Source organism: Piliocolobus tephrosceles, chromosome 15 (genome assembly GCF_002776525.5).
Source record: "Piliocolobus tephrosceles isolate RC106 chromosome 15, ASM277652v3, whole genome shotgun sequence".
Taxonomy (NCBI): Eukaryota; Metazoa; Chordata; class Mammalia; order Primates; family Cercopithecidae; genus Piliocolobus; species Piliocolobus tephrosceles.
The window spans coordinates 9612831-9757009 of NC_045448.1; the positions used below are offsets into that span (position 1 = coordinate 9612831).

The following is a 144179-nucleotide window of genomic DNA, read 5'->3' on the forward strand; positions in this document are numbered from 1 at the left end:
ACAATGACCATGCCTCCTCTTCCATTGTTATGGTCCTTGTGGACATAATCCTCCTTATTTTACTGCTATTTTAGTGGGGGTGGGAAGAAAAAAAGAAATAATGCATCTATCCAACCTGGCCTGCCCTGTTTCCATCATAAGGAATTTGAATGGGATTCAGAGAGGGTTGGCTTCTCCAGGACTCCCCTCCTGCTCCTAAGTCACTGCTTCAGTCTGGGTCTCGATTTCCTCGTCTATAAAATGGAAGAATAGTGCCGCAGACACACTTCAGAGATACTGCGGGTTCCTTTCCAGACCACCACAATAAAATAAATAATGCAATAAATGCGAGTCACACAAATATTTTGATTTCTCAGTACATATAAAAATTATCTTTACATTATGCTATCATCTATTATTTGTGCAATAGCATTATGTCTAAAAAATACGTATCTTAATTTTAAAACACTGTACTACTAAAAAATGCCAACGATCCAATCAACGATCCAACCAGCAGGCTCCAATCCTTTTGCTGGTGGAGGGTCTTGCCTCAATTTTGACGGCTGCCGAGTGGTCAGGGTGGTGGCTGCTGAAGGTTGCAGAGGCTGTGGCACAATGTCATAAAATAGGACAACAATGAAGCTTGCTGCATCGATTGGTGCTTCCTTTCATGGAAGATTTCCCTGTAGTATGCCATGCCGTTTGGTAGCATTTTACCCACAGTAGAACTGCTTTCGAATTTGGAGTCACTCCTCTCAAGCCCTGCCACTGCTTTATCAACTAAGTTTACGGAATATTCCAAATCCTTTTTTGTCATTTCAACAATGTTCATGGCATCTTCACTAGGAGCAGGCTCCATCTCAAGAAACCACTTTCTCTGCTTATCCATAAGAAGCAACTCCTCATCCATTTACCATGAGATTGCAGCAAATCAGTCACATCTGCAGGCTCCACTTCTAATTCTAGTTCTCTTGCTGTTGCCATCCCATCTGCAGTTACTTCCTCCACTGAGTCACTGAGGCTTGAACCCCTCAAAGTCATCCATGGGAGGAGGAATCAGCTTCTTCCAAACTCCTGTTAAAATGGATATTTTGTCCTCCTCCCATGAATCACAAATGTTCTTAATGGCATTTAGAATGGTGACACCCTTCCAGAAAGTTTTCCATTTTCTTTGCCCAGACCCATCAGAGGAATCACTATCTATGGCAGCTATAGCTTTACAGAGTGAATTTCTTAAATAATAAGACTTGAAATTTGAAATTTCTCTTTGATCCATGGGCTGCAGAATGGATGTTGTATTAATAGGTAGGAAAACAGCACTAATCTTGTACATCTCCATCAGAGCTCTCAGGTCACCAGGTGCTGCATTGTCAATGAGCAGTTATTGTTTGAAAGACATCTTTTTTTTTTTTTTTTTTCCTGAGCAGTAGATCTCAACAATAGGCCTTAAATATTCAGTAAATCATGGCATAAACAAAGGTGCTGTCATCCAGGTCTGGTCGTTCCATTTAGAGAGCCCGGGCAGAACAGATTAAGCCTAATTCTTAAGGACCCTGGGGTTTTCAAAATAGCAAATGAACATTGGCTTCAACTTAAAGTCACCAGCTTGTCTTAGCCTATAACAAGAAAGACAGTCTGTCCACTGAAGCTTTAAAACCAGACATTGACTTCTCTTTAGCTATGAGAGTCAGAGATGGCATCTTCTTCCAATATAAGGCTGTTTCATCTACATAGAAAATCTGTTGTCGTTTTGTTTTTGTTTTTGAGACAGGTCTCACTCTGTCGCCTGGCTGGAGTGCAGTGGTGTGATCTCGGCTCACTGCAAACTCCACCTCCCAGGTTCGAGCGATTCTCCCACCTCAGCCTCCCAAGTAGCTGGGACTATAGGTACTCACCACCATGCCCAGCTAATTCTGTGTGTGTGTGTGGTAGAGATGAGGTTTCACCCTGTTGGCCAGGCTCGTCTCAAACTCCTGACCTCAAGTGATCCACCTGCCTTGACCTCCCAAAGTGCTGGGATTACAGGCGTGCGCCACCATGCCTGGCGAACATAGAAAAACTATTGTTTCATGTAGCCACCTTCATCAATGAACTTAGCTGGATCTTCTAGACGACTTGCTGCAGCTTCTCCACTTGCTGCTTCTCCTTATACTTTATGTTCTGGAGGTGACTTCTTTCTTTCAACCTCATAAACCAACCTCTGCTAGCTTCAGGCTTTTCTTCTGCAGCTTCCTCACCTCTCTCAGCCTTCATAAAACTGAAAGTTAAAGCCCTGCTCTTGATGAGACTTTAGTTTAAGGGAATGTTATGGCTGCTCCGATCTTCTATCCAGACCACCAAAAGTTTTCTCCACATCAGCAATAAAACTGTTTTGTTTTCTTAAAATTTGTGTATTCACTGAAGTAGCACTTTCAATTTCCTTCAAGAACTTTCTCTTTGCATTCATAACTTCTGTGTTTGATGCAAGAGGGCTAGCTTTTGGGTTAGCTCAGCTTTCAACATGCCCTTCTCACTAAGCTTGATCATTTCTAGCTTTTTATTTTATTTTTTAATTTAATTTTTTTTTCCTGAGGCGGGGTCTTGCTTCGTTGCCCAGGCTGGAGTGCAGTGGTGCAATCTCAGCTCAATGCAACCTCTGCCTCCCGGATTCAAGCAATTCTCCTGCCTCAGCCTCCCAAGTAGCTGGGATTACAGGTTTGTGCCACCACGTGCAGCTAATTTTTGTATTTTTATTAGAGATAGGGTTTCACCATGTTGGCCAGGCTGGTCTCAAACTCCTGACCTTGAGATCCACCCACCTCCGTCTCCCAAAGTGCTGGGATTACAGGCGTGAGATTTCTATGTTCTGGAGGTGGCTTCAGCTCTAGATTTTTATTTAAAATGAGAGACCTGTAACTCTTCCTTTCACTTGAACACTTAGAGGCCATTGTAGGGTTATTAATTGGCTTAATTTCAATATTCTTGTATCTCAAGAGATAGGGAGGCCTGAGGAGAGGGAGAGAGACAAGGGAATGGCCGGCTGGTGGAGCCGTCAGAACATGCATCACATTTACCCATGAAGTTTGCCATCTTACATGGGTGGGGTTTGTGGCACCCTCAAAAGTTACAGCAGTGACATCAAAGATCACTGATCACCATAACAGATATAATAACAATGGAAATGGTTGAAATAGTGTGAGAATTACTAACATGTGACACAGACACGGAGCGAGCACGTGTTATCAGGAACGCGGCGCTGGAAAACCTGCAACCTGCTCAGCACGGTCGCCGCAAACCTTCGAGTTTTGTTTTTTTTTAATGTAGTATCTCTGAAGTTCAATAAAGTGAAGCACAATACAACGAGGTATGTCTATAGATAAATTTTATTTTATTTTATTATTGTTATTTTTTGACACGGAGTCTCACTCTGTCGCCCAGGCTGGAGTGCAATGGCAAGATCTCATCTCACTGCAACCTCCACCCCCAGGTTCAAGCAATTCTCCTGCCTCAGCCTACTGAGTAGCTGGGACTACAGGTGCCCACCACCACACCTGGCTAATTTTTGTGTTTTTAGTAGAGATGGGGTTTTGCCATGTTGGCCAGGCTGGTCTCCAACTCCTAGCCTCAAGTTATCCACCTGCCTCAGCTTCCCAAAGCGCTGGGATTACAGGTGTGAGCCACCAGGCCTGGCCGATAAATTTTATTTTATTTTATTTTATTTTTTAGAGATAGGGGAGGGGGTCTCACTATGCTTTCCAGGCTGGTCTTGAACTCCTGGCTCAAGCAATCTTCCCATCTCAGCCTACCAAATTGTTGGGATTATAGGCAAGAGCCACTGCACCCAGCCAAATTTCAGGAATTCTTTCTATTCTGAAATTGCATGTTTCAAGAAACCAGACCTGGTCTCCATGGGTATTTTATTTGTTTGTCATATTTTTGGTGCTCCCAAAATGTGCCGCCAGCCTCCTTTTCTGGATTTCTTCTACCTTTCTCCAGAATCAATGAATCCTTGAGCAGGGCTGGCTCCATGGGTTTTGTAAAGGCTACAGAGTCCCAGGACCTCGTATTCAGGAGGGCCTCGTGCTTGGTTTAATCTTTCCCTCTCACTGTCTTGAAATTCTTACTAATTTTTGAGCAGCGGGCTACATATTTTCATCTTGTGTTGGTTCCCACAAATTAGGTAGCCAGTCCTGGCCATGGGATAGTCACAAGCCAGAAGTCACCTTTCCAAGATCTTAACGCTCGTGGCCAGAAACAGAACTTCTGTGGCTCTGTTACCCTGCTTCCTGGAAGGGACGAAGGAGCAAGACCGGTTTGCCCCAAGCCTATAAATGGATAAACCAGTCCCCAACAGGTTCTGCAACTTGCCTGAGATCTTATCGCGCATGAGTTTGGGAAACTCTTGAGTTATTTAAGCCACACTCTTAGAAGGTTGTTTTGCTTCTGTTTAACTGGGGCTGTGCCTTCTGGCTATTGAGCTCCTATGACAAAGTGATTTTGCATCCAGAGTACTTTATTCATTCATCCATTCATTCACTAAAGAAACCTTTATTAAGCACTTGGTCTGTTAGCAGAAAAAGTAGGCTCTTTGGAACAGGCAGAATGGAGTTAAGTTCCCTCTTGGCCTCTTGCTGGTTGGGTGACCTGATTACACTTCCTAAGCCTCAGTTTTCTTTACTGTTTAATGACAACAGTTAAGAGATCATTTGGGTAATGGGCCTGGTACAATGCCTGACAGAGTCTGTGCCTAGCAAATACCCACTCCTTAGCCTTCCTCAGGGCTATGCAAACTGCAGGTGGTTGCAGTTTTAGTTATGGGCAGACCAGGCTACCAGCAGGCCTTGGAGCGCCTGGAGGATCCATTCAGAGGGCAAGTGCTGGATACTCTCTTCTCTCCAGCAGGAACGTGGAGGGTGGATGAGAAGCAGCAAGGATGATGTCTGCCTTCTGGATCATCCCTGTGCCTTGTGATTAGCATTTAATAGGCTCCCAGAAAGCTTTGAAGATAATCATATGTCTACCCCTCCCTTTTGACTGATGATCTTGATGTGATACACACTTATGTCAGTGAGGAAATTGTGAGGCCCTTGCAATGAGCCAAGAGATGCTCTTTAGCTTTCAAAAACTTAAAGTCTAGTGAAAATTCAGCCCACAATGGAGTGGCACAGGAATTTGTCTTCAGAAATGCCTCCTCCACAAAGCTGTGGGATGAATGGGGGACGATATGGTAAAATAAGCTTAATGACAATTTATGGTATTCATACCTCACTTTTCCGTGTGCAAAGTTTTGACAAAGTCCTTGTATATCCATCATCCCATTCGTGCCTTCAAGCCCCATAAGGTGGTCTGATAAAGTTATCACTCCCAGATTGCAGATGAGAAAACTGAGACTCATTGAAGTGATTCATCCAGGCCATATAGCTAGCAGGGAAGTAGCAGGGCCAGGACTTAAATCTACTCTCTTGAGTCCAGAGACCCTCCTCTGTTGCCTCAAGGTAGTATTTAGCGATTGCCACACCTCTTTAGCTAAACTTTTGGCTGACTTGTTCTGAGTTCTAAGCCCTGGGATGTTGGCAGTATCAGGGGGTGAGGAGGAGGCAGTGGGACCAGTTCCAATGTGGCCACACCCTGAATATCAGGGCAGCAGCCTAGTTGAGTTGTGGCCACATTCCTTGAATTCCTGTGACCTGGTCACATAAAAATAATGCAGCCCCTGGGGTGGTCTCATCAGAGCCAGATCTGTCCCTCTTACCACTCAAGGCCTCATTCCTGTAATTCTGCCTCTCTCCTATGTAACCCACGCTTGATTTCCATTAGCATACAAAATGCTGCAGTCGTTCATATACCCTTCAACTCCTTTCAGCTCTTGCCCAAGTCTCTGCTCCCCATTTCAGGGAGTTGTCACCACTTGTGTCCCCTTTCCCTCCTCCCATTCTGCCTTAAACCTGCTCCAATTAAACTTTCATCCTTATCACTTTCCTGAAATCACCGTGTCAATGCTGTGTATCTTGCTAAGTCCTATGCTGAACTCACTCAAACTCTTAATAGCATTTGACATTTCTTTCTTCTTGAAACTTGCTTCATGTGGCTTACAGTCACCACACTCCTCTGGTTCTCCTCTTTCTCCATCATCTTTGCTGGATGCTTCTGCTGTCCCTGACTTCTAATGCTATGGTGTCCTGTGACTTAGCCCTGGGCTCTCCTCTCCCACCTGCCATCTACCCTCATTTCCTAGGTGTCTTCACTTCGTCCATGGCTTTATAGCCCCCGTAGACACTGATGACTTCCAAATTCATATCTCCAGCCAGATCATCTCCTTGGAATTCCAAACTCATGTGTTGACTTCCTCCTCAATATTTTCTCTTGTATTTCCAATAGACATGTCAAATTTTTTCCCAGATCTTGAGTTTTCACCCCAACATCTGCTCACAATCATCTCGTGGTCTCCTCCACTCACTACAATATGGCATCCTTGATTCCTCTCTTTTGCTCACAACTACATCCAGTCCATTGTTGGCTCCACCTTCAAAACACACCTGTTTCTCATTGCCCTTCTCTAGTGCCCTACACCAGGTACCACATACATCTTTAGGCTGGATTCCTGGTACAGCCTCCCAGTTAGGCATCTCCGTTGTGCCCTTATCCTTTATAGTCAGCCTGAGTAAGACTTCAAGGCGTAAATCAGACTGCATCATTCCTCTGTTCAAAATCCTTCAATGACTTCTCCACTGACTTAGAATTAGATCAAAATACCTAACCATGGTCCCAGACAGAATATTCAAAATACCCATATTTAACAACTGGTAGAGGAATGCATAGTCATATATAAGTTTCTGTATAAATCAAAAATTTTAAATATATTATCTTCTATTTTCCAAATGAACCAAACTATATTTATCTATATAGTAAAACTGCTGGCTGGGTATGGTGGCTCACACCTGTAATCCCAGCACCGTGGGAGGCCGAGGCGGGAGGATCACTTGAGGTCGGGAGTTCAAGGCCAGCCTGGCCAACATGGGGAAACCCCATCTCTACTAAAAATATAACAATTAACTGGGCATGGTGGCACAAACCTGTAATCCCAGCTACTTGGGAGGCTGAGGCAGAAGAATCATTGGAACTCAGGAGGCAGAGGTTGCGGCAAGCTGAGATTGTGCCACTGCACTCTAGCATGGGTGACAGAGTGAGACTCCGTCTCAAAAAAAAAAAAAAACTGCTTACAAAATGATATTAATATAACACAGAGCATGCATCGAATCAGCCTAATACTGTAAGTCATTTATTGGTTTTCAGAAATAATTGGTGTGAACAGTTAACAATCTGAAAAAGAAATCAAAAAACTAATCCCATTTACAATAGCCAAAGAAAATTAAATACCTAGGAATTAACCAAAGAAGTAAAAGATCTCTATAAGGTAAACTACAAAACACTGATGAAAGGAATTGAAGAGGATGCCAAAAAATGGAGAGATATTCTATGTTCATGGATTGGAATAATCAATATTGTTAAAATGTCCATACTACCCAAAGCAATCTACAGATTCAATGCAATCCCTATCAAAATGCCGATGACATTCTTCACAGAAATGCAAATAACTGCCCTAATATTTATATGGAACCACAAAAGACCCAGAATGCCAAAGCTATCCTACGTAAAAAGAACAAACCTGGAGGTATCACATTAACTGACTTCAAATTATACTACAGAGCTATAGTAATCAAAATAGTATGCTATTAGCATAAAAACAGACACATAGCCCAACAGAGCAGAATAGAGAACACAGAAACAAATCCACACACTTACAGTAAACTAATTTTTGACAAAGGGGCCCAGAACATACACTGAGGAAAATAGTCTCTTCAATAAATGGTGCTGGGAAAATGAAATATCCATAAGCAAAATAACAAAACTAGACCCTTATATCTCACCACATACAAAAAACAAATTGAAATGGATTAAAGACTTAAATCTAAGACCTCAAACTATGAAACTACTAAAAGAAAACATTGGGGAAATTCTCCAGGACATTGGTCTGGGCAAAAATTTCTTGATTAATACCCCACAAGCACAGGCAACCAAAGCAAAAATGGACAAATCGGATCACATCAAATTAAAAAGCTTCTGCACAGCAGAGGAAACAATCAACAAAGTGAAGAGACAACCCGCAGAATGGGAGGAAATATTTGCTAGCTATCCATCTGACAAGTGATTGTTAGCCAGAATATATAAGGAGCTCAAAGAAGTCTACAGGAAAAAAACTCTAATAATCCAATAAATAAATCAGCAAAATATTTTAATAGACATTTCTCAAAAGAAAACATACAAATGGCAAACAGGTATATGAAAAGGTACTCAACATCATCGATCATCAGAGAAATGAAAATCAAAACTACAATCTCGGCTGGGCGTGGTGGCTGACGCCTGTAATCTCAGCACTTTGGTAGGCCGAGGCAGGTGAATCACGAGGTCAAGAGATGGAGACCATCCTGGCCAACATGGTGAAACCCTGTCTCTACTAAAAAAACATAAAAATTAGCTGGGTGTGGTAGCACGTGCCTATAGTCCCAGCTACTCGGGAGGCTGAGGCATGAGAATCGCTTGAACCTGGGAGGCGGAGGTTGGAGTGAGCTGAGATTGCGCCACTGCACTCCAGCCTGGGCAAGAGCAAGACTCTGTTTCAAAACAAACAAACAAACAACAACAACAACAAAACCCTACAATCTCATCCCAGTTAAAATAGTTTATATCCAAAAGACAGGCAATAACAAACACTGGTGAGGATATAGAGAAAACAGAACCCTCAAACACTGTTGGTGGGGATGCAAATTAGTACAAGCATTAGGGAGAACAGTTTGGAGGTTCCTCAAAAAACTAAAAATAGAGTTACCATATGAGCCAGCAAGCCCACTGCTGGGTATATACTCAAAGGAAAGGAAATCAATATATTGAAGAGATACCTACACTCCCATGTTTATTGCAGCACTGTTTACAATAGCCAACGTTTAGAAGTCACCTAAGTGTCCGTCACCAGATGAATGGATAAAGAAAGTGTGGTACATATTCACAATGGAGTACTATTCAGCCATGCAAAAGAGTGAAATCCTGTCATTTGTAATAACATGAATGGAACTGGAAGTCATTATGTTAAGTGAAGTAAGCCAGGCACAGAAAGACAAACGTCACGTGTTCTCACTTACTTGTGGGATCTAAAAATCAAAACAATTCACTTTATGGAGATAGAGAGTAGAAGATTGGTTATCAGCGGCTGGGCTGGGTAGTTGGTCAGGGGCAGGGAATGGTGAAGAGGGAGGTGGGGATGGTTAATGAATACAAAAGTAATAGAAAGAATGAATAAGACCTAGTATTTGCTAGCACAACAGGGTGACTATAGTCAATAATAATTTACTTGTGTATTTAAAAATAACTAAGAGAGCATACAGCCAGACGCGGTGGCTCACACCTGTAATCCCAGCACTTTGGGAGGCCGAGGCGGGCAGATCACGAGGTCAGGAAATCGAGACCATCCTGGCTAACACGGTGAAACCCCGTCTCTACTAAAAATACAAAAAAAGTTAGCCAGGCATGGTGGTGGGCGCCTTCCCAGCTACTCGGGAAGCTGAGGCAGGAGAATGGCGTGAATCCGGGAGCGGAGGTTGCAATGAGCCAAGATCTCGCCACTGCACTCCAGCCTAGATTACTGTATGATTTATTTTTTCTCTTTTATTTATTTTTTAAATCTTTATTATTTTTTCTCTACTTTTTCTTTTAACATTTTTTAATTTTGAGAAAAGGTCTTGCTTTGTCACCTAGGCTGGAATGCAGTGGCATGACCACAGCTCACTGTAGCCTCAACCAATCCTCCCACCTCAGTCTCCCTAGTACCTGAGACTATAGGACTGTGCCACCACACCCAGCTAATTTTTTAATTTTTTGCAGAAATCAGGTCTCATTATATTGCCCAGGCTGATCTCGAACTCCTGGGCTTAAGTGTTCTGTCCACCTTGGCCTCCCAAAACGCTATTACAGGCTTGATGTTAAACTAACCTTGCATGCCTAGAATAAACCTAACTTGGCTGTGATTTATTATCCTATTTATATACTGCTGAATACAACAGGATGTACATTCAATTTACTGATGTTTTGTTTGGAACTTTTGCATGTATGTTTATAAGAGGAATTGATCTTTAATTTTGACTTTTCTTGAAATATCCTTGTCAGGATTTGGTGTCAAGGTCATGCTTATCTCCTAAAATGTGTTGGTAAATGCTCTTCTTTTTTCATTATTTGGAAGCATCTGTATAAGATGGGTGTTATTTCTTTCTTTTTAAAATTATTATTATTATTGAGACAGAGTCTCACTCTGTCAACCAGGCTGGAGTGCAATTGCACGATCTCGGCCCACTGCAACATCCGCCTCCCAGGTTCAAGCAATTCTTGTGCCTCAGCCTCCCAAGTAGCTGGGATTACAGGCGTGCAACACCACACCCGGATAATTTTTGTATTTTTAATACAGACAAGGTTTTGTCATGTTGGTCAGGTTGGTCTCAAACTCCTGGCCTCAAATGTTCTCCTGCCTCAGCCTCCTAAAGTGCTAGATTACAGGCGCGAGCCACTATGACTGGCCTATTTCTTAAAAATTTGGTAGAATTTGGCCAGGCACGGTGGCTTATGCCTGCCAGTACTTTGGGAGGCCGAGGTGGGCAGATCACAAGGTCAGGAGTTCGAGATCAGCCTGGCCAGTATGGTGAAACTCCATCTCTACTAAAAATACAAAAATTAGCCAGGCATGGTGGCAGGTGCCTGTAGTCCCAGCTATTCAGGAGGCTGAGGCAGGAGAACTGCTTGAATCTGGGAAGCAGAGGTTGCAGTGAGCTGAGACTGTGCCACTGCACTCCAGCCTGGGCAAATGAGCGAGACTCTGTTTTAAAAAAAAAAAAAATTGGTTGAATTTTCACATTTATTGGCCTAGAGTTGTTCAGAATATCCCCTTAACGATCTTTTTAATGTCTGTGGTATTTGTAGTGATGCCCCTACATATTGGTTAGTGATGCTACTGGTATCAGTTTATTTTGATTTTCTTTGCTCCATTGCTCAGACTGGAGCACAGTGGCCCGATTATAGCTCACTGCAGCCTTGAGCTCCTGGGCTCAAGCAAACCTCCCATCTCATCCTCCCAAGTAGCTAGGACTGCAGGTGTGCACCACCAAGCTGGGCTCTTCTTTTCTTTTCGATCAATCTTTCCAGAGTTTATCGAATGTATTAGTCTTTTCAAAGAGCTAATGTTAGTTTGTCGAGACTCTTTTCTTAAAAAATATCTTTTAGGCTGGGCGCGGTAGCTCACGCCTGTAATCCTAGCACTTTGGAAGACCGAGGCAGGCAGATCACTTGAGGTGAGGAGTTTGATATCAGCCTGGACAACATGGTGAAACCCCATCTCTACTAAAAATACAAAAATTAGCCGGGCATGGTGGCACATGCCTATAATCCCAGCTACTTGGGATGCTGAGGCAGGAAGGAGAATTGCTTGAACCTGGGAGATGGAGGTTGCAGTGAGCTGAGTTTGTGCCATTGAACTCCAGCCTATAGAGATGAGGACTCAATATGTTGGGCAGGCTGGTCTCCAACTCCTGCCCTCCAGCAGTCCTCCAGCCTTCACCTCCCAAAGTGATGGGATTACAGGCACCAGCCACCACAGCCTCTGTGAAGCCTCTCTAGCGAAGTTTGCTTTCTCTTTTTTAAACATTTCCTTCATCCCATTAGTTTTGTTTAACCTTTTTTCTAATTTCTTGAGATATATGATTATATCAAAAGCTCTTTCTTGAACATCCCATTTCAGACTGAAACCACTCTCCTCTTTTTCTCCTTGGCACTCACCACCATTTAACATACCACGTATTTTCCTTATTTATTTTTGTCTCTTCCCATCAGAATGGAATCTCCATGAAGGCAAGGACTTTTGTTTACTGCTGAATCCCCAGGATCCAAACCAGTTCCTGTTTAATAAATAAAAAGGAATGAATGTGTTAAATGAAGAAACAATAAGAGCTAAATTTATTGAGCAGTTACTATCTGAGACTCAATTATATTCACTCATACATTTATTTATTCAGCTATTTACTTATTTAGAGAAGGGGTCTCGCTTTGTTGCCCCGCAGGTCTACAACTCCTGGCCTCAAGCAATCCTCCCAGCTCAGCCTCCCCAGGATTAGAGGCGTGAAACCACCACGCCTGGCGGTGACTCAATTATAAGGGGCTCACAGATAACATCTAATTCTTACAGAGAAGGAAACTGAGGCACAAGTAAGGAGGAGAGCCATGATTAGAAACCTAGGTCTAACTCACAGCCCGTGAGCTTTCCTCCAAGCCCCGAGGCTTCCCCTTAAAAAAGCCAGCGAGGGACGAGACCCGGAGGGCAGAACCCACGGAGGGCGGAGCCCACGGAGGACAGAAACCGCGCTCGCGAGCTCTGCCTTGCGCGGCCCCTGCAGCCAGACGAGCAAGTCGGTCTTGGAATGAATGACCGTCGGAACTGAGCTTGATCGAATCACTCAGCAGTAGGCGTCGCCCACTTTCTTATTGGTTGGTTTTGGTTTTCAAGAGTAGGAAACGAAGATAGTCAGCGAGGGGGCTGCGGGCTTTGCGGAGCCTCGCCCCCGGGCGCGTCGGTTCCCTGACGCGCAGGCGCACGGAACCCTCTGCGCGGATCTCGCGTTTCCGGCCGAAGGGCTTCTCCCGCCTCTCCCGGAAGCTGCGCTCGCTACCCGGGTAACGGGTCCCGGCTGTGGAAGCTTCCGCGGCGCCGCGATGGACCTCGAGGAGGCGGTAAGGAGGCGGTGCGCCTGGCGGGCCCCGACTGCCGGGGCCGGAGGGGAGAGAAGCTGAGGAGGAGCGGCGGAGAACGCCCCGAGTTGGGGCGGCCACCGGCTGGAGGAAGGCGGGGCGGAGGGCTGCGGGGCGGGGTGACGACTGGGCGCTGGCCGGCCGCATGCGCGCGCGGCGTTGATAAAGGGGCTGGAGTTTCTGGCTCGGCGAGGTTGTGGGCAAGGGAGGGTGTGGGATTTGTCGTTATGGGTGTGTTTAAGGATGAAGTTGTGGGTTTTGTGGGGTGGCCACCCACAGGGCTCATCCTCGAGACTGGACCACCCACAAGTTCCCTTTAATGCTGGGGTGGGTGAAGGGGGAGCAGGGTTTGGAACCTGAGATGCCCCCGGGTAACCCCTGTCGGTCTCTCCGGGAATCCTCGCCACTGTCCCCTGCAGGGATTCTGAATTCGGGTTTGGGAACTCCCCAAATTGTCCAGCTGTCATTCGTCGTAGTGTTAGTACGGGGTCATTGAACACTTTACCAAGTTGCCAAAATTAATTTGGCATGTATTTATTTTGTTTTAGGTGATACGTAAAATGACACATTTTTGTTGTTTGTTTTTGAGACAAGGTCTCACTTTGTCCTCCAGGCTGGAGTGCAGTGGCACATCACGATCACAGCTCACTGCAGCCTCGACTTGTTGGGCTCGAGAGATCCTCCCGCCTCAGCCTTCCAATTAGCTAGTACTACAGATGTGCGCCACCATGCCCGGCGAATTTTTTTTTTTTTTTTTTTTTTTTTTTGTAGGGGCAGGGTCTAGCTATGTTGTCTCGCTGGTATTGAACTCCTGGGCTCAGGCGATCTTCCTGCCTCAGCCTTTGCAAAGTGCTGGGATTACAGGGGTGAGCCCCCACACCCGGTCAAATGGCACACACTTTGATGGTAGTAAATGGTACTTGATAATTAGATCAACGCTAACAACAAGTCAAACTCCAAAGGGTTGGGAATCAGAGAATTAGGCCTGTATATACGGAAGCAGTACGGCCTTATAATAGGGGCTTAAAAAATGTTTATTGAATGATGGTTGGCTAACTTCTGTAAATGCTAGGCTGATGAAATTAAGAATTGTAACTCACCATTAGCTAGTGTATACCCAGACTAGGGACCATGTCTGGTCTGTTCTGCTCACCATTGAATCCCCAGCACTTAGTAAAAAGCCTAGTACACCCAGAGTTGATACTCTTTATGCTCCCGAGTGAATAAATCGAAACTTGAAACCAGTACAAATCTAGTTCCTCTGTGGTCTGCGCTTTTAGTGTCCTGGAGGAGTTCCAAATGGTATTTGCATTTTTAAAAAGTCTTCTGGGGCCGGGCGCGGTGGCTCAAGCCTGTAATCTCAGCACTTTGGGAGGCCGAGGCGGGCGGATCACGAGGTCAGGAGATCGAGACCATCCTGGCTCACACGGTGAAACACCGTCTCTACTAAAACATAGGAAAAACTAGCCGGGCGAGGTGGTGGGCGCCTGTAGTCCCAGCTACTCGGGAGGCTGAGGCAGGAGAATGGCATAAACCCGGGAGGCGGAGCTTGCAGTGAGCTAAGATCTGGCCACTGCACTCCAGCCTGGGTGGCAGAGCGAGACTCCGTCTCAAAAAAAATAAATAAATAAAATAAAATAAATAAAAATAAAAAGTCTTCTCTATACTTGTTTGTCATCTTTCTCACAGCATTTTCAAGGAGCTTTGTTTACTCATCTTTGGTTCGAGTTTACCCCTACTACTTCCTTTTCTTTATTTTTCCTCTCACACTGCATATTTCAATAAATTTTCTCCAGCAGTTTAATTCGATTTCATACCGCTCCTCTCCTTGTTTGCAGATAATCTCTCTCATATATTTTCTATTGTGTAGGATTTTTTATTTATAAAGTTGCAAGGAACACACTAAGTAGAACTGCATGGTTTAGGTATGATGTATTGAATGTGGCTTGATGGGAACACCTTTTCTGTCCTCTTCTCCCATAGGAAGAGTTTAAAGAACGCTGCAGTCAGTGTGCTGCTGTCTCATGGGGCCTTACTGATGAAGGCAAATATTATTGCACTTCTTGCCACAATGTTACAGAGGTAAGTAACAAATACCATTTATGAGTTTGCTTAATGTTTTAAAAATTACCATTTCAGCCTAATATGTAGTCTAAGTCCCAAAGAATTTGGTTAGTTTTTGTCACTCATGCAATGCCAACGTTCCAAGGATGTGAGTAGTCTTGGGTACTTACACATAGGTTAAGGGATTTGTGAATTAGATTGAGGATGAGTTTTTGAAATTATGTTGGGCCACATTTATAAATGATTTCTTATTCAGAGTATATGGTTGAGGGAAATAATTAAAATTATACTTAGAAGATGATGCATTTCTTTTTATTAGTACTTATTTACATTTTTTTAATGTGTCGTGGTGGCTTAGAGGTTTGGAAGATGGAATGTTAGAAAACTTGAGGACTGAGCTGGGCGCGGTGGCTTATGCCTATAATCCCAGCACTTTGGGAGGCTGAGGCAGGTGGATCACCTGAGGTCAGGAGTTCGAGACCAGCCTGGCCAACATGGGGAAACCCTGTCTCTACCAAAAATACAAAAATTAGTCGGGCATGGTAGCATGCGCCTGTAGTCCCAGCTACTCGGGAGGCTGAGGCAGGAGAATTGCTTGAACCCAGGAGGCAGAGGTTGCAGTGAGATGAGATCACGCCACTGTACTCCAGCCTGGGCAGCAGAGCAAGACTGCATCTAAAAAAAAAAAAAAAGCTGAGGACTGTTGGGAATATTGGAACTACACCTCATTATTCTTTTATCTTTGTATAGTACCTTACACATTACAAAGTGTTTTTGGATCCATTATCTCATTTCCTCCTCATCACCAATGTGAGAGCCTATTGATAGGGCTCACAAGTAGAGTGAGTTTGCCGAAGTTACCCAGGTTCCAGGACTTGAATGTGAGTCTTCTGACTTCAGTGTTCATTTTACCCGTCACACCTGCCTGTTGAAGTAGAGATTGTCATACTGTCCTGTGTAACCTTGGTCAACGAGGCTGCCTTCACACTGTGAGGGCTAGGTCCTATTGTGGTGAACACACCCGCAGGCCAGCATCACCACAATAATAAAGGTATAGAGAGTCTGCTACTGGACAGGCTAGATGTGCCAGGACTCTCCTCTGTGGAAAAGGATTTCCTCAAAGTCTACAGAGCCAGGAAGGAACAAATGTTACCTTCACCATACAGGCTTAAGAAAGGCAAATTTGAGACAATAAAAGTAACTGTGTAGACTTCTGCTTCTGGCTGAGATGGAGTAACAGAGACCAGGCTTACCTTTGTCCCCTAAACCACGAAAAACCTGGACAAAATATATGAAACGAGTAAAAGGAAAAAAATTTTCCGTTGAAAAAACTGGTGAATTGAGCTTGCAAGTCTGTCACGCAAGTGCTTTTCCTTGAGACAGTGTTCTTGAGTCTGCAGCTGGAATGCTTATCTCTGCTTCCTGTTTAGTCATACAGAATATTAAAAAGATACATGCTCACTTGATGAAATTGTTGGGGTGATGGAGATATTTATTATCTTGATTATAGTGATGGTTTCATGGAGATATGTTTTGTGTGTGTGTCTGTGTATGTCAGATTGTGCACCTGACAGATGTGCACTTTGGTCCTCACCCTCAGTGTGTAGTAAGGAGCTAGCAGTTTTACTCACTGTTGCTTTTGTACTATAGTGCGGGTGTAAACGCAGTGAAGAAAGGTTGTGTCTAATGGAGTATTTGCCGTTAGTAGATGAAGTCCACATGCTATTTTTATAGGAGTTGAACTACATTAACTAATTGCTTTTCTATTTCTGGTTTTGATAGTTTCTGTTTGATTCTGTTTGATCAAATCTGCTGCAGTCATTTTTTAGTTTGAAAGATCCTAATACCACTACCTAGCTCCACATTTGAAAGACTGTCAACTCCTGTGGAGTAATTTGTCAAGAATGTAGAGTTCATGAAGATGGACAAGATCTTTATAAAGACCGAGAACCTAGCTCAGTGCCTTCCTTTCAGACAACAGGCTTAAATGCGTTGCACAACTTCAGTAGTTATTCTCGGCTTTGTGGTGATCCAAGCATGTTCTTCACGTGGACTGTGAGAATATGATGTGGTTGGGGCTCCCTGGAGCTGAGCAGTGTGGTGATGGTGGTGCTGAAATACAGTGGGCGGGGAATGACGAGTGAGACAGTTACAGCGGTGAAGAATGGAAGTCATGGTGCAGCTTGCCTTATTTTTCTGCCCCTTTTACTGCCCCCTCTTCCTCAGCATGTAACTGTCAACTTCCAGACACGCTCTGCAATCTGGGAAAGGACTTCCGTGATGAAGGAACCAAAATGTTATCCTGATATATTTTATCCAGGAAAAAAAAAATGTAAGGTCATAAATCTGTTCAATTTAGACAATAGATATTTTTGCAAGAGTTTCACGGATATTTAAAAAGGTGTAGGCTAGACTTGTGTGAGTTTAATAGATTTTTATGATTATAAGAGCAATACATGTTTACTATAGAAAATTTGGAAATTATGAAGATGAAAGCTAAAATCACCAGTAATCTCTACATTTGTCTCTTTTTTCCTGTGTATGAAATGGAAAAAGGGATGTGTGAGTACTGTTCAATCTGTTGCCATAACAATTTGGAAAACTATAATCTAAACATTTGCAGACATTTTTTATAGACTGTAAATATTCTGTAATAGCCATTCGGTAATTTAATTAACTATAGCTCTAGTTTTGGATGTTTTACTTTTTCACGTTTTTTACCACGTTTTGTCTAGTGCAGATTTTAAGTCTTTTTTTCCTGGCTACCCTTTGTAAGTTTTATTGTCTTTGCTAGATAATGGCTTTTGTATTTATTTTGACGTGTCTTACGTTCTCAGTGTGGCCAACCCAGTATACCAAAATTGCTTTGAATATGGTTTCTGTGATTAGAGAGGTTACATTTCAGAACTCCTGTTGGTAGAGACATGTCTTTTATTCTTATGGAGAGGTAAAGATAAATTTCATTCCAAATCTCTAAATTTAGAAAAGCAGTAATGTCCTCTGTTGGTTAAAAATCCTCACCTTTCTTCTGGCCTTAAGACTCAATAATGGGGGCTGGGCGCGGTGGCTGACTCCTATAAGCCCAGCACTTTGGGAGACCAAAGTGGGTGGATCACCTGAGGTCGGGAGTTTGACCAGCCTGACCAACATGGAGAAACCCCGTCTCTACTAAAAATACAAAATGAGCCGGGCGTGGTGGCGCATGCCTGTAATCCCAGCTACTCGGGAGGCTGAGGCAGGAGAGTTGCTTGAACCTGGGAGGCAGAGGTTGCGGTGAGCTGAGATAGTGCCATTGCACTCTAGCCTGGGCGACAAGAGCGAAATTCCCTCTCAAAAAAAAAAAAAACAAAAAAAAAAACTCAATAATGGGAACATTTATTCTACTTTACGGAATAAAGTGTGGCCTCATTTTAAAAAAAAGACTCAACACTTTATTTTTCGTTGTGAGAGAGTCAGAATCTTTGATACTTGCCCTTGAGAGCAGTTAGGATTGAAGACTCTGGTATGAATTATACTAACCATTTTAGTCATTCTAAAATTCTGTAAGTTTGATTAAAAATAAAAGGTAATACATACTTTTATAATTTCAGAAATGAAAGCAGTTTTAGAGTATTATTCAAAGACATGGAAAAGTAGGCCAAAAGTAATCTGTCTGTAGTTTAGGCATTACCACTTACAATAAATACATCAACTGTTTTAATACCAAAATGTATTTTGCGTGGAGAAAAAAGTGAGTAAATTTAACTTTTGGTTTGACTTGGTTTGTAAAAGTTAAAAAGTGATTTAAAATAAAAGTTTATTCATTTAACAAACACTTTATGGTTGCTGTATTCCAGGCACTGTTTTAGTTACTGAGAAATTTTGAATGAAAAAACAACATCAACATTAACTAGAATGTTAAATGTTTATAATTTTTCCAAGATTTTACCATCCTTCTTCCTGGCACTCACAATTTGGTTCATTATACTTTCCAGAAAATACTTGGAAATATGCTTGGGGGGATGTAAAACTATCTTTGTAATGGTCTTTTTCTGTTTCTGCAGAGATCTCAGGAAGTTATAAACACTGATCTTATTCCTAATACCCTAATAAAAGCCCTCAACCGGGGGCTTAAAAAAAAAAACAACTCTGGTAAGTTCTTTCTTCACATATGCTTAACATTCTTTATTCACATCTTCACCTTCATGTTGAGAACATGGAATGGAATTTTAAGTAGATTCTAGAGAAAATGCCAGATTTTATCTACTGGCATATGTTCTTCTGGCCTATGTTTGTTATTCATTGTGGTGACTATGATTTCCTGTACTTTTATGGAAAAAATGCTTACTTTCTGAAATAATTCAACCATGGAATTGTTAGGTTAGTCGAGTTAAATATAATATTCAACTTCTAGAAATCCATTTCTCGTATTGAATTTTGAACACATCCTTTTAAAATTGGGAAAATTATTTTCCCTTAAAATGGCCTCAGCATGAGTGTGCTTTCAAAGGTAAAGTCTTTCATTAATCCAGTGAGTACATATAATTAACCATTATTGAGAAGGATCTTAGGTAAAAGTCTAACTGATGGTTTTTATTTTTGACTAAGTACCGAGGAACAAATCCCCAAGTTTGAAACCAGGGTAATGATAATGGGGACTCTTCTACATGAGATAGCTTTAAGGATATCACACATATTTTTTTTTAAAGTGTGTATTTATTTGTGTGTGTGCGTTTATGAAATATATGAAATACGTTAACATTCTTAGATGAATAACAGTGAATGCCTAAATGCTATCTCATGTTTCTGTTTAGCCTTTAGTAGTGACTTTTTATTAGGCTAAAACCTGATTAACTTTTGCTAAATTTTATTGGAGTAAAACCTGATTAATTTTGCCTTGACCTACTTAAATAGTTAAAATGTGTAGTTTAAACATGCAGTTCTTAAGGAACTTCAGGTGCTTTATATTAGGTGTTAAGTGTCTTATAGTCAACCTCGTCACCCTTAGTTTCTTCATTTGTAAAATGAGAATAAAATGCCATCTATTATGGAAAATAGGAACACAGACTCAAAATTTAAAATACAACTTTGTCAGTTTCTAAGAACAGTATGCAAGAAGAAGAGGGAGTATATGCATATAGCTTGAAGAGTTTAAACTTCCTCAGCTTATGGACCATTCAAAATTACTGGGTTTTCTGTTTTACTCTTACAACTTGAGACCCTTTCTGGGAAGGAATTGGGTTAGTCAGCAGAGGTGGGGAGACTTTGTGACATTTAGGTGAGGGAGAAGAGTTGAAGTCCTCTGGCATTCTGCAGAGAAGAGATCTTGAAGTCAGTAACCGACCTCAAGCTCTGTGTAAAAAGTACTGATAACAAGCTTTTGGAAGAATTACAGTATTTGTCCAATGGTGAGGGGCAAAACGTAAGGGTCTTCATAGACTTTTCCTTCAGCTCATAGTTGTCATTAAACACGTAGCTCTGTCTATTGTGGTGGCAGATTTCTTCACAGTCTCTTAGGGTAGTTTTGAGTATTCAAGAAAATAACCCACTTAAAATACCCAGCACACGCTTGGCACCTAGGTTGAGATCAGTATTAGCTTTCATTTTCTCCCTATAACCTAGAACCATTTCAGGAAAAGCAGAATGCCATTGAGCAGTTTATTTTCTTTGAATGTTCTTACTGCCCTTTTCTGTACTCCTGTATCACGAGATCTTGACATTCGTCCGTTCATTCACTAGAAGTTCACCATTCCCTTGTGAGTTGAAACAGAAAAGCGGTGGAAGCAGTAACTTAGTACTTTCATTTAGGATTCCGCTGGGCATCGTTCGTCATTTAGGATTCTGCTGGGCATCATTCGGGAAAACAGACATTTTTAAAACTTGTTTCACTTTTTTTTTTAATGTGGTGACTATTCATTTTTCTGCCTCTTAGGTTAGTATTTTCAGAAAAATACAGATAATGGAAAACATTTGAAATCTGAAATTATACAAAACATTTAGTTTCAGCATTTGTATACACATTTGCCAGGTTGGAAACAAGAATATAAGAATGGAAACCCTCTTCAGTGGTACAAAAACGAATTGCTAAGCTGCTAAGTTCTGGGTTAATTTAAAAAAAGAAAAAGAAAAATTCAAGTCGCAATGTGTAAAACACAAATTGTAACTGTAGTATAGCATTAAAGTTTGTAAATTAGGAATGTAAATGCTAAAACATGCTATTTGTCATTTAGAAAAAGGCTGGGATTGGTATGTGTGTGAAGGTTTCCAGAACATTCTTTGTCAACAAGCAGAAGCCTTAAAGAACCTTGGAATAGGCCCAGAGTTAAAGGTGAGTACATTTGTGACTAGATGTTAGCTTTACATATTGTTGTTTAAAGAACAGTAAGACTTAGAGTGGAACTAAGGAGAAATCAGTAATAACACTAGGGCTACTGGAAGAATAATTTTTCTGATGTTTTTGCTTTAACCTTTTAGTAGGTTAGCAGTTCTGGAAGTGTATTCTACAGGATGTAAATAAGTAATACATCCAAAAGAAAAATTTAAAGGTTTTAGTCTTCAGATACTTCAGAAACAACAGGTTAAACAAAGTAAAACTCAAATAACTTTGGGAGTTTATTAGTACCGTTTATGTGTTAATGTGCTTGTTTAATTTCCAGGGAATGTCCTGTGTGGTATTCACAATTTGAGAACAGAGTCATTTGGTGTATGTACATAACATCTTTCAGGACTTGAGTTCCACAGAATGCACTTTGGACAGTGATATGCTCAACCAGTCGTTCACCTGAGCATGCATCAGAATCATCTGGAGGGCTTGATAAAACACCAATCACTGGACCCTAATCCCTGAATTTCTGAGTTAGTATGTCTGAGTAGGGCCCAAGAATGTGCATTTCTAACAAGTTCTTATGGGACACCGATGCTTCCGGTCCGGGGACCACACTTTGACTTTCCTGCCTTCCTGGAGCAACGTAGTATTTCTGCAATTATTTGAATTTCACATTTGTTCATCTAGTAAAAGCCATTTAAAGAATCCTTTAAAAAGCTAGTTATGGCTGGGCGCGGTGGCTCAAGCCTGTAATCCCAGCACTTTGGGAGGCCGAGACGGGCAGATCACGAGGTCAGGAGATCGAGACCATCCTGGCGAACACGGTGAAACCCCGTCTCTAAAAAAATACACAAGGCCGGGCGCGGTGGCTCAAGCCTGTAATCCCAGCACTTTGGGAGGCGGAGACGGGTGGATCACGAGGTCAGGAGATCGAGACCATCCTGGCTAACACGGTGAAACCCCGTCTCTACTAAAAATACAAAAAAAACTAGCTGGGCGAGGTGGCGGGCCCCTGTAGTCCCAGCTACTCGGGAGGCTGAGGCAGGAGAATGGCGTGAACCCGGGAGGCAGAGCTTGCAGTGAGCTGAGATCCGGCCACTGCACTCCAGTCCGGGCGACAGAGCAAGACTCCGCCTCAAAAAAAAAAAAAAAAAATACACAAAACTAGCCGGGTGAGGTGGCGGGCGCTTGTAGTCCCAGCTACTCGGGAGGCTGAGGCAGGAGAATGGCGTAAACCCAGGAGGCAGAGCTTGCAGTGAGCTGAGATCCGGCCACTGCACTCCAGCCTGGGCAACAGAGCGAGACTCCGTCTCAAAAAAAAAAAAAAGCCAGTTATTTAGCAACAAGTTGTTCCCTTGCTTCATTGGAAACCAATTGTTGAGAGGTCCAGCCTAGTTGAAGAGAGGGATTTAGGTGTATGTGAAATGAATAGACATGAATTTATATGGTGATATACTCATAAGTGAATTTTTTTTTTTTTTTTTTTTTTTTAAGAGAGGTAGTCTCGCTCTTGTTGCCCAGGCTGGAGTGCAGTGGCGCAATCTTGGCTAACTGCAACCTCCACCTCCTGTGTTCAAGCAATTCTCCTGTCTCAGCCTCCCGAGTAGCTGGGACTACAGGCACACACTGCTACACCTAGCTAATTTTTTATATTTTAGTAGAGATGGGGTTTCACCATGTTGCGCAGGCTGGGCTCAAACTCCTGAGCTCAGGCAATCCACCTACCTCGGTCTCTCAAAGTGCTAGGATTACAGGCGTGAGCCACTGCACCCGGCCCTCATAAGTGATATTAAAGGCAGAAAGAGAACAGATAAAGATCAACGTGGGCTGCAGTCACCAAGGAAAGATTTGTAGAGGAGCCTTTGCTGTTCAAACTGGTGGCTGGGGCAAGCCCAAACAGAGCAACTACATTTCCAATGCATGGCCTAAATGGATGCTGGGCCTACCCTGAAAGGTGTTAAGTATTAAAAATTCAGAAGCATGAAGCAACAGAGGCTTACCCATAATAGTGTTTGCATTAGGTATGATAGCTGATAGTGGGGGTTTGTGATCTGGTTTCTGCTTACGTAGTCATTCTATGTATACATGTTTAGAAACAATTTTATATACTTACACTGTATACCTGTAGCAGGGTTTATTCCTATGTAACTTTATGCTCAACCTCATTAGGGGTTAATTCTGAAAACAATTTTTCTGAAATTAGCCAATGAGCATAACTGTTTAGACCTCATCAGTTGAGTGGCATTATGCCATGTACACAGGCTCCAGAATCAGAACTGACTCCACATCCTATTGATAGTTTTTCTACTTACCGGCTGGGTAATCTTGGACAAGTTACTCATTTTCTTCAACGGTAAAATGAAGCTAATAGCTATCTTACAATATTGTGTTGGAGCTAAGGGATGCCTGGTACCTAGTAGATGATGAATAAATGGAAGAGTCTTTTTGTTTGTTTTTTTTTTCTTTGTGAGACAGGGTCTTGCTTTGTTGCCCAGACTGGAGTGCAGTGACCTGATCATGGCTCACTGCAGCCCCAACCTCCCAGAGTCAAGCGATCCTCCCACCTCAGCCTCCCAAGTAGCTGGGACTACAGGTGTGTGCCACCATACCTAGCTAACTTTTTGATTTTTTGTAGCGATGAGGTCTCACCACGTTGCCCAGGCTGGTTTTGAACTCCTGAGCTCAAGCAGTTTCTCCTGCCTCAGCCTCCCAAAGTCTGGAGATTACAGTAGTGAGCCACTGCCCGGCCAGAAGAGTCTTTTGCTTAGTGTTACTTTCACTTGGGACTGGTTAGTAAACCTGGTAACAACTTTGCCCCTAACTAAAAGTGTAGTCATGTATCAGTTGCTTTCCTACTCTGATCCTTAATTTACTAATATGCAAAAGAAAAGGACTCAACTAGGTTATTTTAATGTCTTTCTCTAAAATCTAAAATTAAGAAGGATTTTTTCAGCATTTCTCGTGTACCTGATACTATGATGATATTATAATTATTTTTAAGGAAAAGCAGGTAAGAAGACATGTAGATGGAAGACTTAACCAGCCCTCAAGGTGATTCTGATGCACACTTAAGCTTGAGAACCACTGGTTCAACATATTAATCCCCAATGTGCATTTTGTGGAACTCATGTTCTGATAGATGCTACATACAGACACCAAAGATTTTGTTCTCAAATTGTGAATACCACATAAAACATTTACTGGAAATTTATATATAATATGTAAAATACAAGAGAGCTGTGCTATAGATGTGCCTGTACATTTGTTGTCATAACCTGAATCATCCCCAACTCATTTCCCTTCCTCCTTAGAATGACGTTTTACATAATTTTTGGAAGCGCTACCTTCAGAAGAGCAAGCAGGCATATTGTAAGAACCCAGTTTATACCACTGGAAGGAAACCTACAGTAAGTCACAAGTCTGAAAGCTGGATTAAAAAACATGTCTGTTGAGATGTAGAGATGAAGATAGGTTCCTGACCAGTTTGAGTGTCTGAGATTATGATGCTTGTCACAGGATTTTCAGTTAAGAGGCTTCTGTTACAGTCCAGAAGGACAGGGTCACTGACATATAAATATTTTGGGGTTAACTTAAGATTTTTTTTAAAAAAGGTTTTGCTAGAGTTGAGTAAATTCTTGTGTAAAGCAATACTAGCATCTCGCTAAAATCTTAGTGAATAAATAAGCAATAAGTAAAATATTAAGCTGATACATGAATTGGTAAGATAATTTCTACTTCAATTTTGAAAGGAAATGGGAACAATTACTTTTAATTAGAAGCATAGTTTTCTCAGGTGTATCCATTAAATATTTCCTTAGTGCTTTGGATATAACTGTTTTGAGAACAATAAGAGGCTTGCTTCTGAATCCTGGTCCCTACTTTTGAGCTGTATTATCTTTCGTGAGGTAAATTACTGAAAATGTGCAGAAGAAGCAAATTAACAAGCAAATATAGAGAGGGGGGACAGTGGGGAAGGGTGCTATTTAATAAAAGGTTGTCATGGAGGCCCTTGCTGATGAGGGAGCTGAAGTGATGAAGAAAGTGAGAGAGTAAACCATGGGATATCTAGAGTAAGAAATGCAGAATTTCAGGTCTTACCAAGGCCAGTTGAATGCAGGTATGCATTTTAAGAAGTCCCTGGGTGCTTCCTATACACAGTACACTGAAGTTTGAGAAGCACTGGTGTAGATGAGAAGTGATGGTGGCTGGGACCAGGAGGTAGAACTGGAGGTGTTAAGTGATAGGATTCTATATAAAGTCTGAAGATAGAGCCAACAGAATTTCCTGATGGATTGAATGTGGGGTGTGGGAGAAAGAGAGGAATAGGAGTCAATGATGACTCTAAGGTTTTTGACCTGAGCAGCTGGAAGGAAGGAGTTGCCATCAACTGAAGGGTAAGTGGGCCAGGAAGATCAAGGGTTCCGTTTTAGACATGTTAAGTTTGAGACAGCTGTTAGCATCTGTGTTAGTCCATTTTCACACTGCTATAAAAATACTACCTGAGACAGGGCAGTTTCTAAACAAAAGAAGTTTAATTGACTCACAGTTCCACATGGTTGGGGAGGCCCTAGAAAACATGTAATCATGGCCCAAGGATAGGGGAAGTAAGGCATGTCTTACATGGCAGCAGGAGAGAGAGAGGGAGAGAGACAGAGAGAGAATGCGTGTGTGTGAGAAAGCACATACAGAGGGAAACCACCACTTTTAAAACCATTAGATTGCATGAGAACTCCCTCACTATCGTGAGAACAGCATGGGGGAAACCACACCCGTGATCCAATCGCCTCTTACCAGGTCCCTCTAAAACATGTGGAGATTACAATTCGAGATGAGAAATTTGACTGGAAACAGAGCCAAATCATATCATTCCACCACTGGCCCCTGCCAAATCTCACGTCCTTCTCACATTGCAAAATCAATCTTGCCTTCCCAACAGTCTACCAAAGTCTTAACTCATTCCAGCATTAACTCAAAAGTCCAAGTCCAAAGTCTCATCTGAGACAAGGCAAGTCCTTTCCACCTATAAGCCTGTAAAATCAAAAACAAGCTAGTTACTTCCAAGATGAAATGAGGTTACAGGCATTGGGTAAATGTTCCCAATCCCCATGGGATACGTTGGCCAAAACAAAGGGACCACAGGCCCCATACAAGTCTGAAACCCAGCAGGGCATTCACTAAACCTTAAAGCTCCAAAATAAGCTTTGACTCCATGTCTCACATCCAGGCATGCTGATGCAAGGAGTGGTCCCACAAGGTCTTGGGCAGCTCTGCTCCTGTGACTCTGCAGGAGCCATGTGGTCCAGAGTTTCATGGACCAGAGTTGACTGTCTGTGGCTTTCCAAGCGCATAGTGCAAGATGTCAGTGAATCTACCATTCTGGGGTCTGCAGGACGGTGGCCCTCTTCTCACAGCTCCACTAGGCAGTGCCCCAGTGGGGACTCTGTGTTGGGGCTCCAATCCCACATTTCCCCTCTGCATTGTCCTAGAAGAGGTTCTCCATAAGGGCCCTGCCTCTGCAGCAGTCTTCTGCCTGGACATCCAGGCATTTCCCTTCATCCTCTGTAATCTAGGCAGAGGTTCCCAAACCTCAGCTCTTGTCTTCTATGCACCCACAGGCCCATCACCACATGGAAGCTGCCAAAGCTTGAGGCTTGCACCCTCTGAAGCCCTGACCTGAGCTATACTTTGGTGCCTTTTAGCCATGGCTGGAGCTGGAGTGGCTGGGATGCAGGGTGCTATATCCTGAGGCTACACAAAGTAGCTATGCCCTGGACCTGGCCTGCAAAACCATTTTTCGCTCCTAGGCCTCTGGGCCTGTGATGGGAGGGGCTGTCTCAAAGATCTCTGACATGTCCTGGAGACATTTTCCCCGTTGTCTTGAGTGTTAACATTCACTCCTCATTACTTATGCAGATTTCTATAGCCAGCTTGAATTTTCTCCCCAGAAAATGGGTTTTCTTTTCTACCTTGTGGTCCGGCTGCAAATATTCCAAACTTTTATTCTCTGCTTCCCTTTTAAATAAAAGTTCCAGTTTCAGATACTCTCTTTGTGAATGCACATGACAATGCTTTCAGAATCAGCCAGGTCACCTCTTGAATGCTTTGCTGCTCAGAAATTTTTTCTGCCAGATACCCGGAATCGTTTTTCTCAACTTCAAAGTTCTACAGATCTCTAGGGCAGGGGCAAAATGCCACCAGTCTCTTTGCTAAAGCGTGTAGCAAGAGTAACCTTTATTCCAGTTCCCAGTAAGTTCCTCATCTCCATCTGAAACCACCTCAGCCTGGACTTCATTGTCCATATCACTATCAGCTTTTTTTTTTTTTTTTTTTTTTTTTTGAGATGGAGTGTTGCTTTGTTGCCCAGGCTGGAGTGCACCACCTTGGCTCACTGCAACCTCCGCCTCCTGGATTCAAGTGATTTTTGTGGCTTAGCCTCCTGAGTAGCTGGGACTGCAGACGCATGCCACCATGCCCAGCTACTTTTTTGTATTTTTAGTAGAGATGGGGTTTCACCATGTTGGTCAGGCCTACCTCCACCTCTCAAAGTGCTGAGATTACAGGCGTGAGCCATCACACCTGGCCACTAACAGCATTTTGATCACAATCATTCAACAAGTTTCTAGGAAGTTTCAAGCCTTCTTTGATCTTCCTGTCTTCTTCTGAGCCCTCCAAACTGTTCCAACCCCTGCTTGTTACCCAGTTCCAAAGTTGCTTCCACATTTTCAAGTATCTTTATGGTGGTATTCCACTCCTGGTACCAATTTCCTGTGTTAGTCTGTTTCCACACTCCTATAAAGATACTACCTGAGACTGGGTAATTTATAAACAAAAGAGGTTTAATGGGCTCAGAGTTCTGCATGGCAGGGGCCTCAGGAAACTTTTAAAATCATGGTGGAAAGCAAAGGTGAAGCAAGGCATGTCTTCCAGCAGGAGAGAGAGAGCGTGCAGGGGAAACTGCCACTTTTAAAATGATCAGATCTCATGAGAACTCCCTCACTATCACAAAAACAGCCTGGGGGACACTTCCCCCATGATCCAGTCACTTCCCTGTAGGTCCCTCCCTCCAGACATGGGGATTACAATTCAAGAGATTTGGGTGGGGACACAGAGCCAAACCATAGCAGCATCCAAGAGGAAATTTCAAATATGCAGTTAGATATAAAAGTCTGCAGTTTGGGAGAGAGGTCTGGGCTGGAGACATAAATTTTGAAGCTGTTAGTTTATATTATAATCATGAAATCTTAACATGCCATTGTTTGTAAGATACACCATTATTTTAAATACTGTTAAGAAAGAAAAGAGTGCTGCAAATTCAGTTGTGACATGCCAGTGATTGTAAGATAAATCTCAATTTCTAGGATGTTAAAATGTGGTGGGGGGGGTACATTTTACAATTTGAAGATAGTAGCTAGTGTTTAAAACCATAAGACCAGATGACATCACCAAGGTGTGAAGACAGAGAGAGGACCAATAACTTAGCTCTAGGTCATTCTAGGGTTAAGATGTTTGGGATAAAAAGGAACCGGCAAAAAAATTCTTAGGAACAATGTGAAGTAAGAGGACAGCTGAGAGAATGAGCACTCTGGAAACCAAGGGAACAAAGTGTTTCAAGAAGACAACAGTGATCCAGCTGTGATAAATGCTGTCACTAGGTCAAGAAGGAAGAGGGCTGCAAAGTGGTTAGTGGAGCAGTGGGATCAAAACCTTGATTGGAATGAAATATAAGGTAGACTGAGAGGAGAGAAATTGGAGACAACAAATCTGGACTTTTTCAAGGCATTTTGCTGCAACAAGTACAAAGAAATTCCATGGTTTCTGGGGTCAAGGGAGAGCTTTAAAAAAGTGGGATAAATGGTGGCATATTTGTGTAGTGATAGGAATGATGCAGGAGAGAAGAAAAATTTGCAATGGAGAGAAAGAGTTGATGTGAATCTTTGAACAGATATCTTTGAATATACAGAGAGGTGGGATCAAGTGTGCAAATAGAGAAATTGGGTTTAGACAGGAGTTTGAATCGTCCAGAAGAATCAGGCAGAGGCAGAATATGTGGTAGAGTTGCTGGCAGTGGTTACCTGTGGGAACCTGTGGAAGTTTTCTCAGTGTGTTCATGCTCATCAGCCAGCTTTCTGGTGTAGCCTCCTTCTGATGGGGCTTCCCTGTGGGGAGGGGATATGCTTGCCAGAGGACACAAGCATCTTATTTCATTCTGAGTTTTTTTTTTTTTCTTCATTGTCTTGTGAGCCTCTTTACCAGGAGTCTTATCTTCCTGTAATAAGATCAAGTTTATTGGCTTGCAAGGTTGAAATCATGGCTTTTTGACTGTGATTGGTTTGCCTAGGTAATGTCAGCTAATGAGGTATTTAGGTAGCCAGCCAGCTGACCTTTGTAGGGACACTCTGTCATTTCAACAGTACATGTGTGAACAGTTAAACAGTAGTATAAGGTAGTATATCCTTGTTGATTACATGTTACAAATCATATGTGCTATAGGAGTTCAAGGAAAGGAGAAATCACTGAAGAGGGGTTGGAAAGATGGCATGATGAGTAAGTAATGAGTTAGAGGGAAGAAAAGGGATAGTTCAGGCGGGTGAACCAGAGTTAACAAAGATACCAAGCAAAAATTCCCCAGGTAGGTTTGGTAAAAAGAAGCCAGCCAGCGTGTGTGGAGTCACTGATGTGCAATGTTTTCAGTGCTGAAGATATTAGCGCTGTAAGAGAGATGTTCATGGAAGAAGAAGACCTGATGGCAGGGCTGGCAGCTGGTTTCCTCGCCCATCCTTGTCTGTGGTTCTTCTCCAAGAAGTACTGCTGGGAGCTGTCAGGAGCATGTTTCAGAAGTAAAGGGGACTTGGCAGACAGTTGCAGTTTTCTAGGAGTGGTTTCTTTTAGGGTGTTTGTGATAGTCGGGAGTTGTTTAATTTCACAGAAATTAACTGTTTAAAACTGTTATGCAATGATTTTATTTATATTATTTTGCAAACAGGTATTAAAAGATAATCTAAGTCATTCAGACTGGGCTAGTGAGCCTGAGCTGCTAAGTGATGTCAGCTGTCCTCCTTTTCTTGAAAGTGGAGTGGAGTCTCAGTCTGACATCCACACTCGAAAACCTTTCCCCATCAGCAAAGCATCACAATCAGGTAAAAATGAGAACCAAACCATTTAGAATTTTGAAGCTGGTATGCCCCTTAAAAATAATTTAGTCTAATCTTCTGATAATCCAAGGAAAGGGACTTGGTCTAGCAAGGAAGAATGACTTGCTGAATCATATGGCTAAGACAAACTAAGTGAAATCTTAACACAGTTTTTTAAAAGGCACATTGTCTCCATGTGAGTTTTTTGTGTGTGACTTTAAAGGGACATAAAGTTCAAGTGGATCCAGAAAGAAGGAGGCTAGTTCAAAGAGATCATGTATGTGTGGGCTCAGAGTTTTCAAAGAAAAGTTGTAGCAGAAGAATTTTATCATGTATCCGTATAGTAAAATAGACAAAGATGATATGTCCAATTTCTAAGCATAGACTAAAGCAAGCTGAGTAAAATTTACCTTGCTACATATGTGTTTTACTTTCTGATGTAATCCCATAACTTGAAATAAATAAGGAATATATTTAAGATTAAAATATTAGGCCTTCCTCCTAAAGAATTCATTCATTTTAGTTGTTCCTTCACTACATTTTTTTTTTTTTTTTAGTTGATGGAAAACAGACCAGGTTTTCCAAACCCTCTGGTATTAGGAATTGTTTACTGCTATCTGAGTTAAGTGTAGTTATATAAAATTTTCAACAAACATTCCTTGCCCTCCAAAGATTAAGAATTCCTTTATCAGTTTATCCATATCTGTTGCTGGACTGCACAGTGACATGGATATCAGATAAGTTACTTTTTGTGTACAGTGTTAGGATCATTGACTAATTGGGCAACAAGGAATTTCTAGAGTTTTCTTCTCCACCTTTTCAGAGAGGCCTGAGCTCAAATAGTCCCAGAAGACTGTAACTGTAAAACCATCGAACCTTTTTTAAAAAATATATTATCTCCCTTTAAAGCGTCATGATTGTTTTGTTCACCTATGTTTAATGGTTTTGTTTGCTTATTTGTTTCTGGTTTTGTTTTTGGTTTTTGGAGACGGAGTCTGGTTCTGTCACCCAGGCTGGAGTGCAGTGGCGCAATTTTGACTCACTGCAACCTCTGCCTCCCAGTTTCACGTAATTCTCCTGCCTCAGCCTCCTGAGTAGCTGGGATTACAAGCATGCACCACAATACCTGGCTAATTTTTGTATAGAGATGGGGTTTACACCATGTTGGTCAGGCTGGTCTTGAACTCCTGACCTCGTGATCGGCCCGCCTCGGCCTCCCAAAGTACTAGGATTACAGGCATGAGCCACCATGCCTGGCCTGCTTGTTTTTTTGTAAATGATGATCCCTAGAGCTTTCTTTTAGTTTTTACAGTAAAAGTAATCATTGACCGGGCGCGATGGCTCACACCTGTAATCCCAGGACTGTGGGAGGCTGAGGTGAGCAGATCACTTGAGGTCAGGAGTTCAAGACCAGCCTGGCCAACATGGTGAAACCCCATCTCTACTAAAAATACAAAAATTAACTAGGCATGGTGGTGCGCACCTGTAGTCCCAGCTTCTTGGGAGGCTGAGGCAGAATTGCTTGAACCGGGAGGCAGAGGTTTTAGTGAGCCAAGATTTCACCACTGCACTCCAGTGTAGGCGACAGAGCAAGACTCTATCTCAAAAAAGAAAAAGTAATTATTAATGAAACTCAGTATAAAACTATAAAATGCAGATAGTCACAAAGAAAATGAAATCACCAGTTATTGTACCCGCCAGAAATTACCACTACTGCTATTGTAGATCATTCCAGAAAGTTTTTCTTCATGTATGTATAGGGAGTTTATTTGGTTTTTGTAAAAATTTGAATTATTTCTTCATTCTTTAAATTTTTAAATCAAAATTCTACAAATCATTCCATAAATCTTGTTATAAAAAATTGCAAAAATAAAAAATTAGTTAAAGTTGTAGTCCACCAGTCATGGCCATGGACTACACCTATTGTAATCTCAGCATTTTGGGAGACCAAAGAGGAAGGACCAGTTGAACCCAGGAGTTCAAGACCAGCCTGGGCAACATAGCGAGACCTCCATCCCTCAAAAAATAAAAAATTAGCTAGGCATGGTGGTGCACGCCTATGGTCCCAGCTACTCAGGCGGCTGAGGTTGCAGGACTGCTTGACCAGGAGGTCGAGGCTGCAGTGCGCCGTAATCATGCCACTGCCCTCTAGCCTGGCCGACAGAGCAAGACTCTGTCTTAAAAAAAAAATAAAATTTGTAGTCTACCTTCAGCTAATGTCCTATTCCCAAGAGGCATTCATTTTCAACTCTTTTGTAACTTCCGTATTTCTGTATCACATGCTTCTAGTATTACATCTTGATTTCTGGTTTGGGACATTAGCTATTGGATTCCATTTTAGCTCTTTCACACATTCCTCACTGTCCCTTATCTTCACATAGTCACCAGTACATGAGTGTACATTTCTCATTCTCTCTCTTCCCAATGTAATTACTGTGATTTTTTACTCGATCAGTATTTACTGCTTAAATTATTATAAATGTATAAACATTATTTAGACTGAGCCATATAGCTTACTATGATTACTTTTTCTGTATATCCTGTGGTTTTCTTAGAGTTGATCATTGTTATTTACTTAGTTTTCTGTTTATCACTAATCTATAATTTATTACTAATGTATCTCCACACTTCCAGTTCTTATAATCTCTTAATACCTTACATATTCTATCAATTTCATCTTCTGAAAGAAGTCTCCCTGGAGCCTCTGATCTGCTCTGATCTAGAATGATGTCTCTGGACCTGTGGCCTGGCTGACTTCGGGATCTCTGTGGTTTTTTTTGTTTTGTATTGTTTTTTTGAGATGGCGTCTTGCTCTGTTGCCCAGGGTGGAGTGCAGTGGTGCGATCTCGGCTCACTGCAAGCTCGCCTCCCAGGTTCGCACCATTTTCATATCTCAGCCTCCTGAGTAGCTGGGACTACAGGTGCCCACCACTATGCCCAGCTAATTTTTTTTGTATTTTTAGTAGAGACGGGGTTTCACCATGTTAGCCAGGATGGTCTCGATCTCCTGACCTTGTGATACGCCCACCTTGGTCTCCCCAAGTGCTGGGATTATAGGCATGAGCCACCGCTGCCTAGCCAGGATCTCTCTTTACCACCATCCTGAGATTCTATCATTTTTCTTTTGTTGGAATTGTTTATTTTCCACATGCCATTTCTGCTTTCCTGGATTACCTTCTCATTTTTGTAGAGCATCTTTTATTTCACAGAGAATATTAATGATATTTCACCCCTGACTTGATTGTTTTGGCCTCTGCTTTTTGTATGAAAGGCTTTAAATGTTTAGTGAGCCTAAGATAGCTATTCGTACTTAACCATGGAGACTAAAACGTTGATAGAAGGCTTTGTTTCCACGGTGAGACTTGTCAGCTGTGCTCTGTATGCAAGGTTATTTTCTCAGTGAACCCCAGCATTATCATCTTTAAATCTTTTTCCCCAGAACTGATCAGATTCCTCAGAGAAATCTCTTTGAGTCTTCTGTTTGGCAGGTTTGTAATCCTGGCTGTCACTGTTCTGGGCACTGGTTAGGAAGAAGAAGGCCCGAGGGGAATGGAGGATTGTTTTAGTATTCAGTACGTAAACTTTCACTTACGCCTCCTGTTTTCACTTCTCGACGGTGCATGTGACTGGCATGCCTTATTCTAGAGACCCTTCTCTCTGGAGAAGAAATTTCCAGTTTTTGGCCAAGACTAGGGAGGGGCATCACTTGGATGCATGGATTTGGGATAAGAATCTGGATGTCTGGCTGGGCGTGGTGGCTCATCCCTGTAATCCCACCACTTTGGGAGGCCAAGGCAGGTGAATCACGAGGGCAGGAGATTGAGACCATCCTGGCCAACATGGTGAAACTCCATCTCTACTAAAATACAAAAAATTATAGATGGGCATGGTGGCACCCGCCTGTAGTCCCAGCTACTCAGGAGGCTGAGGCAGGAGAGTGGCTTGACCCCAGGAGTTGGAGGTTGTGGTGAGCTGAGATCACACCACTGCACTGCAGCCTGGGCAACCGAGTGAGACTCCGTCTAAAAAAAAGAGAATCTGGATGTCTAACTGCTTCTTAATTTGGATTTTAAGCAGTCATCCTGGTGTTAGGCCTGGCTTCATCCAGTTTCTAGGAGTATGAGTGTCTGCAATTCCTGAGCCTTCTTTAGGGATCCGCAGTGAAAACTGCTTTGTGGCATTCCCTACTGCTAGCTTTGAATCTAGCTTTCTCAGGACTGCTAAGCCAGTAATCACCTATCTGTATGCTTTCTGACTTCTAAAATTTTATTGTTCTTGTCACCTTTTTCATGTTGTCCTCAGGTTTACGTGTTTCAAAAATTATCTTTATAATTGTTGTAGCAGGAGAGCGCAGAGGCTAACATGTGTTTTCAATTTGCCACCTTAACTGGAAGTCCTTACATATTATAAGGAATATACAAAAAATTGTGTATGTGTACGCACACACATTTGTTTTATGGAAATCTGTGACTTTATATATTCATTTAAAACTGATGGTCCTTAAACTTCAGCATCCATCAGAATCAACGGAAGAGCTTGTTAAACCTCAGTAATTTGCATTTCCATTAGGTTCTTAGGTGATACTAACACTGCTGGTCCAGGAGTATACTTTGAGAACCACTGATCTAAAAGTGTTATGGATGTTGTTTTGTAGTATACCATTGCATGGAATTATTTAATTAAACTTCTATTGCTGGCATTTAGGTTGATCTAATTTTTTTTTTATATTATAAACAGTGCTGTGACAACATTCCTTGATCCTAAACCTTTGCATGGCTATCAAATCATTTCACTGAGATGAAATCTTCAAAGTAGAACTGTTGGGCCTATTTGCACATTGGGTTTCTACTCTGTGCTAGAGACTGTTCTGGGCACTGGGACGTAATATGGTGGCAAGACCGTCCGCCTTCAAGGTGTTTATATTGTAGTAGGAGAAGATAGGCAATAAATGACCAAATAAAGAACATTTTAGTTGCTGATAAGTGTCATGAAGAAAGGACTTCCAGAATTTGGAGAAAGGGATTTTGAGGAGTGATTTTGAGAGTTTATGTTTAAGAAAGCGTAGATTCTCAGGGTCATTCCTAGTCCTGCTTCTTTATCTACCCTTACTCTTTATGTGACTTCACCTAATACCATAGCTTCAACCAACCACCAACTATATGCTGAAACTAAAATTCGTATCTCTAGTCCCACCTCTCCTCCAGAGTATAGATTCTTACATTCAGCTGCTGACTCAACATTTCTATTGATGTATTTAACACATGTAATTCTTTTGTTGTTGTTGTTGTTGTTGTTGTTGTTGTTGAGAGGGAGTCTCGCTCTTTCGCCCAGGCTGGACTGCAGTGGCGCTATCTCACCTCACTGCAAGCTCCGCCTCTTGGGTTCACGCCATTCTCCTGCCTCAGCCTTCCGAGTAGCTGGGACTACAGGCGCCTGCCACCATGCCCAGCTAATTTTTTATATTTTTAGTGGAGACGGGGTTTCACCGTGTTAGCCAGGATGGTCTCGATCTCCTGACCTCGGGATCTGCCTGCCTTGGCCTCCCAGAGTGCTGGGAGTACAGGCATAAGCCACCGCGCCTGGCCAACACATATAATTCTGACATTGTGATTTTGCTCATCAAACTTGAATTTTTTTTTTTTTTTTTTTTTTTTTTTTTTGCCATCTTCCTTGTCTTGGTAAATGACAATGCATTCTACTTGTTGCTCAGGCCAACAACCTCAGAATCATACTTGTTTTCTCCTTTTCTCTCATGCTTCACATCCAATCTAGCAGCAAATCCTTTGACTCGGCCTTTAAAATCTGTCTAGAACCCGACCATTTCTCACTAGCTGCAGTGCTACCACTCCAGTCCAAGTACCAGTCATGGCTTTCCTGGAAGAGTGGACTTCCGTTTCTACTTCTGCCCTCCCATCACTCCATTCTTCCACAGCAGCTGGAGTGACCACATACATAAACGAGGTCCTGTTGTTTCCATGTTTTAAAACTCTCCAGAAACTTCTTATACTTAGAATAAAATCCAAAGTATAAATCATGACCTACAAAATTCTATATAATATAGTTCTTACTCTCTCTTCAGTATCATTCCTGCTACTTTCCCTCAGAAATTTCTGTTCTTATAAAGAAAAAGAGGTTTAATGGACTCACAGTTCCACATGGCTGGGGAGGCCACACTATCGTGGCAGATTTATGTAGAAACTGTATTTTGTAGCATCCCATGATGCTGTCACTACACTGGCCTTTTTGCTGTTCCTGCAGTTCACTCCTGCTAATATACTTGGTATTCTTCCCAACATCCTTAAGATTTACTTTCTGAATTAATTCAGGTCTCTGCTCAAATGTTACTTTCTCAGTGAGGTTTCTCTGACTTCCATATAAAATAGCACATCTCTCTTCCCTTCCCATCACTTTATATGACTCTACATTGCTATTTTTCTATGTAGCATCACTATCTGTCAATTGTATTTTTTTTTTTTTTTTTTTGAGTTAGGGTCTCTCTGTGTTGCCCAGGCTAGTCTCGCATTCTTGGGCTCAAGTGATCCTCCTGTCTCATCTTCCCTAGTAGCTGGGATTACAGGTGCACACCATGGCACCTGGCTCTGCCAATTGTATTTCTTGTTTGTTTATTGGTCTGTCTCCCATTACTAGAATATAGGTTCTAAGAGAGATGAGACATTGTTCACTTGTCATTTCCTGAGACATGGAAGAGTGGCACAAAGAATGAGATGAATAAGCATCTGGTGAATGAATGAAGATACCATAATGTCATATGGTAGAGGATACTTGGAGGATGGGGATGGGAGGAGGTGCTGCTCTAGCTAAGTTTTGGAGTTTTGGAGAGGCCTTGTAGAGAAGGGGACTTGGGAGTTGAGGCCAGAGTCAAAGCAGTTACACATCTTTTGCTGTGCATTGTAATTGCATATCCTTTCCTTTATTTAAAAAATTGTTTATGTTCACTATTAAAAAGATCAAACAGTTCAAATCTTTTTTTTTAATTTATTTTATTTTTTTATTTTTGAGACTAGAGTCTCGCTTCGTTACCCAGGCTGGAGTGCAATGGCGCGATCTTGACTCACTGCAACCTCCACCTCCCAGGCTCAAGCAATTCTCCTCTCTCAGCCTCCCGAGTAGCTGGGATTATAGGCATCCACCACCACACCCGGCTAATTTTTTGTATTTTTAGTAGAGACGAGGTTTCACCATGTTGACCAGGCTGGTTTCGAACTCCTGACCTCAAGTGATCTGCCCACCTTGGCCTCCCAAAGTGCTAGGATTACAGGTGTGAGCCACCGTGCCTGGCTCAAATCCCTCTTTAGAATCCTGTCCCATCCCACTCCCACAGATATCCCATGATTACATTTTTGGCTGATTTTATTCTAGTCCTTCATTACTCTTTATTGCCAAATGGCTCTTTGTAAAGGTTTTATAACTAGTTTTAAGATATTTGTATTACTCTATTTTCTTACTGCTATGAAAAAATACCCGAGACTGGGTCATTTATACAGAAAAATAAGTTTAATGGACTCACAGTTCCACATGACTGGGGGTGCCTCACAATCATGGTAGAAGATGAAGAAGGAGCAAAGGCACATCTTGCATGGTGGCAGGCAAGATGAGCGTGTGCAGGGGAACTACCCTTTATAAAACTATCAGATTTCGTGAGGTTTATTCACTCTGATGAGAACAGCATGGAAAAATCCCACCCCCGTGATTCAGTTACTTCCCACCAGGTCCTCCCATGACACGTGGGAATTATGAGGACTACAGTTCAAGATGAGATTTGGGTGGGGACACAGCCAAACCATGTCAATATTTAAAATGCCTGTTTAGATTTTTTGTTGTTTTTCTTTTGTTATCCAAGTAGTTACCTGGATTTTTAAAAATCTCCATTTATCTCCTAAGAAACGACTGTCTGCTCTGGATCTCTGGATGGAGTTGAATACTCACAACGAAAGGAGAAAGGAATTGTGAAGATGACCATGCCACAGACACTTGCCTTCTGTTATTTGTCCTTACTTTGGCAGAGAGAAGCAATAACACTTTCAGATCTTTTGAGGTTAGCTAGACCTCTTGTGTGATAATGTTTTTGCTGGTTACTACATGAACTAAGTAGACAAACTTTGGATATTTTGATTTTTATAAGAAGGCCTAACTTGAGGAAGGAACTGGAAAGGTTGAGTAGCCTGAATTCTAATTTGGAAATGTAATCCCCCCGGGCTAGTAATTCATCTTGATTTTCTTATTTATGTAGTAGAAATTATAGTACTTATCACACATGGGCTGTTGGAAAATTAAGTATCTAATCTTTTGAAGAGAAAAGTGACATTTAAGTACTTGAGTAATATTAGTAAATATTTTTCATTTCTAAGAAAAGATAAACAGATTATCTTTACATTAGCAAAATGGTTATTCATAGTTATACAAAACCATATGTTGGTGTTAAGAGCTAAAATATAGGTGGTCTGTGTTTATAAGGAAAAGTTGAAGACAAAACTGTTGAAAGGATGTGTTATCCAGATAGTAAGCGTTTATATTTTTCAGGGTAATCTACAGAGTGTTTTGGTTAATGTAAGAATTTCTCATTTAATAGATGTGCCAAAATTGTTAATGTGCTGATTTTTTTCTCCTTGCTTTCTATGTGTTCTGAATAGTAACATTTGGGTTTAATCAATGTGTAGAGTGCATTTAAGAGCACAAATTATGAACCAAACTGCTGGGTTTGAATCCTGGCTCTGCCACTTATTTATTATATGACCTTGAGTAAGTCATTTAATTTCTCTCTGCTTTTGTTTCCTCATTGGTAAAATGGGGCTAATAGTAATAACTGCCTCATAGGGTTGTAACTACTTTCAATAATTAGTGCTACATGGAAAGCACTTAGAGCAGTGTCTGGCACATAATAAGAGCTCAATGCTAGTCATTATTGTTTTTGTTTTCATCATCACCACCATCATCATTATTGGCACAGCCCCTTTGATTAAATATAATGCCTCCAGTAAATGATGATCGTGCCTTTGAATTTGGCCACATCAACCAAATAAAAACGCTTTCCTCAGGTCTGATTAACTCTGCAAGCAGATAGCCCATGATTCAGTGAATTTTACTGTTAATTTAAAAACCTGGTCTCTCTTTGTATGCCCCCATTGGGTGATCTCATCTTTTCCCAAGGCTTTAATTACCACTATATGCTGATGACTCTCAAATTTATATCTCTAGCCCAGACTTGTCTACTGAGGGCCAGACCCATAGATTCATATATACAGCTGCCTACTGGACACGGCTACTTAGATGTCTTTATGGTATCTCAGCATCAGCATGACTAGAGGTTCATCATCTGTCTCCTTGATCCAGCTCCTTCTCCAGTGTTCTCTTTCTTAGTAAATGCCATCCACCCTGTTGCATCCTATCCAGAAGCCTAGGGATCATCCTTGACTCTTGCCCCTCTGTGTACACTGTTGGTCTTTATGTCCACTCAATTATATGTCCAAAACCTCAAAAAACCATTCTTCTCTGCATTCCCTCTCTCTCTGTCCTCTTTACCCTCATTTGGATTGCTTAACAGTCTCTCAGCTGAGCTCTGTGTCTGTAATCTTGTGTCATTTCTATCCATTTTCCTCCTGATAACCAGAAGGATCTTACAAAAACATAAATCTGTCATTAGAGCTGGATGAAGGGGCTAGCCCTCTTACCCAGGACAATCTATAAGGGGCTAACAGAACTCTCCTAGAAGTCTAACAAGATGGAGAAAGTCATATTTACCTGGAATTCTTCTCAGGGAGAATATTATATGTGGTTGAAAGAACAGGGGTAAGATACTACCCACCCATCTTCTCTCCCTCACTCTTTTCTCTTTTCTCTCTTTCCCTCTCCTCCCTCACCAGGGGGAATTCTAAAATGCCTTCAAGGAGATTAAATCTAGTTAGCTGGAGGGCTTTTGTTTTGCCCTGTGGAATATACAAGTTTGGGAACAGAGCTTAGTTGCTTGGGGCAATAGGAGAAGAGACTGTGACCATATTCTTTCTTTGCTTTTCTCCCAGAAAGAGCTCTAAGTCATAAGGTCTCAAAATGTGGCCTTCAGTATCACCTGGGAACTGGTTAGAAATGTGAATTCTTAGACCTCTCCTACACCTTCTGAATCAGAAACCCTGGGGTAGGACCTGGTTGGTAATCTCTGCTTTAAAATAAGCCCTTCAGGGGATTTTTTTTTTTTATTGTTTATTTTTATTTTTTTGTAGAGATGGGGTCTTGTGATGTTGCCCAAGTTGGTCTCAAACTTCTGGCCTCAAGCAAGCCTCCTACCTTGGCCTCCCAGAATGTTGGGATTGTGGCGTGAGCCACCATGCCTGGCCCAGGGGATTCTTATTGATGGTAAAGTTTAAGAACCACTGCCAAACTTTGAAAAAATATTTAAAGAACACTGGTTTTAAGGGAGTACGTTATTAGCCTGGCCAAAGTACCCACATACCTTAACACTGTGCATGTCACTCCCTTTTTAAGTCCTCTAGCAGCATCCACAGTCCTTAGCATAAATTTATTACCCTGCAAATAGCCTGTAAAGAACCCTGCCTACCTAGCAATAATGGCTTTAATAAATAAAAATAGCCAGCATTTATTCATTCTGTGAATTTGTATTGAATATCTACTATATGCAGATGGTGTTCTGGCATCTAGACCCTTATGATGCAGTTGTGAATCATATAGGTCCAGTCCTTGCTGTCATGAATTTCAAGACCAGAGGAGGACACAGAAAACAAACACATAAGTATGGTTGGTGCAAAGATCATTGAGGTTAATGGCAAAAATCACAATTACTTTTGCATCAACCTGATAAGTAAGAAAAGGATCAGACAGGGAAAGGCTATTCAGAAAATTGAAATTGGATGGTGTGATAGAAAATGACTAGATGGCTACTCTAGATTGGTTATTTGGGAAGGCCTCACCACGAAGGTGGCATTTACTCTGCACCTTAAATGAAAATAGAGCCAGTGTGAATATCAAGAGTATGATAGACCTCACTTACCACAGAGGATATATTCCAAGACATTGGATGCCCGAGAATGTAGATAGCATGGAACCCTATACACACTGTGTTTTTTCCTGTGCATACATTCCTGTGATAAAGTTTTATTTGTAAGTTAGGCATAGTAAGACATTAATAATAAAATAGAATAATTATTACAGTGTACTGGTACTACTACTCTTGAGCTTTGAGGCTGTTGTTAAGTAAAATATAAGGGGTAGTTGAATGCAAGCACTGCAACACTCTGACAGTAGATCTGAGAATGAGCCAATGAACTACGAGTAACTCGTGGCTGGGTGGCGCCTACAGCTTGGCTGTGCTGGACAAGGAGAGGATTCGCGTCTCCCATGGGTCAGAGAGAGATGACGTAATATTTCATCATGCTCTTTAGAATGGCATACAATTTAACACTTACGAAACCATGCAACACAAAAAAGAGGATGAGTGGGGACTGCTGTACTGGCATCCCAGGTAGAGGGAGGTTGCTTTTGCCAAGCCCTAAAGCAAGAGCCGTGTGATGAAGGAGCAGAGGAGAGCTAGTGTGACTGGAGTCAGAATTCTAAGGCAGAGTAGGAGGATGAGTGAACAGATCATCAGAGGCAGATATCTGCCTTTGTAAAACAAGTTAGGAATTTGGATTTTTAAAAATTGAGGTGTAATTTATATAATAATAAAATTCACCGTTTAACAATATACAATTCAGGCCGGGCACGGTGGCTCACGCCTGTAATCCCAGCACTTTGGGAGGCTGAGGCGGGCAGATCATGAGGTCAGGAGATCGAGACCATCCTGGCTAACATAGTGAAACCCCATCTCTACTAAAAACAAAAAAAAAAATTAGCCGGGCGTGGTGGCGGGCGCCTGTAGTCCCAGCTTCTCAAGAGGCTGAGGCAGGAGAATGGCGTGAACCTGGGAGGTGGCGGAGCTTGCAGTGAGCAGATCACACCACTGCACTCCAGCCTGGGCGACAGAGCGAGACTCCATCTCAAAGAAAAAAAAAAAAAATATATATATATATATATATACACACACACACACACAATTCAGTGGTTTTCAAAACATTTTCAAAGTTTACAAAGCTGTGCAGTCTCCTGTTTTCAGGACACATCACTCCAGAAGGAAACCTCATACCCAGGTGGACTCCGGGTTTTAAGTGTGACAGTAAGCCCCTGGAAGGTTGCAGCAGGAGAGATACAATCTGATGTTTTTTAAAGATCATTCAGGCAGCTGTGGAAAATGAGCTCTAGGAAGGGAAGAGTGGAAGCATGGAGACCAGGTGGTCTTTTGCTATCCTCCAGGCAAGAGATGGTGGCTTGGATTATGGCAGTGGTAATGGTGACTGGGTTCAGGATCTGTTTTACAGGTAGACACGACTTAACTCTAATTCAGTGCTTTTTCAGTGATCTTAGATGAAGGATGAGTTTATTAAATTTCTAACCCTTCATAGATTGAAACTTTGGAAAATTACATAATTATAAGTAGAGACAGTGTTTCCAGGGGACAAGGCTAAAGTCTGTTGGTCAGGAGAGGCATATGAGATGCTTTTAATCTATGCCAATTTTTCTATCAACTTCCTGGACTGATCTAGAGAACCAGTTGATAATACCTAGGAAGGGAAATAGATTGTTCAGAACTTTGAGTAAGCAGCTTTTTTTTGTTTTGTTTTTGTTTTTGTTTTTGTCTGGGGAGGAGGGAAATAAATACTTTTCTAAAAGGAACTTCAAAGTTAAAAAGAAAAAAACTTTGAATGAGGCTAAGAGCAGAACTGTTTATAAATGGTGAAAAAAACTGGTAGAACTCCAGATGCCAAAGACCTGCTCTTTGCGGACATTTCTGCTTCCCCTAGGCAGGTCTCATTTCTTCTGCTCCTATGGATCTGACTGTGCCTCTGTTGTGCTGCTTGAGACAGTGCCTCTGCTGACTCATGTACAGGCTGTTTGACCTATTAGGGTGGGAGTGCGGAGGACCCTTCATCTCTTACTTCTCTCTGCAGACTCCTAACACTCCACACAATCCTGGCATGTGTTATCACATAATGAAGACTACATAAATAATGAGCACATTAACATAGTGGAATACTAGGTAGTTTAAAAAGTGACAGATACACGTTACATCTTGTATATAAAATAATATTAAACCAAAAAAATTTCAAAATAATACAAATACTGATTACTACACATAAATACTTTTATATAAACTATATATACTAATAAAAACTTACCTGGGGAAGCTTTAACACCATTTTTATATAAATATTTCATTCTCAACTTTCAGTAGACTAAAAATTAAAGCACATTTTTAATTTGAAATTAAAGTTGAGGCTGGGCCTGGTGGCTCACTTCTGTAATTCCAGCACTGTGGGAGGCTAATCAGGCAGATCACTAACCTGGTGAAACCCTGTCCCTACTAAAAATACAAAAATTAGCCAGGCATGGTGGTGGGTGCCTATAACTAATTCTAGCTAATCGGGAGGATGAGGCAGGAAAATCACTTGAACCCGGGAGGTGGAGGCTGCAGTGAGCTGAGATCATGCCACTGCATTCCAGCCTGGGCGACAGAGTGAGACTCCAACTTAAAAAAAAAAAAAGTTGAATCAGTTTTGTCCTTTAAGTGCTACAAAGCTGAAAGCCAAATGTCAGCCCAGCTCTAGCAACAGCAAAGTCTTCAAGGCAATGCAGTTTTTATACTTATTCCTGTCTTTAGCTCACTTTCCTTAATTTTCTTATTTTAAATATCTTATATGTAGGTATATATATATATATTTGACATGATCGCAAGACCCCCATTTCTCATTCTTAGTTCTCCTTTATTTTTCTCCTTAACATTTCACTCTACCTAACATACTATAGATTTTACTTATCTGTTTTGTATCTTTCTTTTCTCACTAGAATAAAACTCCATAGGAACAAGAATGTTTTTCTGTTTTGTTCACTGCCGTTTCCCTGCAGCCTAGAACAGTACTGGATATATATTCAATACATTGTTAAATTAATGAATTGTAAATAAATATATTTGTCTATTTATGTATATGTGTTATTTTCTTCAAACTCAATAATTGACTCAAAATATTTAATCCACTGTATACCAGGCATTGGGGTGGAGTGGTGAGCAAACAGGCAAGGTCCCTACCCTTAATGGTTCTTTCAGCAACAAACATCTAACATGCACTATTGTAGGTATTGGAGACAGAAGGGTAGACAAGGGAGGTAGGCTCTCACAGAAAATGGGGATCAAGGTAGACCTCCTTGCAGGAGTGATTTATGAGTAGGAGCCTATCACGTGAGGGGAGCTAGGGATACAGGCAATGCCATGTTGGAAAGCCTGGTGGTGAACTAACAAGTAGGATACACACTTCTTGGACACTTTTTTTATTTTGAGACTGAGTCTCGCTCTGTCACCCAGGCTGGAGTGCAGTGGTGTTATCTTAGCTCACTGCAACCTCCGCCCCCTGGTTTCAAGCGATTCTTCTGCCTCAGCCTCCGGAGTAGCTGGGACGACAGGCATATGCCACTACACCTAGCTAATTTTTGTATTTTTAATAGAGATGGGGTTTCACCGTATTGGCCAGGCTGGTCTTGAACTCCTGACCTTGTGATCCACCCGCCTTAGCCTCCCAAAGTGCTAGGATTATAGGCATGAGCCACTGTGCCCAGCTGGACCCTTTTTTTTTTTTTTTTTTAAACACAGGATCTCACTCTTGCCCAGGTTGAAGTGCGGTGGCGTGATCATGGCTCACTGTAACCTCAAACTCCAGGGCTCAAGCAGTCTTACTGCTGCCGCCTCCCAAATAGCTAGGGGTACAAGCATGTGCCACTGTGCCCAGTCCTTCTTAGACATATTTATTTAGTCAGGAACTTAAGAGAATCATTCAGTAATTGGCTGAATAGGGCAACATATGGGTAAAGAGAATAATAGATATGATCAGATTTATTATCCTTAAAAATGTGGGAAATAGAATATGCTTAACTAATTCTTACCTTGTCTGTGAATTAAGAGATTTTCTTAAAGCATTTACTCTGCTATATCAGTATGTAGCTCTCGTTAAACCTTTTTCTTTTTAAAAATACAGATTTGTTGAAGAAGACCATATTCCTTACATAAATGCTTTTCAGCATTTTCCAGAACAGATGAAATTGTATGGGCGTGACAGAGGAATCTTTGGTATAGAGGTAAGTTATTTCCTTTTTTACTTTCTAGTCTCTGATAAGACAAAAGAGTGATATGATAAGTTCTATTTCTTGCTTGACTTACTATTTGTTGTTTTGTGTTCTATCCAAATATGGAACATCAGTCATAATTTAGTGAAGAGTAGTTATTATTTTTTATTTTCCTTATGTGGATTCCTCTAATCCTTTAGGTTACCCTCAAAATATAGCTGTAATGTGATGTGTATGCATGGCAGATAGGTATATTGTTGAGACTACACTTGAGAACTTTTATCTAGAGACCTTCAGGTAATTTCAATTTTTTTTTAAATAAAAGATGTGTTTTGTTGTTGTTATTTGCACACTATATTGCTGTGGAGGAAAGAGAAGAAAGTTACTACCATGTTTCTAAAGGTACTGTTTTAAGTTCTTCACTTATGTTAGTTTATCTTTTTCTAGATCTGTTTTCAGATGTCTCCAATGGAAGGGTTTCTGTCCTTTGATTATGAGTTTGTGTCACTATTGGTGGTACTCAAAGGTTATTCCCCTTGGTTCTCATTAGAAGGTTTTTTTGGTGTACTAAATGTTAAATATTTTCCTCCATTCACCTATTTAAGGAATTATTTTCATAGAACTTCATGAGCCTGACATTGTTGGTGGTGTAAGAGTCATTTGTTGAGTGCTGTCTAATAGTGGCCTGACTTTGATGAAAGATAACCTCTATTCAGATATCCTTTGATGTTCAACTTAATGTTGAGGTTTATCCCTTTCCAACCTGTCAGTGTTAATATATTGCAGACATAAAGTGAAATTGCAAATTTTATGGAAGTTTCAGCATTTCATGTTATCTTTGAAATTAATGCAGGAGAATTACTAGCAAATCCGTTGACAAACACAGAGCTGACAGAATTAGATAATTTAAAATTGAAGAAGAGAAAATCAATAATGAGGATGGCACAATAGGTGCTTCCAAAGAGAAAATTTGAATGTCAAAGGATTAAGAATACTCCCTGGCAAAGCTGATAGAGCCCCTGAATATTTTGTAAAATAATTCTCTTTGTAGTTATGCTATAATATCAAAGGCAATAGGAAGGATGTCATATTGTTGCAGGATCTTTGGGGTGCCGTTTTTCTGGCTGGAAACCTTTGTGACCAGTGGCATCTTTGCCCGAGTTTTGCACTAGGCTTATTTCACCCACTCCACTTGGCAGGCTGTGATTGGCTCACACTACTGGCCTGGTTCTCATGCCTGCCAAGGGCAAGTCAGGCACGGAATGGTGATGGGTGTGTGAGCAAGCATGGGGTCTGGCCACTGCACACAGTCAGATATGCCACCTGCTGCAGCGGGGCAGACAGCTCCACGTGCCAGCATGATTGCCAGCTCTCTGCGAGGCTGCGGCCAGACCAGTCACGCTGCAAGCAGTTTCCACAGCTGGCACCAGGGGACATGGTGGTGCCTGGGAGCTTGGAGATGCCAGGAACCACAGGGCCTCAAAGAGGGAGGCACAGCCCTGGCTCGGGGAGCTCCCATGTCTGGACTCCCCGAAGGGCTGCGGCTCTTCTTTCCTTCTCCTTGCCCACAACATGGCAAGCAAGGGGCATGTCTCAACACTGTTTATGTTACAGATGTTTTCGCCTTGCCATTCTGTGGGTCCTGAGTTCATGGCCTGCAACCAGGAAGAATGAGGTACACAGATAAGTGGAGGGTGAGCGAGATGAAGAGGAGCTTTATTGAGTGATAGAATAGCTCAGTCTCCCACAGCGGGCAGTTCCTTTCTGCAGTCAGGGTGTCCTGATGAGTGTTCAGCTCCTAGCAGAAAGGAGGCTCTGGAATGGGAAGCTCCTCTGTGCAGGCAGGTCGTGCTGTTATCTCTGCAGCTCTCAGCAGAGAGGAGGCCCTGGAGTGGGTTGTTCCCCTCTACATCCCATCGTCTTCCCAGCTCTCAGCAGAGAGGAGGCCCTGGAGTGGCTGGCTTCTCTCTAAAGTTGGTCATCCCTTCTGAGTTGAGGTGGGAGCTCCCTGGGTGCTGCTGCAGCCAACCAAGCCACAGCTGTGGACCTGGGCTTCCTTGTGCTCTCAGGATGACCTGCCCACAGGGAGGAGCTTCCCACTGTGAATCACTCATAGTGAGCTACATTCTAACTCGGTGCAAATTCTGCCAGTATTTAATAACCTGAGATATAAAATGTTATGGTATGTTCCATGCATATTCAGCTATATTTCTAGTCATCCATTTCCTTCTGGCTCAATGCTCCAAAATTAGTGCTTTATAGAAGTATAGTGTAACAAATCCTTACTGTATCTTCATAGAACCTATTGAAGTGTCTTGAAGAACAAGGATAGTGACGAGGGCAGAAAGTAGGCAAACAGGCTGAAAGATGGTACAATGAGTAAAAAGCCTAAATACTGTAGTTCCAAGTCAGACTACCATCTGTGTGACCTTGGCGAGGCGTTCTGTCTCTCCGAGATGTCTGCTTTATATGTAAAATGGGGATATCAGCTGAACTATTTATCTTGCAGAGGTTTAGCAGGGATCACATGAGATCACAGGTGTGAAAGAACTTTGTAAACTATACATGACACAAATAGAGGGTGACACTGGTACAGAAAATTGATCCTCTACATGAAAAACATTGTGTAAATGTAATTAATTCATTGTTTATTTTGAATGTGATTATGAGTGATTTGTAGAAACATTAGATTTTTAAAGCAAAACTGGTTTCACCCTTAGAACAGCTTGAGTGGGAGCAATTCCAATAGATTTGGAGAGCAGAAAGCAAGCTTGGGCGTTTGGTTCCCTCATTCTAGGTGTATATCTTTATGTCTTCACAGTTACTCAGTTTTCCTAGAGTGACTAGTGGAACTAAGTTATTACTTTTGCATTAGCTATAAGCTTTGTCTTGGTTAATAAAAATGTCTGTCTTCTGTATGTCTCCCTTCTTTCTCCCCACTCCCCCTTCCTTCCCTCCACTTTCTCCTTCTCTCCCTTTATCGCCAACAATTCTCAGAGCTATTCACTACTCAAGTTATATTGATAGTTTTTGCTTAGTTACAGTTATTTGAATGTTTTGCTAGTGCCTGAAATCATCATGTTGTTATCTTTAACTCACTAACCAAATTATAAGCTTCTCAGGATCAGACACCAGAATATTTTATGTAGAATCATGAATTATTAAAGCTGGAGGGAAATTTGGAAATCATTTAGTCCACTTTTGTTATTTTTCCAATAAGAAAACAAACCTAAGAAGAAATATGACTTGGGAATAAGTAAACCTATTCTTCATTAGGATTTTTCATGAGGATTATTTGAGACAGTATATTCAAAATGCAGACATACTGCAGATATTCAAATGGCAGTAGGCTCCCTTCCAGACTGGAAAAACTTTTCCCCCAAGATAGGGATTAAGAGGGTAATTAAGCTGTTTGGATCAAAAAAAAAAAAGAAAAAAATGCACCATTTTGGAAGATAACGTTTCCATTTTAAGATTCTGTTAACTTTTGAATGTGTTCATTTCTAGGTTTTCTCTCGATCTGCCGTCCAGTGCTCTACTTCTGAGCTATACCCCCTCCTTCATTTCTAGGTTTTCTCAAATTAGGTTCCAGGAAGCCCATGGATATGGGAAAGGATAATGTATCTTGTTTCTCATGATGGTATTTCATAATTTCAGTTAACCATATATTCAACTTTTTGCAGAAGATACTGCTTCCTGTGCTGAGTTTGTATGCTTGGAAATGGTACCTAACCAGGAATTTCCTTTTTAAGAAGTTTAGTTTCATTTTAAATATACTCACACAGACACTCAAATTTCACTATTTAAAAGTAATTATTTTCAAAATTTTATTCTATGTGTTCTGTCAAGTAGTAATAGATCCCATTATTACTAAATGTTTAGGGGACTGCAAGAGAGAGAGATAATACACCAAATTAAGAGACTGTTTCTGTGATAGCCATCGTGGCTTACATTTCCCAGAAGCCTAGCTCATGCCTTTAGTTAAGATTTACATTGCCAGCCAGGCGAATCCCAGCACTTTGGGAGGCTGAGGCAGGCGGATCACGAGGTCAGGAGATCGAGACCATCCTTGCCAACATAGTGAAACCCTGTCTCTACTAAAAGTACAAAAATTAGCTGGGTGTGGTGGTGCACACCTTTAGTCCCAGCTACTCTGGAGGCTGAGGCAGGAGAATCGCTTAAACCTGGGAGGCGGAGGTTGCAGTGAGCCGAGATCGTGCCGTTGTGCTCCAACGAGGCAACAAAAAAAAAGATTTACATTGCCCACCTATGGGCATTGTGGTCAGAAGTACCTACAACTATAATGGCCGCATTTATTTCTGACAGTAATTCACAGTTTCAGCCTAAAATATTATTTTCTCAGTATTGTATCACATCTAAACTGTTTCCTTCCTCTTTTAAGTTTTAACAGTTTGCGACAAGTTTTTTAAATTAAGAGGTTAAATGAGTTATGTTTACTTGCTGTTTGATCTGAAACCATTCAAATACTAATTTTTACTCATCTGTTACTGAGAGAAGAGTTTTGAAATCTCCAACTATGATTGCAACTTTTTTTTCACATCCTATCAGTTTTTGCTTCTGTTACTGGAACTCTGTTACTAGGTGTGTAACATTTGTAGTATTTTGTCTTCTTGATGAATTGACTCCTTTATCATTATCTAATGTCATTTTTTTTCTCCTGGTGCTATTTCTACTTGTCTGATATTAATATAGCCACTCCAGGTTTTTTTAAATTGATGTTTGCACAGCATATCTTTTTCCAATCTTTTATTTTTGACCTATCTGTGTCTTTGTATTTAAAGTGGTTTTCTGTAGTTAATATGTCATTGGGTGTTGATTTTTAAACATCTAAGTGATAATCTCTGCCTTTTAATTTGTGTGTTTAAGCCATTTACATTTGATGAAATTATCAATATAGTTGGGTTTGAATCTACCATTTTGCTATTGTCTCATCTCTTTTTTTTCTTCTTTTCCTGCTCAGCCTCCCTAGTAGCTAGGACTACAAGCACATACCACCACAGCCAACTAATTAAAAAAAATTTTTTTTAGAGACATGGTCTTGCAAGGATGCCCAGGCTTAATTAAGAATTTTTTTATAATTTCATTTTATCTCCACTGTTGATTTATTAACTATACCGCTTTGTTTTCTTTTTTATGTGGCTGCTCTAGGGTTTACAGTGTTCATCTTTACCTTTTCTCAGTCTACCTCAGCTAATAACATAACATTACGTGTATAAGATAAGACCTTACTACAGAATACTTCCACTTCCCTCCTCCCATCCTTGAGTGGCAAACATTTCACTTCTGCCTTACTGTAAGTCCCATAATGCATTGGGATTTTTTTTTCTCTGTAAGCAATCATTTATCTTTTCAAGAGATTTAAATTGAGAAAAATTGTTTTATGTTTACCTGTGCATTTGCCATTTCTGGTAATCTTTTTATTTAGATTCCAATTTCTGTCTAAAAAACGTGGTTTAACATTTCTTAAGTACAGATCTGCTGGCGGTAAATTATTGTGGCTTTTCTTGTTCTAAAAAAAGTCCTTAATTTTTGAAAGACATTTTCAGTAGGTATAGATCTAGTCTCATATCTTTTTTTCAGTACTTTAAAGATGTCATTCCATTATCTTCAGGCCTGCCTAATTTCTGATGTCAATCTGCTACAATTCTTATCTTTACTGTTCTCTATATAATGTGCCTTTTATCCATTAGCTGCTTTTTTAGATTTTCTCTTCATCACTGGATTTCACCAATTGGATTATTACGTGCCTTGTCACAGTTTTCTTTGTTTTATGTTTCTTCTGCTTGGGGTTTTTTTTTTTTTTTTTTTTTTTTTTAAGACAGAGTTTTGCTCTTGTCGCCCAGGCTGGAGTGCAGTGGCATGATCTCGGCTCACTGCAACCTTCACCTCCTGGGTTCAAGTGATGCTCTTACCTCAGCCTCCCGAGTACCTGGGATTACAGGCATGTGCCACAACACCCGGCTAATTTGGTATTGTTAGTAGAGATGGGGTTTCACCATGTGGGCCAGGCTGGTCTTGAACTCCTGACCTTAGGTGATCCACCCTCCTCAGCCTCCCAAAGTGCTGGGATTACAGGTGGGGAGCCACTGCACCTAGCCTTCTGCTTGGGTTTTATTTACCTTAGATTTATGGGTGTGCAGTTTTCATCAAACTTGGACATTTTTCATCCTTATTTGTTTAAATTTTTTTGGCCTCCACTTGCATTTTTCTGGGACACTAATTACTTGCTAGACCACTTGATATGGTACCATAGCTCCCTGAGGCTTTTCCTTCTTTTAATTTTTCCGGCCTTTGTGCTTAGTGTGTTTTGTTTTGATAATTTTTATTGTTATGTCTCCAAATTCAATAATCTTTACTTGAGTATCTTCTAATGTGTCGTTAAACCCATTCAATATGATTTTCATTTCAGATACTACATTTTTCATTTCTGGAACTTCCATTTTAGCCTTATTTCTTCTCTTTCTCTTCTCATTATGTTGTTTTCTTTTATATTCTTGACTATATTGACAATATTTGTAACAGATGTTTTAAAACCCTTGTCTACCAATTCCATTGTCTTTGTTATGTCTGGGTCTGTTTTTTTTTTTTTTTTTTTTGAGACGGAGTCTCGCTCTGTTGCCCGGGCTAGAGTGTAGTGGCGCGATCTCTGCTCACGGCAAGCTCTGCCTCCTGGGTTCACGCCATTCTCCTGCCTTAGCCTCCCAAGTAGCTGGGACTACAGGCGCCCGCCACCATGCCTGGCTGATTTTTTGTATTTTTAATAGAGACGGGGTTTCACCATGTTTTAGGATGGTCTCGATCTCCTGACCTCGTGATCCACCCGCCTCAGCCTCCCAAAGTGCTGGGATTACAGGCGTGAGCCACCGCGCCCAGCCTGTTTTTATTGATTGGTTATGTATCATATTTTCCTGCCTCTTTGCATGACTGGTAATTTTTTATTAGATGCAGTCATTGTAATTTTTACGTTGTTGAGTGCTAGATTTTTTTGTTCTGGTATATAATTAAGTACTTGAAGAACAGTTTAATCCTTTAGAAGCTTGTTTTTAAGTTTTTTGTGGTTTGTTATTAATAGTCCCTTTTTTCTGGGACTATTTTAGTCTTACTACTAAGGCATATCCCTACTAAAGACTCTACCCAGTGCCCCTGATATTACGAAGTCTCTGCACTTTGACTGTTTGCCTTCTGTGAGCTTTGGAAATTGTTTGCTCTACTGCTTTTCTGTTATTTTTTTCCCTGGCCTCAGATATTTTCTCATACATGCACATATTGATACCCAGCCAAACATGTGAGAGGGCTCCTTTGCAGGTCTCTGGATCTCTCTGTCTATGCAATTTTGTCCTTTCTGGTACTAAGCTTGCAAATTTTAGCCACCTCAGCTTCCAGAAACTCCAGTCTCTGTCTCCTCAGCCCATCAGGACCACTTAGCTCTGTTTCACTTTCCAGCCTTGCACTGCACGGCAGTTTGGAAACTGCCTCCAGGCAGTAAGTTGGGGCCATTTGTTTCTCTTAGGATTAGTGTCCCATGCTGTCTTTTGTCCAGTGTTTGAACCTGTCCTTTCATATATATTTTCCAGTTCTCTGTTGGATACGGTGGAAGGTCAGTTCCCATAGTCGGTAATCCTTCATGGGCAGAAACAGAAGTGTTTCAAATACTAACTTTTAGACATTTAGAAATAGAGTCAGTATTCAGATGCTTTTTAGGTATTACCCAAACAGTTCTTTCTCAAATGCCTAAAAGCATCTTGTTGCTCATTCATTCTTAGATTTTTTTTAAATTGTAGTCTCTATTCATGAATATTGTCACTAATCTGATCTCTACTTAAATCTTTTCCCTAAATATCTGCCCTACTAATAATCCCTTTTGTTGATCTATTTTTTTCTTTTTTGAGGTAATACTGTTTTTAATTGACAAATCATAATAATATACATGTACGGGGTACAATGATATTTTGAGATATATATACCATATGAAACGATTACATCAAGCTAATTAACATATCTATCACCTCACCTATCATTTTTATGGTGAGACATTTGAAATTTACTCTCTTGTTTTATTTTTTATTTTATTTTTTTTCGAAACGGAGTTTTACTCTTGTTGCCCAGGCTGGAGTGCAATGGCACGATCTATGTTCACAACAGCCTCCACCTCCCGGGTTCAAGCGTTATCTCCTGCCTCAGCCTCCTGAGTGGCTGGGATTACAGGCATGCGCCACCATGCCCGACTAATTTTTTGTAGTTTTAAGTAGAGACAGGGTTTCTCCATGTTGGTCAGGTTGGTCTCAAACTCCCGACCTCAGGTGATCTGCCCACCTCGGCCTCCCCAAGTGCTGGGATTACAAGCGTGAGCTACTGCGCCTGGCCTACTCTCTTACTTTAAATTATACAATACAGTCATGTGCTGTATAACTGTTTCAGTCAGCAATGGATCACATATACAGCGGTGGTCTAATAAGATTGTAATGGAGCTGAAAAATTCCTGTCACCTAATGATGTTACAGACTTCATAACCTCTTAGCACAACACATTGCTCGTGTGTTTGTGGTGATGCTGCTATAAACAGACCTGTACTGCCAGTGTAGAAAAGTATAGCATATATAATTATGTATGATACAGAATACCTTTTTAAAATTACTGTCCTGTTTCTTTTATTCCCCAACTTTATTTCCTTCTAAGGTATAAGAATTTTTTTTGGTATGTTTAATTTTTTTAATTAAAGATTAAAAATGATGCCTGATGTATCTGCCTGTTTCTGGGGTACATGTGATAATTTCATATATTTATATAATTTGGAGTGCATAATACTTGATAATAACTGTGTTACTGTTACTGGTTTATGTATTTACTGTACTTGTAATCATTACTTTAGAGTATACTTCTTCTACTTATTAAAAAAGAAAGTTAACAGCCTCAGGCAGGTTCCTCAGGAGATATTCCAGAAGAAGGCATTGTTACCACGGGAGATGACAGCTCCATGCGTGTTACTGCCCCTAACCCCATATAGGCCTGGGTTCATGTGTGTGTTTGTGTTTTAGTTTTTAACAAAAAAGTTTAAAGAGTAAAAAAATAAATACAAATTTTTAAAGTAGAAAAAAGTTTATTATGGAATAAGGATATAAAGAAAAAAACATTTTTGTATAGCTGTACAGTATGTTTGTGTTTTAAACTAAGTTTTATTACAAGAGTCAAAAAGTTAAACTTTTTTTTAAGTTTATATAGAAAAGATACAGTAAGCTAAGGTTCATTTATTACTGAAGAAAGAAGCATATTTTTTATAAATTTTGTGTAGCCTAAGTATACAGCATTTATGTAGTGTGCAGTAATATTGTAAATCTTCGCATTCACTCACCACTCACTCACTGGCTCACTCAGAGCAACTTTCAGTCTTAAAGGCTTCATTCGTGGTTAGTGCCCTATAGAAGCGTACAGTTTGTTTATACTGTGTTTTTACTGTACCTTTTCTATGTGTAGATACATAAATACTTACTATTGTGTTACAGTTGCCTACAGCATTCAGCAGGATATAACATGCAATACATGTTTGTAGCCTGGGAGTAATAGGCTATCTCATATAGCCTAGGTGTATAGTGGGCTGTACCATAAGTACACTCTTCACACAATGAAATTGCCCAATGATGCATTTCTCAGAAAGTATCTCTGTCATTAAGCTATGCATGACTATACATTATTATTGACTGTAGTCACTCTGCTGTGCAGTGGATCTCAAAACTTGTTCCTTCTGTCTTCTGAAACTTTGTACCCTTTGACCAACAACTCCCCATTCCCTCCCTCCTCAGCTTCACCCAGGCCTGGATTCTTCCTCTAAGTGAGATCGTGCAGTATTTGCTTTCTATGCCTGGCTTATTTTACTTATGGGCCTTCCAGGTTCACCCATGTTGTCGCAAATGACAGAATTTCCCTCTGAATTTAAGGCTGAATGGTTTCCCATTCTGTATCAGTACTATGTTTTCTTATATTCAGCCATCGATGGACACTTAGGTTGAGTCCATATCTTGGCTTTTGTGAATTATGCTGCAGTGAACCCCTTCAACATACTGATTTTGAGTTTTTTGGATATATATCCAGCAGTAGGATTGCTGGGTCATATGGTGGTTCTGTTTTAAGTTTTTCCATGAAGGCTACAGTAATTTACATTCCCACCAACAATGTACAAGAGTTCTCTTTTCTTTGCATCCTTACCAACGGTTACCTTTCATCTTTTTAAATTAATTTTGAGTGAAGGGACAGGGTAAAAAGGTAGAGAGACTTCTTAGAGATTTTGGTGGAAGATACAAGCATAGAAAATAATATGAGATTATGTCTTGGTAGCAACCATTGCGCTTTGCTTTTTTTCGCTTACATCTTGGAGAGCACTTTAAAAACATTATTTTGGAATAATTTTAGATTTATAGAAAAGTTGCAAAACTAAGAATAGTACAAAGAATACCCATGTATCCTGTACCCAGATTTAACTGTTGTTAGCATTTTATACCATTGTTTGAACATTTGTGCCATTTTCCCTGTCTACTTACCTACTTGTGTATCTGTGTAATTTTATTTCTGAATCATTGATTATAAGTTATATCCATCCTGACCTGATTATAAGTTATAATCATTGATTATAAGTTATATTACTCCTGAGTACTTTAAAAGACTAAAACAAGGTAGCTAAGTAATGAAAAACTAAGCCAAACCAGAAACAATCTTAATGTCTATCAACAGGAAAATGAATAAAATGTGATATAGTCATATAATGATACATTAAACCACTATGAAAATTAATGAACTGCAGCTACAAGCAACGTGAATGAACCTAAGAAACATTATATAGAGTGTGAAAGGCAAAGCTCAGGCTAGACATGGTGGCTCGCCCTGTTGTCTCAGTTACTAGGGAGGCTGAAGTGGGAAGACTGGTTGAGCCTTGGGAGGTCGAGGCTGCAGTGAGCTATGATCATGCCACTGCACTCCAGCCTGGACGACAGAGCAAGACCCTGTCTCAAATAATAATCATAACTTTAAAAAAAAGGCAAAGCTCAGAAAACTACATACTATGGTATAATACTGTCTTTTTAAAAGGCAAGTTAACAATGAGCAAAATTCAGTAAAGTAGTTACCTCTGGAGGGGGAGACAGAGGGATGGGACAGGGAAGAAGTACGCTGGTAGATACAACAATATTGATGATGTTTTCGTTCTTAAGTTGGGTAGTGGATTCATAGGCATTTATTATTATCATGCTTCATAGCTTACAGATACAGTGTATGTATTATTTTGCATTTCTCAAAATTTCAAAGGCAGCAAAGGATGTTGTCTAAATAGAATTTATAAAAGAGAGGAGTAAAAGAGAGTATGTCATGCATGGTTTGATTGTGTATGTCTTACATCCCTAACTAAAAGTGTAAATTAATTGAGCATAATAAAGACCATATTTAATGCTTCTATTTTAGAATCTATATTATAGATTCTATAAAACCTGTAATTCCATCTACAAAATAAGGACAGTCTGTGTTTATTGATTACGTGATTTGAAATAGCTATAAAACAGTAAGTTTAAACACTTTATTTTCAGAAAAATTCACATTGATCTGTTGGGGAGTTTTTCTCACACAGTTAGGAAGTTTCCAGACTGCTTCTGATGTATTTATTATACAATATATCAGAAGGCCACTAAATAGTGGCATTTGGTTAAGAAAAATTTAAAGAAAAAACATTCTGTTAAATTTTAGTGGTAAATATATAAGGGATATAACTTCTGCTTGTAAGCAAGGACATTTAAAAATAAGAGTTATGGGTGTGTCAGTATCATTCATATGTAAAAGTTACTAGTTCAGATTCTTACCGATATGCTGAAACCAATAGTGAATTACTCAGGCTAGAAAATATATCTGAGGCTACATTTATATTTCTTTTAGAATCATACCTCATGTTTGCTAAGTGAAGCTGATGATTTTGTTTCATCCTGGGCCACTATGCCCCAGTATCCAGTATGCCTGGGGTTCCCTCACCTCTCCCTCCCAGGAGGAGAGAATGGGAACTTGGTTTTACACTAGCCTAAACTAAACCAAGTAATGGCAGAGGTAAATCTGCTGCAACAGTAATCATATAACCCTTCCAAAATCAAATAGAAATTATTTTGAGATTATCTACTCTTCTTGATACCATCTTTTAAACTTCATTGCTACGGATATGTGAAATTGGAACATGGCTATGCAACAATCAGCAGAGTGTTTGGAGAACAGACACATATTAAGGAGGACTCCAATAGGTTTTTACCAGCTCTGATCCTGGGGCCAAAACAAATTATTATCTCCTGTTCAGTTGGCAAATCCTCATTGGTCAGCAGTTCATAATTTTGTATTTGTTTTTAAGGTTTGTGTTTGCCTGTGCAAGTTGACAACACGTTTCTAAAAAGGCCTTGTCCTCAGGGCCAAGACTATATTTCACATAAAGCAATATGTTCACCACAAACCCCCAGAAGACTAGATTTTGAACATAAAAAAAAATATTTTTTGCGGTTGGGCATGGTGGCTCACGCCTGTAATCCCAGCACTTTGGGAGGCTGAGGCGGGAGTATTCCTTAAGCCCTGGAGTTTGAGACCAGCCTGGGCAACATGGTGAAACCCTGGCTCTACAAAAAATACAAACATTAGCTGGATGTGGCAGCACCTGCCTGTGGTCCCAGCTACTCAGGAGGCTGAGGTGAGAGGATCACCTGAGCCCAGAAAGTGGAGGCTGCAGTGAGATGTGATTGTCCCACTGCACTACAGCCTAGGCAACAGAGTGAGACCCTGTCTCAAAAGAAAAAAAAATAACATATTTTTTTCTACTACATGGTAGGTTTACTGTCATTAAGAAAAGTCTAGCAGATTAAAAATGCAAGGTTAACTATTTATGCATCATGAGACATGTGGAATTCATTTTATTCTTTTTCCATAAATAACTACAGTGCTTTGTCATTACTTCTGGTAGTTTTATTGCTCGTTAATTTTCCTTTGTTATGGAGAGTCTTGATATCTGTTTGGATTAACAGGTGCACTTAGCATTAGCTTTTTCTCTGCTGAATCTTTGCCTCAAAACAACAATAAGAGTAAGTAAGGGTGAGGCACTGCACTCTTTTTTTTTTTTTTTTTTTTAAATAGCTGAGCAGGAAGTTTGCCTCTGACAGGGTATTGTAATCAGGTTTATCACAGGAGCCTGCTGTTGTGTAACAGAAACTCCAGCCTGTCCTTACCTGTCTTAAAGTATTGCTTCATGAAGGAAAATAAACTCGCTGTAAATTTGTGAAATTCAATAAAATGCTTTCCCAAGCACTCTGTTTTTAATGCATGCTGGAACAATTTATTGTAGCTTTGTGGTCTTTTAAAAAAAGTATTAAACTTGTGATTTCTTACTATTGTAATGAAATGGACCTGCGTCACTCTAGAAGCCCTGTATGTCACATTTATTATACCTTTTAGACACATCCTCAGCCAAGTGTAGTAAATGTCCACACTCCCTCCCTCCTTTCCTCCCTTCCTTCCCTCTTATTTCAAGAAGAGGTGGTTTGTGTTGCCTTCAGATGACTGTTGATTTAATTGACAGGCAGCTTTTCTTCATTGTGTGCTTTTTGCTTTTGCTCACAAAAGTGCATTCACTATTCTATAGTATGTTGAAACTTTTAAATGGAAACGGCTTTTCATTAACAAAGGAAGCATTTTCTTCCCCCCTTCCATGCCTTAGCTTTCTCCACTAAGTCTTGGCTTCTTCAGCAGCTGTACCTCCACCAGAAATGACAAAAGGTGCAATTGTGCTAGGAGATGGCGATGAAGATATGCCAGTCGAGTTTTGTGTGTGGGCTGCTGGGGACTGTTTTCCTTCTGTGTTTGGTTTTGTTTTATTTTTGTTATTCCAGAAAGTTGAGAGCACATCTAAAAACCAAAAAAAACAAAAAACAAAAAAACCCTTTTCAAACCTTTATCCCAGGTGGGCTGTTTCTTTCCATTAAGTTGTTGTGTTAGTATTTCAGTGGCCCCTCTGTCTTAATTACAACAAATCTGGCAAACCTCACTTAAAGCAGAGGGACATGGAATACAGAGAGTGTTGATGTGGTTTGTTTTCTTTTTCCAAGCAGCGTGAGAGTCTCAGTCTTCCTGCCATTACCCTGACTTAGGAGCAGAGCTCAGGAGAGGTGTGCAAATTAAATTTTAGTCTTTCCAGCCATCTCCTTTTTCTTAGTTGTGATTCGTGAGGCCAGGTAGATAGCCAGTTCGTTTCATTTACTTAAATTAATTTGGAGATAACCCTCTTCTCCTTTTTCTGCCTCTGCCTCTTCTGCTGCTCCATTTGTGACTCAACTTTCTGGAGTATGGTGCTGACTTGAAGCCGTATTTACTTCTAGCAAAAAATCTTTCAGTTTACCTCGTAGAATAAACTGAAAATCTAGTTATCTTTCAGGGGCACCATCTCTTCACAGCATACCAAATAATCAGATCATTGAAGGAACCAAAGTATTTGGTCTAGACATACTTGTCTGTATTAGATACAATTTATTCTGTCAGTGACTTAAAATAGGTCTACTTCTATCTTTTCAGCCTTGATTTTCTTTATATATTTTAAACCTACAAATCAGTTTAAAAATAGATAATGTGTAACATAGATACTGTTCTACCACAGTCCTTGGCAGTGTTTCTCAATCCTCTCAAGAGTTAGTCATTTCGTCATCCCTCACTAGACTCAGCAAGAAGGGATAAAGAGGAAACTGAAAATTTATTCTGAAGTACATCTCCAATATTTTGAATGTTGATCAACAGCATTCTGATCTTCTCCCCGAATGAGTAAAAAGAAAAGATGTAATACTGGGTCAGCCAAACCCACTGCGTGGCACTTAGCCAGGATGATTCATTTTGCCTTGGAGCAATCTTACACCCCTTGTGAAACTGGGTTTCTTTTGGTTGAAGGAAGAAAAAGTCTCCTCCAGAGCTGTCAGTCATTTCTTAAGCACCTTCAAATGAAGGCCTTATTGGATTGTTTTGATCTGCCCGGAGTCTTCAAACCTGACTCTAGATTTATTCACCTTCTTACTCTGTAGGCCACATGTAATGCTTGGGATTGTTTGTGCAATCTTTGTTAGCATAATAATCTGACAGGTTTCAAGTCTAGTTGAGGGAAATTGAGGTGAGCATAATGATCAGGTTATCAGGTTCCCTCATTTCTACTCTTCCCTCCCAGACAGCATGAAGAAGATAAGCCAGCTGGTGTTTTCTTGTGTTCCTGGCCCACTTCCCCGTGCCCCCGCCTCCCGCTGCCCTTGGCTACCATCATCTCAGCCTCACTGGAATGTGTATATGTGCCTCTCTTTCCAAACTTGGAGAGTAAAGCTATCTGAGCACTTCCTCCTGTCTACAAGAAAAATAGCCTCTGCATTTTATTTCTTGTTTCCTGAAACTGGCATATTCTGTTTTCTGGGGATCCATAGCAATTTCATTAATCTCGACGCTCTCAGGCTCTAGTGTGCTTAAGAATATCCTGGAGAGCTTGTTTAAACTGCAGATTCTTAGACCCAGTGTCAGAAATTGATTCAGTAAGTATAGTGTGGGATCTAAGAAGATGTTTTTGGAAGCATCTCGCAAGGGATTCTGATGGAGATTGTGCTTTGAGCAGTGCACATAAGCCTTATCTGTATGTCTGTCTGTCTTTTGTTATTTCACCTTGTCCCACAGAAGAGTTGAGGTATAATTAGCAGATAACCAACAGATCGGTATGAAACAAAATGCTGTTATACCTTATTAAGTATGTGTTGTTTTAAACAGGATTCTGTTTAAAACTGTTTGGGAACTATATCTATTGAGAAACTGGTCTATGAGTTTAACATATATGAAAATAGTGAAAATCAAGGCTAAAAAGATAGAAGTATCCCTACTCTCTGTGTAAGTCATTGACAGAGTACATTGTATCTAACAGATAAGATTCTGGCAGGCTTCTTCTTCTGGGAAATGTAGACACATCTCTTGGTGTTACATTTTTAATAATTATAGTTCAATAACTCCATATTTCCCCCAAAGGTATATTTCTATTTATAAGAGGTTTTGTGTAAGATAAAAGTAGATATTAGCAAATGGTATAAAATTTGAATGTCTGTAGATTTCATATATGCTGAATTTTTTAAATTTTCAGCTTTATTACACTTCTAATTATGACCTCTTTAACATGTTGTGAGTGTTTTTTTTTTCCTTTAGATAGACATTACTTAGATTCCTTTTTTCTTTTTTTTTCTCCTGCCACCTTGTCTGATAACTTAGGTTGCATTTTATACTTTTTTTGGTGGCAAAATATACATAAAAGTTACCATTTTAGCCATTTGTAAGTGTGCAGCTGAGTGGTATTGAGTGTATTTACATTTTTGTGCATCCATCACCACCATCCATCTCTAGAATTTTTTCATCTTCCCACATTGAAACTCATACGCATTAAACACCAGCTTCCCATTCCCCACTTGTTCCATCCTCTGGTAACCCCCGTTCTGCTTTCTGTCTCTAGGAATTTGACTTCTTTAGGTATCTCATAAATGTGGACTCATACAACATTTGTCCGTTTGTGTTTGGCATCTGGCTTATTTCACTTAGCATAATATCTTTAAGGATCACCTATAGTGTAGCTAGTGTCGGAATTTCATTCCTTTTCAGGCTGGATAATATTCTGTGATGTATATAAAACATTCAAAATCTATACTACTTGCTAATATCCAGCTTTATCTTATATAAAATATATATACATTTATGTACATACATACCACATTTTGTTCATCCATTCATTGGTGTACATTTGGGTCATTTCTACCTTTTGGCTATTGTGAGCAATGCTAACAGGAACATTGGTATACAAATATTTGTTCGCGTCCCTGCTTTCAATTCCAGAAGTGCTATTATTGGATCATATAGTAAGTCTGTGTTTAATTTTTTAGACAACCATAATATATTTTTGAATGTTATTTTTTTCTTATTATAAAAGTAATGTATTCAGAATTAGAAGAAATGTAGAAAATAATGAGAAGTGTAAAGAAGGAGATGAAAATTACAGTCTGATTTCTCATGAATGCCATTAACATTTGCTATTTTTGATTGTCTTATTTAATGTGCATAAACATATTTGCAAAATTAGGATTGAAGCATATATACAAATTTGTCTCCTGCATTTTAAAAATTGAGTATTGTACTATGAATATTTTCCTAAGTCATGAAACAGGCTATCAAAGCATGTTTTCTTAGCTGCTTAATATGATGCATGATATGTATATCTAACATAAATATCCAGTAATAAGGAAATGATGGATTCAAAAAGAAGAATATTTTACAGCCACTCAAAATGATGTTCTCACAGGCTATCTCGTGGCATTAGAAAATTCTCACAAAACATAATGTTAGGTCAAAATTTAGGAGATGAAACTATATTCTTAATCCAGTTTGTACAAAAGCTCTCAGACAGGCAGGAGCTTGGTCTAAGAGCAATGTAAACTATTAGAGGGATTTTAGTATGGGAAAGACATACCAGATTTTCATTTTATAATCTTACCCTGGGCTGGGTGCAGTGGCTCATGCCTGTAATCCCAACACTTTGGGAGGCCAAGGCAGGCGGATTGCGTGACCCTAGGAGTTCAAGACCAGCCTGGGCAATATGACAAAACTCCATCTCTACAAAAAATAGCAAAAATTAGCTGGGTGTGGTGGCGCATGCCTGTAGTCGCAGCCTACCCAGAAGGCTGAGGCAGGAGGATCACTTGAGCCCAGGAGGTCAAGGCTGTAGTGAGTGTGATCATGCCACAGCACTCCAGCCTGGGCAATAGAGTGAGACCCTGTCTCAAAAAAATAAAATAATAAAATAAAATAAAATCTTACCCTGGCTCCCAGTTGCAAAGAGGTAGAAGCAGATATAGGACTGTCAGGAGGTTTTTGATAGTTCGGGTCTGGAATAGAGTTGTGATGAGAAGGACTGTCACTGAAGACCAAGCTTGCAGGTGGAGTGAACAGTCTATGGAATGGAATGAACATGGTGTGTGAGGAAAGGGAGGTGTCAAGGATGTTCCTAAATGTTTGCTTTTGTGACTGGGTAAGGAACACTGCTGGAGGGATTAAAATTTAGGGATGTGGAAGATGTTGGGATATATAAGTTTGACATACTAGAGAGATAATCCAAGTAGAGATGTCAAATAGGCTGTTGAATTTAAATCCCAATGTTATAAATATGGATGCGCCCAAATGAACTGAGAGGAAAGTCCACCCAGATCCTAACAGAGGGTTTCTCCAAGTTGTCAGAGATTTTTATTATCTTTTAGTATAGAATTTTATATTTCCTAAATTTTCTATAATGTTGATGTGTTATTTTTATAATCAAATTTAAATGTTGCTAACATACATTCATCATGGCTTTATTTATACTGGTTTAAAAATGGCAAACAACCTAAATGCCTAACAATGAGACAAGATTGGTTAAAAGAAAATGGGATGGGATTGAAAACCCTTTAGCCACCTTTAAAAAAATATTTTGAGTGTTACTCAAAAAGGAAAAGTTAGTTCTGTTTAAAAATAAAAGAAATTTTAAAAAATGAAATCTATAATACTGATTTGAGACTAGCAGAATCTGGAATCTAATCTATAGGGTAAATAGTTGGATAAGCACACTTGATAATTATTTTCTCCTCAATTCATATTTGAAAGAATAGTGGCCTCTTTGTCACCAGATGTTGAGTTTGATGTATCAGCTTTTAGTGTGGAAGTTTTGAAAATATGCTAAATCCTTTTAACCTACCAAGTGGCTTTTCGTTAATGACCTTACACATACTTGTCATGAATTTATCATCCATTAAATCATTTTTTAGGTGATTTTTTTTCTAAGGGGGACATTTACCACTCTAGTGTTTTGTTTGCAGATAAAAGTACTTAATTGCATCTCTTACCTGCATTATTTAAAAGGATTAAGATTGCCATAAATCTTATTAGTAATGTTAAATTGTCTTAGCTTGAAAAGATGTTTCAAATTCTATGCAGAATGAACCAGAGGTCTAAATTAATTAATTTTATAAATAAAAAAGAAGGCATGTTCTTTTCAAAGGTCGCTGAGAACTTATTTTTCTTTTCTCTTTTTAAAATTCACAGATTAAAATACAATTAATAGTATTTTAGTGTACAAGTAGATTAACTGTATCCCAACATTAAAGAAAATCTTAAAATGCCACATTGCTACTTTGGATTAACAGAAAATTACTTTGTATTCTTCAGCTACAGATCAATCATATGTTGATAATATAACGTAAACTGAAGGCATTTTTCCTAAGGAAATGTAAGAGTTTAACTATTGAAATAGTTGTACCAAAATAAATATAATACAGAGAAGATTTTAACTTCAGGCACAGGAAAATCAAGCATAGTTATAAATTCTGAAAATTAACAGTGTAATTGTTTCTGTATAAGCGTATACCCCTGTACCGTTGAGGTCTTTCCACCTTTGTATTTGAACGATGATTTCTCCCACAAAGGTGATGTATGAAGCTTCTTTTTTTTTTTTTTTTTACTTTTTATTGAGGTAAAATAGACACACAGGAAAGTCTACACATCATAAATGTATATACAGTGTGATGAATTTTCACAACCTGAACACAGTCACATCCCCAGCACCCAGCTTCATGGAGAAGCATTACTAGCACCCCAGGAGCTCTACTGCGTGCTCCCTTCCAGTCCTGTCCTACCCACCCTTAGAGTAATCAGATCCAGACTTCTAACAGAGGTTGGGGACAGAGTTACTGAGTTTTATACTTTATATAAATGGAATTGTTCTCTTTTGCATCTGGCTTTTTTCTTTTAACATTATGTTTTGAAGATTGACTCGTATGTAGCACATTCACTTACTAAATACTGTTCCATTGTGAGATTATATCACAATTTACTGATCTATTGTAGATAAGTAATTTATGGACATTTGAGTAATTTCCAGGCTACAGTTGTCACAAATAGTGTTGTTATGAACATCCCAGTACATGTCTTTTATGGTCATGGGTACACATTTCTGCTGGGTATACATAGCTAGGAGTAGAATTCCCTTGACCTAGGAGCTACATATGCTCAACTTTAATAGATACTGCAAAATGGATTTTCAAAATTTTTATATTAGACTCAATTTTAATAGTGTTCTACCATATCAGAAATGTTAGTTTCCTGAAATCCCGCAAGCACATGTGTGTTATAACCCAGTAATTTTCTGTTTTGTACTGTAGTTATTTATCCAAGCCTTATCTCCTTTCTCGATTGTCAACTCCTTAAAGAAATTGTCTTATTCATCTTTTTATTTCTGAGATTATCTTATTCATGTTTTTATTTCCCAAAGTACTTTGCACAATTCCTTAATTCCTTGCATAGAATAGGCTCTAATTTTTTTTTTTTTTTTTTTTTTTTTTTTTGAGACAAAGTCTCGCTCTGTGCCCAGGCTGGAGTGCAGTGGTGCGATCTCGGCTCACTGTAAGCTCCGCCTCCCAGGTTCACGCCATTCTCCTGCCTCAGCCTCCCAAGTAACTAGGACTACAGGCACCCGCCACCACACCCAGCTAATTTTTTGTATTTTTAGTAGAGACAGGGTTTCATCGTGTTAGCCGGGATGGTCTTGATCTTCTGACCTTGTGATCCGTCCACCTTGGCCTCCCAAAGTGCCGGGATTACAGGCGTGGGCCACCACGCCCGGCTGCTCTAAACTAAAATTTTTTATGAGAATAGATGAGCAAATGAAAAATTACATGCAGTATTAATATTAGGAATGTTTATAAATTGCAAAAATACAAATGATATATGCAAAAACTTTGAGTTCTTAAAGTAAGCGCTAGACAGAATTAATATATTAATATTTGTTCATAGCTTTCCTGAACTTTGTAAGAGAATCTTATGTACTTTTATGTGGGCTAGTTTAGTATAAAGTTGAATTGTGGATTTTTAACTCCTAGACTTAAAGCCTGGCGTTACTCCCATATAGAAGCACATGAATATTATGTAACAATGAGCTGCATTTGTTAGCTCTGAATTTGAAGAGTAATGAGAGAGTGCAGGTGAGAAAGGTGAGAGGGAAGTTGTGTATCAGAGCAGTCATGAAAACATTTTAACTCTGATTGGGTTGTAGCTTTCATCCTTTCTCCAGATTCTTCTAAGGAAAGAAGTAGTGATTTTACCATGTCATGGGAAAACCCAGTAAGAGTTTTACGAGCCAAATGGAATTTTAGTGGCTTTTCACATTTAGTATGTATCATTTAAAATTGCTGAGTTAAAATATTAAGGATTTATGGCAGTTTTCTCCCTTCATACTTTTCTCCAAATTCCAAATTTTTTTCAGTGAATGCATGTTTGTTTTATCTGTTCCTTTTTCTTTTCTTAAGCATTCCAAATACTCTGGCTTGGAACATATTACTTGCTAAATCAGAAAATTTTTTTTTCTTTCTGACTTTGAGTTTAGGTTCAAGGGGCACATGTGCAGGTTTGTTACATGGGTGAATTGCGTGTCGTGGGGGTTTGATGTATAGATTATTTTGTCACCCAGGTAATAAGCGCAGTAAAGGTAGTTTTTTGATCCTCACCCTCCACCCTCAAGTAGGCCCTTGTGTCTGCTGTTCCCTTCTTTGTGTCCATGTGTACTCAATGTTTAGCTCCCACTTGTAAGTGAGAAATGCAGTATTTGGATTTTTGTTACTGCATTAATTTGCTTAGGATAATGGCCTCCAGCTCCATACATGTCGCTGCAAAGGACATGATCTTGTTCTTAGGGCTGTGTAGTATTCCATGGTATATATGAATCATAATTTCTTCATCTGGTCTGCTGTTGGTAGGCATTTAGGTTGATATTATGTCTTTGCTATTGTAAATAATGTTGTGATGAACACACACATGCATGTGCCAATGACTTATATTCCTTTGGGTATATATCCAGTAATGGGATTGCTAGCTTGAATGGCAGGTCTGTTTTAAGTTCTTTGAGAAATCTCCAAATTGCTTTCTATAGTGGCTGAACTAATTTACATTCCCACCAGCAGTGCATAAGTGTTCCTTTTTATGCACAACTTCACCAGCATCTGTTATTTTTTGACTTTTTCTAAATCAGAACATATTTTTAAAAATAATTTTTGTTGCAAAAATTGCAACTATGATGATCTCTCTTTTATTTCAGTCTTGGCCTGACTACGAGGATATCTATAAAAAAACAATTGAAGTTGGCACATTTTTAGATTTGCCTCGTTTTCCAGACATAACTGAAGACTGCTATCTTCATCCCAACATACTGTGTATGAAATACTTGATGGAAGTCAACCTCCCTGGTAAGTGTGTGGCATATATTGTGGGGGCACTTTAACTACTAGAGTTATGGTAAGCAGACTTTTCAAATCACAGACTATTAGAACCACCTGAAAAGGTCCAGGGTAACATGAAACTTAATTTCAAAATTCTTTCTTAAAATAATTCAGACCTTTTAAAATTGTTAAAGGGACAATATTCAGAAACAGAGTTTTCAGAAATAGAGTTCTGTTTTGGTGTGAGGGATTTATGCTTGAAAGAATATGTTTGATTTTTTTTTTTTTTTTTTTTTTGAGACGGAGTCTCGCTCTGTGGCCCGGGCTGGAGTGCAGTGGCTGGATCTCAGCTCACTGCAAGCTCCGCCTCCCGGGTTCACGCCATTCTCCTGCCTCAGCCTCCCGAGTAGCTGGGACTACAGGCGCCCGCCACCTCGCCCGGCTAGTTTTTTGTATTTTTTAGTAGAGACGGGGTTTCACCATGTTAGCCAGGATGGTCTCGATCTCCTGACCTCGTGATCCGCCCGCCTCGGCCTCCCAAAGTGCTGGGATTACAGGCATGTTTGATTTTTTATGGTAAGTTTGCTAAGTGCAAGTAAAGTACCAAATGTTTCAGTATATGTTTTTAATGACCTGTCCCCCATCCCAAAACAGTACTTTTTAATTTGCATGAAGCATTATTATTACATAATGAATTCTAATTTTTAAAAAATCCTAGAAGCTAATCTCTGTAACATTTTTATTGTTTGATAATATATCCAGTCCATAAAACAAATGGAGATCAAAGTCTGGTCAGATCATATTGAGCTCTTTAAGGCAGTGAAACATAAAATGTAAAAAGAGCCTCACTATACCTGGTTCATAGTATACTAACACACAGGTAACCTCAATGGAATCTGCTGGTGGAATCCAGTCCTGAATTTCTTGTTAGACTAGAAATATGAGAAATTTTGGACTTATATTCTTAAGAGAAAATACAAACATGGTGTGACTATACCATTGCTGAAGCAATGTAAAAAATGTAATTGAATGTGTTGTTAATAGGAGAGAAAAATACGTGTGTTATGTGAAAAAAGCAATATACAAAATTGTATGTACAGTAACTATAAATATGAATATAAATATGTAGTAACATGTATATAAATGTAAGTATTGTCATAATTTAAAATTTTTTTTAAAACAGGAGCAAAAATAATTTAAATTCTTCAAATGTAACATTTCTAAAGCTAAGGAATATGGCTCTTATTGAGATTCCAGAAATCAGTAATTATTTAAGATTCCAGAATTTAGAAGATCTTATTTCTGCATTTGGACATGTTGTATATCAGAATTACTATTTTGGATTTTTTTTCTTTCTGCTTTTTTGATGAGTCTCTCAAGTACAGAAAGTTCTTGTATGCTGTCTTATATTCTAAATCCTGAGTTTATAGAGCGAATACTGGTCTATGGAAGGAATGCCAGGGATTATCAAAATAATAACTGATGCAACCTAGTTAATAGGAAGCAAGCATCTATAACTGATGCAGCCTGGTTAATAGCAAGCAAGCATCTATCTCACATGTTTATTGTTAGACAGAGAGGGGACGATAGGTTTTCTGGCTGATATCTATAGTTTAACTGTTTTTCTTGCCTAACATTTCCTGTAAGGAGTAGAAATAAATCCATTATAATATGCAGAGAGACATTATTGTCATTTGATATTTATTAAGTGACTTTTTGGAGGCAGTATTATAAAAAACTGAGGTAGAAAAATTTCACTTCTCACTGTTCAATAGAAATAATTTGAAATATAGAAAAAAATTACACATAAATGTTATTAGTCCCTTTATAATATTGAAAAATCAGAAACAACTTAAATATCCAAAAGAAAGGGAAGGGTTATGTAAACAGTGGTGTGTGCATTCAGTGGAACATTAGGTATGTAGCTTTTAAAATAATGTTTATGAAGAGTTCATAAAAGCATGGAAAATGTTTATGTTATAATAAAAAGTCAAGCCAAATTACAAAATTAACATATAACATAACCACAGCTACATAAAATGAAGACATTCATGAAAAGATTAGAAGTAAATATACTAAAATATTAAAGTGGCTGTTTCTAAGTTAGGGTAACACATGTTATTTTTTTTTCTCCTACCTTTATGTGTCTTATAAATATCCTATATTGAGTTGTATTACTTATTAGTATGCACGGAGAGTGCAATAAGCTTTTTCTTTTTTTTAAAGACAAGGTCTTTCTCGGTTGACTAGGCTGAAGTGCAGTGGCGTGATGGTAGCTTATTACAACCTTGAACTCCTGGGCTCCAGTGATCCTCCCACCTCAGCCTCCCGAGTAGCTGAGACTACAGGCATGCACCACCATACCTGGCTAGCTTTTTTTGTTGCTATTATTTTTAATAGAGACGAGGTCTTGCCATGTTCCGTAGGCTGGTCTTGAACCTCCAGGCTCAAGCCATCTTCCTGCCTTGACCTCCTGAGGTGCTGGGATTGATACAGGCATAAGCCACCAAGCCTGGCCTTTTTTTTTTTTTTTAAACAAAACATAGATCTACAAATTAAGTTATGATACTCCCTATATCTTAGGATTTAGATTCTAAAATGTTTAGAGTTGGTTTGCAAACCACCCATATATAAGATGATAAGAGTATTTCCAGAATGTGCCATTTGTAATTACAAATATTGCTCTCGGTAATGCCATCAGTTGTGCGGTGCCATTGATCAAAAAGAGATCTGTGTATGTGGTACTTTTACAAAGATAGGGTTTAGTGTTCCCAGAAAGCTAAAAGTGGTTTTAAACATGCTGGGGCGATAGCTGCCTCTCCTCAATGCCTTTAAAGGTGACCCGGTAGCCTCTGGGGCTCGGGGAAAGGTTTCAGCAAGTATGTCACACACGCCCTGCCTGAGTAAGCGCTGCCCCTTTGATGGCCATCAGTGAGCTCAGATGCACTCTCCACCCTCTAGTATGGTTCCTCCCATTGTCACCCACGAGCCTGCTGGAGAGAGTTTCTGACGGTGTTCGTGATCATTTATGTAATTTCTGTTTCATGTGTGTAATTTCTGAAGTTTCCAAAGTGCCCATATATAAATTCTCTCCTTTGTGAAGGTGGGAAGGGAGGACAAGCAGGCTTCCCCTTGACAGATGAGACTTAGGGTGGTTTAGGGACACCCAGCTGGTAGATGGCAGAGTAGATTCCTACAACCCAGTCTTCCCCTTCCAAGGCCTGTGCTCTTCCCACGCTCTGCTCCCTTCCAAGACCCTATACTGTCCTTGCTACCATTCTCATCATTTCTTCCAGTTGCTTTTTAGTTAATCTGTACTTTTGGCATAAGGGGAGCAGTTCAATATCTTAATTCTTTTTTTTTTTTTTTTTTTTTTTTTGAGACAAAAGTCTCACTCTGTCACCCAGACTGGAGTGCAGTGGCATGATCTCGACTCACTGCAACCTCCACCTCCCAGGTTCAAATGATTCTCCTGCCTCGGGCTCCCAAGTAGCTGGGATTACAGGCGCCTGTCACCATGTCCACCTAATTTTTGTAATTTTTTTTTTTGGGGGGGACGGAGTCTCGCTCTGTCGCCCAGGCTGGAGTGCAGTGACGTGATGTCCACTCACTGCACGCTCTGCCTCCTGGTTCACGCCATTCTTCTGCCTCAGCCTCCCGAGTAGCTGGGACTACAGGCGCCCGCCACCACACTCAGCTAATTTTTTGTGTCTTTAGTAGAGACGGGGTTTCACTGTGTTAGCCAGGATGGTCTCGATATCCTGACCTTAGGTGATCTGCCCATCTCGGCCTCCCAAAGTGCTAGAATTACAGGCGTGAGCCACCACACCTGACCAAGATATTAATTTTAAAAGAAGAGAAATATTTCAAGAAATGTCATTTTTTAGAATAACAATACTAATATGGTTTTGATTTTTAAATTATCTGAGAAGGGACTATAGCTTCTACAACCCAATATAAATAATGTTTAAAATTTTAGTGCATGTATTTTAAAATTAATTTTTCCCCATGTTTGAAGTGTACATGTTTGTGTGCAAGAGTCCTGTCTATCACTCATTTCTCTAATTTCCTCCATTATATTAATGCACAGTGTCTTGTACCTAGTAGACACTCAGTAAATGTTTGTTGAATTGAGCTTTATTTTCTGTCTCCTCATCTTTTTGCATCTGAATGAAGCCCAGGAGTAAATTCAGGTGAAACCTGTAAATTGAAATTATCTTAATAGTATAATAGTCCAAATTCTCTGCCTCACAAAGACCTGTACTGTCTGGCCCTGCCAGTCTCTTCACATTCAATACTAAAGCCTTGTTGGACTGTTTGCATTTCCTGAAAGCACCTTCCCATCTTTGTCACAGCCTGTACCGTATTGCATTCTCATTAGGAAAAGGACTTGAGGAAAAGGACTGTGTCTGTATCTTAAGTACCCGAACACAGTAGTTGCTCAGTAAATGTTTGCTGGAAGAATAAAAGCCAAGTGAAAACTTTAGCCAAGCTATCAGAATCTGGTAGACATAAAAATTCTTTGATGCTGTATTTTGAATTATCATTGTTATATGTGTTCTGTTTCTATGTTAAAGCATTTTTTAATCAGCAAAAATTGTTTTTACTTAAATGTTTCAAGAAAGAAATTAATTTTGTGTTTTATTTATTCTTTATCTTAAACATGTAATTAGCACCAATTATGTGTGGGTCGTAGCAGTTAGGAAGACAAATAAAACAAGATTGAGTCACCCTCAAGTTTAAGAGGGAAACAGAAAGATAAACCCTTAACTGAGTGCAATAGAAGGGTACGTGCCAGGAGATCTGCTTTAGCACTCAGAAGAGGGCCAGTCACAGGAGGCTGTGGTATCATGTCTGTTCTTAGAGGAAGTCACTGGTATAACCAAGTTCTCTAAGATGAGTGAGCTTCAGCCAGGCAAAGCCTGAGATGAGGAATGGGGGAAAGAAACTGGCTTTCTAGGCAAAGGGGCAAAAGTAGCTGTGCAAAGCAGAGAGGCAAGTGAGAATATGGCTTGTTTGGGGGAACTGTGGAGATTAGGCTGGGAGCTAAAGGCTTTAGTGAGTTCATGGAGCAGGGGAATACGATGTTTGGGCCGCCACAGGAGAGTAAGACTAGAGAAAGGGAGAGAAGGGAGAGCGGTTCTAAGGGTGGCCTGAGGAGCAACAGTGAAGGGAAGAAAGGGGATGGATTGGAAAGCAGTCAGCACTGATCCAAGTGCCTTAGGTGTATTCATTAATTCAGTCTTCACAATCGTTATGAAGCACGTACTATTCATATTCCTATTTTAGATAGATTGTTTAAAAACTGAGGCACAGAAAGGTTATATAACATGTCCAAGGTCACAGAGCCAGTAAGGGATGGAGCAGGGACTCTAGTCCAGGCAGTTTGGTTCCGTAGTCTCTTCTCAACTGTGGTACTATATGCCACCTTGAGAGAATGGAATTAACAGGACATGGTGGCTGAATGCATGTAGGAGATTCAGTTCAGTTCCATACAAGCTCATTATCTCTTATAAATAATGGCTATCATACTTGAAATTGATTAGAGTAGGCTGTGGTCACATCTTACATACTTAGATTGGGAAGTACAGAAATTCTTTGTTTAGTAACTTTAAGAGTTTTCAAAGTCTATTCACTGGAGCATAACCTCAATTTATTCTCATAACCCATTTTACAAGTGAAGAAACTGATGCTAAGTGACTCTGATCCAAGAGTCACAAAGCTAATGATTGGAAAGCTTAAATATAGGTCCTAGGTTTTCTGGTTCCAAGTCCCATGTTATTCAGTCTTGAGTAATAGGTGTAGTCTATGCTGAAGATATAATTTCTTTTGGAAAGTAATATGTCTAGTTAAACACTTGTTGAGGGCTTCTAGTGTGCCATCCAGGATGCCAGCCAGTTCACATACATTGCTAGAGAAGCTTTTGGTCTTATAAGGGAGTGGAGTTAGTTTTAGGTGAGCACACACTGCTATAGAAACACAGACAAGAGATGTGGATGAAACAGCTGGTATGTGGCTGCCAGATGCCAGGATGTGTCCTAGAAATAGTAGATGTTTTAGGAAGTCGGAATAGGGAATGATACGCCATTTTAAGATTCTACCATTCATTTTTCTATACGGATGCCATGTTTTGGTGTTTTATTCACAAAATGTGTGTCTCTGAATTCTTGTATAGTGTTGTGTTTTAAGATAAAGGGTTTTTTATGGATATATACATTGGGGATGATCTAGTTGCCAAATAATTTAATTTACATTTTACTGTTTTGTTCTTCAGATGAAATGCATAACTTAACTTGCCACGTGGTGAAAATGACTGGAATGGGAGAAGTGGATTTTCTGACATTTGATCCTATAGCTAAAATGGCAAAAACTGTTAAGTATGATGTACAAGCTGTAGCTATCATTGTGGTGGTATTGAAACTGCTCTTTCTATTGGATGATAATTTAGAGTGGTAAGTGTACATCAATTTTATGATAAGTAACGTTTTATGGTGCTGATCTTAGTTTTTTAAGAAAGCTTTAAATGTCATGAAAACACTTTTAAAAAAGAGATAAAGAAAAAATGTGTACTGTATTTACCTAATTATATGTTATCTCAAAAAATGGAGACTCTCAATTGTTATAGAACATTGACTAGTAGTCACAATTACTTCTTACACAGTACTTTGACTCAGCTGGTTGTCAGTTGTTTGATCATGTTTTATACCTGTTATTCTTTAAGTAGCAATGTTCCTCTTTGCTCCACTGATTTCCTAGTTTTAAGTATCTTCATAAATCTCTGTCTGTATCCCTTTAGGCTCCTGGCATTATGTGTTCTCAAAGATTATTTTAGAAAGTAAAGGAATCTTAATATGTCGCCCCTCCCAAATGCCAACAAAGCGTGACAGTATTTATAGTGTCTCCTTCTCTGTTTCAGTGATAGCTTCTCCATGAAAACTTGGTATCAGCTTCAAATACTATTCTATACTTTTCTCTCAGAAGAATTCAGAATTTATCTTTCCAAATACATGACTTCTAAATAAATTGATTTGTTTATTGTTATCTCCAGGTCCTTGTCTAATCTTGCTGAAAAACATAATGAAAAGAACAAAAAAGGTATTTTAATTCTTTATCATTCAAATTCAAAGTGGTCATAGATGATAGATTAAAAGATGGAATAAATGTTGGCAAACAACTTTGAAAAATATACACATACACATGTGCATACACATGTATACAACCTGCATATTGTACCAGTATTGTTTTTTCATATAATTACCTACTTGTATCTCTAGGGTACTAAAATATATCAGTGAGTCCCTATTATATGTAAGACCAGCCAGCTTTGTATTCCCAACTTCTACTCACCAGCCATGCTAGATCATGAATTTACAGGTAGCTTTGTGACCATCCTGTCTATTCTGATGCTTTCAGCCTTTGCTGTTGTTGGTCCCTCTGTCTGAAATGTTCTTTCCTTCTTACCCCAACTCCTGTTCAGTCACTGGCAAATCCTTCTTTATGCTTCAAGATGCAGCGTAAACACCACTCTTCTGTCTGGTCTTCACACCTATCCACTTCACAATGCTTTACCTCTTCCCAAATCAGAACTAATAACCTCTGCCACAGTCACTCTTGTTCAGACTTCTGCTAGATGTTTAGTACCTTGAGGTCTAACTAATGGTCCCTATTAGATTGCCAATATTTGTAAAGTGCTTAGAAGAGCATCTGGCATCTAATAAGTACTTTATAAGTGATAGACAGATAGACAAATGAAGTGTGAGCTTCTGGAGGGAGGGATCATATCTTTTTTTTCTTTTTTTCTTTTAATGTATTTTTAGTGCCTAACATAGTGACTAGCCTAAGAGCAACTCAGTGAAGTATGGTGAATATGTGAATTATTTAATTCAATTCCAGTTTCTTAATGTTCTCATTAGGATTTATGTTCATTGGTTTTAGAGGCTTGATTTATTGGTAGCAATCAGTTTGTATGTTCTTTCCAGAATATGTGCAAAATAAAATACTACTTTCTGTACCTTGCTCATGTTGGCTTCTATGTAGAGTGAAAGGTTCAACTAGCTGTCTTCTAATATCCCCGCTAATGCTAAAAGGTGATAATTTACTACGCAGACGTATGGAATAAACAGAGTACTTTGACCTGTCTCCCTTGTAAGCCTCAAAATAAATCCATGCTGTCAGCAGGGCGAAGATCACTGTCATTTCTCTCTGCTCTGTCTGCTAATCACCATCCCCTGCCCCTAGCATTGTTGATGGGGAGATTGAGGTTTAGGAAAGTTGTGACTGGCCGGGCGCAGTGGCTCAACCCTGTAATCCCAGCACTTTGGGAGGCCGAGACGGGCGGATCACAAGGTCAGAAGATCGAGACCATCCTGGCGAACACGGTGAAACCCCGTCTCTACTAAAAAATACAAAAAACTAGCCAGGCGAGGTGGCGGGCGCCTGTAGTCCCAGCTACTCGGGAGGCTGAGGCAGGAGAATAGCGTAAACCTGGGAGGCGGAGCTTGCAGTGAGCTGAGATCCGGCCACTGCACTCCAGCCCGGGCAACAGAGCGAGACTCCGTCTCAAAAAAAAAAAAAAAGAAAAGTTGTGACTTACTCCAGGTCAAAGAACCATGAGTTCTATTGATTACTATAGTTTTCCTCTATTCTTATAATTCTTTTGGTAGTTTTCTCTCCTCTGTGGCTGTATGATGTACAAGGTCATATTGGATTAAACAATTATTATATTGGCCAGTTGAAAAGATTTTTAGTTAGACATGGAAAGAGACTACCTTCCCGGAGAATAATGGAGAATAATCCCTATATGGAGTGAAAGAGTGAGGAGTGAGTTTTTATACTTTACTGCATTCAGTTCTGTTGTCTCTGACGTCTACGTCTTAATCACACACTCACACCAACTGTCCAATGCAGTCCACTTTCTTACGTGTCTCTAGATTCTTTGAATTAAAATTCGGAGGAATGGGAATAGGAGCTGATGAAACTGGAAGTCTGGGTTCAGCTACTGTAGTATCATTTTACACATTTATCAATCATTTTTTCCTTAATACACATATTCATCATATTGGAACACCACTGTGTGCCAGGCACGGTGCTGGGTGTTGGCTTTGAGGGGAGGAGCAGGCCTTCTTTGTAGTGGCAAACAAAATGTGTTCTGTTCTCAAGGAGGTAATAGTCAAGTCTAGGAGAAGCAGACGTGTAAAAAGATGATTTCAGTATAATTTAATTGGGGCTACAATATAGGTAGGAACTTAGAGGAGGGAGTGACAGATTTCTCAGGAGAGTCCTGTTAGAGTAGAGAGACAATGACTCCATCCGTAGATTCCAAGAGCTAGTATGTAAATGTTTAGCTATGTCAGTGAATGAAAACTCAAATGAACAGTGTATATTATAGTGTGATTTATTTGGTTAATAATCTTGGATTTTATTTCTTTCAGATAAACCATGGTTTGATTTCAGAAAGTGGTACCAAATTATGAAGAAAGCTTTTGATGAGAAAAAACAAAAGTGGGAAGAAGCAAGGGCCAAGTATGTTCTCTTTCCTGGTTTAGATGCACCTGCTTTACTTCTGTGTCTGTTACTTTACATTTGAAAGCTGAAGCTTCATCAGTATACACTGATCTGCATTGTGACTTTTTTTTCTGGAAATATTAGCCCTACACTCTAACTGTTCTCTTTTTTATATTACTATTAACCAAACTTTAGATTTGATGTGAGTTTCACCAGTGTTTTTATTAATGTCCTCTTTCTGTTCCATGATCCAATGCAGGATACCACAGTATACTTTTTATAATTTATCTTTTTGTAGTTTGCGTGAGACTTGCCTATATTTCTCATACTCCTCCCTCTTCCCCTTTCTCAAATATTTAGTCGTTTCTCATCTATGCTCCCCAATATTAAAAAGATTACAAATGTTACCTTGCAACACGTGTAATTGGAATGTTCCCCCAAAATAAAGACCCCTGTGAAAGTTAAAACACAGCAGACAGCAAGTCCATTTGATTCAGCCAGTGTCACTGCCTTTCTTTGAACTGTCATTGTGATGTGGGCTCGTTGTGGTAGAGTAGAGAGAGCATAAGCAGTGCTAGGTTTGAATTCTGTCTGCATTACAAGCTAGCTGTGTGCCCATGGGCCAGTTACTTAACCTTTTGTTGAGTCTGAGTCTCTATGAGGCTTTGAAGAAAAAGGTAACATCTCTGTATTTAATGTAAATTTACAGTGATACTCATTCGACTCAGTAATTTTATATATCCTTTGAGAAAAATCAGGGTTCCCCAAATTAGTTGAAATGAGAATTCGTTCAGCTCCTATTTCTTCATCAGTAAAAAAAACATAATAATGCCCACTTATATACTGTCATTAAGACTCAATTTTCCAGTATGAGAGTAGAACTAGATTATTTTTCCTCTAAATTTCAGAGGGCTTTTAAATAGAAAAACAGACTCTTGGAATGGAAAAGGCACTGTGGAGATGATGCTTTCCAAAGCAGGGAAGTGTGACAGGTTCCCTATTAGTATGCAGGATCGATGCACAATGAAGAAGAGGGGTGGAGTGGAATTTATCCCAACCGCCCATGGATTTCCAGGAAACCGGGCCCCCGTCCTCCTCATCAGAGAAGGAGTGGCTCTTCAGTCAGTGGCTCTCAGTGGGCACAAGAATAGCAGCAGGAATGAGAGTTTGTTATGTGTCTTGGTCATTTTGGAGAATCGGCCTTCCTTTCTGTGGTGCTAGCTGGGGTTAGTCCTGACAGATCCTGAGGACTGGGTGTTTAGGGGCCATTCCACCCTGGTGTCTCAGTGGTGACAGGGCTTTCCTTACCCCAAGCCAGACACCAGCCTACACTTTAAAGCATAGCTCTTGGAGGCCCAGTTCATTATTGCAGTGTTATATCAGTTGCACATTTAAGACTTCCTGGCTTTTAGCTACTTTAGGGAATAATTTATCGGCCAAAGAAAGTAAGTCTGGTTATAAAATGGCACTTTCCAGGGAGGTACCAGGCCCCAAGGTGGAGGCTATCGAGGGGACCCCTTTCCAAGGTCCTTGTTCCTAGAGTATGTGCTGAGGGCTGACACACACGTGCAGTTTGAGTTACTGCTGAGTAATATGCGAAGCACTACCAACTGCTGCTCAGGCACAGAGCTCTGGTGCATGATTGTCACCTGTCGGTTTCACCCTTCCCCACCCCCATGTTGACATAAATTTCCAGTTTTTCTTTGTTTCTCTGAATATTATCATTCATGTTGTCAGATGAAAATTATTAAAACATTTTCTATATCTAAGCATGGGTTCCTATGCATGACATTATGAAAAACACTAATAAACAATAGTTGAAAACAAAACAGCATAAGAGGCTGCTTTGATGACTTCCGGCTGTTATAGAAGATGTTGAGAAGAACATGGAGAAAAATTAAGCCTGTGCAGAAAATCTCTATCCCCTAATTGGTGTATAGTGATACCTCATTGTGGTTTTAATTTGCATTCACCTGCTAATTTTTGCCTTACTTTTTGGGTTAGGCAGAAATTTCTTAGATGTGACACCAAAAGCATGATCTATAAAAGAAAAAAAATTGGTAAATTGAACTTCATCAGAAGTAAGAACCTCTGCTCCACAAAAGACACTTAAAAGAATAAGAAGCTACAGACTAGGAGAAATTAAATGTAAATCACATATCTGATAAAATATTTGTATCTAGAGTATGTAAAGAATTATTAGGCAATAAGAATAAAACTCCATTTTTTTAAATGGGCAAAATATTTGAAAAGATGTTTTACCAAAGATGATACCAAGATGACATGTGAAAAGATGTTTAACATCATTAATAGGGAAATGCAAATTAAAATGACAATGACATATCATTATATACCAATTAGAATGGTTCAAAACAAAACAAAAACAAAAACTGATCATTCCAAGTGTCGGAATTCAAAATGGTGCAGCTATTTTGAAAAGTTGGCAGTTTCTCAGAGTTAAACATACGTTTATTATGTTATCCGGTGTTTTTCACTCCTAGATATTTACCCTAGTGAAATGAAAACAAGCTCACACAAAAATCTGCATAGGAATGTTTCTAATGGTTTCATTCATAATTGCCAAAAACTGGCAACAAGCCACGTGTTCTTCAACTGGTGACTGGATAAACTGTGTTCTATCCATACAGTGGCATACCATTTAGCAGTACAGACTTCTGATGCATCCAGCAATATGAGTGAATCTTAAATGCATTATGCTGCGTGAAAGACTCAAAAGGTTACTTACGCTGATTCCATTTATGTAACATTCTGGAAAAGGCTAAAGTATAGGGACAGAAACACAGACCAGTAGTTGCCTGAGATCAAGGATTGACTGTCAAGGGATGTGGGAGGTATTTTGGAGTGATGGAATTGTTCTGCATAGTAATTGTAGTGAATACACACATGCAACTGTATGTGTTTGTCAATGCTAGCAGAACTACACTGAAAAGAGTAAATTTTACTGAATGTAAATTATACCTTAATTTTTAAAAATGAGGAAACATGACATGCAGACAGACGAGAGAAGTATATGGGTAACATCTAGCTGGAAAACATGGTTTGTGGTGTGTCTCTTTTTGTAGTTTTATGTAATGAGAAAAGGCAGGCAAGGTAAAGTCAATTTTGGAAGAAGCTTTCATTTCAGGTCTCTAAACACTTAGCGTAGTTTTATTTTAGATCACCCTTCCCATTCTTGGAGCATGCCCCCCAAGGACATAATACCGTAAACGCATGAGAAATTTCTATTTAGATTAGGTATTCACAAGGAATGTTTAGCAGTGAGTGTGCCCAGGGATTGGGATTAGACTGTTTAGGGAACTTCTTTATCCTTTGAGATTTTATTAGTTAAGAAAATTAATAGCAAAAAATATATTTTAAAGAATCGCTGACTCATTTACCATAACGTTAAATGACAAACTCTCTGATATATTTTAAATGTGGTGTGGTTCACTAAAGTTTAATTTCACATAATTTTCAGGAAACCATCTCCTGTATAACATTAATTACATCTCTACTGCTACCTAATGATTAGAAAAATTACCTTTCTGTTCTTGTTTTTTTTTTTTTTTTTTTTTTTTTTGAGACGGAGTTTCACTCTTGTTGCCCAGTCTGGAGTGCAATGACACGATCTTGGCTCACCGCAACCTCAGCCTCCCAAGTAGCTGAGATTACAGGCATGCGCCACCGCGCCTGGCTAATTTTGCATTTACTAAAGAGACGGGGTTTCTCCATGTTGGACAGGCTGGTCTCAAACTCCCAACCTCAAGCGATCCTCCCGCCTCAGCCTGCCAAAGTGCTGGGATTACAGGCATGAACCACCGCACCCGACTGCTTTCTGTTCTTAACATTTAATATCATTGCAGAAATTCAAAATAAAAAGTCAACATCTGTTTTATGTGTAGTCATGATTTTACTGACTTGATCAAGTATTTTTAAAAATTCTTGAAAAACATCAGTTCTTAAATTGGTTAAAATGATTATTTGCTAAATGATATTACTAAAATATTGTTAAAAATGTGTGCTTTTCTATACGTATTACTTCCTAGTATTAAAAATAAATGGTGAGAAATTATTACAGATACTATAGATTTTTTAAATATTTGTATTTCTAGCTTCCTATTTTTAATCTTTTTTTCTGGAAAGTTCACAGATATTTCTTGAGTATCTGCTAGCCAGGCACTTTGTCAAGTACTAAATAATAATTATTGTATAGGATTTAAAGAACCCATATATACATTATCTTATTCCTCAGAATAACCCTGTGAAAGTAGAGGATAAGTTTAGAGGTTTAGAGATGCTAAATTCATTTCTTTGTTCATTTATTCATCCAGTTATTCTTCAACAAATGTTTAAATGAGTTCCTACTATCTACCATTCCCTGACAACACTAGGGGCATAAGGATGGCTGAGACAGTCTCTGCCTTTGAGAACCTCCATAATTTGTCGTTCAAATTCTGCTAGCTCTGCCACTAGAAAGTGGTGGGCCAGGTCTTCTGATTCAGTACTCTTTCTTGTTGCCACAGTGTCTTTCAAAATAAGAAAATGGCCTGGGATCAAGAAGAAGGTGGATTTTTTTATTATTATTATTATAAGTTACTAAGTCCTCTGCACTAGGGAACACAGAAATAATGAAAATGAGACTAAGAATGAACATTGTTATCTTTGTTCCAGAGCTGCAGTGTCTCCTTGGCAAAGTTTAGCAACAACCACTAGAACCAGAAATAGAACATATCACTTCCTTTTGGAGTCTAGAACTGATCACCCTAATCTGTAGGAACCTTAGATGGCTCTTAGTGTTTGTCCTGGAGGAAACCCCCAAGAGCCAGAGCAATCCAGGATCCCCATTTTACAGTGGAAACTCCCTGGCTGCCCTTCCCTTTGGCAAGAATAGGCTGAGTCAGGACAGGGACTATTGGGACTGTGTCATCCTGGAATCCAGTCTTTTCCTCTCCTTTACGCCAGGAATAGAATAGATTTCCTGGCATCAAGTGCCAGAGAGATGCATTTATTGTTCACTCTGTGTAAGTTATTCAGAAGTACTACTAACAACTCTCAGCAAAAAGGCATTGGGGCAAAGGCAATGAGGAACAGTTGTTTCAAGGTGGCTTCACTTTATGAGAATGAGCAGCAAGGGAAATTTATGGTGAAGGAAACTGTTTCTATGTTTTTTGTATAATTAATAGCTTCATCAAGATGTCACGGCATCTGGGCAGCTTTTGAGAGGAGCACACCATTCTCTTGGCCTGGGCTCTCGGTCAGTGCTTCCTTCTAGGGCCTAAGTTCAATAGACAATATAGACATGTGCCAATAAGCCATTCTAAGCCAGAACTATAACGAAATATCGGAAATCTCAGATAGTGCTTCAGACAATGTGTTTATGTCCGTTTCATCTCCATCCTGCTCCAGCTGTTTCTTTACCATGTACAGGTACCTGTGGAAAAGTGAAAAGCCACTCTACTACTCGTTTGTCGACAAACCAGTAGCATATAAAAAAAGAGGTGAGTCCGGTTTTGTCTTAATACCAAGTAGCAACACAATTGTAGAAAAATTAAATATCTGGACTTGAAATGTTGAATGCTTAAGTTTTTTACTTTTTTTAAACAAATGTCCCAGGGTACGTATACATCCAAAGGAGCATCATGCTCTGCAAGAAATCTCTGCAGGAATCTACTTCAGGAACATGCCGTTCTTCAAAACAGAGCCTCAGTTCCTGCCAAAATCTAAAATCCTAAATCGTTCTGATTTTGGGAATTCTTTGCTTATAGAATTCTTTTTAGATTGTACATTCTTTTTGAAGTAGTTTTCCCCATGCACCTCATCCAGTTTCATTTTCTCTTAAGGTTAGCCTGTTACATTACCGTGGTACATTTGCCAAAACTAAGGAACCAATATTGGTACATTCTTACCAAGTAAGTTACAGGCTTTATTTGTAATTTAATATTGTTATTTTGTTTCCTTTTTTTCTCCATTTCCAGAAATGGTGGTGAATCTACAGAAACAATTTAGCACACTGGTTGATTCAACAGCAACTGCTGGAAAAAAAAGTCCTTCAAGTTTTCAGTTCAACTGGACTGAAGAAGACACTGATAGAACGTGTTTCCATGGACACAGCCTTCAGGGAGTCCTGAAAGAGAAAGGCCAATCACTGCTAACTAAGAATTCATTATATTGGCTTAGTACACAGAAATTCTGCAGATGGTAATCAATGCTTTTAGAAAAAGTCACATATAATTGAAGCAGTTGCCTATATAAGAGCCATATAGGTTTTTTGTTGGAATTAGAAGCTGGTGAGCTTAAAGTCATGAAAATCAGAATTATACATTGAGTCTTGCGTAAGAGTTCTAGGAAAGGTAGTAAAAATCAAGCAAGAGGATGCAAGGCAATTAGCACAACTGTTGCCTCTAGCTAAATTAACCTGCAGTGCGGCAGGCAGGCGATAGAAGTGGCTGTAAATGCTGATGAGGAGAATGCGCTGTATTTTTTAGTACATATCACTTCTCTGAGTCAGTTACCTTTTTCATGTCTTTCTACCTCTTAATACTTCCTTAAGTATTTCCTAAAAATAAGGATATTCTCTTAAGTGACCACAGTACAGTTATCAAACTCAGGAAACTTAATATTGATACGATACTTTTATCTCACCCACAGTCCATATTCCAGTTTTCTCATTAGATCCCCAGTGTCCTTTTATAGCAGGATCAAGTTCAGGAGTAGGTATGGCATTGATTGATTTTATCTCTTCGGTCTCCTTTAATCAGATTGTCCCTCAGCCTTTCTTTGTCTTTCATGACATTGACCTGTATTTTTCAGAAATGTCAGTGGTGTTATACAATGTTTCTCAGTATGGATGTGATGGTTCCTCATGTTTAGATTCAGGTTCTGCATCCATGGCAGCTTATGTCGTGATCCGTACCTTTGTGCTTTTTCACAGGGCATGAGGGTGGATTGTGGATGATCTCAGATTTAATACTGCAGTATAACTCAGTGAGTGATACATAGAGCTTAGTATAGTCAGCGATGAAAATGCTGAGATTTTTTTTCTCTGCATGAAGTATAAAACTAAATTCTGACTGTATGAAGTTTCAGTGATACCATGACTGTAGACACCAAACTTATCTGTCAACCTTCCCTGTTCTAGACCAGAGCCTAGAACTGCAGAGGAAGCAAAAAAGGCTTCAGCTGGGCAGTAAAAATGCCACAGAGACTATAACTAAAACTCAGCCTCTTTCCTCAGAGAGCCCCTTCGCCCCTCACTCAGAGCCCCTGACTCTGCCCTTAGGCTGAGTTGTCTGATTTCCAAATTCCTCATCATCAAAGAAACAAAACCAGAGGTCCGAGAAGCACTCTGCTGATAGACATCTTGACGGCAAACATAAATGACACCCTTTGACAACAATAGGGGAGCCAGCATCAGAATCCAAAGCAGACAGAACTCCATTCGCAGAGCCTGAAGTTCATGGCTCCATGCCACTAAATAAGGGGACCACATCCCTGCTTCAGCACAGCGCATGTCCCAAGACGCTGTGTGCCTTCGTGGTGGGTTTTATTAGCATGTTTTCTAATGTTTCTACAATAAAAACAGGCAACTGTAATAATATCATTGTAAAGGCCAAAATATGCTGAATATGCTCTAAGACAACCATCAAAAATGGTTACAATGAAAAGTGATGCTTTTGAGAGCAGATATTTAGCTATGTAGAGAATTTCGTTAGGCAGAAGGACTTATTTCTGAGGGTTCAGAGGAAACAAAACATTTACTGTAAAATTGTGAAAACACTCAGAGCTTGGGAACTAAGCAGAGAAAGGCCACAAGAGTACTTCAGGTGTGGGAGGCTGTTTATTCTTCCTAGCTGAGGCAGAGTTAACAATTTCAATGAATTGAAATGCCCTTACTATTCCCAGTTGTTTTAACAGTTGGCTGGGTCAGAAGACCTGACTTCTTGTAGGTGGTGGCCATGACCTCCCTGGGAGTTCCATAGATGAGGCAGAGCAGTGGTCTTTAGTTGTATTCCACAGGAAATGGAGGTGCTTTGGCTGCCCCACAAAAATTTGATTTGAATTTTTAAAAAATTATTTTTAACTATTTTTTTAAACTATAGTGAAAAAACAGTACTCAGGCCAGGCAGGGTGGCTCATATCTGTAATCCCAGCACTTTGGGAGGCCGAGGCAGGCGGATTACGAAGTCAGGAGATTGAGACCATCCTGGCTAACATGGTGAAACCCCATCTCTACTAAAATACAAAAATTAGCCGGGCGTGGTGGTGCATGCCTGTAGTCCCAGCTACTCAGAAGGCTGAGGCAGGGCAATCACTTGAACTCGGGAGTTGGAGGTTGCCGTGAGCCGAGATTGCACCACTGCACTCCATCCTGGTGACAGAGCAAGACTTAGTCTCAAAAAAAAAAAAAAAAAGTACTCAAATATGTCATATGCTTAGCTTAGACAGGTGTGGTGGCACATGTCTGTAGTCCCGGCGACTTGAAAGGCTGAGGTGGGAGAATCACTTGAGGCCAGGAGTTTGAGGCTGTGATGTGCAATGATTGTGACTGTGTGTAGCCACTGCACTCCAGCCTGGGCATAGTGACACCCTGTCTCTTAAAAATATATCTAAGCCGGATGTGGTGGCTCATGCCTGTAATCCCAGCACTTTGAGAGGCCAACGCGGGTGGATCGGAATTCAAGACCAGCCTGGCCAACATGGTGAATCACCATCTCTACTAAAAATACAAAAATCAGCCAGGTATGGAGGGGCATGCCTGTAATCCCAGCTACTTGGGAGACTGAGGCATAAGAATCGCTTGAACCTGGGAGATGGAAGTTGCAGTGAGCTGAGATCTCACCACTGCACTCCAGCCTGGGTGACAGAGTGAGACTCCGTCTCGGGAAAAAAAAAAAAAAATATATATATATATATATATATAAAAAAACAAGAGGCCAACATTTTTGTGAGAATTACTGTAAATGGTTTATTTTTTATCTTTATTAAACCAATCAGTGAACAAACATTTGAAGCCTTTGTATTTCCTACTAGTAATAAGGCATTGGGTTTACTGTATAGTATTAAAATAGCCTTAAGATTTTGAGTAAATACAAAAGAATTAATTTTAAAGGACTATAGAGGAAGTGAACATTTTTGAGCCCTTGCTGTGTGCCAAGAATTGGGTTAAGTGTTTAATATACATTCTTTTTTTGTTTTGTTTTTTGTTTTTTTTTTTTTGAGACAGAGTATCGCTCTGTCGCCCAGGCTGGAGTGCAGTGGCCGGATCTCAGCTCACTGCAAGCTCCGCCTCCCGGGTTCACGCCATTCTCCTGCCTCAGCCTCCCGAGTAGCTGGGACTGCAGGCGCCCACCACCTCGCCCGGCTACTTTTTTTGTATTTTTTTTAGCAGAGATGGGGGTTTCACCGTGTTAGCCAGGATGGTCTCGATCTCCTGACCTCGTGATGCGCCCGTCTCGGCCTCCCAAAGTGCTGGGATTACAGGCTTGAGCCACCGCACCCAGCCTTAATATACGTTCTTATTTAATCTTGTCTACTCTGTCAAGTGTAAGTACTGTTGGCCAGGCGCAGTGGCTCACGCCTGTAATCCCAGCACTTTGGAAGGCCGAGGCGGGCAGATTACGAGGTCAGGAGATCGAGACCATCCTGGCTAACATGGTGAAACCCCGTCTCTACTAAACATACAAAATATTAGCCGGGCGTAGTGGCGGGTGCCTGTAGTCCCAGCTACTCGGGAAGCCGAAGCAGGAGAATGGCGTGAACCCGGGAGGCAGAGCTTGCAGTAAACCGAGATTCTGCCACTGCACTCCAGCCTGGGTGACAGAGTGAGACTCCATCTCAAAAAAAAAAAAAAAAAAAGCGTGGGTACTGTTATTTTTTTTCTGTTTTACAGATGAGAGAATCCATAGTCACAGCTGATGGGTGGCAGAGGGTTTTGTTTGGTTGGTTGATTGGTTTTGGGGTTTTTTGTTTTGGGGTGTTTGTTTTTTTGAGACAGAAGCTCGTTCTGTCACCCAGGCTGGAGTGCAGTGACACAGTCTTGGCTCACTGCAACCTCCCCGGTTCAAACAATTTTTGTGCCTCAGCCTCCCGAGTGCCTGCTACTACAGACATGCGCTACCACCCCTGGCTAATTTTTGTATTTTTAGTAGAGACAGGTTTCATCATGTTGGTCAGGCTGGTCTCAAACTCCTGATCTTGTGATCTGCCCGCCTTGGCCTTCCAAAGTGCTGGGATGACAGGCATGAGCCACTGTGCCCAGACAAGTGGCAGAGTTTTGCAGTGCAAACACAGACATTAAGGAATTTAGGGCCATATATGTTATGTAAGTCATAATATCTCAATGTTTATAGCTTCTATATGTTATTTCTTTACTCGCTTTTTAAAGTTGATAATGGGGAATTTCTGGTATACTCAGAAGTAGAGTAGTATAAAGAAACCCCCTGTCGCCGGGCGCGGTGGCTCAAGCCTGTAATCCCAGCACTTTGGGAGGCCAAGGTGGGCGGATCACGAGGTCAGGAGATCGAGACCATCCTGGCTAACATGGTGAAACCCCGTCTCTACTAAAAAAATACAAAAAAACTAGCCGGGCGAGGTGGCGGGCGCCTGTAGTCCCAGCTACTCGGGAGGCTGAGGCAGGAGAATGGCGTAACCCCGGTGGCGGAGCTTGTAGTGAGCTGAGATCTGGCCACTGCACTCCAGCCTGGGCGACAGAGCCAGACTCCGTCTCAAAAAAAAAAAAAGAACCCCCCTGTCTCTGTCACCCAACCTCAGCAACTGTGACCTGGCAAGACTTGCTTCACCCAGGCTCCAGCTTACTCTACCCCTCTACCCCCCATTATTTAGAAGCAGATCTCAAACATCATATTTTTTAAAGTAAAACTGTAATACCATTAATCAGATATGAAAAATTAATAGTAATTTCTTAATATTATCCAACATGCAGTCAGTGGTTAGATTTTCCCAATTGTCATATAATTTTTTAAATGAGTTTAACTCAGAATCCAAACCAGGCCCATATATTGCAAGTGGTTGACATGGCTTGTAAGTGTTTCAGTTCTTCAGGATCCCCCTCTTTATCTCTCTTTTTTCTTCTTACAGTGTACTTATTGAGTAATCCTGGTCATGTGTCCCATACAATTTCTCATAGTCCGGATTTTGCATATAGACAGTGCCATGTGATACCATTTAACCTCTTCCTCTGTCCCTGGATAGCCTATATGTTGGTGTAGTTAGAGTTTGAGATTGGCAGTTATGGCCGGGTGCGGTAGCTCGTGCCTGTAATCTCAACACTTTGGGAGGCCGAGGTGGGTGGATCACCTGAGGTCAGGAGTTCGAGACCAGACTGGCCAACATGGTGAAACCCCGTTTCTACTAAAAATACAAAAATTAGCTAGGCATGGTGGTGCATGCCTGTAGTCCCAGCTACTTGGGAGGCTGAGGCAGGAGAATCGCTTGAATCCGGAAGGCAGAGGTTGCAGTCAGCGGGGTGAGACTATCTCAAAAAAAAAAAAAAAATGAGATTGGCAATTAGCATTAGTTAGAGATTTGATCAGATTCAGGTTTAACTTTTTTTTTTTTTTATGCTTTAAGTTCTAGGGTACATGTGCACAATGTACAGGTTTGTTACATAGGTATCTGTGTGCCATGTTGGTTTGCTGCACCCATCAACTGGTCATTTACGTTGGGTATTTCTCCTAATGTTATCCCTCCCCTTGCGCCCCACCCCATGACAGACCCTAGTGTGTGATGTTCCCCGCCCCGTGTCCATGTGTCTCATTGTTCAATTCCCGCTTATGAGTGAGAACATGTGCTGTATGGTTTTCTGTCCTTGTGATAGTTGGCTGTTTTAGCTTCATCCATGTCCCTGCAAAGGACATGAACTCATCCTTTTTTATGGCTGCATAGTATTCCATGGTATATATGTGCCACATTTTCTTAATCCAGTCTAACATTGAAGGACATTTGGGTTGGTTCCAAGTCTTTGCTATTGTGAATAGTGCCACAGCAAACATATGTGTGCATGTGTCTTTGTAGTAGCATGATTTATAATCCTTTGGGTATATTCCCAGTAATGGGATCACTGGCTCAAATGGTATTTCTAGTTCTAGATCCTTGAGGAATTGCCACATTGTTTTCCACAATGGTTGAACTAGTTTACACTCCCACCAACAGTGTAAAAGCGTTCCTGTTTCTCCACATCCTCTCCAGCATCTGTTGTTTCCTGACTTTAATGATCGCCATTCTAGCTGGTGTGAGATGGTATCTCATTGTGGTTTTGATTTGCATTTCTCTGATGATCAGTGATTTTCATGTGTCTGTTGGCTGCATAAATGTCTTCTTTTGAGAAGTGTCTGTTCATATCATTTACTCACTTTTTGATGGGGTTGTTTTTTTCTTGTAAATTTATTTAAGTTCTTTGTAGATTCTGGATATTAGCCCTTTGTCAGGTGGGTAGATTGAAAACAATTTCTCCCATTCTGTAGGTTGTTCATTCTGATGGTAGTTTCTTTTGCTGTGCAGAAGCTCTTTAGTTTAATTAGATCCCATTTGTCTATTGGTTTTTGTTGCCATTGCTTTTGGTGTTTTAGACATGAAGTCCTTGCCCATGCCTATGTCCTGAATGGTATTGCCTAGGTTTTCTTCTAGGGTTTTATGGTTTTAGGTCTAACATTTAAGTCTTTAAACCATCTTGAATTAATTTTTGTATAAGGTGTAAGGAAGGAATCCAGTTTCAGCTTTCTACATATGGCTAGCCAGTTTTCCCAGCACCATTTATTAAATAGGGAATCCTTTCCCCATTTCTTGTTCTTGTCAGTTTTGTCAAAGATCAGATGGTTGTAGATGTGTGGTGTTATTTCTGAGGCCTCTGTTCTGTTCCATTGGTCTATTTTTCTGTTTTGGCACCAGTACCGTGTTGTTTTGGTTATTGTAGCCTTGTAGTATAGTTTGAAGTCAGGTAGCATAATGCCCCCAGCTTTGTTCTTTTTGCTTAGGATTGTTTTGGCACTGCGGGCTCTTTTTTGATTCCATATGAACTTCAGTTTTTTCCAATTCTGTGAAGAAAATCATTGGTAGCTTGATGGGAATGGCATTGAATCTATTAATTACCTTAAGCAGTATGGCCATTTTCACGATATTGATTCTTCCTATCCATGAGTGTGGAATGTTCTTCTATTTGTTTGTGTCCTCTTTTATTTCATTGAGCAGTGGTTTGTAGTTCTCCTTGAAGAGGTGCTTCACATCCTTCACATCCCTTGTAAGTTGGATTTCTAGGTATTGTATTCTTTTTGTAGCAGTTGTGAATGGGAGTTCACTCATGATTTGGCTGTTTGTTATTGGTGTATAGGAATGCTTGTGATTTTTGCACATTGATTTTGTATCCTAAGACTTTGCTGAAGTTGCTTATCAGCTTAAGGAGATTTTGGGCTGAGACGATGGGGTTTTCTGAGTATACAATCATGTCATCTGCAAACAGGGACAATATGACTTCTTCTTTTCCTAATTGAATACCTTTTATTGCTTTCTCTTGCCTGATTGCCCTGGCCAGAACTTCCAACACTATGTTGAATAGGAGTGGTGAGAGAGGGCATCCCTGTCTTGTGCCAGTTTTCAAAGGGAATGCTTCCAGTTTTTGCCCATTCAGTATGATATTGGCTGTGGGTTTCTCATAAATAGCTCTTACTGTTTTGAGATACGTTCCATCAATACCTAGTTTACTGAGAATTTTTTGCATGAAGGGCTGTTGAATTTTGTCGAAGGCCTTTACTGCATCTGTTGAGATAATCATATGGTTTTGTCGTTGGTTCTGTTTATGTGATGGATTATGTTTATTGATTTGCGTATGTTGAACCAGCCTTGCATCCCAGGGATGAAGCCAACTTGAACGCGGCGGATAAGCTTTTTGATGTGCTGCTGGATTCAGTTTTCCAGTATTTTATTGAGGATTTTTGCATCGATGTTAATCAAGGATATTGATCTAAAATTCTCTTTTTTGTTGTTGTGTCTCTTCCAGGCTTTGGTATCGTGATGATGCTGGCCTCATAAAATGAGTTAGGGAGGATTCTCCCTTTTTTCTATTGATTGGAATAGTTTCAGAAGGAATCGTACCAGCTCCTCTTTGTACCTCTGATAGAATTTAGCTGTGAATCCGTCTGGTCCTGGACTTTTTTTGGTTGATAGCCTATTAATTATTGCCTCAATTTCAGAGCCTGTTTTTGGTCTATTCAGAGATTCAACTTCTTCCTGGTTTAGTCTTGGAAGGGTGTATGTGTCCGGGAATTTATCCATTTCTTCTAGATGTTCTAGTTTATTTGCATAAAGGTGTTTATATTATTCGCTGATGGTAGTTTGTATTTCTGTGGAATCGGTGGTGATACCCCTTTATCATTGCATCTGTTTGATTCTTTTCTCTTTTCTTATTTATTAGTCTTGCTAGCGGTCTGTCAATTTTGGTGATCTTTTCAAAAAACCAGCTCCTAGATTCATTGATTTTTTTTTTTTAAGGGTTTTTTGATTTTTGTGTCTCTATCTCCTTCAGTTCTGCTCTGATCTTAGTTATCTTCTGCCAGCTTTTGAATGTGTTTGCTCTTGCTTCTCTAGTTCTTTTAATTGTGATGTTAGGGTGTCAATTTTAGATCTCTCCTGCTTCCTCTTGTGGGCATTTAGTGCTATAAATTTCCCTCTACACACTGCTTTAAATGTGTCCCAGAGATTCTGGTACGTTGTGTCTTTGTTCTTACTGGTTTCAAAGAACATCTTTATTTCTGCCTTCATTTCGTTATTTACTCAGTAGTAACTCAGGAGCAGGTTGTTCAATTTCCAAGTAGTTGTGTGGTTTTGAGTGAGTTTCTTAGTCCTGAGTTCTAATTTGATTGCACTGTGGTCTGAGAGAGTTTGTTGTGATTTCTGTTCTTTTACATTTGCTGAGGAGTGCTTTACTTCCAACTGTGTGGTCAACTTTGGAGTAAGTGCAATGTGGTGCTGAGAAGAATGTATATTCTGTTGATTTGCGGTGGAGAGTTCTGTAGATGTCTATTAGGTCCACTTGGTGCAGAGCTGAGTTCAAGTCCTGGATATCCTTGTTAACCTTCTGTCTCATTAATCTGTCTAATATTGACAGTGGAGTGTTAAAGTCTCTCATTATTATTGTATGGGAGTCTAAGTCTCTTCGTAAGTCTCTAAGGACTTGCTTTATGAATCTGGGTGCTCCTGTATTGGGTGCATATATATTTAGGATAGTTAGCTCTTCTTGTTGAATCGATCCCTTTACCATTATGTAATGGCCTTCTTTGTCTCTCTTGGTCTTTGTTGTTTTAAAGCCTGTTTTAACAGAGAATAGGATTGCAACCCATGCTATTTTTGCTTTTCATTTGCTTGGTAGATCTTCCTCCATCCGTTTATTTGAGGCTATGTGTGTCTCTGCACATGAGATGGGTCTCCTGAATACAGCACACTGATGGGTCTTGACTCTATCCAGTTTGCCAGTCTGTGTCTTTTAATTGGGGCACTTAGCCCATTTACATTTAAGGTTAATATTGTTATGTGTGAATTTGATCATGTCATTATATGTTAGCTGGTTATTTTGCGTGTTAGTTGATGCAGTTTCTTCCTAGCATCGATGGTCTTTACATTTTGGCATGTTTTTGCAGTGGCTGGTACCGGTTGTTCCTTTCTGTGTTTAGTGTTTCCTTCAGGAGTTTTTGTGAGGCAGGCCTGGTGGTGACAAAATCTCTCAGCATTTGCTTGTCTGTAAAGGATTTTATTTATCCTTCACTTATGAAGCTTAGTTTGGCTGGATATGAAATTCTGGTTTGAAAATTCTTTTCTTTAAGAATGTTGAATATTGGCCCCCACTCTTTTCTGGCTTGTAGAGTTTCTGCCGAGAGATTCACTGTTAGTCTGATGGGCTTCCCTTTTTGGGTAACCTGACCTTTCTCTCTGGCTGCCCTTAACGTTTTTTCCTTCATTTCAGCCTTGGTGAATCTGACAATTATGTGTCTTGGGGTTGCTCTTCTCAAGGAGTGGTGTTCTCTGTATTTCCTGAATTCTCCCTGTCACTTTCAGGTACACTAATCAAACGTAGATTTGGTCTTTTCACATAGTCCCATATTTCTTGGAGGCTTTGTTTCTTTTTGCTCTTTTTTCTCTAAACTTCTCTTCTCACTTTATTTCATTAATTTGATCTTCAATCACTGACACTCTTTCTTCCACTGGATCGAATCGGCTACTGAAGCTTGTGCATGCATCACGTAGTTCTCGTGCCGTGGTTTTCAGCTCCATCAGGTCTTTTAAGGTCTTCTCTGCACTGTGTATTCTAGGTAGCCATTTGTCTAATCCTTTTTCAAGGTTTTTAGCTTCCTTGCGATGGGTTCGAACATCCTCCTTTAGCTCAGAGAAGTTTGTTATTACCGACCTTCTGAAGCCTACTTCTGTCAGCTCGTCAAAGTCATTCTCCGTCCAGCTTTGCTCCATTGCTGGCAAGGAGCTGCAATCCTTTGGAGGAGAGGAGGGGCTCTGGTTTTTAGAATTTTCAGCTTTTCTGCTCTGGTTTCTCCCCATCTTTGTGGTTTTATCTACCTTTGGTCTTTGACGTTGGTGACCTACAGATGGGGTTTTGGTGTGGATGTCCTTTTTGTTGATGTTGATGCTATTCCTTTCTGTTAGTTTTCCTTCTAACAGTCAAGTCCCTCCGCTGCAGGTCTGGTGGAGTTTGCTGGAGGTCCACTCCAGACCCTGTTTGCCTGGGTATCACCAGCAGAGACTGCAGAACAGCAAATACTGCTGCCTGATCCTTCCTCTGGAAGCTTTGTCCCAGAGGGGCACCCACCTGTATGAGGTGTCGGTTGGCCCCTGCTGGGAGGTGTCTCACAGTTAGGCTACATGGGGGTCAGGGACCCACTTGAGGAGGCAGTCTGTCTGTCCTCAGAGCTCAAATGCCATGCTGGGAGAACCACTGCTTTCTTCAGAGCTGTCAGACAGGGACATTTAAGTCTGCAGAAGTTTCTGCTGTCTTTTGTTCAGCTATGCGCTGCCCCCAGAGGTGGAGTTTACAGAGGCAGCAGGCCTTGCTGAGCTGCGGTGGGCTCTGCCCAGTTCAAGCTTCCTAGCTGCTTTGTTTACCTACTTAAGCCTCAGCAATAGCGGATGCCCCTCTCGCTGCCAGGCTGCTGCCTCACAGGTTGATCTCAGACTGCTGCACTAGCAGTGAGCAAGGCTCCATGGGCGAGGGACCAGCTGAGCCAGGCTCAGGATATAATCTCCTGATGTGCTGTTTGATAAGACTGTTGGAAAAACGCAGTATTTGGGCGGGAGTGTCCTTATTTTCCAGGTGTAGTCTGTCACAGCTTCCCTTGGCTAGGAAAGGGAAATCCCTTCCCAGGTGAGACAATGCCCCACCCTGATTCGGCTTGCCCTCCATGGGCTGCACCCACTCTCCAACCAGTCCCAATGAGATGAACTGGGTACCTCAGTTGGAAATGCAGAAATCACCTGTCTTCTGCATCGATCATGCTGGGAGCTGCAGACCATAGCTGTTCCTATTTGGCCATCTTGGAACAGAAGGCTTTACTATTTTAAAATAAGGGAAATTGCTTGGTAAACTCTTCTCTCACAGTACATGTAGTATTGCAAGCTACGTTATAAAGTCTAGTGTCTTATGTTGGGTGGAAGTCGGGGATTATTTGTTTTCTTTAGTTTGTTTTAGAAATATGTTCAGAATCTCTCCCTGTGTGCTTTTGTTTGCCTTGACCATGGTAAGAAGGTGGAGTGGTGCCCCGTCTGGACTGAAGAAACTTTGAGCAGAGAGTTGAAGGAGCAGCTCCTGGCACCACCTGTGGCCCTTGTGTGGTGGCCATGGACAGTGTGAACATGTTTTCCTTTGTGCAGTTAAGGAGTTACCAAATTCTTCCAGGTTTCCTTCCAGCTCAGGGTCCTGTTTTAAGCCTAACCATATATATTTGTTAAGTTATTTGGGGAGATGTTCAGGGGTTAGTGTGTGCCTTTCTTGGTTACCATCTAAAGAGAAATTCTTTTTTCTTTTTCCCTTCTAGCTATTGTACACACGTGACAACCTATGAAGAATCAAATTATTCTCTGAGTTATCAGTTTATACTAAATCTCTTCTCCTTCCTGCTCAGAATAAAGACTTCCCTTCTCCATGAAGAAGTGAGCTTAGTTGAGAAGAAACTTTTCGAGAAAAAATATAGTGTAACAAAAAAGAAATCAAGATCCAAGAAAGCGAGACGACATTGAGAAAATGAAATAGAAACTTTCTGGAAAAATATTTTAATATTGATAGTAACATCAGATTTTAATATAACATTCCAGAGAATTGTGGAAAATACTGCATATATATGTATATGCTCTGACACATATTTACATATATGTCAAGTGTGCTTAGAAAATTGTATATATAAAGCAGGTGAGCTTTGTTTGATTTTATTTTTCAGAGTATGAATATTCTAAGAGAAAGTTAAAACAACAGTAAATTATGTAATTGTATATATTTATTTAATTTTTTTTTTTTTGGGACAGAGTCTTGCTCTTCACCCATGCTGGAGTGCAGTGACGCGATCTCGGCTCACTGCAAGCTCCACCTCCCAGGTTCATGCCATTCTCCTGCCTCAGCCCCCCAAGTAGCTGGGACTACAGGTGCCTGCCGCCACGCTGATTTTTTTGTTTGTTTTTAGTAGAGACAGGGTTTCACCATTTTAGCCAGGATGGTCTTGATTTCCTGACCTCGTGATCCATCCACCTTGGCCTCCCAAAGTGCTGGGATTATAGGTGTGAGCCACCGTGCCCGGCCAGTAAATTGTATAGTTGTATCCAGAAATGTATACTCATTGTATTTTAAAGCTAAATTTATTTTTTAAAGTAGATCCCTTCCTTATTCTTTACACCCCAGAGTAAATCCCAGATGGATCAAAGATCTAAACATAATCTTTCATATTTAAAAATATAAAAGTATTAGTAGAAAACAAGTATGAATGTTTTGCTCTTGGAATGGCATAGTCAATTTTTGCAGCATATGATGGACAAAGGAGTAATTTCTTTAATGTGTCAATAGCTCTTGCAAAGCAAAAGGAAAAAAGCAAACTGAATAAGGGATATGAAAAATTAGTTTTCTAAAAAAAAAAAAAAAGAAAGAAAAATTAGTTTTCTGAAGGTCAAGCCAAAAAACATGATAGGATGCTCGACCTCACTCATACTCAAGAAATACAAATTGAAGCGAATACTGTTTCCCACATATTGGATTGGCAAAGATTATAAAGATGTATAAAACCTGGTAAGGACATTGGAAAATCAGGCATTCTTGTTCTGAGTTCATTTATGCATGCGACAGATAGCTACTCCTGTGTTCCAGACACGCTCTAAGCACTGGGGATACAGCACTGAACGAGACCCCCACCTTTAGAGATCGTAGGTTCCAAATGGGTGGAGGCTGATAGTAAAATATATATATAATGTTTTGGGGAACTCAGTACAATGAAGAAAAAGCAAGAAAACATAAATGATAAGGTAGGCCATTTTATAAAGGGCGGCTGAGGGAGGATCCTCTCGGGCGGTGGCATTAGAGCAGAGACCAACTTGCATGGAACACAGTAGTGCGAGCAGCCGTGAGCCGTGCGGCCCATCCAGGGGGAGATCAGCACAGGCAGAGGAAGGACGTGCAGAGGCTGTGAGCAGGGGCATGCTGGGTGCAGTCAAGGACTGGCAAGCTGTGCAGAGTGGCTGGAGCAGTGTGGCTGAAGGGGAGAGGGAGAGCAGATGGGCAGATGGGATGGTAGAGGTTGCTCTGAGGTCATGGGAAGGATGACCTTACCATGGTTGGCTTTTATCTCAAATGTTACAGGAAACAATTAGAAATTTTTAAACAAAAGAATAATGTGATCCAACCTATATCATGGAAGTATCACTGACTATTCTGACGGGTACACTGTAGTGGGGATGTGGGCAGTGGTTAGAGAGTTCATTCTGAATTGAATATATTTTGTTACTCTCTACCTGTTTCACTTATTGTAAGGTTTTCTTTTTTCTTTTCTTTTCTTTTTTTTTTTTTTTTTTTTTTGAGACAGGGTCTTGCTGTGTCACCCAGGCTGGAGTGCAGTGGCGTGACCTTGGCTCACTGCAGCTTTGACTCCCCGGCTCAAATGCTCCTGAGCCTGAGTAGCTGAGACCACGGGCATGTGCCACCATATCCAGCTAAATTTTTTGTCTTTTGTAGAGACAGAAGTCTCACTATGTTGCCTAGGCTAGTCTTGAACTTCTCGGCTCAAGTGATCCTCCTGCCTCAGCCTCCCAAAGTGCTGGGATTACAGGTGTGAGCCACCACGCCTGGCTGACTACAACTTTTAATATTTTTTAATTTTTGCAACTTTTTTTTTTTTTTTTAACGGAGTCTTGCCCTGTCGCCCAGCGTACAGTGCAATGGCGCCATCTCAGCTCACTGCAAGCTCCGCCTCCCGGTTTCACGCCATTCTCCTGCCTCAGCCTCCCGAGTAGCTGGGACTACAGGCACCTGCCACCACGCCTGGCTAATTTTTGAATTTTCAGTAGAGACAGGGTTTCACCACATTAGCCAGGATGGTCTCCATCTTCTGACCTCGTGATCCACCCCCCTCAGCCTCCCAAAGTGTTGGAATTACAGGCTTGAACCACCACACGCAGCCTAATTTTTGCAACTTTTAATAATGAGACTTATACAATGATTTAAATTATATACAGGGTGCTCAGCCAGCACAAAGCTGTGGTGAGATTTGGGTCCAGGTCTCAGGCTCTAGATTCCAAACCACATTAAAAAAAAGTCACCTGCAGACTGCGTATAGCTTTAACAGTCTCCGTCTCCCCTTCATTCACATCCTTCGGGTGGAGAAAGGTTTGTGAATATTTTAGTAAATTTGATTCAATAGACATTTCTTGATTATCACATTGATTCTCAAAGTGTAGTCCCTGGACCAGCGACATCAGCATTACCTGGGCACTCATTAGAAATGCACATGTAGAATTTTGATTTAAAAATGTTAAGAATTAATAAATAGTTCAAGTTTTTACAAAAACAAAATAATAAAACTCCCTTTATATATACATGAAAAAAAACTTTCTGGAATGATATAGCAATAGTGGTAATTTCTGGTTGGTACGATAACTATAGTGATTTTATTTTCTTGGTGACTCTGCATTTTATAGTTGTGTATTAAGAGTTGTATTTTTGGCCGGGCGCAGTGGCTCAAGCCTGTAATCCCAGCACTTTGGGAGGCCGAGACAGGTGGATCACAAGGTCAGGAGATCGAGACCATCCTGGCTAACACGGTGAAACCCCGTCTCTACCAAAAAATACAAAAAAATCTAGCCGGGCGAGGTGGCGGGCTCCTGTAGTCCCAGCTACTCCAGAGGCTGAGGCAGGAGAATGGCGGGAACCCGGGAGGCGGAGCTTGCAGTGAACTGAGATCCGGCCACTGCACTCCAGCCCTGGCGACAGAGTGAGACTCCGTCTCAAAAAAAAAAAAAAAAAAAAAAAAGAGTTGTATTTTTTTTTTTTTTTTTTTTTTTTGAGGCGGTCTTTTTCACTCAGTCTGGAGAGCAGTGGTGCAATTATGGCTTGCTGCAACCTCCACCTCCTGGGCTCAAGTAATCCTCCTACCTCAGCCTCCAGAGTAGCTGGGACTGCAGGCCCATGCCACCATGCCTGGCTAATTGTTTATTTTTTTGTAAAGCTGATGGGGTCTCGCTATGCTGCTCAGGCTGGTCTTGAACTCCTGACCTCAAGCGATCCTCCCGCCTCTGTCTCCCAAAGTGCTGGAATTACAGGTGTGAGCCACTGTGCCCAGCCTGGTTTGGTAGTTTCTTAAAAGTGAAAATTAGACCTACCATGTGATCCAGCCATTCCACTACTAGGTATCTACCCAAGAAAAATAAAAGCATGTTTCCACACAAAGATTTGTATACAAATATTCATAGCAGCTTTATTTGGAATAGCAAATAAAGGAAAACAACCCCAACAGCCCTCACCAGGCGAATGGATAAACACATGGTTGATATATCCATACAGTGAAACACTCAGCTGTGAAAAAGGAACAGACTATTGAAACAACAGTAGCCCTGCTCAGGAGCAGGATTTGGAGGAGAATAGAAGAAGCATATCTTTTATAATGTAAAAACTTGCTTTCTAAGATTAGAACTGAAAGATCTTTTTTGAAGATGAGTGTCACGGAATTGACATGATTTGAAGTGTTATGGCACTTCATTTGAATAAAAAATCGAAGTTGCTAACAAGTTCCATGTACTTAAAAATGTTGGGACAGAGAGTTCAAAGCTATGAAAACTTTTGGGCCACCCATGAATATGAAATAAGATGATTAAGAGAGGAGAAATCAGTGAAAAATCTGGCTTTCCATGCATTTCAAATTTTATGAATTACCATTGAAGGCTAGTGATGAAATGTTACATTCTAGGCATCGGTGTTTTCACATCTAACATAGTATCAGTCATAGAAAAAGCGTATCTGTCTACTGCCAAAACGAGAAGAGGGTAATAGCATGTATTGAGCACCTACTGTATATTCAGATGAGGTCCTGCCATACGAAATTCAGTCTCCGCTGCTCTGCGGGCCATGCAATCAGTCATCCTTGGATAATAGGTGTGGAGCTAGGGCTTGCGCTGTGAAGTAGCCATCCTTCCCAGGGTGCTCAGCCAGCACAAAGCTGTGGTGAGATTTGGGTCCAGGTCTCGGACTCCAGATTCCAAACCCCATTTTTAAAAAAAAAATCATCACCTGCAGACTGGCCTATACCTTTAAGAGTCTCTGTGGTTCCCTTTCATTCGCATCCTTTGGGTGGAGAAAGGTTTGTGAATATTTTAGTACATTTGATTCAGAAGACATTTCTTGATTATTTATCACATTGGTTCTCAAAGTGTGGTCCCTGGACCAGCGACATCAGCATTACCTGGGCACTCGTTAGAAATGCACATTCTCAGGCCTACTCCTGACTCCCAATCGGGAAACGCAGTGTGGGTCCAACAATCTGTTTTAACAAGTCCTCCGCTCGCTCCAGGCTCCAAGGTGGGACAGTCACTGGTGCTGCTTCTGGCTGGGACAACAGGGCCCCACTGTGGCACTTGCAGCCCTTGACCCCCTCCTAATGGCTCTCTCAGTTCCCATGGTCCCAAAAGTCCTCCATCCCCTGCAGGGGTGCCCCACAGTGGCTTCCATGTCCTCCTGGGAGCAGAGGTCCCCGCCACCCCTAGGGCGCAGCTGCGCTGCAGCTCCTCTGTCCAGGCACCTGCACTGGCACGGAGCACCCTGTAGGTTGTCTGCTTGAGGCCTCTACGTAAATACTTGCCTCAGCTGTTTCTAAACTACAAAAGCACACAATCATGAAATGAGGCAGAGGTGGGCTGAGTGCCACAATGGATGCCAAGAGGAAGAGAGATGGACATGGTGCTGGGAGGCTCTCGGCGCCACTGGAGGGAGGCACTCAGTTCCCAGGCTGCCCCGGCTGGGAGAGGAGTCGAGTCGTAATCTCGTTTCAGGGGACATAATAAACTACTTTGCCACTAGAGTGATTTATATGTTGATTTGGGTGGAATCTGTTTCATGAACAAATTTTATGTTTTTTTTTTTTTTAATTATAGATTATTCCTTGGCCAGGTGTGGGCACAGGGTGGCTCACGCCTGTAATCCCAGCACTTTGAGAGGCCAAGGTGGGTGCATCACTTGAGGTCAGGAGTTCAAGATCAGCCTGGCCAACATGGTGGAACCCCGTCTCTACTAAAAATACAAAAATTAGCTGGGTGTTGTGGCAGGTGCCTGTAATTCCAGCTACTTGGGAGGCTAAGGCAGGAGAATCGCTTGAACCCGGGAGGCGGAGGTTGCAGTGAGCCAAGATCACGCCACTGCACTCCAGCCTGGGCAACAGAATGAGACTCTTTATCTCATACATAAATAAATAAATTAGATTTCTTACCACTACAGTGAAGCATAATTTTATGATTTAGGCAACTACCCTAAAGGGAAATAAAACCAAGTGAGATTGCACATGGTCTCAGATTTAGTAACTACTGTAATACCTGTAGTTCAAAACCAAATGCTTATAGGGAGTGAAACAGAATGCAGCCCACACTGTGGAAAAGGGTGCTTCAATTGCCTTATGTCTATGACCAGCCTAAGCTCATAGCCATACAAATATATATATACACCATACGTGTGCTGAAACTAAATTAAATTTCTTGTTTTTAATTGTCTTAAGTATCCAGCTTGGATCCTCAGAACATGTTGGAAAAACACGGCTCTGAAACCCACTTATTAAGCACTTGTGCTGTATCGAACATTTTACATTTGTTCATTGAACATATCTAGATAAATCTACTTATTTACAGCTATAGCGGTCCAAGATTTGGTCACAGCAGATTAAAACAAAACCTTTAAGTTAAAAATAATGTTAAAATCAGTGAGTATTTTAATACTATGGGAGTCTTTGTCTATGAGAATACAGAACGTTGGCCCAAATATTTCATTAATCTACAGGGTTATATAAATTTGGAGCACAGTTTTGTTGTTTGTGTGTTTGTTTTTAATCCTCTTCCCAAAAATGAGTTTCTTCAGGCAGCTTGAGACTCCTGTGTTAGACTTAAGAGGAAAAGGAGTGGGTTCCTCTCACCTGGGACCAGTGGACATTATTAGGGGAATATACCAATGGTGGCAGGTTGATGACCTTATCTCCCTGCAGGGTGGCATTTCTCTCCGGGCTCTCAGCAGGTCTGCCTGTCACTGTCACCTAGAAGTGGAGCCACCTTCTGAAGCCCAAACTGAGGAGGGAGAGCCCAGGGTCCTCAGGCACCTCGCAGCAGGAGGCTGGGAGTTCACCCGCAGTGTCTAGTTCTTTGTTATCTTTTCTTTTGCCCCTATTGGCGCAAAGCCACCTAGAAAAAAAAAAAAAAGAGTACTAATTCATCCCTCTATTCACACGAAAAGACACATTGTTTAAATAAGAAAGGAGCATGATTTCCCAAATCTTCAGCAAGACCTTGAATAGAGTTTCCAAAGTATGCCTGCCGTAAAAGTTCTGTGTATTATTATAAACTGCAGATAGTTACGAGTGTGTGTTTTTATCTTGAGTATATAGCTGGTGACTTTTTAAAAAATTTAAAATGCCTTTGTGTTCCTGAAAGCTGAGTAAATTCACACAGTATTAAGTCTCTCACAAAATGAATTCAAGAAGCTCTTAAGTGTATGTTCCCTTGTTTTGTGCCCTTGTGAAGTATTTAAGCATAAAGGGCTTTAGTGCCAGACTTACCTGATAATATGCTATGACTTCAGAAGAGCTTACAAAAGAGTGCTTTTATTGACTTTATAAATTAAGAACCTGGTATTTCAGCTCACTTGGCCTTCTGCCCTTCTGAAACAATCATTCCCTTCTGGGACAATTAGTACATGTTTTATGGATATTTGCGTTGACCTGGGTGACTTGCAGACACTCCCAAAGGAATTTTTAGTTAGAATAACGCTTCAACGCAGTTGCCTTTTGTCACCATTGTTGTCCACATTAATTTAAATTAAGCAAGTTAAACATTACCTACAATGAAAAAGGTGGTCTCTGAATTTTAAAACTCTCCCCAAGGTTTAAAGTAGGAAAAAAAAAATATGTTCTTTGCCATGTTCAAGGATAAGAAAATGTTGTAAAACATGATTACTTATTTTTACCTTTCTCTCCTTAGCAATTGACACCAGAATAAAAATCTCCCTGGAAATATTCCTCCGGTCCCAAGCAGTCACCCTGCTCAGGCCCCAGAGCCCCCGGGGGTAGGGAGGTGGGCTCTGAGCCTCTTCCCCCTCCACGTCCATCCTGCCACAGCAGTTTGCAGGGTCAGCTCCTCCACTCCAAAACTGGTTTTGGTTTTTGTTGTTGTTTTGTTTTGTTGCAATTGCCCCATGCTCTCTAGGTGCAGCCCACGGCCCTCATGTGGAATGGGAATCAGGTAGTAAAGTCAGGAATGTTGGTTTCACCTGCCCCTCCTCACCACAGCCCAAGGGTCAGAGCTGTGGAATGGCCTCTAAGAACCCAGCTCTATCACAACCCTCCTATCTCCTGCTGCTGCCCAGGAAGGGTAGGGACCCAGGCTCCTGCACCCCTCGGATCATTCTGTCTCCACTCACTTTCTTCAATTCCTCCGCACCTACAGCACAGCCTATTTTTGACATTATCATAGCCTGCTTATGTGTGTCCTGGTTTATTAACTAGACAGGCTTTCATGAGACACAGCCTCTACAGAACCCTAAATCCAACAGATGTTGAGTAAATGCTTTGATGAAAGTAGTGATGAGAAAGGGGAAAATTACAAAAAGCTTCCCACTTTCTGATTAGCTGCTGCTGTGCTGTTTTCATTATTCAGTGATTTCACCATTCCGTGAATGGGCTCAGTTGTCTGCCTACAAATGTTGGTTTTGAGTCAAACTGAAGTTATTTTAAGACAGAAGGAGGAAATGGGCCTAAGTTTCGCCCCTGGCGTTCCTGTGGCCATATCAAATATTTATATAGTGCTTAGAGTGGGCCAGGCACTTCACATGTATGGACTTTTATCCATACTTTCAGCAGCCCTACGGTCCTGTAATATTGTACAAAGGAGGACCTGGAGACACAGAGAGGTTCAATGACATGCCCAGGGCCATGTTGGTAAGCATGGAGCCAGGCTCTGATTCCGGGCTGTTGGCTGAAGTCTGTGGGCTTGATCAGCCTACCGCGCTGCCTCACCAAGACTCAACCCCGGTGATGTCAGTTTGGAATCTAAGGAGCCCAAAAGCTGCTCAGAAGAAAACTAGAGCATTTACAACTAGCATATATCCTCACCACCCCTCCTCCATACCTCCACCCCAAACCTGTTCTTCCTCTGCCTTCCCTGACTCTCAGTGACAGCCCCATCCACCTAATTGCACCAAGTCATAAATCTCCAGCCCCTCCCTCCCTGTCACCTCCAAATCTCATCCTCACTTCGCTGACTTTCTACCACCAAGCACCTCTGGACTCCGCCCTCCTTCGGCAGTCACTGCCTAGCTCTGATGCTCCCCGTGTTCTCCCCGGGGCTGCAAAGCTCACTGCCCTCCAACGCGCATTGCCCCTTTGCCAGTTTTCCCAAATCGGGTCTAAAACCCCTCAAGATGCAGCATCCTCCCACGGCTCCTGTTGCCTAGAAGCCAGACAGTGTTCTGGTTGAGCCATCCGAGCGTGGCCCCAACACTTTTCCCATCCCCCGCCGTGTCTTGCGCCCTTCATCTCGGGCAAGCCATGGCCCCTCACACCCCGAGGCCTTTGCCTGTGCTGCATGCTCTATCAGAAATGTCCTCTCTCTTCTTCCTTTAGGACCCTTGCTCAATGCCATCTCCATTCAACCTTCCCCACCTCAGCTCCCCAAGCAGAGTTCATGGTTTCCGAGCACAGAGCTCAGACCTCCATAAGGGCATGCACCGCCTGTGTCACATGCCCAGGTCTGTAGATGGGGCCTCCTCGTGCTGGCCCATGAGCTTGCTGTGCATACAGACACCAGTACTGACAGGGCAGGTGGGCACTCAGGTTAGCGCTCCCTCCCCAACCTGATGGCTTGGTAGATTTTAAGATTAAGAAACTTGAGATCTTACAGGAAAAACATCACAATGATAATAGAGGCCACATGCCAAAGAAGCATATCTAGGAAATGTTACACATCTAGTTTGTAATTACGAGTTTTATACAATTAATTTCCACTTAACAGCTCATCAGAAACTTCAGGTTTGCTCTTCTCTGCATTTTCAATGCAATGACTACATTTATTTAGCTTTATTAAGAATCCTATGCATACTAAGATTTGGCTTTTGCATTTTGGTCCTCCATCTACATGAACAGCCCTCTAATTTCATGTCAGAGTTACTGCCTGCCATCTGCTGATCCCCATAATGGCCCCAGAGCAGAGTAACTTGAGGTTTTATCATGCCTTGAGGAACTTGTATTAAAAGGACCACAATACCTAAGTAAATAATGCTCAAAGAGCTCCCCAATTCCAGACAAGGAGAGCATGGTTGTGCCCATGATAATTTCAGGCCAAACACGCACAAGTCTCTGCCATTCCTGAAGAGCAATCCCAAGACTCCAAGACCTGCTGCCCTTCTTGTCCCTCACCTGATGCTTATCACAAAATTCTCCTGATTTGCCCGGGCACAGTGGTTCACACTTGTAATCCCAGCAACTTTGGGAGGTCAAGGCTGGTTGGGAGTTCAAAGAGCCTGGCCAACACAGTGAAACCCCGTCTCTACTAAAAATACAAAAGTTAGATGGGCATGGCGGCAGGTGCCTGTAATCCCAGCTACTAGGGAGGCTGAGGCAGGAGAATTGCTTGAACCCAGGAAGCAAGTTGCAGTGATCCAAGATTGTGCCACTGTCCTCCAGCCTGGGCGACAGAGCTAGACTCCATCTCGGGGGAAAAAAAAATTCTCCTGATTTTTCCCTTTTTTCAACCTCTAGCTCTTCCTTTTTCTAATCATCACCAATAGTGATGCCCACTTATTTGAAAGCTCCTGTGCTGTATTGAACATTTTACATTTGTTCATTTAACATACTAGATAAATCTACTTATTTACAGCTATCGTGATTCAAGATATGGTCACAGCAGATTAAAACAAAACCTTTAAGTTAAAATTAATGTTAAAATCAGTGACTATGTTAATACTATGAGAATCAACTCAAAAGTACAGATATTGAAATCCGTAGTATCATGGTTTAGAAAAGACATATCAACGTGGGTTGTAAAAGGCTCAGACTTCAAGTAAGGGAGCTGGCAGCTGGGGATGGATTACTGTAAAAACACAGTTAATAAAATGTGAATTTTGGGCCCGGCGCGGTGGCTCAAGCCTGTAATCCCAGCACTTTGGGAGGCCGAGACGGGTGGATCACGAGGTCAGGAGATCGAGACCATCCTGGCTAACACAGTGAAACCCCATCTCTACTAAAATATACAAAAAGCTAGCTGGGCAAGGTGGCGGGCGCCTGTAGTCCCAGCTACTCGGGAGGCTGAGGCAGGAGAATGGCATAAACCCGGGAGGCAGAGCTTGCAGTGAGCTGAGATCCGGCCACTGCACTCCAGCCCGGGCGACAGAGCGAGACTCTGTCTCAAAAAAAAAATAAAATGTCAATTTTGGCCGGATGAATTAATCCCTCTTTGCTTTTTCCCTACCTATAAAGCAAATATAAATCTCTCTTGTACTAAAATGTGGTGAGATGCTCCAACAATTTGTTTTTTAAGATGGAGTTTCACTCTTGTCGCCTGGGCTGGAGTGCAATGGCATGATCTTGGCTCACTGCAACCTCCACTTCCCAGGTTCAAGTGATTCTCCTGCCTCAGCCTCCCAAGTAGCTGGGACTACAGGCATGCACCACCACGCCCGGCTAATTTTTGTATTTTTGGTAGAGATGGGGTTTCACTATGTTGATCAGGCTGGATGGTCTTGAACTCCTGAGCTCGAGTGATCCACCCGCCTTGGCTTCCCTAATTACTGGGATTACAGACGTGAGCCACCACACCCAGCCACTCCAACAATTTTAAATGGGCACTATTTTATAATAGAGATGTTTGATCACTAATAACCCTTTCTTCAAAGAGTGAAATATGCACCTGTGAGCCAGCAAGCCTCACCACGGCCTCTCAGCTCCCCTGTCTGGGGTGTTTGCTTGAAATGGCATTGAGCCTAATGGTTCTGCCCTGCTCGGTGTCAGTCAGAGGCAAGAGAGTTTCATTGGAGGTTAAGGCCAGGGCCCTTGAGCCCAGGGCTTTTTGGTAACTGTGTTGCAACTATTGAGCCTTCCTTGGAATGATCAATCTACAGTGAAGCCACAGGAAAAGAATGTGAGAGACCTAGGTTCTTCTAGCTGCCAACAAGTGGGTGACACCCAACATGACATAGCTTCTTCTGGCCCCATTCTGAAATCGGCAGAGCTGGCTGCTGGCTTCTTGGCAACTGGGTCTGGGTCAAGTCCCAAGTATTTGACAAGACTCACCTTAGACTCCAGTCATCCTGGCAGTGTCAAACCTTCATAAGCAAGCATGCTCAAGACAGTGTCACAGAAGACACAGGAAAACAGAGCCTGTGGATACCAAACAACCGAGAGCTAATCCGCAGAGTCAGTGGGTTCTCTAAGTTTGAGAATCAACTTAGGGAGTAATCAAATGCCATCTTCCAAGCCAGACACTCTCACTAGCACCTGCCATGGCTGCCACATGCATCCAGGTGCTCTATAATGAGTGCTGTGGGCTGAACCCAAAATCTCATACAGAAAGGCCCACTCACTGGCAGTACCACCACTAGAAGGAAAATACGGGCTTTGGAAACAAGATATCTGGGTTCTAGTCCCAGACTTATTGACTACGAGACTTACATACATTATTTGATCTCTCTGGACCTTGTTTCTCCATCTACAAGTTGGGTAGAACTCTGCCTACTTCAAAGGGTTGTGTTAAGAATCAAATGAGCGGCTGGGCACGGTGGCTCAAGCCTGTAATCCCAGCACTTTGGGAGGCCGAGACGGGCGGATCACGAGGTCAGGAGATCGAGACCATCCTGGCTAATACGGTGAAACCCCGTCTTTACTAAAAAATACAAAAAACTAGCCGGGTGAGGTGGCGGGCGCCTGTAGTCCCAGCTACTCAGGAGGCTGAGGCGGGAGACTGGCGTAAACCCGGGAGGCGGAGCTTGCAGTGAGCTGAGATCTGGCCACTGCACTCCAGCCTGGGCGACAGAGCAGGACTCCGTCTCAAAAAAAAAAAAAAAAAAAAAAAAGAATCAAATGAGCTCAGGTATGTGATCACATTGAACACTGAATTCTGCCAGAAGAAGGTACGTGTCATCATCATCCTGAATAACAACAGTGATTGTTGATCATCTACCATATGCTTGTCTCTATGCCAGATGATGAGGGCGTTTTAAAAATATGAGATATAGTTTTTGTCCCTTAAGCAGCTTATGCTACAGTGAGGGAAAATGGGGATTTTACTGATTGAGTTCCTGAAATGTGCCTGGCATTGTCTGAGATACTTTTCTTAAACCAAAACAAACACAATCCTTGGTGATAGGAATGATTATCCCAATCCCACAGCTGAGGAAAGTGAGGCTCAGAGGGTAAGAAAGTTTCTTTGTCACAGAGCTGGTGGTGAGGTGGATATTTTACACTCCCTGCCTCCCACACCAGTTTCTCCAGAGCGGAAAGACTTTCATCTTGCACTGGCACGACCATGAGACCCCGGGTTCTGGTGAACTGGGGGGACAGGTGCTTGGATGTCAGGATGAAGGCTCTGCCATCATCTTTCAGGCCCCTGAGATGTCCCTTCTCAATATGGGCTGTTTCATCAGGGCTGAAGTCCCTGAATGTGGGGAATCCCACAAATGGATTAGGTAACATGTCCAACCAACAGGGATGTGGAGGAACTGGATGGGGTTCCTGCCGCCTAGTCTTTAAAGAAGATGAATGCTATCTGCCAGTGTCTCTCTGCCAGGCATTGTGTGAGTCTTTAAGTACTGTATTCATAGTTAACTCCACATCTCTTGATGTATTTTCCATGTTTTACAGATAAGAAAAGCAAGGGCTGGCAGTGAAGTAGACTAAAGATAAAAATCAGAGGCAGCCCTGGCATGCGAATCTGTACCTGCCTCAGTTCCTCCCTCCGAATCGTGCAGAACCGAGTCAAGTAAAGGCAGAGCCACTTGCGATAAGTGGCTTCATGAAGGACAGCGGAGGTGCTCGGGGAGTCCTCCTACCGGGATGGGAAGGGTTCCTAGAAGAGCTGGCATTTGAAGTTGGTCACTAAAGATGTAACTTGGGTGGCAAGGGAGAGAAGAAAAGCACAGGTAATGCCAGGGGCCTGAGATTCAGGACGTGCTCAGAGAACTCTGTGACAGGGGCACAGTGACTCTACTGAGATCACCCTGCTGGTCACTAGAAGAACCTGAACTAGAACCCAGGTCTTGTAACTCTAAATCTACTATCCACCTCCTGACACCACTCAATGCACCCATGAGCCTATTAGTACTATACCACATGGTCTCCAATGGGAGTGGGGGTCAAATTAGTTCTCTACTCTGAAACTCATGACTTGGGAAGGTACCTTCAAAGATCCTCTTTCTTTGAAAAAACACTAGCTCGGAGCTTAAAAAGTTTATTGCCAAACAAATAAAAAGATGAAAAACCTCACTCATAACTTTAAAAAAAGCAAATCAAAACAACAAGATCCCATTTTTCAACTCATAGGCTAGCCAAGCAAACGTCGATGGTTCCCATGGTTGTCCAGGGTGTGGCATGGTAGGCAGTCTCATACTCTGTGGTAGGAGTCAAAATGAGAGCAGCCTTTTGGAAAACAATCTGGCAAGAACCAGGAAAATGGCAGCTGTAGGCCGGGCGAGGTGGCAGTGGCTCATGCCTGTAATCCCAGCACTTTGGGAGGCTGAGATGGGTGGATCACCTGAGGTCAGGAGTGCAAGACCAGTCTGGCTAACACAGCAAAACCCCGTCTCTACGTATAATACAAAAATTAGCTGGGTGTGGTGGCAGGTGCCTGTAATCCCAGCTATTCTGGAGACTGAGGCCTGAGAATCACTTGAACCCAGGGCGTGGAGGTTGCAGTAAACCAAGATCGCACCACTGCATTCTAGCCTGGCAACAAGAGCCAAACTCCATCTCAAAACACAAACAAACAAAAAACCAAATGGCAGCCGTGCGTTCCCTTTTCTCAGTAACTCCGATTCTAGGAATTTATCCTATGGCAATACCTGATCAAGTGTGCAAAAATGTAGTTAGAGGAATGTGTTATTGTGAATGTTTGTAATTAACAAAAGCTAGGGGAAAAAATCCTAATTGTTCACCAATACATTCTAGTTATTGCATGGCCATTCAAAGAAACACTAGACAGCCATTTTTTAAAAGTGTACTGGATATCTATGTGCTGATATGGAAAATGTTAAACCATAGAAAGGAAAAACAAGCAAGCTGTGGAAGATTGTGCAGTCCGAATCCCATTTGTCTAAGAAAATAAAGCATGTGAGTGCTTGTACAGACAGAAGATATCTGGAAAGATAAGCACAAATTGTTCATAGTGGTTATCTTGAGGACGAGGAGCTAGGGATGGGGGAGGCCAGGGACTATATTCTGTATCTTTCTGCAGAGCTTCGATTTCTTCCTTTCTCCCTTTCTTTGTCCCTTTCCTAATCCCTTTCTATCTTTTTTTTCTTTTTGAGATGGGGTCTTGTTCTATCGCCCAGGCTGGAGTGCAATGGCACCATCTTGGCTCACTGCAACCTCCGCCTCCTGGGTTCAAGTGATTCTCCTGCCTCAGCCTCCCGAGTAGCTGGGAATATAGGTCCCCCCCACCATGCCCAGCTAAGTTTTGTATTTTTGTTAGAGATGGGGTTTCACCATGTTGGCCAGGCTGGTCTCAAACCCCTGACCTCAGGTGATCCACCTGCATCAGCCTCCCAAAGTGCTGAGATTACAGGCATGAGCCACCACACCCGGCCTTTTTTTTTTTTCCTTAAAAAACTATATGCACATATTACTTTTATAATTTAAACAAATAGTAAAGAACTTAAAAAGGAAGAGGATAGGCCAGGCATGGTGGCTTACACCTATAATCCCAGCACTTTGGGAGGCTGAGGTGGGAGGATCATTTGAGCCCAGGAGTTCGAGACCAGCCAGGGCAATATGGTGAGACCCTGTCTCTACAAAACGCACAAACACACACACACACACACTAGCCGGGTGTGGTGTGCACGTGTAGCCCCAGCTACTCAGGAGGCTGAGGTGCGAGAATCACTTGAGCCTGGGAAGTCAAGGCTGCAGCGAGCTGTGATGGTGCCACTGTACTCCAGCCTAGGCAACAGAGCGAGACCCTGTCTCAGATAAAATAAAATGAAATAAATAGGGTTAATGGCAACAGGTCATAGATGGAGACTTGCATTTCTGTTTTAGAGAGCTATTAGAGACAAACTAAACAATCCCATATTCAAATTGACAAAATAGACCCAATGTTTTTAATTACTACAGCTATGGTTTAATAACCTCAGGCCTTTCCTATTCTTGTTTTTGGTTTTATGATTTGAAATTTCTTCATTCATCCCCTATTTATTTTGTGCCTACCATGTATTAGGCTCAAGGGCTTTCATCTTCTGCAATGGGAGGGTCATTTAAAAGAGCCCCAGCTACACTACAGAAGGGAGGAGACTGAGGGCAGAATGCATGCCTGCAGAGGACTGGATCCATTCAGTAGACATTTGCTGGTTATTTTCTATGTATATACCAGGCATCAGGAACATAAAATGAAGGTGGTGCAATCCCTGCCCTCTCTGGAAAAGCTCACACTTGGTGGAGACAGACACAAACAGGAAAGACAAACATGGTGATGGGTAATGCAGAAGGCACTGTGGATCCCACAGGACACCTTGCCCAGCCTAGAGAGTTGGGAAGGCCACCTGGAGGAAATGAGCCACTCTGAAAGTTGAGTGGAGTGGGCTAAGCATGGAGGAGAGGAGCAGGGAATGGGGGGACAGTGCTTGGGAGTGAGCAGTAAGGGAAGTGTGGGACCGCCAAGGGGAGGCTGAGCTCAGGAGTGTGGACTTTATGGTGAGTATAACTGAGTGACAAGAAATCTGTGTTTTATAAAGGTCACTCCAGAGGCAGTGTGGAGCCGGATCAGAGGAAAAAGAGGAAAGGCAGGTGGAAGGACACTGTTCCCAAGTCAGTTACTTTGGCACCACCCTGATGATTCGTACCCTATTTGGGACCACCTATGCTGTTACTGAGTAGTATTTTTCTTAAATTAGCTTGCTTAGAAAATATAATGATTTGGCAGGCACGGTGGCTCATGCTTGTAATCCCAGCACTTTGAGAGGCCAAGGCGGGCAGATCACCTGAGGTCACGAGTTCAAGACCTGCCTGGTCAACATGGTGAAACCCCATCTCTACTAAAAATACAAAAATTAGCCGGGCGTGGTGGTGGGCGCCTGTGATCCCAGCTACTTGGGAGGCCGAGGCAGGAGAATTGCTTGAACCCAGGAGGCAGAGGTTGCAGTGAGCTGAGATCACGGCACTGCACTCCAGCCTGGGCAACAGAGGGAGAGAGGAAGAAAGAAGAAGAAGGAGAAGGAGGGGGGGGGGGAGGGGAGGGGGGGGAGGGGAAGAAGGAGAAGGAAGAAGAAGAAGAAGAAGAAGAAGAAGAAGAAGAAGAAGAAGAAGAAGAAGAAGAAGAAGGAGAAGGAGAAGGAGAAGGAGAAGGAGAAGGAGAAGGAGAAGGAGAAGGAGGAGAAGAAGAAGAGGAGGAGGAAGAAGAAAGAAGAAGAAGAAAATTGATTTAAACAGGAAACTAGTGATAAGAGCAAACAACAGGCTGCATGGATCCAGTGCTGGGATCGGGGTCAGAGGACAGAAACTGCGAAGGGCGGCCTCAAATGAGGCTGCCGATTCGGGTCCCTGAAGGCCTAGGACCAGGGCACAGAGGAGGGGGCTGCTGGCTACAGGAGGGCCCTGTGACCTCATGCTGCTCCTCACTTCACCTCCTTCCCTTGGCTTCCATGCTTCCATTGCTTCCGACCTCGGTGTCCCCGTCTTCTGTCTCCTCCACTGGCTCTTCTTCCCAGCCTGTGTCGGAGGCTCCTGGATCCAGCATGGGTCCCATCCTCTTTCCTCCCTGCCTTCTCATGGTTTTAAATGGCCTCTAGATGTGGGCGGCGCCCAGATGTGAGCTTCAGCCCAGACTTCTCCCCTGCACTCCAGCCTCGTACTCAGGAGCCCACCTGATACATGGATTTGGATCTCCCATACATCTTGAGCTTAGCACGTCCAAAATGGACTCTTGTTCTCCCCAAAATCTTCTATGCCCCAAATCTTCGTATCCCAGGGGATGGCAAATCATTCCTCCAGTTGCCCAGCTGGAAACCCTGTAGTCATCCTTGATTCCCTCCTCCTCTCACACCCCATATCCAATATTCAGACAATCCTGTTGGTTCCACCTTCAAAGCACATCCAGAAGTCGGCCACTTCCCGCCACCTCTCTATCACGGCAGTGGCCTCCTACCTGGTCCCCACCACGCGGCAGCAAAGAACTATTTTAAAATGTGAGATCCTGTCACTTCCCCGCCCCAAGCCCCTGCAATGCATCCCCACCTCGCCCGGAGAAAAGCCACAGTCCTTACGGAAGCCGGCAAGGCCCTGCTCAATGCGCTCCCCTGCGAGCACTATCTCTGACCGCAGCTCCCGGCTCCCTGTGTCCCTCCAGCCACCCGGGTTCCCTCACGGGTCACTGAACACACCAGGGTCCCTGCCTCAGGCACAGTCCCACCTTCGTGGGCCCTCATCTCCTTCAAGCCTGGCTCCTCCCCGCCTCCCCAGGGCCTGCCTGCTTTACCTTTCAACCAGCCACACCATTTACTTATTTTTGTATTGCCCGTTCCCCCAACTAAGAAGGCGAAGAGTTGTGTCTGTTCCATTGACTGCCCTGTCTCCGGCGTCTGGGGCCGCGCCTGCCCTAGTGTCAGGTCCGACGCTGGGCATGTGGGGACTCAGTGGGCAGACCCTGGGAAAGACGGCAGCTCGGGAAGGACAAGTGGGGGCTGTCGCAGTGGAGTGGTACCCGGGGCGCGCGACTGTACGGGCAGCGTGGGGCGGCCGCGCGGGGAAGTGGCGCCCGGGAGGCTGCGAGGCTGAGACATCGCGGAGCCCCAGGGCCTGCCGCCGAGGGGACCGCGGGAGCCGCGAGGGCAAGAAATGCTAAAAGCGCGCGGCCGCGGTGGGCCAGGAGAAGGGACATTCCGGAGACGGCTCTCGGGGAAAGCCACGGGACCCGGGTGTGACAGCCTGCGAGAACCGAGAGGTGAGACGCGCGACCGGGGAGCGCGGGGACCGGCAGAGGCGCCCTGGCCGGGCGAGCGCAGTGGCACCGCGGGGCGCTGGGGCCGGAACAGTGGGCAACGTGGGCACGGGGTGCGGAGGCCTGAGTGAGCGAAGAAGGAGGTGGCTCCACGGCCCGCGCTCGTCGCGGAGGGGATGGCCGGGGACGCCGGGGCCGGCGGCCAGGCGCGAGCGGGGGCGCTCTCGGTGCGCGCGGAGGTCGGCGGGTGCGCGCCGCAGCCGCCGCGCTCCCTCTCCAGTCAGGGCAGGCACTTAAGACCGCGAGCCGGGCGCGCAGTCCCGGGCGCAACCTCGCGGAACGCGCGGCCCTTGCCCCCAGCCCGCGCCGCTCGACCCCGTCAGCCCCGCCCCAGCGCCCCCTCTCTGACCAATCAGGAGGCACGGTCGGCCTCCCAGCCCCGAGGCCCCACCCCCAGCCGGCGCATCGCCAGCCAATGAGCGGCCGAGCCCGGCGCCCAGTGCGCGCAGCCCGCGCGGAGCCGGCTCAGAGCGAGAAAAGCTAACCCAACCCGTCGGGGCCGCCGCTCCGGACCCGCAGCCACCGCCGCCTCCTCCCCCCGGATCGGGTGTACTGTCCCAACCCGAAAGTCCAGTTCTGCGGCCCGGCAGCGGCGAGCGGGCGCGATGACACAGGAGTACGACAAGTGAGTGAGGCGCGGGAGTCCGGCCGCCGCGGGGGGGCCGCGCTGAGGGGCCGCACCTGCAGCGAGCGAGCCGGGCGCAGACCCGAGGCCTCGCGGGCCGGCGGGCGGGCGGGCGCGGGGCGCGGGCCGGGGGCCGCTGTCCACTCCACGCCGCCACGGCCTCTGCCCCTTAACCCTGCCCGGCTCTTTGTTCGGTCGAAGCCTCGGGAGGAGAGACCCCGTCCTCGGGGAAACTCGACACCGGAGGGGCCGCCCTCCTCCCCTCCTCCCCGGCCAGGTGGGGCCCACTCGGGCGCGCACCTTGGGCTCGGGGTCCCCGGCGCGGTCGGGTGCGGCGCGAGGTTGGGGCGCCGCCAACGCCCCCGGGCCTCCCCGCCCCAGTCTCCTGCCCGGTCGGCCTCAGGAGCCCGGTGGGGAGCTCGCCGCGTCGGGACAGGTGGACTTCTCCAGGTAATCTGTGGTCTCAGGCTCGTCACTCGGCGACCTGCTGGAACTTCCAAAACAGAAATGTAGGGGAAGGTTGAAGTGCCCCGATGTCCGGGCGTTTACTTTTCACTAGCTGGCGGTATGAGTGGGAAAACGGCTGTAGGAGTTATTTTGCCACTTGCATCATTGATGGTAATTACAGATTACCGTGTTTTTAGTGCTTGAGAGAATCAGGAGGATGAAACTTTGAAATCTGGGTGTTAAACGAGAAAGTACTGTACAAGCTAATATGCCTTTTAGAGTTTATGATTTAAAAGCATATTTCGACAAATGTAAGGTGGTAATGTAATAAAGCATGGGGGATTAACTGGGCAGGGGATATTTCTGTATTTGCAGCTTTTCTGAAAATATATAATTGTTCTAAAATTTTTAAAAACTTACTAAAGGACAAAAAAAGGGAAATCACACCAAGTCAGTCAGTATATTTCAGATCAGTTAAGTTTAAGGCAGATAGGTTCCCCTGCCAGTTTCTTAGTTATTTGTGAAGGATCGGTTTTTGTCAGTGTGTTCTTTTTCTGGATGAGATAGATATTTTGTATGCAGTATCTTAAATGGATTACTCTTGTGTTGTAGAATATGCAGTGAAATTATTGCCTGAAACATATTTGAGAAGTCTGAGAGATCGCTGACGCAGGGTTTTAAGGCTCACCTGAAAGTGATGAGCCTTCAGCGACTGAAGCCTCCTCCTTCCTGACTGTCATGAGGAAGTAGACAAAGGCAACTAGTTTTGTGTTTATTTCTTGACGTATAGTTTAGATAAGGCAAAGTTTCCAAAGCTAACATTTTGGCCTTAGGCAGGCTTTGGAAATATGAAACAGCTTCAGGGTGATTCCAAACATAAAGCCATTTCTCTATTTTCTATTGCTTGTACAAATTTGGGATGTGGGTGGGAGAAGAAGGAAGTTGAAAACTAGCATGAAGGGAATTGAACAGCCAAGTGCTGTCATAGTCTTCGGGAGGTAGCTATTACGCTATTAATTATAGCTTAGCAATATACCAGTAAATCAGTCCATGGCACCACCCGTTCAGTAGCTGTTGTACTCTGGTACTGATGGCTCAGGGAATGCCACTTTGTATATTTCTTTATTTTCTTAAAAGTTGAGATTTGTGTAAGCAATCTCCATTTTTGGACAAATGATCTGCTCGCTTTGAACAGCCTTTTATGTTTGTTTTGTGTTAAAATAGTATACCACCTCAAGACTTCCTTACCAAATGTAAGATTTATGCCATGAGTGAGTAAAAACATTGGCTTTCACATAACACTTCATTTTGACTGAGGATACATTGTTGGATTTTTTTCCCCCTTTTTTGAAGATGTTCTCCTTTTTCTAAATCTATCTGTTTTTAAAGGCCCTGGGTGATTCCCAAACCCTAACCTTTGTTGATTACTTGAAAAGATAATCAGTCTTTCTACATTCACTTTTAAAATAGGTAGGTCACCTTTAGGCCATTTACATATTTCATTTGTGTGTTGCAATGAGAGCCAGTCCTTCAATTTGCTTGTTAGAATAGTAATAATTCAGAGGCGTTCCAAACATTTAAAATTTATTTTTCTCCTTGAAAATAAACTGCTTTGTTTTACTAGAGTCAGTGTTCCATTTTTTCTCTTTATTGACTTATTAAATAGTACCAACTGAACAGTTGTTGAGACTGTTTACATTTCAGGTTTTTGGAATTAGTAATGTTTGCTTTAATCTTTTAAATTAAATCTTCTGTAAGGTTTCACTAAGATCGCCATTGATTTTTTTGGATTTTTCCCACCAAACTACAGTGTTAAAATGAAACAGTTCTTGTGCAGTGTGGAAAACTAGTAAAGACTTTTTAAAAGCCAGATTTTCCCACCTATTTTTTTTTTTAAATCATTTTGTTCAGTGGCTTCATTTATTGTTGGAGATTCTTAAGTGTTTATCTCTAAGATAAACAGTTAACTCCCATGCCAGAAAATTATGCCTCTTTATTGATTTACAGTCCCCTTTGGCCACATTCCATGCTCAATCTGCTGGTAATCAGTAGAATATTCTGGCTTTCTCATATACCCCCAAGGATTGCGCGAAGTATCCCTTTTTCTTTCTGCTGCTTCTCCCCTCCCCACTGTGTTCAGGTAGGAATTTTTAAGGCCTGGCAGCCACAGTAGAGAGGGAATAACATAGCAGTGTGATGAACGGCACATGGTCTTCTCAAGAGGGGACGGTCCTGATTGTTGTTGGAAGAGAACAGATATTCTCTTTTCCTTACTGTGTCCTCCTGTTTGTTTATGGAAAGTATTTGAATAGCGTGGCATTTTCTCAGGGATGGTTTTGTTTTGCTTTTTTGCCAAATTGTGTATCCTGAGTTCCATGTGTAAGTGAACTGCCAGTTCTCTGGCTGCCTAGACACTTTATGTCTTACTGTGGGACCCATTGGTCTGCACTTAATGTGGTTTGTCTTCTGGTCTTGTCTTAATTTGACTTCCTAGGGTCATTGATGAAACAATAAGCTGTTTTATAGGAATGTCAAGGAATTGGTAGCTTATGATGCCTTGCAGTAGAAAAGTATGTGTTTTTTTGTTTTTGTTTTTTTAATTTCTCTGAAGCAAACGGCCAGTGTTGGTTCTTCAGAATGAAGCACTTTATCCACAGCGGCGGTCCTACACTAGTGAGGATGAGGCCTGGAAATCTTTCCTGGAAAACCCTCTCACTGCAGCGACCAAAGCGATGATGAGCATCAATGGAGACGAAGACAGCGCTGCTGCGCTGGGCCTGCTCTATGACTACTACAAGGTGGGTTTGCCTGCCTTTAAAACCCTTAACAGCAGTCTCCAATGCACTTGATTCAGCAGCATATAAAACAGTCATTTGCTGGTAGAATGCCAGGCAAGTTGCTTCTGTAGTGACTATAAATAGTTTAATGAGTACTTTGACTTACTGTGGTTCAAAGCTAAGAATCTGTGATTGTAGAATCAAAGGGTTGTTTTTAAAACATGCAAAGCAGTCAGCTGCTGTGGCTATATCCAGAAGGTGAAACCACCATAAAAGAGGATGCTAGATGTGTCTTCTTGGGTTTGAGCATCTCACTGAAGGTGGTTCTTAGTGCCATGGAAAGTGGGCGGGGCTCATTTACCTTTCACCTTCATTCCTGTGTAGTCAGGATGATTTCCTTTCCCGAAATGATACTACAGAGCCTTTGAAACCATATTCTCTAGTGTAGGACTGTCTAGTTCCAAGATCAGGATATGTTTTGTTGCTTGTTTCTAGAGATTTGGAGTAGTCTTATAATCTATACTCTGCATGGAATTTTACATGGTTTTCATTATTTGGAAATGACACTACTGATCTCTGTCATCATCATCATTGTCCTGATAACACTAGCTGTCACTGTTATGCTAGACATGTTACCAGCCTGTGTGTGACTTCTCACTCAGAGGTCATAGCTAGGATGTATGCATCTGGGGCCCTAGTCTGGTTCATGGCCGAGGCCACTGTCTTTCTAATGCAGGGTGCATACCGCTTTTCTTCTGGGTTCACCTCTCCATTCTTCCTTCTGACCAGGAACACACATTTGGGGGTGGCTACGTCTTTAGGGTGCTACTTAAAACAGCAGACTACATTGAAGCACAGCTTTGCCATGGGGCCTTTGTCTCATTGTCACTCTGTGTGACTAACTTGTGTAATCATTGTGTTGTCATCAGTACCTGTATGAAAACAGGATCTGTTTGGGATTACCAGAAGCTTCTGAATGACAAGCATCTTCTCATGAATTTAGTGTATATTTTTTACAGTTTATTTTTGCTATATTTTTGTTTTAAAAACTTTCAAACCTACATAAAACTTAAGAGGATAATTAATTCCCGAATACCTTTACCCAGAATCACCAGTTGCTGGCCATTGGCTACATTCTGGCACTGTATTCTTTCCTTAATATAAGAAATACAGAGGTGAAAAAAGCCTAGGAGATAGTTTTATTATTAAAATTAGGGTGATTAGCCTGAGCAACATGACGAGACCCTGTCTCTACCCAAAAATAAATAAATAAATAAATAATTAAATACAGAAATTCGCTAGTTAATACACGCATGCCTGTAGTGTCAGCTATCACTTAAGCCTGGGAGTTGGAGGCTACAGTGAGCTGAGATCATGCCATATCCCTACACTGCAGCCTGGGTGACAGAGACAGACCCTATCTCCAAAAAAAAAAAAAAAAAAAAAAAAATTGGGTGATTATTTCCAAGTATGAGACCATGTGTCTAACTAAGTTGGGGCTAGGGATTGAGGTAAGGTCTTTTTTCTTTGAATATGAACAGAAACTTGTGTAATCACTAATGATGCTAGAAGAAACCCTTACCAGGGAAACATAGCCATGAAGAGTTCCTTTGAAGTGGAAATTATTATATATCTGTTCTTATAGCTTGTTTTATTGACTTACTATAAATTAAGTTCCTAAAACATTTATTATGAAGTTGCACATTTTTAACTGAAACTTTTGAGAATGGGAGAAACTTGTTGGTACAAGTTTCGTGCCAGAAAGACCAGTGTAATAACACTAGGTATACTACCCCTGTGTCTCATAAGCAAATAAATCCTCACGTCTGTCTGTGAAGGGTGACAATTTCCGTGGTATTTATTTGTCAGACTTCTTGTGATAGGTGTAAATTTATTTTCTCTTCTTCTTCTTCTTTTTAATTTTTCATTTAGTATTATTATTATTTTTAGCAGCAGAGTCTCACTCTTACCCAGGCTGGAGTGTAGTGGTGCAGTCATAGCTCGGTGCAGCCTCAACCTCCTGGGGTTGAATGATTCTCCTGCCTTAGCTTCTTGAGTAACTAGGACTATAGGTCATGCCTGGCTAATTTTAAAATTTTTTGTAGAGACAGAGTCTCACTATGTTGCCCAGGCTGGTCTAAAATTCCTGGCCTCAGGTAATCTTCCTGCCTTAGCCTCCCAAAGTATTAGGATTACAGACGTGAGCCACTGTGCCTGGCCTATTTTCTTTTTTAAATAAACTGAATTGTTTGTTTCAGGTCTTTGGTTGTAAGCATCTGTCATTATTACATAATAATTTTGATAAAGCTTGAAAAGCATATTGTTAATAGAGAAGCAGTGGTTTTTATGTTTGTTTTTTTGTTTTTTAATTTTTATTTTATTATTTTTTTATATAGAGTCTCGCTCTGTTGCCCAGGCTGGAGTACAGTGGCACAATCTCAACTCACTGCAACCTCCGCCTCCTGGGTTCAAGCGATTCTCTTGCCTCAGCCTCCTGCCTACAGGAGGCTGTAGCTGGGACTACAGGCGTGCGCCACCATGCCCGGCTAATTTTTTGTATTTTTAGTAGAGACGGGGTTTCACCGTGTTGGCCAGGATGGTCTTGATCTCTTGACCTCGTCATCTACCCGCCTCGGCCTCCCAAAGTGCTAGGATTACATGTGTGAGCCACCGCGCCCGGCCAGCAGTGTTTTGTCTTTAATGGTGAAAACAAGGATGCAGGAATAGAATTTTCACGCTGAAAGCCATTTTTAAGCACCTTAGCCATTTTGGAGCATGCAATGGTGTAAAATCTCAGTTGAGTTATTTCTACAGGACACTCACTAACGTTTGCCTACTTTTCACTTCCCTTGCAAAGAAAAGAACCAAAAAAGGAATAGAACACTGAGTTAGACTTGTCCTTTGGGTGATGGACATATGAATCCCAGCATATCTAAAGACAGTGATCATATGAAGCCCTCATTTGGATCTTAGAAGAAATGAACGGTTAACATGGCTGTTCCTTCTGCTTTTGCATTTGATCTGAATGGAGAGTAGTAGGAAAGAGCCCTGAGAAAGTTGGAAGAGCTCTGTTGTGTTTTCAGTAGCTTCTTCTCTAATGTTGTGTAGATAAACCAGTAAAACCAGGGCAGAGGTATTTCTTTTTTTCTTTTTTTTTTTTTTTTTTGAGTCAGGAAGGGTCTTGCTCTGTCACCCAGGCCGGAGTGCAGTGGCGCAATCTCTGCTCTCTGTAACCTCTGCCCCCGGGCTGAAGCGATCTCCTCACCACAGTCTCTCTTGTGTAGCTGAGACTATAGGCACATGCCACCACGCCTGGCTGATTTTTAAATTTTTTTTGTAGAAATGAGTTTCACTATATTACCCAGGCTGGTGTCAAACTCCTGGGCTCAAACAGTCCTCCCACCTTGGCCTCCCGAAGTGGCTGGGATTACAGACATGAGCCACCAGCTTCGGCCAGTGGAAGTATTTCTTTGAAGAGATGAGACCCAAACTCCATGACAGAATAAATGTATCATGCCCTGAGTTTATTTGGCAACTCAATAACACTTACTTTTTACAAATTAACCAGATGGGTGACTAGATTTTAAGCTCATTGAGGGCAGATACTGTCTTTTTCTTTGTGTGTCCCCATAGCCTGATGTTTGTTAGGCAACCAGTAGATAAATGAATGATTGAATTTACTGAAAAATAAAAGGCTGTATCTTTGGGTAAACTGCACTTCACTGGATAAGAGCTAAATTCTTTTCATGTGTGCTAATATCAGGTTCCAAGAGAGAGAAGGTCATCAACAGCAAAGCCAGAGGTGGAGCACCCCGAACCAGATCACAGCAAAAGGTAACATTCACTGCATAACAGCGTAAAGAGTGCAGGGGGAAATGCCACGTTTCTATAACAGCAAAATGGGATTTTGTTTGAATGAACAACTACTAGTGGAAGAGATAGGTAAGCTGGACGCTTATTATCTAAATTCAGATTTCATCACTGATTTGCCTCTGTTGCTCTGAAAAGTTCCTTTTTTCTTTGGGCACAGTAGTTGCCTTTTCTAGAATGAAAGCACTAACTTTCTCCTCCTCCAAAGGGATAGTTTTAGTAATAACTTAAGTATTTGCTTATTTGTTTTTGAAGTTTTCTTTAGAAGATGTGGCAGTGGTCCATTAAAAAAATTAAGTACCAATTGACTCTTAACAGCTGCCTAAGTAAAATTGAATAAAGCAAGTTAAATTGTATTCAAATTCCTGTTGAAATTATTTGTGAAATATTTTAGATTAAAGCGTTCAGAAAATTTAATTAATGCTTGTCTTTATAGCCATGAAAAACTTTAAAAAGACACCTTTTAAATTGCCCTGTGTTTTATTATCAATCAAGGAATAAAACATATTTAAAGGAAGAATGATCGTCACCCAGTATCCCATTATCCTGATGATTGCTTTATTCATTGTTTTGGTGTGCATGCAAATTGTATGTGGCTGTGGTTTTGTTCACAGATAGGATTTGGTGGTATACTTTCTTCTACTTAGTTTGTTTCGTAAACATTTTCTCTGTGTTTTAATCTTCATAATTATCCTTTGGAAGAGGACTCGTGGCTTTTTTACTTTTCGTTATGGGCATTTTCAAACATAATACAAATAGAGAAATAGTGTAAGCCCACATGTATCCATGACCAGCTTCAGCAGTTATCAACACAATTCCTCGTTTGATGTATTCTTCCGTCTTCTTCAACTTTGAGATTAATTCATGTTTTTATTTTATTTATTTTTGCTGGAACGTTCTGAAGCAAACTCTAAATATCCTTATAATTGCCGCTATACCTAGTTTTCACTATTTTGAAGCCTTAAGGAACAACTTTCTAGATTTTTTTCTGTTTTAGGATAAATTCCTGGGAGTGAATTTATGGTTCAGGGTTCAAACAGTTTTATTGATCTTGAAATGTACAGAATTCCCAATTTGCCTGTTTCTTAAAGCTTCAGGCTATATGATTTCTGGGAGCTTTGAAAACTCATTCATTTTACCCACTGGAAATCATCTTGTATTGCTCAAATTATTTATCAAACCAAAATTTAATTTTAGAAAAAGCAGATGTGTCTACTGATATAACGTAACAATAGGTTTTCTTGGGTGAAAGAGAAAGCCAGGCCGGGTGCGGTGGCTCACGCCTGTAATCCCAGCACTTCGGAAGGCTGAGGCAGGTGGATCACCTTAGGTCAGGAGTTCGAGACCAGCCTGGGCAACATGGTGAAACCTAGTCTCTACTAAAAGTACAAAAATGAGCCGAATGTGGTGGCACGTGCCTGTAATCCCAGCTACTTGCGAGGCTGAGGCAGGAGAATCGCTTGAACCCGGGAGGTGGAGGTTGTAGTTAGCCAAAATCATGCCATTGCACACCAGCCTGGGCCACAAGGGCAAGACTCTGTCTCAAAAAAAAAAAAGAAAGAAGGAGAAAGCCAAATGTCATAGGTGGTTGGAAAAGTGGTGACCAAGTAATAATGGCTCATACTTCTTGAAGACTGTGTGTCAGGCATTATTATACACATTTTAGTGTATCATCTCATCTCAACCTGATGAGAATGCATGCCATTATTGTCCCCATTTTACAGGTGAGGATTCAGTTACTAAAAGATGAAGTAGCTTGCTCAGGTGACACAGAACTTGAACCCAGGCAGTTTGACCCTGGCGTCTATGCTGTAACCCCAGTTGATCAGATCACATAGCTTCAGGTTTCTAGTAAAACATAGTAATTTTTTTTTTTTTTTAGGATTATGGAAAGTAAAGCTTGTTAGAGGAGAGCTCTGAGTACTTAGTATTTCAAATGAAATTTTACTTAATATGTTTCGATTTTATTTGAATGATAACCAGAAAGCCTTTTCCCCTTTACCTAGTAATGGGTAGTTTCGATGTTTTCTGTTTATTCCCTGTCAAGTGTATTGTTATTGCACAGGACCCAACAGCCCAGTGCCATTAGGAAAATAAAAATTGTCAAAGAACTACATCAACATCGAGTTTGAAAGCAGTTTTCTTTTCTTAAAGAAACAGCATACCAATCGTGACAGAGCAGCCCCTCATTTCTGCTGGAGAAAACAGAGTGCAAGTACTGAAAAATGTGCCGTTTAACATTGTCCTTCCCCATGGCAACCAGCTGGGCATTGATAAGAGAGGCCATCTGACAGCTCCAGATACGACAGTCACTGTCTCCATAGCAACGATGCCTACCCACTCCATCAAGACAGAAACCCAGCCGCATGGCTTTGCTGTGGGAATCCCCCCAGCAGTGTATCATCCTGAGCCCACTGAGCGGGTGGTGGTTTTCGATCGGAATCTCAGTACTGACCAGTTCAGCTCTGGTGCTCAAGCCCCAAATGCTCAAAGGCGAACTCCAGACTCGACCTTCTCAGAGACCTTCAAGGAAGGCGTTCAGGAGGTACAGGAAACAAACATCTTCCTAAGACGCCTGTGTGTTTGTATAAGTATTGGGTTCCACGTTTTCCTTGTTATGTAAGCGTGAAACTCGGCCTGAAATGAATGGATTAGGAATAAAAGATTTTTTTTTTTTTTAAGAGAAAAGGCCCATGGGTATAATTTGGAAGCTAAACCTATAAAACCAGAAGTTGTTATCAAGGGTGCATGGCTAATCTTACCAGCAGCTGAGTTAACAATTATGATTTCAGCTAAGTGATTTGCTGGAGAAAGAGAAAGAGAACCCCATACATAATCTTCTGTTGACCACAGGTAGATTCTCATAGTCTGTTTTTAGCAATTCTCCCAGCGCCAAACAAGCTCCCTGGAACTGGTCTTTCTATAAAATGAGTTATTATGTCTTTGCTTGATGTTTCTTGGTTGGCAATATAGTCAGGGAGAGCACAAATGCATTGTGTGAAGTTTACAAATTAATTCCAAATAGTTCTGGGGGTTCTATGGTGATGAATACCTCACTCAGCTAAAAGTTAGGGACTGAAGGTGTTAGAAACCTTACTTAATGACTCGGTGAGGTAAAGAGCATCCATCTCTGCATGTGGAGTTAGGGGCAGAATGTTAGCCTTTCCCGAGAAAATGCACCACATCTCTTCAGTGTGGTGTGAACTTGATGCTGTGTCTTAACTTGATAAAATGATAGGGTGACTCTTTAAAGTCATGACATTTTGGTTGCAGATCTAGTGTTTGAACAGAGCTGGGATGTGTGTGAAAGACAGAAAAGGGGGTCGTGAGTCAGAAGCACTTAGTGGGGATACCTATACAGCTTGTTGTCATTTACTTGAGTGGCATATAAAAGTGGATATTTTCTCTGTTTTAATTTTTTTAATATTTGTAGTTTCAACATTTTTATTCAAAAATAAATATGGAAAGGATAGTGGGTTGCTGTAAGCCACATACTTTTATGCAGTACCAGAGCTTGGTCTTTAGTAACCATGATAACCAGTTAAATAGTTGTGGCTTATCACATTGATATTTCAGGTTTTCTTCCCCTCGGATCTCAGTCTGCGGATGCCTGGCATGAATTCAGAGGACTATGTTTTTGACAGTGTTTCTGGGTAATAGATGTCTTTTAATTTGATTTTTAATTTGCAGCTTTTATAACTTACTCCTTTCACATTAACTTGATAAATCAAAGGTGGCTTTAGCAGGCTTTCCCCTTATCTTACTACTTTTACTGTGGTACAGTCTTGGGTAGAGGACATCTGCTTCAGTGCTTTTAATTTTGAACTCTTTAAACTATGTTTCAAGTTTCCTTAATTCTTGGTGTTGGTGCTTTTTCTTTCTTTTGGTTTCTTTATGTGATGGTAGTAGAATGGAATCTAATAGGAGAGATGACGGGATTAAATTAGGTCTCTGAGTTCCTTTCTGTTGCCAAAAATATATAATTAGGTGAGAATTTAGGAGGAATATCAAGTGATAAAAAAGTGATAAAAGCTTTTTTTTTTTATCAGCCTCACTAACGATAAAATAAATGAAGTCAACTCTTTTCTGAGCTGACAACTTTCTTTTGACCTCACAAAATCGTATCTCACTCTGGCAATATGAATATTTTTCATGTTAATTGGGAACTCATATTTTGTTTTATGTGTTTTTTACATGTGTTATATTTTATGGTTTTAAAAGTGTCTAAGATTTTATGGGAACTAAAACTTCCCTCATAGATCTGCCTGAAGATGCAGGAGTCCCAAACGGAAATGCCTTTAGGGTTTGGGATAGGGGTCAGCTAACTTTTTCTATAAAGAGTCAGAGAGTAAATATTTCAGGCTTTGTGGGCCATACAACCTCTGTATGTTTTTGCAACTACCCTGGTCTGCTGCTGTGCAAAAGCAGCCATAGGTAATATGTAAACAAATGATGTGGCTATGTGCTAATAAAACTTTAGTTACAAAAATAGGTGCAATCTGCTGAGCCGTGGCCTGGGCAGGAAAAATAACTTTAGGGGCACATATGAGTGGTAGTGTTAGGTAATAGGTAATGTCGAGAATTGGGGAGTGCCTGCTATTAAAGACATTTAAATTACAAGTAGAAACAACAAAAAAGTGCTATATAGGCCAAAAGGAATTTAGTCAGAGGAACACCAGCCACCTGTCTGAAACCTCTGCTGGAGAAATACCAGATTGGCAGCATGTCTTGTGAGAAGTTCCTTCCAAAGTCCTTTCCACCTATTAGTATCTTTAATATCTCAAGCCCTCAAACTCAGGATGTCCGATTGCTAACATCCATCACATCATAGAATTTTTAATCGGCAATAATTTGTACTTCCACATCTGAGAGACTTGAGAATTTTCAGCTGCTGAGTACTTTTGTTCCAGATTTTCTTTATCATGAAAAAGATAGCAAATGCTATTTATAATATGACGTATAGCAAACTTCCACGAGAGTAGATTTAGAGACCTGTGACTTTTTTTGTCCGTTAGGAACAACTTTGAATATACCCTAGAAGCTTCAAAATCACTTCGACAGAAGCCGGGAGATAGTACCATGACATACCTGAACAAAGGCCAGTTCTATCCGATCACCTTAAAGGAAGTGAGCAGCAATGAAGGAATCCATCATCCCATCAGCAAAGTTCGAGTAAGTTCTGATCTTAGTCCTGTTCTCTAGGAAAGCTAGTCAGAGTCTAACATTTCTAGGTCTGAAGCAGCTCTGAATGACTGCCTGAAATTGCAGCTTTAAGCTTTCACTGTAAAATATAATATTAAATACATTTTCAAAAACATACTCACCCTTCAATGTCTTTATGTTGTAATGCATTCTCTTTCACAGAGTGTGATCATGGTGGTTTTTGCTGAAGACAAAAGCAGAGAAGATCAGTTAAGGCATTGGAAGTACTGGCACTCCCGGCAGCACACTGCTAAACAAAGATGCATTGACATAGGTAAGCAGCTCAAGAGCCCGCTCTTATTCCCAGAGGTACAGCCATCCAGTTTCTAAATCCAGTTATTTTTGGCAGTGATCAGCTTCCTGCCGAAAGCATTTGAATTTTTATGCCAGCTACTGATCTGTTCCAAACGCTGTCCTCGGCCTCCTGGAACCAGTGCACTCACCATTCCTCCCATGCAGTAATGGGACATGTGCCCACGTGGTGGCTTTCCACAGGACACTAGGGCCAGAAGCCATGTAGCTGGCTAACCTGAGAATGTCCCCACTTTTCAGTCTGCAATTGCTTTAAGGGGTAATATCTTCTTTAATAGATTCTGATTATTATTTGGACATGATGGAGATAGAGAAAAAAAAAAAGTAAAAGAAAATAAGTAAAAAAAGATACTGCTGCTGTGCAGTTGCCTAACAGTCTTCCCTAGTCATGTGCTAAACTGTGTAACTAACCTATCTGTGAGCTGTAGTGGCAAACCTGTGCAAATTCGTATTTACTGAAGTAACGTTACACAGATCTCTATCCTTGCCATGTGTGTTATTTTCATGTAAAACCATTGTATCACAGATGGCTGTTAATATTAGTGTTACTTTTTTCCTTTACCTTTTGTAATGCTCTTGTTGCCTTTTCAGGAGAATGAGAACTCAGTTCTAATCTTGGTTCTACAGAGTAGTTTTGTGACCTTGGGACTGTTATTTAAACTTTTTAGACCTAAATTTCCTAATTGTGACATAATGAGATTGAATTAAATATGTCTAAGCTTGCCTCTATTACAAAAACTCTGTGATTCTTTTTCTTCATATTTTGAACTTCTTCTAACCAAACAAAAAGTTGAGTTGTCCATAGGTGATAATGTTAAAAAATAGATCTTATTTTGAACTGCTGGGATCCCATGTTAAAACTAAAACTCATGAGTTTTCATTTTCTCTTCCCCTGCTTCCTATAGCTGACTATAAAGAAAGCTTCAACACTATCAGTAACATCGAGGAGATTGCGTATAACGCCATTTCCTTCACGTGGGACATCAACGATGAAGCAAAGGTGGGTGGTGAGGTCTGGGCGCCTTATGTCCAGCCGTTTGAGAATGGGAGGAGTTTAATGATTTGACAACTGATTTTTTTTTTCCCACAGTTTTATGTGTTTTCATTCTCAGGTGTTATGAAACTATCCTCTCCCCTTTCTATTCTCCCCTCCTCCAAAACAGATCATTTTTGTTGCCATCCTTTGCGTGGAGTCCAGTGTGTGTGAAACACCGCGATTAAGTTGCAGTCTGCCACTCCTGCCTGTTCAGCCTTGAGTCTGACTCCCCATTCGCTTTGCCTCATTTCCTCATTTGCACGGTGGAGGTGCTTTCTGTCTCCTCCCTCTATTCAAGGAAGTGTAAGGAGTCATGAAACAAAGCCCATCAAACTGTTGGAGTGTCTTTAAGAAAGGCTCTTAAATATAAGTGATTATTAATAGTATTCTGTTTCACATCATCACCTTGTAAATATGATTCCGTGTTAAGATTCTTTTGTCTTGTGCTTTTCCCATTGAAGAATTGCCTCCAATTCAGATGAAGTAACTAACTGGCTAGAGTTACTCCATCTGGGTGACTCTAATGAGACTTTTTGTGCCCTTTAAGACAAATTCATCATATTCTTAAGTCCTTTCTGCCTTTCCTCTGCCTTCTTCCCTGTGAGTGTGATCCTTCTCTTCACTCCATTATTATAGTTCCTGTATTTCTTTCTTTCTTTGGATTGCTTTAAAAACTGGGAACTCAAGAAACTGAATAGAGGCCAGAAGTGGTGCTTCACACCTGTAATCCCAGCACTTTGGGAGGCTGTGGCGGGTGGATCACTTGAGGCCAAGAGTTTGGTGAAACTGGCCAACATGGTGAAACCCTATCTCTTCTAAAACTACAAAAAGTTGCCAGGCGTGGTGGCACACGCCTCTAATCCCAGCTACTCTGGAGATTGAGGCAGGAGAATCTTGAACCCGGGAGGCAGGGGTTACAGTGAGCTGAGATAATGCCACTGCTCTCCAACCTGGGCAACAGAGTGAGACGCTGTCCCAAAAAAAAAGAGAGAAAAAAAAAACTCAATAGAAACACAGGTCATTTTTCAGACAGTTGTTAACGGAAAGCTGATCTTTAGTTTTCGTTACAATATTAGGTATAGCATTCTCTCAGAGACCTGGTAGAAAGAAGTTATGTTCATCTTCTTGTCCTTTTTAAGTCTCTGTTTTTTACTTTTTCTTTTATGTATTCAATAAGAATTTTAGTAACTTTAAGAATAAGATACTGTATTAGGCGCTGACTATTAGGGTTTCATTTTATCCTGCCCAAGAATGCTTTTGAAAATCATGTGACTGGGTCTTGAGAGTCACGGTAAGCTTGTATTATAATTGCCCTTCTTTCTTATCATCGTCATCATGTCCAAGACAAACATGTGCCTTTCAGACTGCAGACTCCAGGCAGTTGGGCCCACCAGGCAGTAAGGAAGCTTAGGTAATGGTAGCTTTAGATGGGTTTTCCTGCCAACCACCTCAGTCACATACAATTGTCAGGTGGCTGCATAGTCCAGAATTTGTTGCTTGGCTAAGCAATAAATAGATAAACTTTCCATTTTATATAATTGTTGTTACGGTTGTTTTGAAATTAAATATCATAATAGGACTCAGTCCACTGGCTACTAAGAACAGCCTATAAAAAGTATTGGCCTTGTGCCCCAGGATGCTTTTATTCTTAAAGCAAACTGGAGTGTTACTTGCTATTTGCCATTGGGGCCTCACTGAGAAATTGTGGAGGAGGTGATAAAGAGCCCATAAGTCCTGAGTTTCCTTTTCCAACTTATCCATGACCTTGGGTTAGTCCCTCAGCTCACTAGCTCAGTCCTTTTCCCTTAATCCCCCAGGAGACTCACAAGGTTAGAGTGGCCAACTCTTCTTTATTGGGTGTTGTCAGGATTAATAAGTGCTTGTCAGAGGCTTGGAGATCTTGGCCGAAAAGCCCAGTGCATGGGCAGGGTGCTTTGTTTGTTTGATGTGTCACTCTGGGGTGGGAGTAATGAAAGCCAAGATGACGGGTAGGGATAATGGCTTGTTTTATTCTGAAGGCCTGCAGCGTATTTGTATTAGAAATATTGTTGGGGGAGCGGCTTAAGTAGCCTTAATAGCATTGCTAATTGATGTAGGTAAACTCAGTTTCATTTCCCCTTTCAGACCCCCAGCACTGACGTGATTTTAAGCCTTTGCCTGCCGCCAGAAGGGTGTTGTGCCATTTCTTAATGAGGCTGCCGTCTTTTGAAGCTAGTATCAGGCAGCAACTTCAAGCGCGTGTTCTAATTAAGTATCGAGGTTTTTTGCTTTCCCTGGCCGACTTGGTGTTTTCTGTTTTTATTCTTAAAGTAATTAATGCCTCAGGGCAGCAAGAGTGAACAAGTATACATGCAGAATCCTATATAGTTGGGTTTTTGTTGTTGTTGTTTTTACTATTTTCTGAAAATATCTACTTTCTTGTTCTCATTTAGGATACTTTTGTTGATTTTTTTAACTTTAAGATTTATACTTGGCACATAATAATTGTACGTATTTATGTGATATTTGTTAATGTGACTTCCAGTTCTTTCTTCCTCACAAACATAAGGGTTTATTGGAGCTATGTGGCATTTCCTCCCCTCCCCTTTTAGTGATCTCTAACGTACTCTTTTGGCCATGCCAGGATGAGTAAAACTGAAAATCTGGCCCAGTGTCAACATCTGAATCTTACCTGTAGCTTCTGCTTCTCCATTTGGAAATGATGATAGTTTGAGGATGTTTTGGGTTGAATCGTGAATGCTTTGGTTTACATTCCACTTTGGGAAAAACACTGACGAAGCTAGGACGCATCTCCACTGGCCCTGTGTGCACTCTGTTCATCACCATAAACACATGTCGGCCATTGTCATGGAAACTTTTGGAAGTTTTGGAACTTGTGAAAATTTGTTCCTTTTCCAAGTGGTGGAAGAGAAGGAAGTTGCTTTTTGAGAAGCAGAAATGTCTCAGAAACAGGCCCTTAGTGGGATCTGTCTGTCGTGTAGGTGTATCTCATTCCTTTCATGGTCCTCCCACAAAATTAGATTTGTTTGGGCAGTTAAGAGTCAGAGGTCTCTGGACAGGTTAAAGGCCATCAGGCATTCACATTTCATTGTGAAATAATCAGTTTTCTTCCTGATGCACAGCTGAGATTAGCTGCTTGAGGTAACTGTTGCAGGGAGAAAAAGCAATTGCCTTTGAAGCATTAAAAGATGGAGCTCTGGTAAGATGCTGAAGTTTGGGACTTGTAGGACAAGGTGAGGGCACTGGTCTCCTGCAGAGGAGAGGCCTATGAGCTGAGGGGAGGGGTGCATACAGCGAGGTGGGAGAAAGATATATACAAACTCAGCTGGATCAACATTTTCTCTGGAGCCAGCGGTGTACCTTTGCAGGAATTCAGAACTTATCCCAGAGCCTGCCGTGGACAAGGCGTGGGCTGGATCTAGGCTCCTGCCACTAGTTCCGCCAGCCAGGTAGATAGTGGCATAAGTTTGTGGGAACAGCCTGAGATCTTATATATGACATCGTGTTTTCTTAGGAAAAATGTTTTTATGCCACTTTAAAAATGAACTTTGGGAATGCAGTTTATAAATTGGGGCTGTTTGTTCTGCAGCAATTTCAGTATTTTCTAAACCAAGCGAGGTTAGAATAGGCTGAACTGAATGGGCTGTGCATCTTGGCCTAGAGTGTGATTTCTTGCCTGAGTTGTAAATCTTAAGAGTCTACAACAGCATTGAGATTTGCTGAATGATAAGAAGCAAGGGCCTCTCGAAGCCTGAAGATCTAAAATAAACAGAGGAAAAAGAAGTTAGGGAAAGAGCATTAACTTCTTTGAGTGCCTGTTATATGCTAGGCGCTGTGCTAAGCTGCCTCACCTATGTTCATAGTTAGTGGGGCATGGCTGCCTGCCCAGCACCCATAAAAAGCACTCAGTACTCCATGCAATTACGTGCTTGGTGCTTGGTCATCCAAATGAGGTCTTCTGAGGAAGCTAAACTCTAGACCTTGAAATGAGTAGAAAACGTTATTGACAGGGAAGATTACTTAAAAATGCAGGTATTATTATTAATAGAACAACTTTATGGACTCACTAATATAAATGAGAGCACCTTTGCTCGTAAGAAATAATTTATGTTGGATTATATTATAACGTTTACGTTGAATGAGTAACAGTTAAGCACGGAAGATAAATTATAAACTAAAAAGCTGCTGTATTGGAATCCAGTGAAAACTGGGCCAGCCAGCTCTGAGGGAGACCTGTGAGCCAGCAGGCACTAAAGAAGGGGATGTCTGGGGGTGGTGTGGGGACACCTTTCGTAGAGTCAGCTACCCAGTATGGCAGATGGGAAAACAGCTGCGGTCAAAAGAAATTGCAGGATTTCTTTGATCATCTGTGCGTAGGTATGATCTTCATGAATAGTAAGCACACTGTTAAAGGATATAATGAATCCTGGGAGTACAAAATAAGAGATTTTTCCAGTGGTAACACCTAAATCCTTACACTGTAAAGTGAATTATGTTGTAGTTTTCATTCACACATTTAATTTTAAAAATAGTAACAGCAAGAACTTTCTGCCAGACGTGCGCCAAGCTCCCGCTGGAGTAAGTGACATCAGAGAAGTAGATAGATGTAGAGTCTGACTTGGTTTTACTGTGTTGTGCGTTCCATGGTAAGACACCCTGAAGATTTGGGCATTTCTCCTCAAGTGCTGTGTTTGGAACCTGGTTGCTTTGGAAAGTCTTTATCAAACCTTTGGAAGGAAGCTCTTTGTCCCAGTTTGTGAGCAGGTTGCTCGCAGACAGATGGAACTGCGTCTTTTTCTTGATGGTGTGATCTTATCTCTGGGTGTGCCAGAGCCAATTTCAACATACCTTTGTCTCTTCCCAGTTCAGTCCCTGTCCATTTTTTCCCTTCACTGTGGTGTCTCAGTCTGTGGAGCAGGAGAAGGGGCAGTCAGACACAGGACAAAATCAGAGAGCCTTGTTTCCTGGGGGAAGAAAACCCTGTCAAATCAGAGGACGCTGTGCTTTTACTTTTAATTATGATCTATCAGCTCTAAGAAGGAACTCTGAGGCCTTTGGAAGGGTTGTCCTTCAGAGTCAAATGGTTTATGTCATGGAAAGACTCATGTTACAAAGGAAAGAGGATTAAAGTAGAATTTGGAGCCCAGCTAAGTACCAAGAAGCTTTTCTGTGAGGGAGTCTGTGTTTGGATGGGAAATCAGTATCTCTCTGTTTTGTCTCCTTGTCTCGGCAAAAGCCGATAGAGTTCTTGGTGAGGGATTATTGAGGCTTGTAGAGTCCATTCTGTAAAAGAGGGGTGTAACCATCCTAGTAACCTGAACAAAAGTCTTTCTGCTTGTGGGATGCAGGTTTATGAGTTTAATAAGTTTGTTGTTTTGTCTAAGCATAATATTTGGAATTCATTGTGAGAGTAATTTTTAGTTTGTTTGGACTGAACATATTGCTTGCATTTAGAAGGATTCCATTCTAGTGAAGCACCCATCAAGTGTGCCATTAAAATAAGGTGTTGCCACGTTTGGTTCCATTAGGCAGGGACAGGTTTGGTTTGTTTCACAACTTTAAATTTCCAAGTGTGATGGGAGGAAGGAGCGGGGAGAGAAGTGAGTCAAACATCCTACTTGCAATTGCAATTAAATGAAGACAGGAGATTTAAAACTAAGGGTATACTCCCTGGCCTAAATAGAAAAAGATGTCAGGAAGCACTGTTACTTTTAAAGTGAAGGAGAAGAGGCTTTTAGTGTCTAGGCAGATCACGAAGCTAACTAGAGCTGGATTATTCATGCATTTCTATCCTTAAACCCCAAGGAAAACCCAAGGTGTAGCCGTGGAGGCTTCTGAATTGAGATTTGTTAGATCCCAGGGTTTTCTCTTATGCAGTTTAACAATACATATCTATTAAAATAAAAAACGAAATGTTCTGTACCAGAGTCGAGATAGTCACATTCCTGTATAGGGAACGAATAGTCTTTAGAGTTGTAGCTTGATCAGTGTTGGAAATAACAAGAAAACTTCCTGGATTGGAAATTTGTAGAGAATGCCTTTAATTAGCTGATATAGAATAAAGTCTTTATTTAGCAATTGGACAATTTTCTTTGACGAAGCTGCTGTTTTCGGGGTGATTGTGAGGATGATTTCTCCTAGAAACTTCTCATTTTTTTTTAAAGCTAAGTCTGTTGGACTTTGGCTTGAAGACATGTTCCATGCAGATGTAAAATAAAGTACATCGAACCACAGTAGAGCTTGGAATCCACAGGTAACGAAGCGTACATTTGTCATCGCACAGGCCGGGGGGTAAGGGCCAAGCGGAAGCTGTCTCTGGACCAGGGAGGGACTTGGCAGCTGAAGAAAGCTGTAGTTTGGTAGTGAAACTTGCGTCTTGTGAAACGGATTTCAAGCACCCATGTCTGTGTAGCCTGCGTCTGGGCTGCCACTGGAATTCCTTTTTCTTTTTTTTTTTTTTGGTCAAATTTTCCCCCTTCCTCCACCCTGCCACTGTCAAGAAACAATTGACTCCTCTATAAAACTTTCTTTTTTGATAGCTTGTCACCTTAACCCTCCTTCTCCTAGGTCCTTCCTGGAAATTCTATCTGGGTGGTAGCTTTCTCAAGCTGTCTTTTCAACCAGCTTTGCTACTTGGAAACTAAAGCAGAGAGCTTGACTGTGACCTGACATCATTAGTAGTAACTGAACTTACCCAGCGCAGCAATTTCAAGGCAGCATGGGGCCTTGGAGTTCAGATTTCTTTTATGTGGAGCTCTTCTGCACACAAGACCCTCAGTCCTTTAGTAAATACAGGGCATGCCCTACATTAACTTAGGGATTTTGTTTTTAGCTTTTCCTTGTAAATGAAAGAGAACTTCTGATTGGAAGGCAGCCTGCCCACCAGCTCTTCCTTTCTGGCCCATGGGCTTGCCTGCCCTGTTCTGTGCCTGGTGAGGATGGAATGTGGCCTGTGTGCCTTGTGTCACACCTGCATCCAGTTCTGCATATTTCAGAACAAACATTGTACTTACTTGAGACAACAGGTGCCAAATCACTGTATATGCCGAGTGTCCTTAGGTTCACCAGGTCCTGCTTACAGGACCGTGACACGGGAGAGGAGTGTGCAGGTACCTCCAGAGGGTTTTTTTGTTTTTTTTTTCTGTCTCTCTTTTTATCTCTGTGACTTTTTCCCTGGCTCCCTGCACTCCATAGAAACCAAGCCCACATGTGGGCGGTGTGGGAAGGTGGTGCTGAGGCAACAGCCAGGCTGCTGACTCGTTCTTGTTTTTCTTCAGGGAAACGCCCCACATAGATGTGGGAAGATTTCAAGTTAGTGCCTCTTTATTCCCACATCCCTGTCCTCCCTGCCCGCCTCCTGCCAATTCTTTTTCTTTTTCCTCAATGGTGATTGGATAGTCTGAGAAATAACACAAATGCTGGCTGCCACTGGAAGTCTTTTATTTCTTGGGGGTAGCATTCTGCCCTGGGATAGGCTGGTCTCCTCCCACCATCAGAGTAGGCATGCTGGGGTTCTCTGAGTGGGACTGGGTTCTGTTTCTGAGTCTGTGACTCAGTCCCCAATATCTTCTTGGGCCTCATGAATTAATGGAGCCCACACAGATGGAGGACTAGCAGGGGACCACAAGGCCCAGACAGAAGGAAGGTCATCAGTGTTTGTTTATTTTGGGTTGGGGAAGGAATGCTATGATGATTATGTGTCTGCCATATCATACTTAGTAAAATGTGCCTGAAGAATCCAACTTTGATTTGTTTAACTATTTCCCACTCTCCTGGCTTCAGCTGAATTTTATAACTGTATATAAATGTCTTAGAAAATGGTGATTTCATTCTCTTTTAGTGCTGTTGGATTTGGGGTTAGAATAAACTACATTATGGACCTCACATTTTAATTTTGGTTGTTAGGTTTCTATGAACTGTCTTAGAGCAATCTTTTTCACTGATTTAGAGAATGAAAGTAGAAATTTCCCTAGGGTTTCTACATTCAATTTAGTAGATAGATTACTTTCTGAAATGATACTATGTCGGCATTTGACTAAATTGAATTTAAATACTAGGATGGGTTAAAATGATAAAGACTCCCAGAGGCAACTGGGCCTGTGTCCACGACCGCTGCTGCTGTCTCATGGAGCCACGTCACCAGCTAGACTCATGACTTATGTGAAGTCAAATAGGAAGTTTGGAACAGCCTAGCTCTGTGGTCTGAAATGCAGAGACCTTTAATTTCATGCCTCGTGACCAAAAAGCAACCTGCTCAGAACCATTCAGGGTTCGCCCTTTTCTCTACGTTCGTCTACTTCACCAAACAATTTTTCCACAAAGTACTTCTCTGGCTTTCTATTTGTCACTGTCACAGTGTGATTTTGAGAAAAGAGCCTTGAGGTTGGAGTCAGGAGACTTGGGTCCTGTCCTTGGCTTTGTCACCTGTTTAACTGTGTGTCTTTTGCCATCTATATCTTCAAAGCCTGAGGCTCAGTCACAGCTTGACACCGTCTCTTTTGAGTTTAAAGATACTGATAGCCAGAGACTGTGCGCTGTGTGATATTCTTGTGAGAGGTGAATGTTTTCAGGGTAGGCAGTGAGGATAAGTGCATTTTGGGAATATAAAACTTTTTTCGGCGACCAACTTTCTGAAGCATCTTCTACAGTTAAATCAACCTACATTACTTTTTTCTTTTCTGCCTTCTAACAGATATTTTCTTGATATATTTACCAGGCAGTTAGAACTCACTTGAAACTTTTTAGTTGGGCGTGATAATACACACATGACAGCATGCCATACTGACATGGGCCAGCAGGCACTGTCAGCTCTGTGGGCTGGTGCTTCCAGAAGCCTGCTGGGGATCATCCTCTGATTCACAAAAGCAAAACACTTCCTCAAAGTTTTTTTTTTCTCTCTCTCTCATTATTGACCAATTAGACTGTTTTCTGACATCCAGGAAATTCTATGCAAGGTGATCACTCTGTTGCACCTGTGGAAGAAGTGACTTAGGAAATCATTTTGCAGGGAGTCAGCTTCCCGAACTGTACATTCATTCATTGAGCAAATTGTTTGTTGCACTTCTCTATGTAAGCACTGCGAAAGAATAAGAAAATGACTGAAGCATAAAGCCTGTCCTCAGAGGAGATTACACTCTGTATTCTGGTCTATGTTGTAAGTGAGGGTAAAAACATGCTCTTAAGATTTCTAGGGAAATGGACTTTTAGCTGAGGGAATCCCCAGAGTCTTTGCTGGGGCTGCAGAATATTTTTGCAAAAGATGTTTGATTGGATCTTATTTATTTTTCCTTATCTTTCCCCTCATAGAGTTGCTGTTGTGAATGTAAGTGGAAAAGGGGCAGCTGGAACAGCTTAGTCTGAAGAAGTGCTTTCACCTTTTAAGGCCTGTGTAGTGCACAGGCAACAGCTACAGACTTGTCTTCTGCAGCTCAAAGTCACAGAGGAGTCTGAAGTCACAGACATTACCACATCTGTAAATGCAACATGAAGGGATAAACCTGTATTTATCAGATAAAAATTGTTAGGTACCTGCAGCTTTTGTAACAGAAAGATAGTCACTGGAGATAGGAATTGAAAACTAAAAGTGAATACACACAGTAGAAAACCAGGTCATAGCCTGTGAGGTAGGTTTATCTCTACCCTGGCACTTACCTTGTATGTCTCAGTGTGTCTCAGGCAGTCTCTAAATACTATAATCTTTTCCAAAATAATTCAGGGGATGTAAATAGTCAGTTAGTATTCAGCAAACATTTACTGTTCAATATATATAAAAAACTGCTTGGCATTTTGGATTCCACCCAGATGACCGAGGAGTTCAAGTCAGCTTAAAAGAAAGATATAAACACAGGCCGGGCACAGTGGCTCATGCCTGTAATCCCAGCACTTTGGGAGGCCAAGATGGGTGGATCACCTGGGGTCAGGAGTTTGAGACTAGCCCACCAATGTGGTGAAACCCCGTCTCTAGTAAATACAAAAAAAAACAAATTAGCCAGGTGTGGTGGTGCGTGCCTGTAATCTCAGCTACTTGGGAGGCTGAGGCAGGAAAATCGTTTGAACCCGGGTTTGGAGATTGCAGTGAGCCGAGATTGCATTATTGCATTCCAGCCTGGGCAACAAGAATGAAAATTCTGTCTCAAAAAAAACAAAACAAAAAATATATAAACACAACTTGTGGATTTGGACAAGTTACCTAACCTCTAAGCCTTGGTTTCCTCATCTGTAAAATGGGGCCAAAATAGTACCAGTTTCATAGGTGTTTTTCAGGGTCAAAGAATGGTATAAATGTAGCCCAAATACCATAGCAGCATGTAGTTTTATTTGGCTGGAGTTTAGGAAAGTGGGTCACTCTTTCAGGAAACGTATATTTCTTATTGGCCAGGCACTGCCAAGATGCTCTTGGAATGGAAAGGTGAGTAATCCGTGACCCAGAACTCAGAACTCAGTAGGAGGATTCCACTCTAGTAAGTGTAGGGATGCAGTGACACAAAGGAAGGGAACCTTACTTGGAAGTTTCGTCACGCTTCTCAGGTGACCCCAGTGGAGTGGGGGGTTCCCAAAGGATAGTGGGAACCAGGCTGGCATGCAGAGCCCAGAATGAGCTGTGACCTTTGATGTCTTCTGAGCCAGGAGCGAGGGGGACTGCATAGGAAGGCCCTGGGGTGCCCTCACAAGGAGCTTGTCTCCAATCCGTGGGGTCTGTGGGCCAAGGGTCTTGGGGCTGGAGGTTCTTTGAGGCTGTGGATTGTTGTGTTTTCATGTCAGTGATGAGACTTTTTAGTCAAAGCATATCCTCCATGCCACCAGAGCCAAATGCTGCCAGGAGACATCAGTGCCGGGGTGTGTGCTTAGGTTTGGGGTTGAAGCCAGATAAAGACCACATGAGGTCTTGGGGTGCTGGGTGATCAGACATTTTGCAGTTGTTTGAATAGAGTGGCATTTCTCAGACTCAGATCTGGGTGTATTTTTAAGGGTGAAACAACTTTCGCCTTTTGAAGAGGATATGTGTAGTATTCACATTTGGGAAATACTGTTACAGGTGGTACAAAGTATGGCTGGAAAGGTGGATTGGAGTCACATGAATAGCTTGAATGCTAAGGAATGTAGTCTTTCACATAGACTGTGGTAAGCTACTGAAAATGTTTAGGAATACATGATTAAGATTCTGAAGTGACACTAACATTTGACAATTGCCTAAGATTAAGCAATCTGTCTCTTTCATTTAATTGCCCGATTTGTAGCCATTTTATTGTTCAGAGGATCCTCTACTAGAGGTTGGAAGAAAATGTTTAATTTCTGTAACTTTATATTAGCTCTTTTTATTGTTTGTGTTTATTTGGTGGGGGCACTGTTGTGTATTTAAAGTTTTATGAGGATTTGAAACTTGTTGAAATAAGATTTGGAGACAGTATGTAGATTTTTGTATGCTCATTATTTTTCTGTCTCTCATTACTAGTATTTAATACAGTACCACTTAATAATGGATAATAATTGGAAGAAATACAAAATATGTGCTAAACACTGGAAGAATTTTTTTTTTTTTTTTTTTTTTTTTTTGAGACAGAGTCTCACTCTGTCACTCAGGCTGGAGTGCAGTGGCATGATCTTGACTCACTGCAACCTCCGCCTCCTGGGTTCAAGCAATTCTCATACCTCAGCCTCCCGAGTAGCTGGGATTACAGGCTTGCGCCACCTCACTCAGCTAACGTTTTTATATTTTTGGTAGAGACAAGGTTTCACCATGTTGGCCAGGCTGGTCTCAAATTCCTGGCCTCAAGTGATCTGACCCCCTCGGCCTCCCAAAGTGCTGGGATTAACAGGCATGAGCCACCACACCCAGCTGGAAGAAATTTTTAAAATGAACAACATCCCTGCCTTCAAGGGACCTAGGGAGCTTACTAACTGCAGTGTTACAGGGACAGGAGTTAAACAGAGGTGAATGTTAAGATTCTCGCTCCGTCCTCGCTGTCCTTGATCCAGGTGATGACCTTGACCGAGGTGATGAGAGTATACAGAAGCGGCCATTTCCCTAAAGAATCTCAGTCTGGTGTGTTAGTCCATTTTCATGCTGCTGATAAAGACATACCCAAGACTGGGTAATTTATAAAGAAAAAGAGGTTTAATGGACTCACAGTTCCATGTGGCTGGGGAGGCCTCACAGTCATGGTGAAAGGTGAAAGCCACGTCCTACATGGTGGCAGGCAAGAGAGAATGAGAGCCAAGTAAAAGGGAAAACCCGTTATCAAACCATCAGCTCTCATGGGTCTTATTCACTCCACGAGAACAGTATGCAGGAAATCGCCCCCATGATTCAGTGATCTCCCACAGGGTCCCTCCCACAACACGTGGGAATTATGGGAGCTACAGTTCAAGAGGAGATTTGGGTGGGGACACAGCCAAACTGTATCATCTGGCCTCACAGGAAGTTTGAGGGAAGGAAAAAGCTACTTAGTCCAACTTGGTAAGTGGTAAAATGGAGTTGTACACAGAGTGCGATGGACACAGCTGAGAGCATGAGGGATTTCCCTTTGGGCAGATGAGGGGATGGTGATGAGAAAGGGTGTATCTGTTGGTGCCGAGTCTTTATCCATAAGGGAAATAAATGTATGTCAGTAGACAATGGAGGAAACGGTATTTTAAAATTCAGGGACAGAGAAAATGAAGATCCCCAAAGTTTGGAAGTGCCTGTAAAGGAGGTGTGAACGAGAATGGGCATTTGGATCTGGATTTTGGAAGGCCTTGAGAATTTGGATTTCTGCCACCAAACTGCAGAGAACCATTGAAGATTATTAGTGGTTTTTCCTAGCTAGGCGCTTTCATTTTCCCAAGCACTGAGATGATGCTGCCTGGATGAGCACCTGTGACATCTCACTTGGTCTTATGAACACAGCACTTACTCTATTTTAGTTTGAAAATCAGGTCTTTAAAAAGGAAACCGGCTGGGCATGGTGGCTCATGCCTGTAGTCCCAGCACTTTGGGAGGCTAAGGCAGGTGGATCACCTGAGATCAGGAGTTCGAGACCAGCCTGGCCAACATGGTGAAACCCCATCTCTACTAAAAATACAAAGATTAGCCAGGCATGGTGGCAAGCACCTGTAATCCCAGCTACTTGGAGGCTGAGGCGGGAGAATCACTTGAACCCGGGAGGTGGAGGTTGCAGTGACCCGAGATTGTGCCGTTGCACTCCAGCCTACGCAACAAGAGCAAAACTCCCTCTCAAGAAGAAGAAAAAGAAAAAAAGCCAGATGTGGTGGTGCATGCCTGTAATCCCAGCTACTTGGGAGGCTGAGGCACGAGAATCACTTGAATCTGGGAGGCAGAGGTTGCAGTGAGCCGAGATGGTGCCACTGCATTCCGGCCTAGGCGACAGGGCAAGACTCTCTCTCAAAAAAAAAAAAAAGGAAAGAAAAAGAAAAAAAGAAAACCTTGATAAAAACAAAACCTTATCCAAACTGTCATAAAGTTGCTTCATATTAGTCTCAATGGATCTAAATGTTCACTTTTTTTTTTTTTTCACTCTAACGACAGGGTCTCACACTGTTGCCCAGGCTGGAGTGCAGTGGCATGACACAGCTCACTGTAGCCTCTACCTCCTAGGCTCAAGCCATACTCCCGCCTCAGCCTCCCATGTAGCTGGGACTACAAGGGCACACCACCACACCCAGTTAATTTATTTTATTTTATTTTTTTAGAGACAGGTTCTCGCCATGTTGCCCAGGCTGGTCTCAAACTCCCGGACTCAAGCAATCCTCCCACCTACGGGCGTGAGCCACCACCTGGCCAGTGCTCAAATTTTGAAATTGTTTTATTCTACTCATCTGAGCAAACTGTATTATGAAAGTCTTATGGAAATTATTTTCAGCATTATAGCAGCAATGTTACAAAACCATGTAAAATTTTACCTAAATTTCTCAGTAGGAAAAAATTACGACTAATATTTGGATGTTGGATTATTTTCTTATAGGTGAATGATAATATAGAATGAGTATTACTGTCATTGTGGTAATTTTTAAAGAGGAGCAGCCTTTTTGCTAGTTCATGAAAAAAGCCCTGATATGTATTAAACATTTTCATCTCTTAGCTCCTAACTTCAGCACTTAATGTTTTTGTAACTTGTAACTGATGAACTCCAAGTGCTTTGTTCATGCTTTCTTTTCTATGAATTAGGAGAGTTAAAAATATTTCTATAATTTCTCTCCACAAATTAAATTCACTTGTTAAAGTTCACATTCCTGACTACACAGTCTACTCTTTAGACTACACAGTTAGCAAGCTTTATTGGAATTGTGTCTTGGTTTGTGGTGTTGATGATAAAGCTCAAAAGGAGTGGGTGAGTTGGGGGTTTTATAAAACTGATTCTCAGTTACTTTCCCTATACCTGCTGTGAAATGAACCTCTGATGGTGATCTCTGTTTTGAGCACAGTGGGTTTTTTGTTTTGTTTTGTTTTATTTTGTCTTTTTCCTCCTTGTTTTCTCTTTGAGGACAAACTTGGCGGAAGCAGCCAAGTGTGAACAGTGCTTATGTGGCTGCCTCAGTGCTTCCTGGAAGAATCATTATAAATTCAAGATCTGATTTCTTGTTGGTTTCTGTGCTTGAGAGCATTTAGAATAAAAGTCTATATCAGTTAATCCTTTGATCATTTAAATCATTTTATTTTGTTTTCCTCTCATTTTCAAACTGAGGTTTGAAAACAACAAAAAAAAATGTTTTGAAACATTCTAAGTGCATAAATTATTGGTCAGGAATGAGGAACTGTCCTTAGAAAAATGGGCTAGACATTTTAAAAGGAATCTTGTAGAGCACCTTGGACTGTTCAGCAGTTTATGTTTGTGGTTAGTTTTTTTTCTCTTCCAATAATTTGGGTGGGAATAATATTTGTTGCTCATCTTTTGACATTAATGTTCTAATTATTTGAATACAAATGTTTTCTCTCAAAATAAGTGGGAAGTATGAAAACAGAAAAGGTCATCTTTTGAGTTCTTAAAGTTTTATGTCAGAGATCTTCACATCTTTCTAGAGAAGGAAGGTTGTAAATCTTCAGCCTACTCCGATTCTGAAATGGGGCTTTTTAAGCGTGTGTGTGTGTGTGTACATGCACTCCCATATGTTTTACAGAGGAGGAGTTGAATGTGTCCTCATTCATCGTACTTTTTACCTCTTTCCCATCCTCTGTAAAGATAGTGGAGTGTTTTCTGTAATCACATTGATACTGTTTGTCTGCAGGATAGGAACGGTCCGAGCCTGGTTTTACCTGGATTTGGGTGAATAGCCCCGTGGTCTTGCTCACTCGGGGCTCCGCAATAGGTAGAATCCATGCCAAGTGTTAAAACTGAGGAACAAAGTGTGCCCATCTTGTTGCTCCCACTGGACCCAAGGGAGAGCTCTGGCTTGTGTTTCTACACTCGCCTTATATGTATGCCAGCAGGTTTTTAACATTAAACAAAACTGTTTAGTTGCAGACTAAAGAAGGCTGCCCTCCTGACCACAAAGCTCCCCAGAAGCTGCACTTCTGCCTCAGAACTTGCCAGGTCCCCTCCATGAGCGTGGGCTGTGCTGATAGGGACAGTGTGTTTCCACAGGGGAGCGATGCATGGGCAGCACACACTGGATGTCTTGCCAGGAAGTCACTTATGCGGAAAGTGGAAATACTCAATTACAAACAGGGAAATACACCTCCTCCCTATTTACTCCATCATGAT

General features: G+C 41.5%; 2 protein-coding genes across 2 annotated transcripts in view; both read left to right on the forward strand.

The window, feature by feature from the left end:
- The first annotated feature begins 12578 nt into the window (after nucleotides 1–12578).
- Nucleotides 12579–95823, forward strand: TAF1B (TATA-box binding protein associated factor, RNA polymerase I subunit B). The gene is made up of 15 exons (XM_023199157.3): nucleotides 12579–12780; nucleotides 14782–14880; nucleotides 18906–18993; nucleotides 21072–21169; nucleotides 24478–24573; nucleotides 30150–30303; nucleotides 38200–38353; nucleotides 45387–45486; nucleotides 67664–67811; nucleotides 74059–74236; nucleotides 74833–74879; nucleotides 77216–77306; nucleotides 82716–82786; nucleotides 83264–83486; nucleotides 95336–95823. The coding sequence occupies exons 1-15, from the start codon at nucleotides 12763–12765 to the stop codon at nucleotides 95535–95537; spliced, it is 1767 nt and encodes a 588-aa protein (XP_023054925.1). The 5' UTR covers nucleotides 12579–12762; the 3' UTR covers nucleotides 95538–95823.
- Nucleotides 95824–114655: 18832 nt separating this feature from the next.
- Nucleotides 114656–144179, forward strand: part of GRHL1 (grainyhead like transcription factor 1) — a 51756-nt gene continuing 22232 nt past the window's right edge. Inside the window, exons 1-8 of the mRNA XM_031934204.1 lie at nucleotides 114656–114837; nucleotides 117896–118082; nucleotides 121825–121895; nucleotides 124086–124476; nucleotides 125508–125584; nucleotides 126947–127103; nucleotides 127296–127407; nucleotides 128351–128445. Coding sequence (XP_031790064.1) covers nucleotides 114818–114837; nucleotides 117896–118082; nucleotides 121825–121895; nucleotides 124086–124476; nucleotides 125508–125584; nucleotides 126947–127103; nucleotides 127296–127407; nucleotides 128351–128445 — 1110 coding nt within the window. The 5' untranslated portion in view covers nucleotides 114656–114817. The remainder of the gene's footprint in view (nucleotides 114838–117895; nucleotides 118083–121824; nucleotides 121896–124085; nucleotides 124477–125507; nucleotides 125585–126946; nucleotides 127104–127295; nucleotides 127408–128350; nucleotides 128446–144179) is intronic.

Coding starts and splice junctions, on each gene's coding strand:
- TAF1B (XM_023199157.3), top strand. Junction 30,304..38,199: donor CAGCAAAGCATCACAATCAG/GTAAAAATGAGA, acceptor TTATCTCCTAAG/AAACGACTGTCTGCTCTGGA. Junction 38,354..45,386: donor ACACTTTCAGATCTTTTGAG/GTTAGCTAGACC, acceptor TTAAAAATACAG/ATTTGTTGAAGAAGACCATA.